The sequence below is a fragment of the Sorex araneus genome, chromosome 4 (assembly GCF_027595985.1).
Source record: "Sorex araneus isolate mSorAra2 chromosome 4, mSorAra2.pri, whole genome shotgun sequence".
NCBI classification, from domain to species: domain Eukaryota; kingdom Metazoa; phylum Chordata; class Mammalia; order Eulipotyphla; family Soricidae; genus Sorex; species Sorex araneus.
Genome location: NC_073305.1, coordinates 71,109,058 through 71,226,563, shown reverse-complemented (window position 1 = coordinate 71,226,563; position 117,506 = coordinate 71,109,058). Strand labels below are relative to the sequence as shown.

General features: G+C 43.6%; 1 protein-coding gene and 1 pseudogene across 1 annotated transcript; one reads left to right on the top strand and one right to left on the bottom strand.

Annotated features, from left to right (window-relative positions):
* The first annotated feature begins 1,242 nt into the window (after positions 1-1,242).
* LOC129404762 (5S ribosomal RNA) lies at positions 1,243-1,358 on the top strand (annotated as a pseudogene).
* Positions 1,359-31,016: 29,658 nt separating this feature from the next.
* Positions 31,017-91,585, bottom strand: PPP4R2 (protein phosphatase 4 regulatory subunit 2). Its single transcript, XM_055135095.1, has 9 exons — positions 91,289-91,585; positions 90,701-90,782; positions 50,426-50,596; positions 39,355-39,448; positions 37,840-37,877; positions 35,126-35,200; positions 34,332-34,475; positions 33,553-33,842; positions 31,017-33,304 (listed from the first exon to the last, which is right to left on the bottom strand). Exons 1-9 carry the CDS (start codon positions 91,320-91,322, stop codon positions 32,985-32,987), a joined length of 1,248 nt encoding a protein of 415 aa, XP_054991070.1. The 5' UTR covers positions 91,323-91,585; the 3' UTR covers positions 31,017-32,984.
* Between the last annotated feature and the right edge of the window lie 25,921 nt (positions 91,586-117,506).

The window sequence follows — 117,506 nt, the reverse complement described above, 5'->3', positions numbered from 1 at the left end:
GAAGGAAGGAAGGAAGGAAGGAAGGAAGGAAGGAAGGAAGGAAGGAAGGAAGGAAGGAAGGAAGGAAGGAAGGAAGGAAGGAAGGAAGGAAGGGAGGGAGGGAGGGAGAGAGGAGAGAGGGAGAGAGAGAAGTTCCTGTCTGCTCTGGGTTTGTGTCCTTAGTTCAGTTCCCACAGTCAGAAAGGTCGGCAGAGTGTGAGGCCACAGGTCAGGTTTGGGCTTGCCCCTGGGTTTAAGCTGCACCTGATGTCCTTGGCACCCAATCCTCTCCAGAAGATGGGACAAGCTCTGTTTGGCAAGTGTGTTGTTGCTGTTTGTTTTTAAAGAGTGGGCCCAGAGAGGGTCTCAGGAGCAAGGACTTGCTCTCTGCAGGAGGAAAGTCATTCCTGACGGCCACCCAGATCGCAGCCTCCTCATCTACCCTAGAAGAAAAGAATCTCAGGAAGGAGTTGAATCTGAAGTAAAACATCTTCATCCGTAAAGATGAGGGGTGAGAGGTGGAGAAACGCGTTCAAGGGCGAACATGGGAGTACACATCGCACGTTGGGAAGAGTCGGGAGAACTAGGACAGCAGGTAGGGCATTTGCCTTGCACACTGTTGACCTCAGGTCAATCCTCTGAGCACCACCAGGGGTCACTCCTGAGCACAGAATCAGAAATAAGCTGGAGGCACCACTGGCTATGGCCCAAGCACTAGCCCCCACCAAAAAGAGAGACCATTGATTGAGGTATGTAGAGGTATGAGCAATGCCCAGTATGGGGCATGCACTCCTGTAGACTCTGCAAAGTGAGTTTTATAGAATTTATTCTCAAGCTGCCCCAGCCCTGCAACTAGGCACTTTTCTATGTAGACAAAGTCTATTGTATGACAATGGAATACATGCAGCTGTTAGGAAAGATGAACTCATGAAATTTGCTTATAAGTGGAAGATCATGGAGAGTATCATAAGTGAAATAAGTCAGAAAGAGAGAGACAGACATAGAATGGCTGCACTCATTTGTGAAATTTGTATCACTGTTGTCCCATTGTTCACTGATTTGCTTGAGCGGGCACCAGTAATGTCTCCTTTGTGAGACTTGTTGTTACTGTTTTTGGCATAAATCGAATACGCCACGGGTAGTTTGCCAGGCTCTGCCGTACAGATGGGATACTCTCGGTAGCTTGCTGGGCTCACTGAGAGGGGCAGAGGAATCAAACCCGGGTCGGCGTGTGCAAGGCAAACACCCTACCCGTTGTGCTATCTCTCCACTCCCACCCTGAATGCACCCAATCTCATCTGATCTTGGAAGCTAAGCAGGGTCAGGCCTGCTTAGTACTTGGATGGGAGACCGCTAGGGAACACCAGGTGCTGTAGGCCTTGTGGAATATAAAATAACATAATATGAGACTGACACCCAAAGACAGAAGACACAAGGGTCAGGGATATTGCCCCTAGTTAGAAGCCTGTCTCATAAGCTGGGGGAGAAGGCAGCTGGGCTAGAGAAGGGGTCACTAAGTCAATGATGGTTGGAGGGATCACTCGTGATGGGAGATGTATGTTGAAAGTAGATAAAGGACCAAACACGATGGCCTCTCAGTATCTGTACTGCAAACCATAATGTCCAAAAGGAGAGAGAGAGGCACATATGCTGCCTGAGCATGTATGCTGCTTGTGCCAATGTGCCGAGCACATGTGTCGCCCGCATCTCCCCTCTTGAGATGTGTACTCTCATCCTTTTGTGTCCAGTGCTAGGATGTGTGTAGAGCTCTCTCCACCCTTGGAGAAGCCCGCGTTCTCTCCTGAGCGCGTTACTCTTACTCTTCTCTCTCCCACTTATCCCTTCCTCCTTCCCTCAGAAACCTCTAAATAAAATCTGTTTTACTTCACTGCTTGTCTACTCCTGAAATTCTTTTCCGAGAGCAAGACAAGAACCCAGTAACTCTGGGTCCCGGGTGGTAGAGGCGGTTGGGGAGAAAGTGACCATCTTTCTGCTCCCCACTTCATTAAGTCACCCGGTGGGCCCACCGACATCATCACAATGGAGATGTTACTGCTCGACGTGCCCACTCGAGCAATTGATGAGCAACGGGATGACAGTGATACAGTGATACACACACACACACACACACACACACATATATAGGTGTATATACATATATATATGTAATGTGAAAATATAGGTACATGACTCTAAAAAAAAGTAGAGAGAGTAAGAAGGAAATTGCCTGCTATAGAGGCGGGGGTGGGGTGGGGGTGGCAGGAGGGGTACTAGGGACATTGGTGATGGAAATTGTGCACTGGTGTAGGGATGGGTGTTTGATCATTGTATGATTGAAACTCAAACATGAAAGCTTTGTAACTGTATCTCAAGGTGATTCGTTAAAAAAAAAGTCAATTGCACGGGGAGGAGCTTGAACTGTGGGTATTCTCATGTATTCTTGTCACAGCTTTGTTCCTTCAGGGGTTCCCTTCTGAGGCCCAGTCTTCCCTGCCCGGCACTCAGCCATCTCACTGGGGTTTTCATCCTATGCCTTAAGCTGCTTTAAGGGCCTCAACGACCTATTTAAATCCTATTTAAATCCACGTCCCTGTCTGCCTGCCTGCAACACATCTCTGAGAAAAATGATTGTCTGTTGACTCTAAAAAGCTCCAGAAACAACAGTTTATGCCATTTCCAGAGGCATTCTGCCTGCCAACACAGCTGCGGAGCCCCGCCGATGGTCTGCGAGTCAGTGTGTTTGTTTTTGCTTTTGTGCGGGGACGAAGCCCCAGGTTTCACATGTGCAAGGCAGGTGCTCTGCCAATGAGTCACAGACCTGGCATCTGCAAGCTCTGAGCTTCTCTAGATTTGCATTTTTATTGTGTGCATATGTGTGTGTGTGTGTGTGTTGTGTAAGTTAGAATGGTTGCACTTGACAAACTGCAGGTCTTCCTAAAGTCCTGTTAAAAAATATTAAAAGATAAGATGTCCACTGAAAAGTAATAGACAAGGACCAGAGAGATAGTCCAGTGGGTAGGCGTTTGCCTTGCACGTGGCCAGCCCAGGTTCAAGACCTGGCACCCTCTATGGTCTCCTGAGCCTACTAGAAGTGATCCCTGAGCACAGAACGAGGAGTAAGCCCTGAGAACTGCTCGATGTGGCCCAAAAACCAGAGTGGTGGCGGGGTGGGGGGGGTATGGGAAAGAAAAGAAAAGAAAACAGTCAATAAGAAAGTGTAAATAGGGGCTGGAGCAATAGCACAGCGGGTAGGGCATTTGCTTTGCACTACTTTCCATATGGTCCCCTGAGCACTGCCAGGGGTGATTCCTGAGTGCAGAGCCAGGATTAATCCCTGTGCATCACCGGGTGTGACCCAAAAAGCAAAAAAAAAAAAAAAGTGTAAATAAAAGAGGCTTATTCTTCAGAATCAAAGAGGAGGGCTAATCTGAAGATCCTGAAGACGCAAACAAATTCTGATTTGTTTCCAAAAAGAATTCTAAGTGAATTCTGGTTGGTGTCTCCCCACCCCCTAAAGCCCACCGCAGATTCTACACTATTGTGAGCAGTGCCCCTTGCAACCTGGGCAGAAAGCACGCTCCTGTTGCAACTGCTTCTTTCAGACACCAGCTTCTGGCAAACCCCAGACGTCTCTGCCTAACGGGGCCTGCATCGTTCACATCCCAGGGATTCTTTTGCTTGTCACTCATGTTTCCCCCTACCTTCCTAGATGATGCTTGGTTGTTGCTGATGCAATGCCCCGGGGTGGCACAGCTGGGCCCAGATTTGGCTGTGCTGCTGTGGAGGTCATGGAGGGTGTCACATGGAGGCTGCAGTAATATTACTTCCAGCCTTGGTGTTCACTGGCTGTTACAGCCCTTTCGCGCTCGTGTGCAGTCGTGCTGGGGGTTCACACTCTCCCACAGGGCTCCCAGACCAGAAGGTCCTGCACTCCTCACACATAGCTCCCCAGGGCTCACTTCCTGCCCTTGGTGCAGGGACCCCTTTGACACTCACCTGGCTGCAGCGTGACCAGACTGTAAAGCCGGAGATCCCAGACAGTGCCCAATGGCTTCGCTGGGGTCTGACCTGGAGACATTCTTGCAAGGCCGGGCTCTAAGCTGCTTAGAGCTGACCCCCCTGGACCCTACATTCAGCAGATGACATCTCTGCAGTGGCTGGGAGAGAAACCTTTGCTCTGAAAGGATGCTTTGCAGACCTGGAGATCCACTTTCCTCTGTGATGGCAGCAGAGGCGAAGGAGCTGGAAGCAGCCGGGTCTCAGCTGCCGCAGCTTCCCAGAGCACCCTTCTCTCCAACCCAGTGGTTCTCTGCGGGTTCACTCCCTCAGCCCAAAGTTGCTGTTTAGCTTTTACAAAGGAAGGCAATTGCCGAACTGAGACTAGAAAGTGCTGGACTCACTGAAATGAGTAGTTCCAGGACCCGGGAAATAGCCCAAAGGGCTGGGAGAGGGGGCAGGCTTGCATGCAGGGGACCTGGGTCCAGCTTCCAGAGACACAGGATCCCCAAAATAAATAAACCAAACATTAATGACCAGGGCCAGAGTGCGAGTACTGTGGCTGCAGCACTTGCTTTGCATGCAACCAATCTGAGCCCACATGGTTCCCCTGAGCCACAGGAGTGATCTCTGAGCACAGAGTCAGGAGTAAGTCCTAAGCACCCCTCGGTGTGACCCCAAAACAAAGACAAAAAAATAAGTGTCCAGTCCAGGCTCACGAATGGCTAGTGCATCAGGGCACCTGCCCTGCAAGCACGAGCCAGACCCCTGCTGCTGCCCGGATGTGCTGGGTGTGGCCCCGTGGCTCTACCACCTGGACCCCTGCACCACAACAGAGGTGTGCGCCCTGCTGCCGTGGGCACTGTATGCACCCCTCCCTGCGCACCTGTGAGTCCAGCCAGAATGCCTCTGCAGCACGAGTGCCACCTGTAAATGGGCGCAGACTGGGCCAGCTTGTGTGCGAGAGCCGCAGCTAATGGGTGGCCCTGGGGTCCACCACACTGTGCGTGAGTATCACATAGGCCCACATGCCACCGTCAGCCAGCACAACAGCAGCAACGGAGGGGAGGGAAGAGGAACAGGCACTGGCTACACGCACCTCCACAGCCGGCCGAGGCCACGAGGCCACGTGGGTCCTGGGCCACTCCATCCCCACTGCCCTCCCCGGAATGTCTCCAGGGCGCTGTCCAACACGGACAGACCCCTTTCCTACAGGCCTCCCCAGTTTCCCTCAGGTGGAGGTGACAGGCCTTGCCTCCTTGGTGCCATTCCAGAGTCTTTCCCACTCGTTTCCCAGCCTGCCCACACTCCCCTTTCTCTGACACGGGCCAGGGACCCTGCAGGACAGCAGCCAGGATCATCTCTGGCTGCACCCCCAACCCCCAGGGTAGAAAGGGAGGGCTCTGCCTGGGGCACTGCCCCGAGGTGCTGGGGTCTCTCGGTGGCTGCAGGAAGACCAGGAAGTGCTCTTGTCCCGAAACTGCCCCGAGCAGGAAGTGGCAGAAAGTGGCCCCTACTGGACTGTATCTCACGATGATTAAATATATAATGATAATCAGGGGCTGGAGCGACAGCACAGCGGGTAGGGTGTTTGCCTTGCACGCAGCCGACCTGAATTTGATCCCCGGCATCCAATATGGTCCCCCGAGCACCGCCAGGAGCAATTCCTGAGCACAGAGCCAGGAGTAACTCCTGAGCATCGCTGGGTGTGACCCAAAAAATAATACATACATACATATATATATATATATATAATAATGCACTGCACTGTCGTCCCGTTGTTCATCAATTTGCTCCAGCGGGCACCAGTAACGTCTCTGTTGTGAGACTTGCTACTGTTTTTGGCATATCGAATACTCCTACACTAAAAAAAAAAAAAGAAGAAGAAAGAAAGAAAAAAGTGGCTCCTGTCGGTCCCCAGGGTCGTGTGTCCCGCGGAGGGGCAAGATCAGTGCCGGTGGAAGCTTGAGGATACCCCCTCCCCGGCGGAGGGCCCGAGAGGGGCGGGTCTCAGCAAGAAGGGCCGCAGACAGGACTAGAGGGAGGGGGCGCCCCCTGCAGGCGCTGTCTAGACGCTTCTTCTGGGGCCAAGTGAAAAGGCTCCACCCCGGCCCCAACGCGGTGGGTTTGAACGCGCACTCAGGGTGGCTTGTCTTCAGGCACAGGCCTGGAGGAGTCTGTTGGCCCCCCACAGCTTGTGCCTGGAGCAGGGTCGCCCCGCGGCTGCGAGCTGTCACCTCCTGCCCTGACATTTCCTGGCTAGCAGCGCCTCTCAGGGACCCTGCGCTCAGCCAGGCACAGACGCGGCTCGGCTCCTCCTCGCTTACTGCCCAGAGGGGAGAGTAGAGCAGAGCAGGGAGAGAGCTCAAGGGTTCTTCCCAAGCACCACACGAGCCCCTGAGCACTGAGATGGGAGTAGTCCCTGACCACCACCAGGTGTGACCCAAAAGCCGGGAAGGAAGAAAAGGAGGAAGGGAGGGATGGAGGGAGGGAGACAGAGGGAAGGGAGGAAGGAAAGGAGGCAGGAAGGGAGATTGGACGGGGGATGGAGGGAAGGAAGGAGGAGAGAGGGTCTGAAAAAGTGGGTATACTCAGGGAAGAGCTTGGAGAACAGAAAAGAAATTGGTATCACAATGTAGCACCCTTTAACCTGAACATTTTATTTCTATGTTTACCTTAACAAAATAATCAGAAAAATATATAATAAAATATGAGCAATAATAAAATAGCTGCCTTTCTAATAAGCCTCGAAAGGAATTTTGTGCAGGAGCTTGGAGAAGAACGAGTCAAAGCTGACCAGCTGTAACCTGCCAGTCACTCTGAATCTGTGGTTCTGACACTCCAGGGTGTCAGAGGCAACCCCAATCTCTACAGGAGCCCCGGGGGCAGGGGCGCACTAGGGTGGCGGCTCACCGCCGGGGACACCAGCACCGCCTTCAGCAGGCTCAGGAGACCACGCAGAGCAGGGAGCTGACTCAGACTAGAACGAGATCCTGATCTAACTCAGGAGGAGCACGGAGTTGGGGCCCAACTCCAGGCCTCACAGATGACAGCACGTGTCTACCAGGTAAGCCACATTCTCAGCCCAACAAGAATTTCTCCATTTTATTTTTTAGGGTTCTTTTTTGGGGGCACACCCAGCAGTCTCCAAAGTTTACTACTAGCTCTGCATCCAGGAATCACTCCTGGTGGGCTCTGGGGGCTGTATGGGATGCTGGGGATCAAACTCAGCCATGTGCAAGGCAAACTCCTTCCCCACCAGTCTATAGCTCTGGCCCCCAAAATGCAGTGAGAATTTAACTCATGCTCCTGGCGTACCAAGGATGCACTCCCGCCTATTAAGCTATCTTTCTGACTCATGGCTTGTAGAGTCTCTGCTGATAAATCTATATCTTTTTTGAGAGGAGGGGGAGTTCAGAGTCCAATGGACATAAAGTGATATGATTCCTGAGTTAGATTTCTACTCACCTGTAGAAATCTGTAATAATAATCTTTCCTAGTCTTAGATTTCCCGTCATTCCACTCTTATGTGTCCTGTGTTGATCTCCCTGCATCTAGACAATTGTTCTGTCAACTGCACACACTGTTGTTTTCCATTTCCTCCCCAGATTAGGCAAGTACCCAACTCTTACTTCTTCAGATAAGCTCTCTACTCTCTCCTACCTCTCTCACCATCAGGACTGCTCATTATTCTTTCTTTGAGTTTGGTGCCATACTCAGCTGTGCTCAGGGCTTACTCCTGGCTCTGTGCTCATGAATCTCCCTGGTGGGGCTCAGGGGACCATATGGGGTCCCGGGGATCAAACCCAGGGGATCAAACCCATAAGCAAGGCAAGCTTATTCTACCTGCTGTCCTGTTATTCAGGCCCCATTATTTTTATGATGCCTTTTCTAACAGAGTTGAAGGGGTCTTACAGAATTCTTCATTTTTTCCATTTTGTTTCTCACCTTTCACCTGAATCGATTTTTTATCCCTTTCACTTAAAACTGAGAGAGAAAAAACTTAAAACTAAAACCTTAAAACTAAACACTTGTCCCTCAGTCTCTCCTCGCCACCCCAGAGCATCTTGGTTTTTCCCACCCCTGTGGTGCCAGGGACGGAACCCAGGTCCCACGCACACAAGACACGCTTTTCCCCATTGAGCCCCCGTCTGCCCTTCCATGACCTTTATTTTTCCTTTTAGAGCACTGAGTTCCTCACTCTCCTGCATCTGGGTTAGTGTCTTTCTTCATGGCTTTCATCTTTTCCTTCTGTCACTCGTTTATTCCTGGAATCATGGGATTGCTTTGCTGGGTTTTCCTTTATCACTTGACACGTGTTTCTCCCCACACCCCACCCCTGCCCCAGTTCCTGTCCCTTTGCTGTTGTGTGTATGACAGAAGGTCACATGCACTCAATTGCAATGTTCCTGGGGGTCATGTGCTCTCGTGGCTTTCCCTTTGGCTTCAGAGCTCTCTGGGTGCTGCACGGTCTAGCTGCAGTGCCCAGAGATCTCACCTTGGGTCTCCCTGAGCATGTGGGGCCACCAGGGATCAGACCCACAGCCTTGTGCCTGCCAAACAGAGGCACAGTGCCCAAGCCACACCCGGGCTCTTCGACAGTTCGTGATAGTATTCTGAACTCTCAGTTAGATCTCATTCTCCCGGGTCGGGGAGTTCTGCAGCACACTCTCTCTTACTCCCTCTCTCTCTCTTTCTTTTTTCTCTCTTTCTCTCCTTCCTTCTATCTTTCACTGTCTCTCCCTCCCTCTCCCTCTCTCTCTCCCTCCCTCCCTCCCTTCTTCCCCCTCTGTCTTGAAGTTTCATGTTGGTTAGAGGTTCACTTCTCTGTCTTGACATTCAACAATGATGCTTAAAGCATACACAGCAACTTTGTATGAAGATGCCTTCGCTGTCCAGTAGGTGGCGATGTGGCTTTAGTTTTTCGTCTCAGCTTGCCGGCGAGGTCCTGATGACAATGCAACAGGAGTGTGTCCAGCATGGACCCGGCACTCTGGTTTTGCATGGGGCGGCGGGAGGTGTGTGTGTGGCGGGGGGGGGGGGGGTAACATCTAGTCGCCCCTGTGTGTGCAGAGGGGGCCTGAGTCGTCTGTCCTGCCTGCTCCTCCCTCTCTTCCCAGGGGCTCCAGGCAGAGATTCCGCTTTGCTCTTACCAGCTATGGGGTCGTGGGGGTGGGGGGCAGCTGGAACATTCCATGTGGCCCTCCTTCCCTCTGGCTGAGCTCCCAGCTCGTTGCTCTGAGCTCTCTGCTTGTGCTTCCCTCAGCCTCTCCCTCCCTGTCCCCTGGGCCTGTCATTCCACTGGTCCAGTTACCACCCTCGGACACACAGGGGTCAGTTTTGTGCAAGGCAAACTGTCCGAGATTCTGACCCCATCTTGCACACACAGCTCGAAGCTGAACTTGCTGGTCCTCTCTCCCACAGGGCCTGCACGCCCAGCAGGTGGCCAGGTAGGCAGAGAGGGGGAAGCTTCTCCACTCACACCTCGGGGCCTGCTTGTCCACTCACTGCATCTCTCTCAGAAGCTCCAATAGACAATGTTAACAGAGTCAAGACCTAACTCCCTGCATGGCCACTTTGGAATTGCTTTACTCCATGCACGGCAAAAAGTACAGAAGTCAAAAATCTTGGGGGGTCCCGGGATGTGGCTCAGTGGTCGAGCCTGCGCCTGCATAGAGAAGGCCTGGGTGTTGGATAACACTGGCTCGTCCTTTCTCCCCTGCTGCAAGGAGCTTAGGTTTATTGAATAGCACCCGTCACAGTGCTCCCGAGGCACTCCATTCCTCTGTGTTTATCTTTGACTTCGCCTTTGTGCTCTGCTTCCCCTATCTGCTAATCGCTCTATCCCCAAATCAGACCCTGTGACTTGTCAAGTCAGATTCTTCTGAGGACTCTGGATTTTGTATATGCAAGTGAAATATTGCTTTTTTCTTTCCTTTATGTCCTTTGCTTTGTCTACTTTAGAGCAATGTCCTTTTTGTATACACACAGGAAGACAGTTAATGCTATGCTTCTGTAACGTGGGAATTAACTGACTCTGAATATTTACTCCTGGGCATCTTTACTTGATGCCTGGTCATATTTATTTGACTTGAGCTTCAGGTGCCCTTAGTTCCTAGCACTCCAAAAGGAGGGTCCTGACAAGAGATTGGATGGACCCAGGGCAAGCCGTAAGCTACCCTGGCATTGAAAAGGGGCAGGCCAACAGCCATAAAATTTACAATAAGTTAAGAACATGGTCATGGACAAACTCTGCCATGACCCAAAAAGAAGTATCTGGATAAAGACCCTATTGGAGTTAGGAAAGACTAACTGGCCTGAGGACTGTAGTCTGGATATAGAGCAAGACATCCCTAAGAGAGCCACCCTTTAGGCTTAATATATCTCTTATGGTGTCCATACAAAATGATTAGAAATATTAGCACTGCACTGTAGTACTGTCGCCCCATTGTTCATCGATTTGCTCGAGTGGGCACCAGTAACATCTTCATTGTGAAACTTGTTACTGTTTTTGGCATATCAAATACACCACGGGTAGCTTGCCAGGCTCTGCCATGCAGGTGAGATACTCTTAGTAGCTTGCCGGGCTCTCCGAGAGGGATGGAGGAATCGAACCCAGGTCAGCCGCATGCAAAGGCAAACGCCCTACCCACTGTGCTATCGCTCCAGTCCAGAAATATTAGTAAGAAGTAAATGTAAGATGGCTGTTTAAATGGATCTGGACTGAGGGAAGGAGAAATACACCCTCCCAGGGAATTCCACTGTTGGGCTCTCTCCTTGCAGGATGAGACTCTGTCCTCTCGCAGCTCCCCTGAGGAAAGGGCTTTTCACCTGTTGATTGTGCAGCCACACCCGTGTGTGATTGCTACCCACAACCCTTCGTGATTGCTCTGTAACTAATGCTGAGAGACTGGAGTATGTGGCAGTGTGAGTCTGGAATGGGGACAGAGATCAGAAAAAAACTGGCAACTGATCGCCAACTAGCCTGGCCCCTGTTTCCTTCTTTGTTCGTCCATCGCCATCGGCCCACTGGGGTGGGGAGAAGGCTTCTGGCCACCAAATGCATGTGTCGAGCACCCACACTTTTTTGAACTCACACACCATAAAAATTAAAACAAATAAAAATTAAAAAAAATATATTGGTGTGTCCTTCATCGATTTTTCTCTCACATTAGTCAATCTGCTAATAAATCTGCTTCAAAATGCATCAAGGAAGGCTTTGGAGATGGACTGATGGTCCAAGCACACACTTCGCATACAAGAGGTCCCAGTACCACATGGTCCCCTGAGCACTGCCAGGAGTGACCCCAATGCACAGAGCCCAGAGTGACCCCTGAGCAGTGCTGGGTCTATTGACCAAGAGGGGCCAATCAGAGTGCCGCATGCTGGCTTAGTGTGGAGGCCCTGAGTCCTCAACGCCACTTAGCTGTCGCCAGCATCCTGGATGGGGTTCTGGTTAGTGAGTCACTAACCCAGCTCTCAACCAAAGGGTCAGAACAAGTGCAGCCACAAGCGCCCCAGGACCCCTAAGCACCGCTGCTGAGCCCTCCCCAAGCAAGGAAAACAACAAACCACAAACCAAAATGCAACTGGAGACATCTCTCTCTCTCTGCCCGTGCCTCTCAGTGCCATCCAGCTGCTGGACGCTGTCTGCTCCGCGGGACGCGAGCACTGAACCGGTCTTGTTTGCCAGCTGCCTGGGCCTCTTTTCTCCCTCCAGCCTCTCCATGAAAGTTTCCGCTCCTGCCTGGACCAGAGGAGGAAGTTAGGGATGGAGCTTCCCTCCGCCCGACACAGCCCTGCCGTGAGGACCATCAGCCTTGGCTTGCTGAGGCCGGGTAGCCATGGTGGCCGCCCCTCTACTGTTTCTGGGGGCTCTGAGTTCCCCACACTGAGGGGGGTGTAGCCTTCCTCCCTTTCAGAGCCGAGTTCTTCCTCCCGAGTGGTGTTGGCACGTTTCACCCTCCAGGCTCTATCAGCAAGGCTCGACACGCAGCCACGTAGTTTGTGTTGTGGTTACTCTGAAGTTCGGTGAATTGTTTTGTTTTGACAAGACTGTCACATCTCAAGACTTGTTGGTGACGAAAAACACACGCAAGATCCTTTCTCCCCCTCTCTTCAATTTTAGAGAAAAATGGCATCACCAACTTGCAACTGAACTCACGGTCACACAAGAAAGAGACCCATGCCCCATGCCAGGTGCAGGGAAGCTCTGAGGGGTCTTTCCTCATTGGGACCTTTTCCCTTTTTCCTTGAAGGTGGCACCCACATGATATCCAAGGAGCCCGGGCCCACTCCCAGAGATGCTCCATGGTCTTGCCAGGCAGTGCTTTGGGGACCCCTGGGATGGTGCTGGCCCAGAGCAGAGGGATCTGGGGTCAGGGAGCAAACTCAGGGCCTCATTCCCAAAAGACATGCACTGTGTTACCTCCCTAACCCAAGCCCCGTTGACTTCATCTCTCCTCACTCCCTCATCAGCCTCATGTCTGTCTCCTGGGACCGCATGCCTGTCAACGCACACCAATGGAAAGCCTAGAAACAAACCCACATACTGCCTGGTGTTTGGTCCATGACCAAGGGTTTCTCTTCCACAAATAATGCTGGAGAAACTGCAAAAAAAAAAAATGAGGCTGGACTTCTCTCTCATCCCATACACAAACAGAAATTCAAAATTAATTCAAGACCTAGATGTAAGACCTGAAAGTATAAACTGAAAAGAAGAAAAATCGTAAGGGAAACACTCCACATTAGCATTAGAGGTGTCTTTGGGGGATCCCAACCCCAACAGCATGGGAAATAAAAATTTTAAAAAACTATTATGACTTCATTCACTAGAAAAGCTACTGTGTAGTATAATAAAACATAAATCCAATGAAAAAACACCCTACTGAATGAGAAGATACTTGCACGACAAACATCTGATAAAGGGTTAATGTGAAGATGCAGCTTAACAACCAAGAAACAGGGGCTCCAGCAATAGTGCGTGGGTAGGGCATTTGCCTTGCATGTGGCCAACCTGGTTTTGATCCCCAGCACCCCACATGGTCCCCTGAGCACCACCAGGAGTAATTCTTGAGTGCAGAGGGAGAAGTAATCTCTGAACGTTGCTAGGTGATTAGAAAACAAAAACAAAACAAAACAAAAAACAAACTATCCAATCAAAAAATAGAAGTGGGCTGGAGCAATACTACAGCAGGCAAGGAGTTTGTCCTTCATGCAGCTTACCCAGGGTGTGATCCCCTATACCATAAATTGTCCCCGGAGCTCACCAAGAGTGATCCCTGAGCACAAAGCCCGGAGTAAACGCTGAGCACTGCCAGGTGTGGCTACAACAACAACAACAGAATATTTGAGCAGACACATCTCCCAAAGGACATATTGGTGACCAACAGGCACGTAAAAAAATGTTTATCTGGGACCAGAGAGATAGCACAGCAGGTAGGGCGCTTGCCTCGATGCAGCCAGCCCAGGTCAAATCCCCAGCATCCCTGTGGTCCACCAGCCACCACCAGGAGTAATTCCTGAGTGCAGAGCCAGGAGTAACCCCTTGAGCATCAACAGATGTGGCTCAAAAGCCAAAATTAAAACCAAACCAAACAAAAATGTTTATCATCATTGATTACCATGGAAATGCATAGAAAGACCACAATGGGCTCTCACCTCATACCCGTGAGGGTGGCTTCCCTCAAAAGCTGCAAGAGCAAGAGTTGGAGAAGGACTCAGGGCTGGGGGAGAGCTCAGTACAGTGTTGCTGGGAATGCAACCATTCTGGAAAATATTATGTTTCTCCAAGGAGCTATAGATATAGACATAGACATAGAACATATCATAACATATCATAACATCTAGCAATCAATTCCACATTTGGGTATCTGTCCAAAGAATACCAAAACATGAATGGAAAAAGTTACATTCACCCAAACTTACTGCAGTGCTATTTGAAATAATTAAAATAAAGCAACTGAAATGGTCAGTTGTGTTGATAAAGATGTGGTACACTTATACAGTGGAATACATTTGAGTATTAAAAATAGATAGAATTGGAACAGATAGTGCAATGTGTAAGGCACGTGCCTTGCACACAGGCAACCTGCGTTTGAGTCCCAGCATGACATATAGTTCCTCAAACCCTGCCAGGCATGATCCTTGAACAGGCCAGGAGTAAGCCCTGAACATAGCCAGGTAGGGCTCAAACCACCCCCACAATTTTTTAAAAAATTTTATTTTCACAAGGTTGTTCACATTAATTGATTACATTCAATATCTCAACACCAGTTTCACCACCATTACACCTTTCCACCACCATTATTTCGAATTTTCTCACCACTATTCTAGCCTGCCTGCCAGAGGCAGGTGCTAGATAGTTTATTTTCTATTGCTTATTATGAACATCATGAGAGGTCGCTTCTGGAATTCTAAAATTGTAGATGGTGGGGTCCAGATACATCTCTGTAGGGAGCGAATCCATTTTGAGATTCACTCAAAATCTCAGAGCTTTGGGAGTCTCTGGATCAAGGCCGTTGATGTGCTGACATGGCGCCTACATGCAGTTCATGGGCGTGACAGCCAGGACCCCAAGCGGGAGGGGAGATGGGAAGGGCTGGCCCATTTCCACTGCCACCTGTGGCCTGGAGTCTTAGTACCTGAACCTGCGTACCTGGATTTTTCTTCTGGAAGTTCGGGGCCACCTGGGCTTCATCTGTAGTAGGTGGAGAAGGCATGCTCCACCTGAGGTGTCCTGGTGGAATTGGCTCAGTACAGGGTCTGGAAAGATCTCTGGTGGGCTGCCATTGATGTGCTCACTCCCCAAAATTTTTCAAGATAAAATTTTTTCCATTTGCAACAAAATGGAAGGAATTCAAGAGATTTCTATAAAAATGAAACCAGTAAGAAGGGGGAAAAGACAAGTAAGAATTGCATGATCTGGGAACTGGAGCACAGCGGGTAGGGCATTTGCCTTGCACGCGGCCAACCCAGGTTCGATTCCCAGCATCCCGCATGGTCCCCCAAGCACCGCCAGGAGTAATTCCTTAGTGTGGAGCCAGGAGTAAACCCTGTGCAGTGCCGGGTGTGACCCAAAGAGAAAAAAAAATTGCATGATTTTATCTAAGCATGCAGGATTAGGGGTGCAGTTCAATTGCCTTGCAAGTGTATGGAGGCTGTGAATTCATTTCCTGACTGCAAAAAAAGAAAAACATTTTCCCATGATCTGTGTGTGCAATATAAAGTATAAAATGGGGAACAGAGAGATAATAATACAGGAATTAAGGCACTTGTCTTGCAAGTAGCCAACCTCCGTTCAATCCCTGGCACCATGTATAGTCCCGTGTAGGATAACATTGGTTTGTCATTTCTTCCTGGCTGTAAGGAGCTTAGGTTTATTGGGTTACACCCATCACAGTGCTCCGGAGGCACTCCCATTCCTCTGTATTTATCTTTAACTTCTCTGTGCTCTGCTTCCCCAACTGGTCATTCACCTTTTCCCCCAAATCAGACTCTGTTGATTTTTATTTGTAAGTGAAACATTGCTTTTCTCCTTCCCTTATGTCCTTTTGCATAGTTTACTTCAGAGCAATGTCCTTTTTGCACAGACACAGGAAGACAGTTATGCCATGCTTTTGTAACTTGAGAGTTAATTGACTCCGAATAATATTCACTCCTGGGCATCTGTTTTCTCGACTCAAGCCTCAGTTACCCTTAATTCCTACCACCCCAAAAGCAGGGTCCTGATGAGGGACTGGATAGACCCAAGACAAGCTGTGAGCTACCCTGGCATCGAAACAGGCCAGGCTAAGAGTCATAATACTTAAGTATATGTGAAGAGCATGGTCATGGACAAATTCTGTCATGATCCAAAGAGTAACAACTGGATTAAGACCCAGCTAGGGTTAGGAAAGATTAATTCGGCCTGAGCACTGTAGTCTGGGATCTATAGCGAGATGTCCCCAGGAGAGACACCCTACAAGCTCAATGTATCTCTTATTGTGTCCATACAAAATGACTAACATTAAGAAGTAGAATTAAGATAAACGTTTAAATGGTTATTGGACTAAGAAAAGGAGAAACACACCCTAGGTGGTATTCTGCCCTTGAGTGGATCTCCTGGCTGCAGGAGATCAGGAAGGGCTTTCATATGTTGATTGTGCTGCGGACCTAGGTGTGCTTGCTACTCCCAATGCGTGAAGGTTGGTGGGAGACTAAGACTGTGAAACAAGACAGCGTGGAGAGAATAGCATGGCGGACAGGAGGAGACGGGAATGAGGGTAGAGTGAGACTGGAACAGGCATTGTGGGGAGAATGGAATAACCGGCAACTGATCATCAACCAGCCTGGCGGCCCTGTTCCCTCCTTCATGCGTTTGTTGGTGGCAGCTGCAGGCCGGGGTGGGGAAGTGGCTCATGGCCACTGAGCGGGTAGGAGAAAGGCCACCACTGCAGCTGATCACTCATTTATTTTGTGATTACACACCCTGAGCATTGCTAAGGGTGATCTCTGGGCACAGAGCCAGGAGTAAGCCCTGAGAAGTCAGGTGTAATTAAAAAACAAGAAGCAAATAGAGCCTGAGAGATAGTTTGATGGGTATGGAGTTTTCCTTGCACATGGTAGGCCCAGGTTCAATCTCCGGCATCACATATGGTCCCCTGAGTCCCTCTAGGAGTCATCCCTGATACAGGAGTAAGCCCTGAACACAGCTGTGTAACCAACACAAATGAAAAAAACAAAGGTATAAAAATTACTGACTAGGGGCTGAAGCAATAGCACAGCGGGTAGGGCATTTGCCTTGCATGTGGCCAACCTGGGTTCAATCCCCAGCATTCCAGATGGTCCCCTGAGCACCTGAGTGCGGAGCCAGGAGTAAACCTTGAGCATCGCCAAGCTAAAAAAAAAAATTAATGACTACAGGGCCAGGGTGGGGAGATAGCTCAAGCAGTCCAACACAAGCCCGGAGCCCCTAAAGCCCTGAGCTGGATTCCCCAGCACCACGTGACTTCTGCTCCATAGAACTCTGGTGGTCCCCAAATATCATAGCCAATATAAAGAGGTGATTATTTGGTCATACGCAAATGTAGCCAATCAACATATCATTCACCTTAAAATTACACAATAGTATTTTACACAAGGACAAATTGAACCTCAATAAGGCTTGAAAAAAAAGATTTTATTTTTGGTCACACCTGGCCATAATGTGGGAACTGTTATAGACTATAATACCTCAATGCGAGGGGAGGGAAAGGGTTACACTGTTAGAACTTATATTCTAAGACTAAAAGGTGGAGTATTTACTCTGTTAGTGTATTTAGGTATGAATTTATAATGAATTTACACATGTTATAATACTATGTTCTTTCTGGGGGGGGGCACACCTGGTAATGCTCAGAGCTTACTTCTGGCTCTACTCTCAGGGATCAAGCCTGGTAGGCCTGGGGGACCATATAGGGTGCTAGGTATCAAACCCAGGTTGGCTGTATCCAAGGTCCTACCCGCTGTACTATCACTCCCATTCCAGAGCTGGGAATGGAAACAGGATTGGCTGCATGCAAGGAAAGTGTCTTACTCATTCTATTACCCACAGTTATAGAGTGGGTAACTGCAGACTTACTGCAGTCTCTCTCATAACCAAGAATAATAGTAACAGTACCAAAGGAGGTAAGACAGTGCAGAGCAATGATCTGCTCTGCACCAAGGAACGTCAACGATGTCTCATGTAGACTGGAGCTATAGCACAGCGGGTCGGTTACTTGCCTTGGGTGAGGCCAACCCAGTTTGGTCACTGGCGTCCACATGGTCCTCGAGCACCTTCAGGGTTAATTGCTGAGGGGAGAGCCAGGAATAACCCTTGAGCATCACTAGGTATGGCCAAAAAATAAAACAAGACAAAAGAAAAAAAAAAGGTTTTCTAAATTCTCTCGTCTGTGATTCTTCAAAATCCAGTGAAAATTTCAGCAGGGCCTGGTGCTCATCCTGTAACAGCTGTGCTGTGCTATATGTTTGCAGTAGGACATATAAACCAAGACACCGGAGAGTCAATGGTCTTTTGGAAACCTAACAAACACACACACACTCACAGACAAACACACTCACTCACTCACACATCCACACAACCACAATAATTTTTCATGTGTCACCAGATACTATTTTTCTTTTTTGTTTCAACTACTGAAAATATAACAATGGTTTAACCTCATGGACCATTCAAAAATAGGCAGCTTAGGGATGGGGCAATAATACAGCAGGTAGGGAATTTGCCTTGCACATGGCCAAACCGGGTTTAATCCTTTGTATCCCATATGGTTCCCCAAACTCAACAGGAGTGATTCCTGAGTGCAGAGTCAGGAGTAAGCCCTAAGTATGACCAGGTGTGACCCAATACAAAGAAAAAAAAAAAGCAGCTTACTCTAAGTTAGAAAATAAAATAAATAATACAGTAATATTAGGCCATGGGGTCATCGCCCTTAAGAATCAGACTTGACAAGAAGTGTGCAAAATTTCCATAAAGAAATTTACTTTTTTTAAGTGATAAAAGTGATCTTCAACAGAGATATACCATGTTGTTTTTGTTTTTATTTATTTTTAATTTTTTTAAATTGAATCACTAAGATAGACCCTTCCAAAGCTGTTCATGACTAGGTTTCAGTCACACTGTTCCAACACCCATCCCTCCACCGGTGTCATTTCCCAGCACCAGTGTCCCCAGTATTTCTCTCCCATCAACCCCCGCCCCCCCCCACCCCATCTGCCTCTATGTCAGGCACTTATCTCTCCCTCTGTCTCTGTCACTGTCTCTCTCTGTCTCTCTCTCTTCTTTTGGGCATTGTGGTTTGCAATACAGATACTAAAAGATTATTGTGAGATGTACCTTTTTTTTTTTTTCCTTTTTGGGTCACACCCAGTGATGCTCAGGGGTTACTCCTGGGTCTGCATTCAGGAATTACTCCTGGTGCTTGGGGGACCATATGGGATGTTGAGAATTGAACCTGGGTCGGCTGCATGCAAGGCAAATGCCCTACCCGCTGTGCTATCGCTCTGCTCCAGCCCCAATATCTTTTTTTAAATTTTATTATTTTTTGCTTTTCAGGTCACACCAGCGATGCACCCATATGGGAAACTGCGGAAATGACATGAACTACCAAACACCAAACAGTGACTGAGATTGAGGCCCTGTGGAATGCAGAAAGGTGGGTCGCTGTGCCCAGGTAGTGGGTTTCATGTGGTTCCACTGGGCAGGTCAGGGGACGGGGGGGGGGGGAGGGGGAGAGAGAGAGAGAGAGAGAGAGAGAGAGAGAGAGAGAGAGAGAGAGAGAGAGAGAGAGAGAGAGAGAGAGAGAGAGAGAGAGAGGAGAGAAAGGGAGAGAAGGAGAGAGGGAGAGAGAGAGGAAGAGAGGGAGGGAGAGAGAGAAAGGGAAAGGAGAGAGAGAAAGGGAGAGAGAGGGAGGGAGAGAGAGAGGGAGGGAGAGAGGGAGAGAGGGAGGGAGAGAGAGAAAGGGAGAAAGGGAGAGAGACAAAGGGAGAGAGAGAAAGGGAGAAAGGGAGGGAGAGAGAGAAAGGGAAAGGAGAGAGAGGGAGAGAGAGAGAGAATGGGGGAATTTCCTGTTGGGGCCACAGTCAGCAGTGCTGGGAATCAAATTAGTGCTTTTAAATACAAAGCATGTGCCCAGCCTCAAGACTATATACATTTTTTTTTTTTTTGCTTTTTGGGTCACACCCGGCGATATGCAGGGGTTACTCCTGGCTCTGCACTCAGGAATTACTCCTGGTGGTGCTCGGGGGACCATATGGGATGCTGAGAATTGAACCTGGGTCGGCTGCATGCAAGGCAAACGCCCTACCCGCTGTGCTATCACTCCAGCCCCCAAGACTATATACATTTTTTATTGCTTGGTATTTGCAACAAGTAATACTAGAAGAAAAAAACTTTAAAAATTAGTTACATAGATGTTAGGTTACAAAGGTAGAAACATTTTGCATCATTTTCAAGTTAAAAATATTTTTTTAACTTGAGGGCTGGAATAAGTGGATAAAGTGCTTGCTTTGCACACAGCCAACCTGAGTTTGACCCCTGGCACCACATGTGGTCCCCTGAGCCCCAACAGGAGTGACCCCGGAGCTCCATAGGATGTGCTTCTCCCCTCCCTTCACCCTGCCAAAAGGAAAAATCTACTAAAAAGTGTTCTTGGGCTAGAACCTGGGTAGCAAATGGGCCTTGCAAGTGTCTGACCTGAGTTCAACCCCCAGCACTACATATGGCCCTGAGTACCACAAGGAGTGACCCCTGAATACAGCTGAGTGGGGCCCCAACAGCACCTCCCCCTGCCCCCAGCAAACCAAGAAAATAAGCTTCTCTAGAGCAGTGTTCCAGGTTCCTAGGAACGACGGGTTAGGAATGATGACTGTGTGTGGTCATCAGCAGTTTGGGAAATCAAGAAATGAATCTACTTAGCTGGAAAACAATTGTTTTGTAAGAAGCCAGATCTAGGGCCAGAGCGGAGTGTAACAGGCAAGGTGCTGTCTTGCATGTGGCCAACCCAAGTTCAATCTCCACAGCCCACATGGTTCACCAACTCTGACAGCAGTGAGCTCAGAGCCTGGAGTAAGCCCTGAACACCACTCGGGGTGGCCCCAAACCACAAAAAGAAGCTGGACCTAGTTATTAATTTTAAGTACATGAGTATGAGACTGAGCATGGGTATACACTGCCACACGCAACAAAAATGTCATGGGAGGGCACATGCCTTGTATGCAAGAGGCCCTGAATTCCACTCTGGCACCATGAGACCCCCTGAAGCACTGCTGGGGACGGCCCGAGTAGCTCTCCCCTTATAACTCCCTCCCAGGAAGGTGCCTCTGGGCCCATGGGCAACCCTGGGAAGCGTCCCTTCCCTGCCCCAAAGAAAACGACTCTGCCCAACTCCCCATCCCTCTCCCTGTCCATTCAGGCCCACAGCACAAGGCACCATGCTGACCGGTACTTCGCTCATCTCGTTCAACCCTCTCCACTCACTGCTGCACCCCTCGGCCAGGCTGACCGTGTTCCTTGAAGAAGCGTGTCTGTCATGGACAAAGGAGCAGATTGCTGCTGCCTTGATTAATGGCACTTTCTGAGACATTTGATTTCTTCAGGCTCTTTCAGTCATTGGGGAACAGCTTGGGTCTCTCTCCCTGGCCATCAGCCAGAGAGGATGACCACGAGAGCAAGTGCCATGATCCGCCCTTCAGACCACTGTCATTCCATCAGGTGATGCAATAGAAGTTAAAATCACTCACCCCACAAAAAAGTCGATTTCTTTTGCCATGCCAGGGAGCACACCCAGAGTTTTTATACCTGTGAGGTGCTACACAGATGTGAACATTTCTTTAAAATGCTCATACTGCCTTTCCGGCCCCGCGCGAGATCGACCCCGGAGGCAACTGAACCACTTTGGACACGAGCGGCGCCCCCAAAATGCCTCCAAACTGTGTGCTTGGAGCTACTGGCCCAGGCGCTGCCAGCGAGTGATGCAATTACCAAAAGTATTTTCCATGGACTTCATATAGAAATCCAATTGCAGCCGCGCGACCGATAGCAGCCGCGCAACCTAATATCTCTTGATTGTCAGCAACGTGTAAATGTTCCTTTTTGGCAGGGCTTACCGTTGGGAGGAAACTCCAAACAATAGTACTGAGTTTTTTGTTGAAGGGTAAAAGATTGTAGTGATAGAATTTTAGGCAGAGTTTTCCCTGGACTTTATATAGAAACCCAAAACCGCACGGCCGCGGCAGCCTAATGTCATCTAATCATCGGCAATATGAAATGGTTCCTTTGTAATGGGTTGGACTTTGGGGGGACCATAATAGGGTTAAAGTTTATAGTGACGTGTAATTTCTGGCTGTACTTTCCCTGGACTTTATACAGAAATTCAAAGCCGCGAGGCCGCTGCCATGGCCGCGCAACCTATTGTCATTTAATCATCACCAATATGAAATGGTTCCTTTTTAATGGGTCGGACTTTGGTGGGAAATCCTAACAAGAATAGTAAGTCTTTTGCTGAAATATTGAAGGCTACCAAAGTGGTAGCCATCTCTATAGACTGAACTAAGCCATATCCCCACGCCGGCTGAGAAGAAATATCCTTCTTTCTCAGGAAGAAACGCGGCGTGGCGTTAACCATAGTATGATGTCCATTAAGCTGACACGGACTGGTGGCGTGGGAATGGGATACAAGGGAATAAATTATTATGTACTTGAACAGCGGGACGCTGGTGGAATCTCGAGTCGGGGCCGATACCAGCGTATTACTTTTGGTTCCAGAAACTGCTTGCAGACATTCTACCAGGCTATCAACTAAGCCAGAGCCCCACGCCGGCTGATGACGGGAAATAACCATCTTTTTTGGTTTGTTTTCCCTTTGTCAGGCAGCGTGGCAATTACTAAACAGGCGTGAACTTGGTGGCGCGGGACAAGGGGGGAAAAAAATAGAAAAGTTATGTAACAAACAGCGGGACTTAACATCTCTACATTCTCAGCAATGGAGAGCCATCAAATGCTTCCTTGACAGTGGGACTGTCTTTTCTTTTTTGGGGGGAAACCCTAGCAACAATAGTGAGTTATGTGTTGAAACATGGACTGTAACCAAGATAAAGCGTAAACGAAGTGAAACTTATCACTTACAAGGGCGGGGACTGGGGGGGCGGGAGGGGGTGGGAGGGGGCGGGAGGTATAATGGGGTGGTTGGTGATGGAATATGGGCACGGGTGAAGGGAAGGGTGTTTGAGTATCGTATAACTGACATAATCCTGAGAACTATGTAACCCTCCACATGGTGATTGAATAAAATTTAAATAAAAAAATAATAAAATGCTCATACTGCAGGGGGCTGGAGCAATGTTACAGTGTGGCGGGTATTTGCCTTGCATGTGGCTGACTTGGGTTCAATCCCCTGCACCACATATGGTCCCCTGAGCCCTGCCAGGAATAAGCCCTGAGCACCGCTGGCTGTGGCCCCAAAACAAAAGCAAAGAAAATAAACAAAAGGCTTATAGTGAAATTCCATATTGAAACAGAGTTAAGGAGTTCCTATGAAAAGAAAAAGTTCCATGTCCTGAAAGTCAGGGAAACAGAACAGCAGGAAAGTATCGGGTATGAGTGAAGCACCAGGGTGGGAGTTCCTATTTCCTTGCCGTGTCTAAGACAGAGGATGACCCCAAGGGCTGAAGCTGTATTTTGCTTCCTGGCAGGATCATCTCATGAACTAAAGCGAAGCAAACCAGAGAGAGCTTGCAGGATTCGTCAGAAGAGCCTTGACGCAGATGCTGTGAGTCTCAGTGTGTGTTCTGTTCTGCTGGGGTTTCACACTTCAGTCTAACTTCACAGACGGTTAGAAATATGGTACGTGACTTTCCTGACAGCTCCCCACCCCCCACTGTCTCTGGCGGGGGCGGGGGGGGGCAAGGGTTTCACATATTCACTTCCTAATTCTCTAAGGAATAATGCTGAATGGCTTCTCTATTCTACATTTCCAGGCAAGGTTGCTTTACTTTTTTCTTCTTCTTGGATCACACCTGGCTTGATAGCACAGCGTTTGGGCATTCGCCTTTCACGCGGCAGACCCGTGTTCGATTCCTCCGCCCCTCTCGGAAAGCCCGGCAAGCTACCTAGAGTATGGAGCCCACACGGCAGAGCCTGGCAAGCTACTTGTGGTGTACTTGATATGCCAAAAACGGTAAGTCTCTCAATGACAGATGTTACTGGTGCCTGCTCGAACCAATCGATGAGCAACGGGATGACAGTGACAGTGACAGTGACCTGGCGATGCCCAGGGCTACTTCTGGCTCTGCACTCAGGAATTACTCCTGGAGGTGCTCAGGGGACCATATGGAATGCTGGGAATTGAACCGGGTTCAGCACGTGCAAGGCAAACGCCCTACCTCCTTGAAGAAGCTGTGCTATCTATCGCTCCAGCCCCACAAGGTTGCTTTCAATGGCCCACAGTAAAAAGGCTTGAGCCAAGCAAAGGCTACAAGGATCAAGAGGCTGGAGAAGAGGGCTGGGAACACGAGGCAGCTGTCAAAATGCCTGGGTCCCTTCCCAGGGGCTAATGCACTGCAGGGTGTGCACCCCTCCATCTCCCCCACCCGAAACCTAAGCCTGACATCCTGTGACTTTTCTGGCACCTTCTGTAAACACTTGCCAACCGGCAAGGAAGGCCAGGAGCCCTTCAAAAGGCTGCCACAGAACTCCCGAACCTTAAATTAGTCCTATATTAAGTCCCTCCCCATTTGGGAATCTTCTTGTGCTTTTTTTTCTACTTTCTAGTAAACTTTTCTACTTTCCAATTAACTGAGTCTGAGCATCTTTATTACTCTGTAATGACAAATAAGCTGTATGTAATGAGAATTATAAAACTATAACAAAAATGAAAATGTGACGGGGACTGAGAAACTGAAACTGACCCCCTGAATGTAACAAGGGGGGGGGGGGGAAGCAGCATCCTTTTATGATCCCAGTGAACGGAGTGAAGGGAGCACCAGCCTGCGGATTTATGGGAGTGGACTGGGCCTGACAGATTTATGGGAGCGCGAGGGAGACGGGCCCTGAAGGTCGTACCAAATGGGCGAGATATACTGACACGGCTTTTTCCCTTGAGCGCCTGAAGGCCACACCATGTGGGAAAGATGCATTAATTGTTTTTTGCCAATTATTTCTACATCTCCTTTTTCACTGATAAGAGTATGTAGTTTGTAGCCCACCTTTAGAGAATAAAAGGAAGACCCTCTCAGCAAATGGAGCTCCAAGTCTCTTTCTCCTCTGACTTGGGGTCCTCAGCTCTGAGCCTCTAATAAACTTACTATCCTATCCTGAGCTCTCTCTCTCTCTGTTCATTCTCGGCTTGCGCCAGCACAACACTCAATATTTTCATCCTTGAAAATATTGAAGAACCTGGGAATTGCGAACACACACAGACCCACTGCCCCCGCTTCTGCATCATCTGCATCAAGACTAAGTCAGGTACTCAGGATATCTGGGTAAGAAACAGCATGGAACGCTGCAGGGACCCTGACCCTGGTGCTGAACGCAGGCCCTGGAATAGGATGAACCAAGGGCCCATGAACCAAGAGCCAGGGTTTGAGATTAACAGTGCATCTGCACACCTCACTGGAGAGGGAGGGAAGGAGAGAGAGAGGGAAAGGAGGGAGGGACTTGGAGGGAGGAGAGGACGGGGAGAGGAAGGAAGGGTGGGAGGGAGAGGGGGGTTAAGACACGTGACTTGCATATGGTCAAGTCCAATTCAATCCCCAGCACCACACAGGGTCCCCTGAGCATCACCGGGAGAGATCTGTGAGCAGAGTCAGCAGAAGACCTTGAAGCAAAGGTGTGGTCCCCAAACCAAAAGATGTGAAGCTGGAAAAGTCATCTTTCTTCAGAAAACAGTGGCCAGAGATGAGAAAAATAGAGGATGTTCAACATCAGTTATTGGTAGTTGAGAATGCAAGTCAAGAATAGGTAAGGGTGCTTCTAGAGATGCAGGGAAAAAATTAATTCAAAGAAGCAGAATGTAAGACATGAGTCTCTTCTGAAAAAGAGTGATTCGCAGAATCAATTTAAGCAGCAATGTGAAGAGCTTAAGGAACTAGAAACAGCAACAGTGAGGAAAACTGGAAAAGAAAATGTATCAGAATTTACTGAGGACATGAGTAAGTAGCACTGCACTGTAGTCATGTTGTTCATCGATTTGCTCAAGAGGGCACCAGTAACATCTCCATTGTGAGACTTGTTACTGTTTTTTGGGTTTTTTTTTTGCTTTTTGGGTCACACCCGGCAATGCACAGGGGTTACTCCTGGCTCTGCACTCAGGAATTACCCCTGGCAGTGCCCAGGGGACTATATGGGACGTTGGAATCAAACCCGGGTCGGCCGCATGTGAGGCAAAGGTCCTACCCGCTGTGCTATCGCTTCAGCCCCTTGTTGTTACTGTTTTTTGGCATATCGAATACGCCACGGGGAGCTTGCCAGGCTCTGCCGTGTTGAGTGGGATACTCTTGGTAGCTTGCCGGGCTCTTCGAGAGGGACGAATTGAACCCAGGTTGGCCTCGTGCAAGGCAAATGCCCTATCTGCTGTGCTATCATAGTCTCATTTATTTACAACTATCATAAAGCAAAATCTTTCTCAGGACTTGACAATGCTCAATGTTCAGCTTGTTTAAAGTAACAAAGATTTTGCTTTTAATCTCCATTAAAATAGGTCAATACAGGCTGGAGAGGTAGGGCGGGGGCTGAGGCACGTGCTTTACAGGCAGATCACACCTGACACTACCTATGGCACACTGTGCACAACATGCATGAGTGAGCCCTGAGCACTGGAGGGTTTGGGCCCCAGTCGCCTCCCTGCAAAACCAAGCAAACAAAAACGCCTAAAATGAGCCAATACGGACTTTGCCTGAGTGCTGTTCTCTCAGGGTGTGCACGTGAGAAACTAAGATGATTTCTTCATATCAATCAATCACAGCATTGCACTTAATACTAATGCTGTTTTTTATATTCTCTTTCCTTAATTAAGCGAAAGCTATTCCACTTTTTTTTACCATGTTTTACAATATTCTTTGGCGGGAGGGGCGGGGGGAGTGCGAGGTCACACCTGGCAATGTTCAGGTGTTACTCCTTGCTCTACACTCAGGAATCACTCCTGAGGGTCGTCGGACCATGAGAAGGTAGGGGATGAGCCCAGGTCAGCCGCATGCAAGGCAAGCACCCTACCTACTGCACTCTCCAGCCCCTAATATTTTACTTTTTTTCTTTCTTTTTTTGCTTTTTGGGTCACACCTGGCGATGCACAGGGGTCACTCCTGGCTCTGCACTCAGGAATCACCCCTGACGGTGCTCAGGGGACCATATGGGATGCTGGGATTCAAACCCGGGTTGGCCACATGCAAGGCAAACGCCCTACCCGCTGTGCTATCGCTCTAGCCCCAATATTTTACTCTTTTATCTTTCTTGAGTTCACCTTTGTAACAATATCCCACATCCCATCTTAAGTATTTTTCAAAGTATCTTTATTCCTTTTAAAAATAAGGCCCTGAACTAAGGGCCAGAGAGACAGAGTACAGCAGGTAGGGTGCTTGTTTTGCACATGCTGAACTGGGTTCAATTCCTAGCATCCCACATGGTCTCCTAAACCCCACCAGGTGTGATCCCTGAGCACTACCCAGGGTGCCCCAAAACAAAAACCAAAAGATCCTGGACTCTATCTGGGCTCATTATTACACTGACTGCTCTCAATAGCCTGATATACAGCATGACAGAACTATTTCTCCTGCTTTACAGGTAAGGAAACTAAGGCTCCAAGTACCACTGACCTTCCCAGGATGTCTAGCTAGGGACAGCGTGGCTTGACCCACAGCCTTGCAACACAGCTACTCTGCTGAAGCTTTGTATCCTTCAACAAGTCTTTACAGATTGCCAAGAGGGCACTCATGGGCCACCATGATCTCTTTAAGGCACAGACAGGCAAACCTAACAGAACTGCTGACCCTCTGCTGGCAGTGTGCCCACAGGGACCCCCAATTCCCACACCACAGGGTGTAACCTGTATCACCCACAGCTTATCATTAAGTGACTGAATTCTCCCGAAGTATGGACTGAGTCTACTCTCTCGACATCCCCTCCAATACGGCGACCCACAGAAGTTGACAACAGGTACTATTTATTTGCATGTGTCCGATGTTATTTTTTTCATTTTCCAGAAATTTGGTATTTACATGAGATCCAACCTGAAGACAACACACCTGTAATATTTCCTGGCTCTATTACATAAATTTCTAGAGGGGACTATTAAATATCTTGGAAACACGTCTATACGTTTACCCGGAATTTCTTCCTGAATTTCTTCAGTACAAAAACAGGATCACGAAACACCATAAATTGTTGTTTTGAATCACCAAGTAGTTCGTGATAAATTCTGATCTCCTGACTTTAATTCCTATTAAAAAGCTAAACAGCTCTCTTGGGCCAGAAGAATAGTATAGTAAATAGGCTGTTTGCCTCGCATATTAGCCAAGTGGTCCTCTGAGTAATGTCATTCAGGAAAGGTCCCTGAGCACAAACTCATGAGTAGGCCCTGAACAGCATTGAGTATGACCCCAAACCAAAACAAAAAAGCAACAAAACTCTTCTGCACTGAGTAACTAAAATTTAGGTATTGAGGGCAAAATGGAAGATAGTGTGCATTCCTAAATGCACAGGTAACCTTTACCATCAATTCAATTTTCCCTTCTCGTCCACAGTATTCTAAATTCTGGAGAAAGTATGTGACCCAGAATAAAGGTAGCAGAGGCTACAGCGCATCTTGCTCATGGCTGGCCACACCCAAATGCAGACTTCTTAAGCCAGGAATGACTGACCCAGTCTTAAAGCCCCCTTGCACATCTGAAGTGGGTCTGACTAATGGAAAACACTCCCGCTTACTCTCAACAAGGATGTGTTGTAACTTTTGTTTTGGAGGGAGGGAGGAAGGGAGGAGGAGGGAGTTGCTGATGCTCGGATTACAATACTATTATTAGTGATTTCCTGTTGTGTTGGAGAGGCCAGGAGTAACTCCCATAGCCACAGGTGTCTTGCAGCAGTCTTCTCTGATCATCTTGAAGGACAATTCAATGGAGTTTACCTAGCCACAAAGCCTTTAAAAATAAAATTTGCATCTTTCAAGTGGGCAGAAAGTCAAGTTGCAGCCTGTGTACACGCAAAATCCAACTGACTTCAACTATGGCCACTTCCTTGCAAGCATGTTTAACAGCTGAGTCAGCAGACATGGAACTGATGAAATTTAGGTGTTAAAAGTTTACACAGAAATCTAACCCCCTACATCTAAGTCAAACTAACTCAACTACAAGAACGTTCAATGCACTCTAATACAGGCAGGCCCTCAGGTATGGCCCTGGCTGGGGCTCTGCACTGGCAGAGAACAGCACAGAAGCAGACATCTCATCTCATTCTGGGCCGTGGGAAAATGACCTTCCTACTTGGGTTAAGAGATGAGGAAAACCTGTTTATCAGAAACATGTTTAATTAAAAGTTTTCTACTATCAGAGTCAGACTATTATCTGAACACGACAACCCAGAAAAAGCAAGAGATCGCACCCTCTCAGTGGCAGCTCCCAGTTTCTTACTGTGGTTGTCTGAGAGCAAGTGCTCCAAGGGCCAGAAACCGCAGTCCACTTAATGCAGAAATAACAAAAAGCTGTTTATCATTAAAGTCACATAGCAAATATTTTCTCCTTATAGAGCAGGTGTGTGTGTATATTGAACCATGCTGGGGGAACCGGTAGGTGAAAGCTGAAGGTTGTATGAACCACTATAGCAAATAAAATGATTCCACGCGTAAAGGTATTCTTCTAATTTGCATTTTATTGCATTATGAAAATACATTTGGCAAATAAACTAGGATCCAGGCTGGAATAATAATATTCTGAAAAGTGTCCGTACTGAGTATTTTTAAATTGTGAAATATTAGCTGTATTCTAACCAATACAGTCTAGCATTCTTATTAGGCCAATAATCCAGTATACCTAATTATAATTCCAAATTAAGTTACAAGATCTTTGCATGTATTCACTTTATGGTCTAGTATAAATCTCAAGAAAACTGAGCTTCATTTGATTTAAACAAAAGTATTTTAAGAGACTCCTATTTGAAAGACAATTTGAAACTAGCCAAAACTTTTATATCCTTTGGTTCTACAAGTTGCATTTTCATTTTTACAAATTACATCTCATGATCAAACATCGTAGCAGCTTTAAAACCTGCCCAGTACCTTTATAAGCTAGCATATAACATTTACATTATTTGAAAAATTGCGAATTTTACAAATGCAGAAACGCATAAATGCATGCCTATCTACACCAGGAAAACAAGACCCTAAGCAATCCTGCTTCAATGGGCCACACCGCCTGGCCGTAAGAGTATCTGGCTGGGCTGTCTTTCGAAACCAAAGATTCTTAATACTTCCAAAGCTTCTCAAGCTCCATGACAAGGTGAGTCCACTAATTTGATGTATTTAAAACAAAAACTTACAGTAAAACACTAAGAAAATGAAAAATCAGTATTTAAAACATGGCATTCTCCACTAATTTCCATTCCACCTTTTAAGAATGTAAAGTTCTTTTTTTAATGTAAAGAGATTCTTTTTCATTTTTAAAAAGGGGCCTAAAAAAACACGTATATTTAAAATTTCCTCATAAGCATTTCAAGCTTTTATCTGGGCTGAGAGTCTACAGATTTTAACTGGCAATTTGCTAAGGCCAAAATAAAACACTGCCCCCAGTAATTAACTGACTGAGGTCTTGTTATTTAGGTCTAACATTACTCTCCCAATGTTCAGAAAATATGCCTACAATTTCTTTTTAAAATTCACATTTCAATCAGCTCCTACAACTGAGTTTCTTTCAGCCAAGTCTGTGTAAGGTTGCACCTATGCACACTCATGCTTGTGAAAACGTATATCCAATGGGTATCACTATCTAAAACCAGCTGATCAAGGGTTCCCAGTTTAAAGTATCCTGTCTAGGGGGTGAGTACAGTGGGTAGGGCGTCTGCCTTGCATGCAGACGACAAGGTTCAATCCCCAGCAGCCCACATGGTCCCCAAGCCCACCAGGAAGTGTGATCCCTGAGCACAGAGCCAGGAATAAGCCCTGAGCAAAAAAATAAATAAAAGAGTATTCCTCTACCTTAAATAAAATATTCCATGAGCATTCTACAGTTTCTGTTCTAACAGCCAACAAGTCTGATCCATGAATAGCTAATAAATATTAAAACTATCAAACTATAGATTAAAATGTAGATCTCTCATAGAGTTCAGTGATGGCATATTGGTACATTAACCATTATTGTACTTTATTTAATAAAGAAATATATTTGCCCTTGCAAAAATTGCAACTGCAAGTGTACAAATTAAACCACAGACCACACTTAAAATCATGATGCTAAATCTTCAATTTATAACCAACAAAGTTAAATCTCTTAACAAATGGTCCATGGGACTACTAAAATAAAAATATCAAAAGGTCACAGGCTCTTAAAGAATAGGTTTATTGACAATAATTTCATAAATATTCTAAAGAAAATTTCAAAATGTCTAAACTTAAGTGTTTAAAATCTGTTCATTGGCAAAATACCCCTCAACAAAATGTCACTACAAATGTCACATTTAAAATTTGCTTAATTTTAACATTTTTGCAAAATTTTTTTAATTTACAATTTTTGATTACTTCCCCTTCACATGGGTAAAATAAATCAGATTAGTTTTTAATTAAACTAACAGATATAACATAAATATATTCTCTAGATGCTGTGAACCTGACAGTCAGTCAGTAGTATAATACCCTAGAAACATAACTTGGAGCCAAATCATTTTGCTAATTTTAGTCAGCAATGAAGTACTCAAAATGCAAAGTTTGTGGTTGCCGCCCCAATCACCCCCAAAGCATATGATATAGTGTCAGAAACTGTTTGCGGTTTAAGTTCATCTGTGTACTTCAGGTATCTGAAACTAAAAAAGGGGTTCTTTTATATTTTGATAAAAATGTACTCGAATATTTCATAACATTAATATTTATTGCTTTATAGGAATACTGTATTGAAAGCCCAAGCATTCGGTTTACACACAGAAATTATACAATTATATACCGCTTCACAAAGGCAGTGAACACATTACATTCTACAAAATCTACAGAAATTTAAAAATTCTAAATATCAAAAGGTACAGCTGAAGAAACAGGTATAAATTTGGCAGCCAGTAATTTTGACAGGGAAGTTGCAGCTTGTATGACTTTAAATATGTGAATTTGAAAATATCGAGTTTAGAGTAATCATTGTGCTTTGTGTTGATCTGAAAAATATAACACTGGCTGTCAAAGAAGCATGTTCAAAAATATTTAATTCACTTCAAAATGTCATACAAATTATGGTGGTTTTTATGCACCCCTAAAGCTTTAGTCATTTAGCTCTGGTACACACTGCTAAGTATATATTAATTCTTCCAGTACAGTGGTGTTTCATACCATTGACATTTGCATACTCTAGAATAATTTAGGAAGAAATGTGTAATATTCACAATGTTCAAAAAAGCAAGCAAAAGGTAAAAGGAACCTCCCCGGTTCTTCTGAGATGGACTCCTATCAGCTTTACAAGCATTCATTCTACAAAATAGTACACTAATGTTTGAACACAATTTCCAAGATAAAGCACATTTTCTCATAAATAATGAAGTCTTTTTCTCAGGCACCTCAGAAGTATACAAAAGAATTTTAGTTGAACAGATCTCTTGGAATGTGTTTAACCTGGTATTTCAACACACTTAACATTTCCAGGGTTTCACAAGGGCCAGATTTTATTTGAATCCGCAGAAGAGAAAGAAACTGTCTTCTGAAAGAGGTGAACTCAATCATTACCAATAGAAAAAGTATCCACTGTAGTCATCTCTTATAGAAACAGAAAAATATAACATTTCCCCCCTTAGAATAATATATATATATACACACACACATATATATATGTATATATGACTTAACGTTCCATTGTACACAGCCAAACAAAATCTGGAAACCAGCATGAAACCCTATAATTCACGTTAAAATGTTGAAAGTATGACCAAAATACAAAAACTGCTAGAGCTGTCCCAAAGAGAGAAGACAAAAAGCTTTCTTTCATATGTAGTAAACTAAATGCGATAATCTCCAAAAGGTTTTCAAAATTATAATTATTACCTTCCAGTTTAAAACCTTTAATTCTAAATTAAAAAAAAAAATCTATACACAAACCACTGATTTGACCAGACCCCCAAAAAGTCAGCGGTAAGCAGGACCCAGAGGAGCTGATATTCACAGTTCTCACTACAACTCTCAGGATTTATCCCATAAAGTACTTTATTTTACAACCTGCTTCTCTTGTAAAACTAAAGGTCCACTTTATTACATAAAAGTTTTATACAGTGTAAAACCAGAACTGTATGTAAAATACTGCATCTAAATGTTTCTAAATAGTTAGTCTTGTTCCATTGGTTCATCTGTGGCTCCTGTGGCTTCGTCGTCATTTTCCATAGATGATTCTGAGAGAATCTTTCCAGTTTTACTGGAATTGGATCCTACTAATTCTTCTGATTCATGGTAATCAGAACCACTACTTACAGGGCCTGTATTTTCACTAGCTTCAGAATGTAAATCTTTCTCAGGCTGAGTCAGATCAGATTCCTCCATTTGATTAGTTTCCTCAGAAGTCTCTTCATTCACAGTTAAGGCATCATCAGAATCTTTTTCTTGATTTTTCCTTTCTGGGATCATTTCTCTTGATGTCATAAAAGACTCTAAAAATAAGCAAATGTTGTTGTAGTTAAATTTTATTTTCAAAATACCTCCTTAAGTTTCATGAATTCTGATATTCTATAGTTCAAATCATAGCCCCTGAAACTCAGCAGCAACTATAAACAGGTGTGAAAAAGCCCAACATCAGCATTATAAGAAGTTCCAATATTTACATTCTTTCACGCAAAAATGAAGTGCAAGAATCTGAGAATCTCCTTACTCCACCCTTTTACAGATGGTCTCTAAATACCTTCTTCTTCATCTTCATCCTCTTCCTCATCCTCCTCTGTACAATGCTGCCTGGTACAACTACTTTCTTTGTTTTTGTCCCGCGGTGAAGATGCTGCTTCAGTTTCTTCTATCATAACTGAAGATCCTTCACTGGAAGATGTCTGACTGGCTGTCTCTCTGACTTCACTTTCTTTGTCAAACCTGAGTCTTTTTACCTCATGTCCCTCGGATTCCACAGCATCTTCATCTGGATGTTTATTTTTTATAGGACTCACTGAGGAACCTTCTGAGTCAGATGTCGGAGAGTCACTGTAAATGTTTCAAAATGTCATTACTAAGACTTTCACAACCTATGTTTTCATTTTTAAGATGCTCTAATTTTAAAAATTACATTTCGGTGTCAAAAGTTCACTTATAATGTCTGGGCAAAGAAAAACACAAGAGAATATTATCAAGGGAACCCAAACTGTTTCATGAATCTAAGTAACTAGTCAATAAATTTTTGCGACTGGTTACATGGTATACTGGCATATTTTTTCTTTTAATTCACAGTGGTAATTTATTCAAATAATGTTACTACCAAAATTTCAAGACATTTACGACTACTTTTTTCAATAAACTTTCGAAAGCAAAATAAAACCATGAGTGCTTATGATGCTATTCCCCAAATAGTGCTCCAGGCCTTTCTATGCCTATCTTCAGTGTATACATTAAAACCATTTTCTATCCCTCAATAAACAGTGAAAAACCGCAATTATTTTAATGAATTTCTGCCTTAAAGATAAATGACATACAAACCTGCGACTTTTGTCGTCATTTTGCTGTGAATTTGACTCTTTGCTGTCTGTACTCTCAGGCAAGCCATTTGTAGTCATAGGGACTGACAAGGAAACTTTTGGTCGATTAAGTGGTCTGGGTGTTCCAGGACCATTTATATTAGACCTACATAAAACAAATGAACACTGTTTTTCCATTTGTGTAAAACATCACCCCTTCCTTGTGCCAGAGCCTTGGTACAGCAGGTAGGGCGCTTGCCTTGCATTCGGCCAAACCGGTTTCTATCCCTGGCACCACACGTGGTTCCCCAAGCCCCGCCAGGAGAGATCCCTGAGCAGAGAGAGAGGAGGAAGTCCTAAGCACCCGCAGGTGCGGCTCCCAAACAAAAACAAGTCATCCCTCCCAATGGTTGTTTATATAAGAATATCAAATATTTACTGTAATTCTGAATTTCAGATCTATGGATCAAATTGACTCAGCAATAGCCCCCATGCTCCCCCCATAAAATCCTCATTTTTTTTTTTTTTCAAAAAAAGCAGGGACAGGGTGGGACTAGAGAGAGTACAGGTAGTAGGAACTTGCCAGGCATGACACCAACCAGGTTCAATCCCCAGCACCCCGTCCCCTGAGCACCATCAGGTAGGGCCATGGAGATAGCTCAAAGGGCTAGGGGGCATGTCTGGCATGAGTCCCAGTTTTGATTCCGTGAACAGTATGATCGAGTGGCTCCCAGCACTGCTGGGCCCATGGAGCATTAGGAGACTATAGCAAGTACTTGAGTAGGTCATCTATCTAGCTAACACAGTAAATCTTACCTGTCAGTATAATTTGGTGAATTTCCAGGAAACATAACACCATTCATTCGATTTAAACTATTGGAACTGTTTTTCCTATTAGGAATCAAAATAAAAAGGAATTGTTACAGATGATTCAGTTCTTTAATTCTGGTAAGAATCAGGACTCTCGAGTCACTGGGATGTATGCACAGAAGTACAGCATCAGACATACAGTAATACAGCATCTGCCATATAGGCAGGGGGGCATGAGTTTGATACCCGGCATCGCCTTATGATGATAAGTACAATCCTGGTAGTCACTTGTGATTCTTAGCACTGTTAACAAGTGAGCTCACTGGCACACATCTCCCAAGTATGGGTAAACACCAGAAGCTGTGCATCCCCCAGAGAGCACAACAGAACGGGATAGGCAAATGGCTCCAAGGGCTGCAGTATGTGCTTTGCAGCACGTAGGATGCCAGATCAAGCCCTGCCATTGTATGATGCCAAGAACCAGGAATAAGACCTCAGGGTGGCCAAAACAAAATTTAAAATTCACAGAATTACATGCTACGAGTCTTTAAAATTTAGATGTTATCAATGTAATACATTTAAAAAAATTTCATATAAGAATGGATCTGGAGAATACCATGCTGAGTGAAGTTAATCAGGCGGAACAGAACCAGAATCCCTGCCTTGTGGGTAGGGTGCTGCCTTGCATGTAATCAGTAGAGAAAAGAATTAAAATGCTCTCCTACGCGGGATATAAAACAAAAGGAGGGCCCATACCAATAGTAAGGCGGGTAAGGCGGGTAGGGCACTTGTCTTGCCTTGACCAGGGTTCAATCCCTGGCACCATGTATGATCCCCTAAGCCAGGCCAGGAGGCATCCCTGAGAATCACTGGGCATGCCCCATGCCCTCATAAAAGGAGCAGTAGAGGAATAACAACTGCCCAAAGGCAATGTAGAAATAATGAGCCAGATAAATGGTTTATAGCAGAAAGCTTGCCACCTGTGGGGGAAAGGAGAGGGCACCGCAAGACACTGGCACAGGGAAGTTGTCCCTCTGGAGCAGACAGCAGAAACTGAACAGTAAGGGCCTGCCACAGGGCCTGAGTGATAGTACAATGGGCAGGGCACTTGCCCTGCACATGGCTGATCCGAGTTTGATCCCCAGCATCCCATATGGCCCCCCACGCATCACCAGGAGTGACTTTCTGAGTGCAGAGCCAGGAGTAATATGAAGTACCTGCCACAGGGGCAGCTGGGGAGTGAGAGGAAACAGGGACACTGATGGAGAGAAGTGGTCAGTGATTAAGAGGACTGGTATTGGAACACTATATGACTAAAACTTAATTATGAACCGTAACTTTGAAATTCATGGTAATTTAATTTACATATATACATAAAAAGCGAGAACCATTTGTCTAGAAAGACCTTTTTATAACATCTCACTACCCAGAATCAAAGAGGAAAAAAATTCTCTAAGAAGTAACTTAACTGGGCTGAAGAGATAGTACATCAGGCAGGGTGCTTGCTTTGCATGTGGCCAATTTGTGTTTGATCCTTGGCATCCTGTAAGGGCCCCTGAGCACCACCAGAGTAATTCATGAGTGCAGAGCCAAGAGTAACCCCTTAGCATCACTGGGTGTGGTCCCAAAACCAAAACAAAATTAAAAGCATAATTACAGAATTACATATATATCTGCACTCAGAAATCATTCCTGGTGGTGCTCCCAAGATAAAGGGAACACCAGGGAATCGAACCCGGGTGAGCCACATGCAAGGCAAACACCCTCCCCACTGTACTATCGCTCTGGCCCCCAATCAAAGAGACATTTTAATCTTAAACCAGCAATACCCACTTCCTCCTAATTAGCTTCCACCAGATAGTAAACCCACATCTCCAGAATTGGCAATATCGAGGGATAATTCTGGAAGAGTGATTAACACTAATGGAATCCAATTTTTAAGGCCAGAACACTAATAAACAACCTGTATTTCCCAGGACATCCACTCACAAAAATATGAAATGTAATTAATGTCTAAGTCTGTGCCCTTAACTGACAAGTTGCTGTATGAATCTTGTCAACTGGTAATCTTTCCCATCAAGAAGAGGAGTATTCCAATCTGCAGAGGTCTAATACCCTAATGAGACCCAGGAAAGTTATCTAGAATAGCATCTCAGGACCCAAAATCCTTAATAGTACATAAATTTTAAAAAATGTTCAGGGGCCAGAGCAGTAGTATATAGCAGGTATGGCATTTGCTTGCACATGGCCAACCCAGGTTTGATCTCCAGAATCCCGTATGGACCCCTGAAAACTGCCAGGAGCGATTCCTGGATGCAGAGCCAGGAGAAGTAACCCCTGAACCAGGTGTGACCCAAAAAGCCAAAATACAATACAATAAAATAAAATGTTCAGATTGCAGTCATTTAAACTCCATGACAAGTCTTTTTACGGGGGGAGAAAAAAAAACATGTCAGGAGCTGGAACAATAGTACAGCAGGTAGGGCGTTTGCCTTGCACACGGCCAACCCAGGTTTGATTCCCAGCGTTCCATATGGTCCCCTGAGCACCACCAGAAGTAATTCCTGAGTGCAAAGCCAGGAATAAACTCTGTGCACTGACACTATTTTACTTTGGAGGAGTAGGTTCATAAGTATTCACACATCTTATGCTTGATTACATGAACAATAAATGCAACCTACTTTAATACATATTAGAAGCAGAAAAATCTCTATACTTACTCTGAAGAAGGATAAACACAGCTAACAACCATCACATTCTGCAATAACAAAATTTGGTGATTTAATATGGAAAAATGTAATGTAAAAGTTTACTTGTTAAAATGTCTCAAATCACTGTAATAGATTGGTTAAAACAAAAACTAAGTATGACAGAAACCTAATATCCTACTAAACAATTCATTAATTTTTGTCAGTCTAGTTTTTTAGATTTTTATTTCTAAGACCTATTATAAAACACAAGCTCTCACCCAGGTGGGGACTATCTGGGAAAGCCCATGAAATTGGCTTTATAGAGGTGCGCATGGCTCCACCTGTCTGAAGGCTGGCCTACATCTAGACCTGAGGTACAATTTGAGCTTTTTCCTCTCTGGAGAAGCCTGTCATCTATTCAACGTCACCAGTTTTCCCTCACATTTCTCTAAATCTCTCAGAAGATTTTACTTCACGATTTGGTCTCCTCTTCTACTCCTGCAAAAAGCAATTCCTCACTCTAGCCTGAGCACGTGAATCCCTAAGGGCTCAGCGACGGGACCAATTCCTGCCCAGTGCAGACCAAGTGAATTTCAGGTGCAGCTACCAACTATCTACTGGGCTGGTGAGACACCAGCATCCTGCTGAAGAGCTCAGAGCTGACTTTATCAGTCCTGGCCCCAGATGGCTGAGGTAGAAGCACCTTCTTGAGGCCACCTCCCGTGCCCTCTCTTTACGTGAGTCACCTGCAGCATGACTTGTTTCAGATGTTTACTGCAAGCCCCCCCCCCCATCACATTTGTTTCCAAGTGTCTTCAGCAGGGGTGCTGGACAGTGATACCTGGCAGTACGAGCTTAGGGGTCAGCAGCATACAAGGAAAGCACCTTAAACCCGGTCTTTTCTGTTTCAGAACTTTAAACAACTGACCATGTTTTAGGACCAATTACCTACGGAAGAAACCAGCAATCCACTGATCCAACCTTGGTTCTTGGTCTTTTCTTCTTCATTTCACTAAAGTCCATTTTTCTTTCACTTTCTCAAACTTTCCAGGTTTATATCTATTATGCCCGTTGTCCATAGTCCCTTTACTTACTACTAAATTACTTTCATCCACAAAAGACTAGTATTTCTCTCATTTTAAAACCTGCACCTTTCTGTTCAACATCAAATGTGTCTGCATCACTGATTTTCCAGAACTGTGTCTTGTAACTCCAAAAAGGGAGGAATGAATTTTATGGGTAAACAATTTTGCAAAACATGACTAAAGAGAAAACATTAATTGCAAATCTTCCAGTTAAGATTTTATGTCTTTTATGTTAATGTACATCATCAATTTCCAAGAGGTAACAAACTGCTTTCCCTAAACGTAAATTGTTTATACTCCTCTTATGTTCCCTCCCATTAAATGTTTCAGAAACTCAGAACATAAAATTTTGGAAAGACTTCAGGTAGATAGGCTAAGAAACATATAGTTCAATGCACTAAAACCATTTTACTCATTGATCTTTGCCACTGTTAAATACAATTCCAATAATAATAAATACCTTTTCTACTCCTCTGAGAAATTTGTCTGTTCCTGTATAGTTTCTCCTTGGATCTGTTAGCAATTCACATAGTCGTTGAATAGTGAAAGGAATACTGAAAAAGAATATAATTTTGAGGTCATTCATTATCAAGATAATTTGAAACATCTCTTTTTAAAGAAAGCATTATCTATTAACTCACGTTTTAAGGTACAGAAGAAACTAAAAGGGTCACTTAAAAACAGGCAAGACAATAATCATACCAATCCATTTATTTAACGAAAAATTCCTCCCTTGCTTTTAATTAAAAATCAACAGAAGAAATCCAAACTTAACAGAGTTCCAAATTGAGATTTTTTTCCCTTAACATTCTGACTTCAATTAAGTTTACAAGAAAGCCAACACAAATAATCATTAATTTATTTAAATACAGCTTATTTCTTAAGCACATAAATGTCTTTACAGTGTTCAAATAAAACAATTGTTTTTATTATAGCATAGAATTGAGACATACAATATGTGAAAACATTATAAAATAAATTTTCTGCTCTGTAATTCAACTTTATATAATCCACAGGTTCAATCTTAAGACGTTTAGTATTTCATAGTAGCTTAGTGCTAACTTGATCAAATATTTATATGTTTGTACTCTGTTACCATTAACATTTATCAAAAATTAGTTTAAACACCAAATGAGCATCAGATGAGACAAACTTAGTGGGGTGCGGGGAGGGAGGGACCCAACAACAGAGTTGGTCACTTGAGACAAAAATCTTCCTTTCCTAGGGATGGGTGTTTGAGCATTGTATAACTGAGACTTAAACCTAAAAGCTTTGTAACTTTCCACATGGTGATTCAATAAAAGAATGAAATTAAAAAAAAAAATAAAAAAATGAAGTAAAAAAAAATCTTCTTTTCCTTGTAATGGGAATTACAAAACTTCAGATTAATAGTTAACAGTCTTAAGAAAAAGCTAACATTCTTTACTATTTGTAAAAGCAGCTAGATACAATGCTCTCCCTCAACTACTTGAAGCAGATACTAAGTAATAAATGAAGTCAAGACTCAAGCCCCCTTTCTCTGGATTACTATACTTAAAACTGTCAATGTTTACCTTCTAATTTGGACTAAATTTTGTTCTCATATTCTTAGTAACAGTATTTTTCTGTTGTCAGCATAAGCTTTAAGACAAATTCTAGCAAAGTACACAGCAAATTTAATCATATAAAAAGCCAAACATCTTAGATCTCTGAGAGGCCAGGAACCATCTTTCTTGACAGTCCCCAAAATATCAAAGGCACAAAATTATTTTTCCGCCAAATGACCAGGCACTGAATTCGAAACGCCTGCCTCGTACCACACATTAAGAAATGAATAGAAATACGTAATTTCTTTAATGTTCATCATTACCGCTTCATGTCTCTAAGACAGAATACTTTTCCTTCCTTTGAAAATCTATTCTGGGGCTGGAGTGATAGCATAGCGGGTAGGGCGTTTGCCTTGCATGCGGCCGACCCGGGTTCAAATCCCAGCATCTCATATGGTCCCCTGAGCACCGCCAGGAGTAATTCCTGAGTGCAGAGCCAGGTGTGACCCAAAAACAAACAAACAAACAAAAATCTATTCTTTGTGAAGCACTGTCAAAACTAAGACTCTTGAGAACAGAAAAGAGCACAAAGTTCACCAAAATTTATAATCTTATGTGTGGGTGGCATGCAGAGTTCATTCCTATAAAACTGATGTATAAAAAAAAAAAAAAAAAAAAACTGATGTATAACTGGAAACTTGCAGCCAATATACAAATCTCTATTAAAGATATACAGATCACTTGCCCAAACTTCATAGATAATAAGCAGCATCAGTTTCCAAACTGAGTGTCTTTTCTAATATTCGACTGGTTAGCTTCTTCGGCCCCCATGGCCTTACAAACAGGAAGTATGTACTCGACCACTGAGCTATGTTTTCTAGCCTCAACTGACAGCATCTTAAACAGAGTATCTTCCCATGCATTATGGTCAATATACAATTTATACACATGTACTACACCACCACCATAAAGGAATTCAGAGAATTATTGGTAGAACTGCAGTTAAGTCTTTGTTTTAGTTCGCTGGTCACCTATGCCATTCCCTCATTATCCCACAGTTAAGCAGTTTATAATACTGGAAAGCAGCTTGGTAACTCTACATAGCACTGTAGCACTGTCATCCCATTGTTCATCGATTTGCTCAAGTGGCACCAGCAACGTCTCCACTGTGAGACTTGTTACTGTTTTTGGCATATCGAATACGCCACGGGTAGCTTGCCAGGCTCTGCTGTGAGTGCTGAAGAACCGAACCCAGGTTGGATACGTGCAAGGCAAACGCCCTACCTGGTGTGCTATCACTCCAGTCAGTAAAGCAGCTTATACATTAAAACGTAAAACAGCACCAAGTATTAACATTTTTCAAATACTACTTAACTGACAAATGAACAGGTATAATTATTTTCCTCCAAGTCTCATAGCCCTAGTTTGATCTTCCTTTAAAAAAAGGGGGGGCGGGGCTACACCCAGAGTGCTTGGGGCTTACTCTTAGCTCTGTATTTAAGAATAACTACTGGTGGGCTCAGGGGACCATATGGGGTGCTGAGGATCAAACTTGGGTCAGCCTCTTTGAAGGCAAGTGCCCCGAACACTTCTATCTCCTGGCCCAAAGTAGTCTTTTCTTAGACTAGTACTAGCTTTAAAAAGGATTATCTTTAAAACATCGTGTCAAGATGTACACTAGAGACTTGGCAAATTTCTTCAGCAAAAATTGCAACCAATTGTTTTTTTGGGGGGAGAAAGTATTGAGTTTATATTTCTCTTCACAAAGCAACTTTCAAAGTCAGTTTATAAAATGTCCAACAGATGACACTAAATGTCACACAATACATTTCCCTGACTCCAAATAGCACTTACAAATAAGTGTCCACTGAAAACATTTAACATGACAAGTCAATGAAAGGTCTCTAATATAGGCAGTTTGTACTTTTTAACCTTTTAAATAAATATGGGAGCCCCACTATACTCCAGAAATACCTCAGAAGTGGAGCAGATAAATATGCAGTAACAATTACAACAGTAAATGCTAATAAAACTGAGCATACTAAGATATAAAGGTGGAATAAACCACTTATCAAGGAAGAAAGCATGGACCTGGACATACTTAATTTAAGGCAGGTCTTCAATTAGAATATAGATACACAAATTCAAAATAAATACTCATGGGGCAATAGAGGAAGAGAGTAATAGTGGATAAGGTGTTTGTTTGTCTTGTCCACACCCAACCCACTCCCAACAGCCAGCAGTGATCCCTGAGCATAGTCAGAAATAAGCCCCGTGCAGTCAATTATGGCCCTAAAACAAAAACCAAATAAAATAACTGCTCAGTGCAATTACATGGAGTTCACTTTTCACTTAGATACACCCCACAGAACAGTTCATTGTACCTCCTGAAAATATCTTCTCTAATATAACCACCAGCTAAAGTAACACAAATGTGGCTCAAAGGAGGGGAAATATAACAAAAACCAAAAATGCACACTATACTTCTCAATGAAAAATCTGAACCAGAATCACTGTGTGACAAAGATGTACTATAAAAGAAATAATTTCGGGGCTGGAGGATAGCACAGCGGGTAGGGCATTCGCCTTGCATGTGGCTGACCCGGGTTCGATTCCCAGCATCCCATATGGTCACCCCGAGCACTGCCAGGAGTAATTCCTGAGTACAGAGCCAGGAGTAACCCCTGTGCATTGCTGGTGTGACCCAAAAAAAGAAAAAAAAGAAAGAATTTGGAAAACTACTGAGTTATTTCAAATAAAATATGTAAATTTATGCTGCAATGTTAGATATTTGCCCGTAACTTAAGATGAATCACTATGATTAAATAAAAAGAACTGAAAGAAAAAAAGTGATAAAAAGCAAATTACACTGCCTAACACTGTAAGTGTTCAATAATTTGGGGGGAGGTGGCTGTGTGTGGGGGTTCTGGTGACAATTTAGGCCACATCCATTGGTTTTCAGGAAACCATGTGATGCTCGGGATGCAACCAGAGTAACCCACAGGCAAAGCAAGCACATGAGCCCTTAAAGCACTCTCTCCAACCCTTCTGTGTTCAATGTATCTGAACTCTTCATCTGTATCCTGGGCTTATCTACTATTTAATGAAAACTGTAAGAAAAAAACTCTTCAGAGATCAACTACGCAAGAAATTTTAAAATATTCCTTTTAGGGGGCCAGAGCAATAGAACAGTGGATAATGTATTTGCTCTGCAGACTGCCAACCAGGGTACATTAAGTCAGCATCCCATATGGTCCCCTGAGCATCACCAGGAGTGATTCCTTAGTGCAGAGCCAGGAGCAACCCCTGAGCATAGCCAGGTGTGGGCCCCCAAAATAAAACTATTCTTTTCAATTCTAAAGAAACCCAGCTAGGACTGATTAAATAAATAGGATCCTGACAGTTTACATTAGTACAATGTAAATTGTTTACCACCCCTTCCCATTTGATTAAAAGAAAAATTGTATACCCTTATAAGTTACAGGAATTCAACTATTAAAGACGCTTATGTACAGATGAACAATCTGGGTTACTCCAGAGCAGCTCTGGAGTGACACAAACTTGCCTTGGATGTATTAAGAACCTCGAGCTGGATCCCCAATGTTCTCTTAAAAGAACAACAGCAACGTACACTTCATTCAAAGTTTAATTTTTTAAAAACTCAGTTATATCTCCACATTAAATTACTTTCCCATAAAGATAAAGTTAACACAAAGTCCATTTAAGTAAAAAGCTAGAGACAACCATAAAACCAGACATTTTCCCTATAGTTTTATGCATAAATGTGCTTCATCTTTATTTTTGGATTAGTATTAGCCTTAATAAGCAGATCACTTGGTCTGACCCACTCTACATACTCAGATGAAAATTACCTCAAATATTCTCCAGTTATGGGGTGGGAGAGTAAGAACAGTGGCTAAAGCATCCTTTTCTTGCATGTAGCCAACCCAGATTTAATCTCCAAGCAATAAACATGGCCCCTGGCCAGTGCCAGGAGTGACTCCTAAGCACAGTAGTGACTAGGTCCTGAGGATCTTGGGGCCCAAGATACAAACAGAAAAACTTTCAAGTTATCAAAGGTGGACTGGGTTCAGGTTTGTTTTAATCCATTGTGAATGCTCTTTCTGTAACAGGATTGCAACATGTACATATTCATAAATATTCACATATGTACTGGCTACTTCTAATGACAACTCTGAGATTTACTAAAAAGTTAACCATGAAACGACGGGTATGAAATGTAGGAAATGGGACAGAGAAATAGCTCAGTGGGCTGGAGTACATGCTTTGCATACAGAAGCTGGGGTTCAAGTGCAACACCACGTACTCCCCAGCACCTCCAGAACAAACTAACCCCTGAGCCCTAAGCCAGGATCACTCAGTCCTCAGTATTACTGAGTGTGGTCGAAAACCTAAAATTGAAAAATATTCACTCAGGGAACAAAGGACTGGAGCACTCTGTGTGCAGAGCTCCGGGCTCCATAATCCATCATGCATGGGTCCACGCTCACAGAAAACCTTCTAAGCATCACCCATAGGGAATGGACCAAAAGCCAAAATTTATCAGTCTTACTCTGTATCAAATAAAAATGAACAGAAAAGTCAGACTGCTAGATCCTTTCAATTTTAGGTATTAAATCATATCACTACCAGACAAGGCAAGGTAGGAAGTAGAATAAGGCAAAAGGGCCACTAAGTGTTTCTTCCTATTTAGTTAACCAACAACCAACTCTACTAAAAGTCGGAAAGGGGAAGCAAAACTTTAATAGATTCAATATGCTCATGAAAAAACACACAAAAATTCACCAACCAGTAAATTGGGTCAGGCTAGAATCCATTCATCTCTGAAAAATCAAGTATAAAACAGTCATAAGGAGTAGGAATTTTACATCTATAATCCAGATCATAAGTTTAAAATACTCACATATGACCCTTTTTGGGGGTGTTAAATAGCACTCTGACAGAAATGTACATGAGATGTTTATAATCATGCACAAACACATACAAAACATTATCTGTCAAGGTTTGTATTGGAAGAGAGTAATCTGGTTAAATATCTCCATTAAAATAATTTTAGAGAGAAAATAATTAAAGACTACAATACCAAATTAATTGTTCAATAGCTCTGACTGACGTACCTGCCTCTGAGACCTAACAATGAAAGATTTTTCAGTGTCTAATGTTGGTGGTACTTTTCCCTAATTTCCCCATAAACTGCCACATATTTTAGCCAACTATGCTGTTAAATAAAACTTGCTCCATTTGTTTTTGCTAATTTTAATATTGCCAAAGGAGGGATAAGACTTTTAAGTGATTTGCATTCATCATTCTTCCATTCTCAGTAATTTAGAAGATACACACTAATATTTCAAAAACTACTAGGAATGCAAGTTATATTCTCTTACAACTTCAAGCCCTTAGGGCCAGAGATATAGTACAGCGAGTCAAGTTCTTACTCTGCACGCAACTAAGCTGGCTTCAATCCTGGCAACCTATATGGTCCCCTGAGCACTGCCAAGAGTAATTTCTGAATGCAGCACAGGAGGAAACTCTAAGTATTAATAAGTGGGGCCCCCAAACAAACAAAAAACCCTTCAAGGGGCTGGAGCGATAGCACAGCGGGTAGGGCGTTTACCTTACACGCAGCCGACCCGGGTTCGATTCCCAGCATCCCATAGGGTCCCCCGAGCACTGCCAGGAGTAATTCCTGAGTGCATGAGCCAGGAGTATACCCTGTGCGACACCGGGTGTGATCCAAAAAGAAAAATACAAACAAACAAAAAACCCTTCAAGCTCCATTTTTGCATACCACTGTAGAAATATGGTATTTACTAGATAATACCACTTTCTAAACTACGTTAATGACATCTATAAAAGGGAGGTATTTAAAAAATCTGGTCCAGGTCTGAGCAAGCCCTTATACTCTCATTCATTATATTCCCTTGCAAAGGGGATCAATGGCAACAGATATAATTTAACTGACCATTTCACTAAAGCTTCTAATTTTGTTAATTTTAATTTTTGGTGTTTCTCACCTAAGAAACTGTAACTTCATTTCTGGAGAGTAGCTATAATCCATCTTCTCCTATAAAATTTTAAAGTTCAAAAGTAATTTTAAAAGGACAAGAAATTTTGGCTAAATTAAAAAAAAAACTTAAGCATTCAACTTAACGTAATTCTATCTGTCATTCTCCATTATACAAAATATAAATACAGAACCATATTTTTATTCCTCTCATTCATTCACTCACTCATTCAAACTATATGATTGGTCTTCAGAATCCTGCCAAGAGTGATCCCTGATCAGGAGTAAGTCCTAAGCACAGCTGGATATGGCACCGGTACAAAACAAACAAGAGAATCAATACATGTTTGAAAACCTACTATGTTCAGGTATTTATTTGTTTCAGACGGACTTGAAGCAGGCAATTACCTGTTTTTCAATAATTTTACAGTTGAGAAAATAAAGTAAATAAAATCATTACTTCAGAGGAAAGTTTTCCATTATCAAGAAAAATATATATGCTGACAATAAGCTAAAATAATTTTACATTTTTATGAGATACTATAAATCATTTTATGTAATTAAAAGCAAAAACAAAGTAACAAAATGAATTTACCAGTAAGAAAAATCACAGAACACATACAATTTTAAAGGACATGAAATTGCAATTCAAGAGCCAAAAAACTGTTAAATTTCACTTGTACACAAACCCATCTAAACAGAATATATTTCAGTATTATATCACCTGCATGTCTGTGAGGTTAATTTAGCAGTATCAATAAAAATTTTAAAGTACTTATAATCTCTGACCTAGCAATTCTATTTCTACAAACTAAAAGAAAACAAACCAACAACAGTCTATATATTGAATATACATGATGATTTGATACCTAAAATTGAAAGGATCTAGCAGTCTGACTTTTCTGTTCATTTTTATTTGATACAAAATAAGGCTCATCAACACAAGAAGATAAAAATGTTCTATGTGCATTACTGTGCCAGGAAAACATTAGACACCCACCCCTAATGGGAAACAGGGCAAATAAGTACCTGTTTACAAAACAGAAAATGCAGCTATGTCGAAGAAATTAACAAAAGACACAGCTTTAAATTTAAAAATATTTCAAACTCCTAAAAAGAAAGTACACCTAACAATACAATATGGTACTTTGATTTTTTTAATTTTTATTTAATTTAATTAATTTATTTATTTATTTTGCTTTTTGGGTCACACCTGGTGATGCACAGGGGTTATTCCCGGCTCTGCACTCAGGAATTACTCCTGGCAGTGCTCAGGGGACCATATGGGATGCTGGGAATCGAACCAGGGTCATGCAAAGGCAAACGCCCTACCTGCTGTGCTATTGCTCCAGCCCCCTCTGAATCTTTTTTAAATGTATTCCCGTGACCTAAGGATCTTTCTAAATGTTAAGGGTAAACAGTTCTGTAATTTAAAAAGGTTATCTATTCTATAAAAAGTGGGAGGGGCATAACAGAAAAGACAAGCTGGCTGAAAGGGAACTAATGCTTCTTTTACATACCAATCTTAGCAAATTTCCAAAGGAACTTGTAAGCAAATTTCCAAAGCAACTAATCCAGGCACATTTAAAACATAAAGAAAAATTAAAGACTGTCGATGGTGTAACATCATATCAAAAAGTGGGCTAATTTAAAATAAGAAAATATATTAATGTATCAAGATTTGGATTAATGGCCTGCCCGAATAAGAAAATTATTCACAAGCTGCCATTCTTAAGAAAGAAAAATAAAAATGCTTAAAGTCAGCATGCTTAGGGTTCAAAGATGAGTAAGTTTCTGGAGGACCAGAAATAGCACAGTGGGGGAGGCAACTGCCTTGCATATGGCTGAGCTGGGTTTGGTCTTTTGCACTCCATACAGTCCCCTGAGACAACAGGAGTGGCCCCCAAAAAACAAAACAAAAAAAAGGGGAAAAGTTTTGGGGTCAGTGCAATGGTATAGTAAGTAGGGTATCTGCCTTGCACACAGCTGACCCAGGTTCAAGCCAGCCAGGTATGAACCCTGAGCACAGAACCAGGGTAAACCCCAAGGAGAGCCAGCCCCCAATCCACCCAAAAGAGTTTTTTGTGTCAAAAATGTGACTCAAGAGCATATACACAGCTCTGGGTTTGATTCCTGGTCTAAGCATGCCCGTCTTCCCTACCCTTTCCCACCCCACCTGCAGCAGCACTGCCAGGTGAGGCTCAGTGGGATCCACGTATCAATGGGCCTGAGCACTACTAGGCCGAGATCTCACAGGGAGTGGAAGTCCAAACTACGAAACATAAATGTTTTAAAAGTGATTATGTTTAAGCATATTCAGGTACTTAGTAATTGATTATTCAAATCATTTTTGAAATAAATTACTTGTTTTACCCATAATTTGTTTATAAATATTACAGATCTTAGAGCCTGAGAGCTGAATGGGTTGACTGTATGTTTTGCATGTGGGAGGCCCATGTTCAAACCTAGGTAACACACCACCCCTGAGCAGGGCCAGAAGTGACTCCTAAGCACAGAGTTGGGGGTAGTGCCCTTCCCTTCCCTAACCAAGCACTGAAAGGTACGGTTCAAAAAAGAAAAAAAAAACGGGAAAATTAGGAAAACTTGAATTTATTTACTAACCCATCTATGTCTAGTACAATTTAACTTAGAAAAGTATCACAACGGATATTTCAGAAACACTAGGAAATTAGTCTAACAATCATAAAACAGTAATACAATTTGATCTATTTCTCCTTAATGATTAATTTCAAATGAGTTATAGCTGACTGAAAAAGGTTACCCACAATGCTTAAGAGTCATCTTTCTATTTGCCTATGCACTACTCACAAATGTCTCCAAGAGGTATTTTTTTCTTAAACTCAATAATAAATAGTACACAATATGCTTCTAATACAGTGTTAGATATACTTTTAATACACAACTTTTTTCTGGGCATATGCTTTTAAAATTACATGTATAATATGTTCAATAATAATTTCCAACAGCACAATAGAGTACAGATTAAGTATGCTTCTTTCCCATCCCAAGCCTTCTGGGAACTAATTGGTAACCCTGAAACATGGCCAAATGTTCTCCCTCCAAAAGAGTATTCTAGTAACAGATCTAAACCCAAAGCATAAGATTTGACATAAAATGTAACTCTCAAACATAAAACCAAGAACATGAATTATACACTATCTTACCGTATGCAAATCCCATGTGATTAAATGCCTAAAGAATGAGATTATTTATGCTATCAAAACACCCACAACCAAACCGCTTCAGATAAAACCTTTCACTGAATATGAATTCAAGGATAACATCCATAACTTATTAAATTTAGTCATGTTGCCCCACATTCCAAACTGCTGATGCTAAAGTGTGAACAATTCAACTTCACAAATAATTCTTCAGGGGTAAGGGGGTTAGGGTGAATATTAAAAATAGTCTAATTCTTTTTAAACTTAAAATGACAGAGAGACACAGTAACATGTTTTTAAAGATCAGCTTTATTTTAGTGCAGAGTATCTTTTCAGTGTAATGTTTTTACAAACTACTCAAAATGGTCATTACTTGATGCTGGAGAAGAAACCTTGTCACCAAGTAGAATACTTTCATAAATATATTTTTTCATTTTAAAAGCAGTATTACTTATTTCAGTGAGATACAGATTCTATACAAAGTATGAAGATTAGTAACACTAAATACAAAAATGGGAAAGAAAAAACTTGAAAACATTTCCTGACATATATTTCTACTGTCATACCCATTTTAAAGTCCAAACACCACTGATACCAATAAACATGCCTTAAAACAGAAAAGGAAGCAATTGTTTAAAACACATAAGCAGAAAATAAATAAATCTGACATACGGCACAAGAGACATAAAACTTATTCTAATGAAGAAACAATTATCAAACAACCAGATACATCAAGCCTTAAAGAAAAAATAAGTTCTACTAAAGATTAAACCTTTTTAAAATAGTTTAAGTGCATACCCATTAAATCCAGTGACAATTTTCAGTATTCTTTCCTTCATTTCATCAAAAGGAATATATTCGACATTAGGATTGGGAGGACCTCTTGGTTCAGGAGCTGAAGTTCTGAAATCATCCATCACTTTCTCCAGTTTGAAAATAAAATAACCTTTAAATTGGGACCACTGAATCCTATAAGCAAAAAATTAAATAATTATAATTCCAGGTAGTAATAGTAGCTTTAGTATTCTTAAACACAAAGCACAAATACAAAACATCTTGTTAGCATGCACTAACTCTCAGTGATCAATTTTATAAATTCCAATTCTCCCAACCTGTAACCCAAACAAAATTCAAGCATCTGATAAACATCTTTAAATCAATGACCTCTGGTAGAAAGCCTTTGTGCATTATAATCTCCTACTCCATGGTACAAACCTAACCAGGAAAATGTGACTGCTCCCATTTTAAACAGGCTGTTTGAAACTGGCGCACATTCACAACTTTAAGTGGACAAGCAGGAAGGACTGATTCAAACTCTAAGCTATTAATATCTACATTATAATGCTCATTTAAGATAATTTCTCCAATCAGAAAAATAGATAAGGTCTTTCCTTTTGCTGCCAGAGGTTATTTTGAAATACTGTCATTTTAAAAGTATTTATCGAACTAAGGGGAAGAAAGGGCTGGTGCCATTGACAGTACAGTAGGCATGGCGCGTGCCTTGCATGTGGCCAACCCAAGCAGGTTCAAGCCCCAGCACCCCATATGGTCCCCCAAGCCCCACTAAGTGTGATCCTAAAGCACAGAGCTAGGATTAAGTTTTGAGCATTGTTGGGTGTGACCTGAAAACAAAATATAACAGAAAAAGGTCAGGACCTAAGTTACAGGTCACAGGAGAGTTTCCGCTCTGCATAGCAGCCCTGAGTCAGTTCCACAACCTCCCATTCCAACAAACTGAAGTAAATGTATTTCGGGGGTTCTAGCCAACATGGCACCCATTAAGTAAAATATACTTAATTTCCTTATGTATTTATCATGTCTACTTAAATCAATGTCAGAATTTGGCAAGCTATCCGTGGTATATTCGGACAGTGGGTAAGGCATCCTTATGGTCCCCTAAACAATGCCAGGAGTGATTCCTAGCACAAAGCCAGAGGAACACCTGAGCATCATCCAGCATGGGCCCAAAACAGACTTTTTCACTTTTGCTGATGTATGCACTGATCATTTGAAAGCAGAAACCAGTAAAGCTTATTGTAGCTTAGAATAAATCAAGACACTACAAAGTAATCACCTCCTTCTCCTATAATAACATCATGGTGGGGGGCGGGAACGGACCCCACACTTTATTATTATTAACAACCCACGAATACAAATCTTTTTACAATGATCTAACAAAATTTTCTGTTTACCAAAATAAAATAGTATGAATGTCTCACGAAGAGTTCAGTATTGTTGCTGCCTGAACTAGCTATTTTTTTATGAAAGTCATTTCTACTTGCAAGGACCTTCAAGCAAGTAATGCTTGTGTATGTCTGAAGAATTTGTGAGACATTTTCTCAAAATGAAAGAGGAAGGACTATGGCAAAATAAAACTGAAATATCTGGTGGTAATAATAAAATCTGAAACAAACAAAAAAACTCCCAAAGTCTAGAAAATACTGTTCATTGTGACAAGCTTAAAAGGTTCCTCATGTAAACTACCAAGACAAAGGAATTTCAAATCGTTCGGGAGAATAGCCCAGTGGCTTGTTTTATGTCCTGCAAAACTTAAGGTTGTGAGTTTTTAATCCCAAATGCTGTTACATATGAGAATACATCCTGGCAGCTCTGCAGTCGTGACCTCTGGCTCTACTAGTGATTCCCCTCCCACAATCCCCTGTGAGCCCAACTGTAAAGTGTGAGCTCATCAGTAAGCATATATGCAAGCACATCAGAGATGCCTGCCTCTGACACCCCCGCAGCAGCAAAAAGAAAGGAAATAAGGGACACCAAATATGTCATTCTTCCAAATATCAACATCTGTTTGACTATTCAATTAAAGGTTCCTTTAAAAAAAAACAAAAAAAACCAGCCTCCTGGAGATATAGTTCAGTGGGTAGGGAACTAGCCTTTTATGTGGCTGACCTGAGGTTGAATTCCTAGAACCACAAAATGTTCAAACCCCACAAAGAGTGACCCCTGAGGATAGAGCCTGGACCAAAACCTGATCACTGCCCAAGTGTGGCCCCAAAACAAATGAGAAAAATCTAAGTTCATACAGAAAATATTCCAAAACAAGAGCACAGAAGTATAGTGAACTACCTCAATATTGAAAACTTTTTTGTTTTGCAGTGCCAGGGGTACCCCTCACACACATCAAGTAAATGTTCTTATGCTGAGCTACTTCTTTAGGCCCCTCCAACGAAAATTTTTTATGTATAAGTTAATACTAGCTTGAAGAGCAAAAAGGCATTACAAAGAATGGGAGAAAACACCATCAAAACATGTATCTAAGAATATCTAGCAGATGTGAGGAGTTGCAGGCAATATATTTTATTTCCTTACATATATATAAATGGCCAACAAGCAAGTGGAAAAGACAGTACTACCAATCATTAAGCAAATGTAAGTCAAAGACACAAATAGAACTCCACATACATCAGACTAACATTTACTTAAATGCATTAGCTGCAAGAAATCAGAACCCCTGTGCACTGCTGGAAGGAATATAAAATAGTGGTCACTGTAAAAAGTGTTGTGGTTCCTCAAAAAATATTTATTTAATCCCTAGTAGCGCATATGGTCCCTTAAGGACTTCCAGGAGTGATCCCTGAGTGCAGAGCCACAAGATTAACCCTGAGAACCTTTGAATGGGGCCCCAGAACCACAAACAACACACACACACAAAAACTCAAAACAAAAAACCAAGAGTTGTATGATCTAGTGATTCCACTTCTGGATAGGTATGTCTCAACTCTATGAAAGCAGAATTCAATTAAATACTTATATACCAAATAACTCAGCAGTATTAATTCAGCAGTATTATTTGTAATAGTAAAAAGGTGAAGGAACAGCCCAAATATTCATTAACAGATGAATGGATAATCAAATGTGGGATGTGTGTATACAGTGGCTCTGCTAATAAAGAAAATCCTGGCCCATGCTACGTCATGAATTATTCTTAAAGACAGGCTAAGTGAAATAAGTCAGACAAAAGGGAGTTATTTTATTATTCTAATTACACAGGGTGTCTAGAATAGTCAAATTCAGAGGAATAAAACCATTTGCAAAGGCTGGGCATAGGGATAGTTTGGGTTATTCCGCTAATCATTAGTCTGAGTTCAGAATGAGTTCTGGCTAAAGATAGTTTAATGTACCTAATTCTATGCCACTAGATTATACAACTTAGTAAAGTTTAGGTCACATATACCTCATTCTAATTTTTCGAGTAACAAGAAGCATCCTAGAAGGTGAAAAGATAAAGGGATCAGAGAGCTTACTTAAAGACCTGATAGCAAAGAATTTTCCAGACCTGATGGGAGAACTGAGTATGTAAGTTCATGAAGGTAAGTTACTCTAACTGCAAAGGACCAACACCAAAAAAACCATAAAAGTGAACTATCAAAAATCCAAGAGAAACATTAGAGATGACAAGGAATCGAAAGCAGGAATTCCACTGCAGTTAAGACAGCTGCTGCTGACATGAGTGAGGTCATGAGAGTATGAAAGATCGGGAGAAGCCAGGCAGCTCCCTAGTTCCAATCCACTGTCCAAGCAAAGCCAAGGCCAAAGTTACAGTCAAAGAAAATTCTAAATCATTTTAAGCCCCTGGCAAGATCTCTCCCTGTTACAACCCAGGGAAACAAACACAGGTCGGCCTCAAGTGACTGCAGAGTCAACTCCAGCTTGTTATACAAGAATAATATCCCACATATCAAAAAGTTCACTCCTTATATAAATCATACCCACCAGCAACAAGACAATTTATTTGCTACAGCAATTCATGAATAGGCATAGCCAAATAAGGTGAGGCACTAGAAATTCAAGGCACCCCAACCACTTAAGATGGTTGGGGGCCAGGGTCTGGAGCAATAGCACAGTGGGTAGGGCATTTGCCTTGCACGTAGCCAACCCGGGTTCGATTCCCAGCATCCCATATGGTCCCCTGAGCACCACCAGGAGTAATTCCTGAGTGCATGAGCCAGAATTAACCGCTGTGCATCACCAGGTGTGACCCAAAAAGCAAGAAAAAAAACTTAAAAAGAGGTCTTTGCAGTATTACTATTCCAAAGTCATAACCTGTTTTATTTATCAATAAATATCCCTCCCATCTTTCCAATATAAACCAAAAATAAGTAAATACAAACATTTAGGACCAGAGAGAGTACAAAAGGTAAGGCACTTGCCTCCCGTGAAGCTGACCTAGGTTCAATTCTACACAACCTATGTGGTTCCCTGAGCCCACCAGGAATGATCCCTCCTGAGCTCAGAGCCAGGAATAAGTAAGCCTGGAGTGTGTGCCCAGTGTGTGCTCTCCACTGCCCCACCCCCCCCAAATATAAATAGCCATTAGTGGGAATACGCTGAATAAAAATTAGGGCAGTCCAGGTAAAGCAGCCACAGGAAATTTTAAAGAATATTATCAGAACTGACCAGACAAGAGCAAAGTTCTATAAACAGAAATGAACTGGAAAGAGATTAAGTCTCAATATACCAGAAATATTCTCAGATTCATGAGATGCAATCCAACAAACACTGCCATTTATTGAAAGAACATTTATATAAAATGTGAAAGTTTTTGGAACAGACATGGAAAATGTTTTCCTGAAAATTATGTAATCTGAGCACAAAAACAGGCCATGAACAAACTAAAAAATCTGGCAACAAAATTTTTTTCTTAGAAATGTTCTCACAGGACAAACAGAAACTAGAAAAGAATCTTATTTCTCAACATGAAATAAAATTATTCTAAACAGATGCTCATGAAATAAATATTTTCAAGCTTTAAAAATCATTTCCTCCACACAAAAGCTGCCAATAAAATCCATACCACGGGGCCAGAGTACAGCAAGTATAGCTCTTCTGTTATCCACGGCCAAGCTGGATTCCATTCCCTGTGCATATTGTCCCCAGAGCACTGTCAGGAGTGATTCATGTGTGCAGAGCCAGGAGTAACCCCTGAGCATTGCCAAGTGTGGCCCCAAAACAAAACTACCAAAAAAAAAAATGCCACAATTTAAATTTACTTTGATAAAAATTAACAAGAATTTACTGGAATGGTTACTTGTTAATGTAAAGAGCCTTGCCTCCCTGTGCTTAGTTTTGTATCCCTTCCACTCTTTCATTTATGAATAGTCTCCTCTAGAAAGGCAAGCACATAATCACTAAAAAATATTTTATTAAATACCACAATGACCATTTCTCTGTAGGAACTCAATCTTATATGAACATTTCTTTTACAATTCTCATTTTAAGATATTTCCCAGAGGCTTAAGAGCAGAAATTACTTCTCATTTTCCTAACTGGCTCAAGAACATTTCAGTGACCACTATCTTAGTCTGCTGCCTCTTACCAGTCCAAACTTAATGAAGCTTAGTTTGGGGGGGGAGGCAGAGGGAGGGGGAGAGTATTGGGAGGAGTGTGTGTACACGCATTCCCCGTACTCCTTAGGGAACCAGTACTGCTAAGGGTGGGAACCTGGAGTTCTCACATATAAAAATCAAGGTCTCCTCTGCATCATTTCAACGCTAGTAACTTAGTACCAGCAGCACAACCCACACAGAGACCATGGTAGTGAAAAACAACTGTTTTAAAACTTTGTCTAATAAACCCAGGGACTTGCTCCTGGCTGAGAATGATGTTGATTCACAATTCCTTTGCTGAGAAGATTATAATGGCTTCTGAAAAATATAAGGATGGAAAACAAAATCAGTGGCGAAATCAAGTGTCAAAAAACTTGAGTAAAAGAACATGCACATTATTTTTCGTGGTGGAGTGGTTGGGGTCACACCTAGCTGTGCTCAGAGGACCATATGGAGTGCCAGGAATCAAACTTATGTCAGCCACATATAAAGCCCACTATGCTCACTCTCTCGGCTCTACACGCTTTTAAACAAGAGATTCTCAAAAGCAAATGATCCATTTAAAAAAGTGCTTGTAGGGCTGGGGACACAGTACAGTGGGTAAGGCGCTTGGCTGTACTTGCAGCAGACCAGGGTTTGATCTGGTCTCATAACTGCGCCAGGAGTAAGCCCTGAGCACAATATGTGGCCTCCCAAAAGTTGATATATTCAGCAGTGGTATAAGAATGCTATACAATTTGTTAAATCTATCTTCCATTATCACTTCATTGTTGCTGATGTTGAAACTGTGATCACAGGAGTTACACATATTTCTGGCTGTGGTGCTCACATTCACAGCTGCAGTGTTCATTGGGGATGGCACATCAGGTCATATACTTGGCTGCTGTGCTAATGAACTCACTCTTAATTGAGCACAGTTATGACTGGTGCCTACTGGGTATGCTGCAGTGCTAAAATATGTGATTATCAGAGGCCACACACTTCCTGGCCAAGACACCTGTACCTTTTCCAACTGTGCTGCTTGCTGGAGGTCACACCAATTTGTGGTGCTCTCATACACCTGGCTGTGGTGTGCCTGGGGGGGAAAAAAGCACCTGTGGTGCTGGAGACAGTGACAGCAGAGCTGCCAGGACAGCATCCATCATATGTGGAACATCGAGGATTTGAACTCTTGACCACATCTTCTCGAGGCCCTAGTATAGTTTTCATTCCAAAGAATCAAGGGTTTCTGAAAATAAGGTTCAGTCCATGCAATTTTAGCTTTGGTATGTATCTACTTTGTATACTATTTTACATTCAGAAATTACTAATTCAGTGGTCAAGGATATGGCATAAGTGATCAAGGCGAGGCCCTGGATTTAATGCACAACCCCAATGTGTGGCCCCAACAATAAAATAAAATTACTAATTCAATATAGAATCAGACTTTTTATCTACCTTTTCTCAAAAGGAAAAAAATTAAAAACTAAGAATTTTTTTTTTTTGCTTTTTTTGGGGTCACACCTGGTGATGCACAGGGATATTCTTGGCTTTGCACTCAGGAATTACTCCTGACTGTGCTCAGGGGACCATATGGGATGCTGGGAATCGAGCCCAGGTTGGCCGAGTGCAAGGCAAACGCCCTACCTGCTGTGCTATTGCTCCAGCCCCCTAAAAGTAAGAAATTTTGTTTCAATGTCTTAAACTCTCTGAACACAGAGGGGATGAAACATATTAATACCGAAATAGTTAACACTTCCTGGAAATCCCTTTCTACTTAAGATGAAACCAAGATAATAAACTAGATTAACTGACAAGTCCACAGCTAATGTGAGTCATGAGTTTTCTTCGAAAAATCTCTCTCCCGGGGCCGAAGCGATAGCACAGCGGGTAGGGCGTTTGCCTTGCACGCGGCCGACCTGGGTTCAATCCCTGGCATCCCATATGGTCCCCCAAGCACTGCCAGGAGTAATTCCTGAGTGCAAAGCCAGGAGTAACCCCTGAGCACCGCTGGGTGTGACCCAAAAAAGCAAAAAAAAAAGAAAAAAAAAGAAAAATCTCTCTCCCCCACCCTTTCCCCCCTCCCCCCCCACGACTCTACTCACAACTTTTATTCAACATGGTGCAGCAAATTCTATCCAAATCAATTGGGCTAGAAGACACACTCATAAAGTTATGAACCAGTCTTACTTGTCAAAGAGATAGTATATATAGAAAGAGAAAATCACCCAGGACTCCAGCCCTCCCCCAAAAAAGAAAACCAAAAGCACCACCTTAAAATAAATAAGCAGAGACAGAGAGATAGCTCAATGGCATGGAAAATATAAGGATGGAAGCACAGGAGGCCCAGTTCAATGAAATGCCAATGATGTTTTTAACAGTCCTAAACATGTGCGGAGCTACAAGACTCCAAATAACCAAAATATTGTGAGGAAGCAAAACAAGCATATTTTCTTTCTTTCTTTTTTTTTTTTTCTTTTTTGGGTCACACCCGGCTATGCTCAGGGGTTACTCCTGGCGGTGCTCGGGGGACCATATGGGATGCTGGGAATCGAACCCGGGTCGGCCGCGTGCAAGGCAAACGCCCTACCCGCTGTGCTATCACTCCAGCCCCAACAAAGCATATTTTCTGACTGGAAACTATATAATATGCCAAAATACTGAATACAGGACAGTCTTGGCATAAAAAGACATAGATATGGCTCAATGGTAAAACACATGCTTTGCTGTTTGAAGCCCTAAGTATGGTACTTGATATTCCAAGGGGGGAAAAACCCACAAAACAAAGATTCGCGATAAATAAAACATGCCACACACATAAAAGTCAATTCATTTTTCTCCACAAAGAAATTAAATTCGCATAACGATAGTCTCTTCAATAAATAGGGTCAAGAAAATAGTATCCACACACTTAAGAATGAAAAGAGGTGTTCAGGACATAGCCCAGCAGGTTCAGCACTCATGCATGGATCAGGCACTGGGCTCAATCCACCACACACAAAACTTAGCTTAACATGGCTTAAAATCTCAAATATGACTGAAATCATAACACTTCGAGAAAAGTGCATAAAAATATTCCTACGCATTGCTTAGGCAATTTCTAATTTGCATCAAGAACAAAGGCAACAATAAAAACTAAACAAGCAGCACTGCATCAAACTTTTAGTGGGCGGACTGGGTTGAAAGACTATGGCTCAGAGGGAGAAAACAGATCTTACATGTGTGAGGGCATTGATTCAATCTCTAGTCCCACACACCTTGGTCTTTAAAAAGAGAAAGAAAGGAAAGAAAAGCAAACTAAGCTACTACACAGCAAAGGAAAGTAACAAAATGAAAAGACAAATCTATTGGATGGGAACAACCTATTAGTAAGAGCTAATACCCAAATCACACAAGCAATTAATAAAGTTAAAAGCGAATAAATAATGGCAGAATCTGACTGAGCAGTTTTTTCAAAGGCACACATTTCCAAAAGAAATATACTATAAAGATATTTCCAAAGACATCTCCCCACCAAAGCTAACATGTAAGTGAAATGACAAATCATAATCACGAAAAGATATCCTAAGCGCACCTTTTAGGGTAGTTACTACCAATATGACGAGATAACTAGTGTTGGCAGGGGAGAAGAAGAACAAATGTACATGCAAATTTTATGACCACAATGGAGAAACTGCATGGCAGTTCTTAAACTTTTTTAAGAAAGAGTCAACTTCTGGGTATAAATTCTAATGAAATAAAACAAAACCAATTACTAAAGTGATAGCTATGCTCTCATGTTTATTGCATTATATAAAGAAACGGATAAAGAAAATGTGGTACATATAAACAACAGTGTTTAGTTTTTAAAAAAGGAAATTATGTCATTTCTAATAACATGATGAACCTGGAAGTCATTAAACTGGTGAAGTAAGCCTGACCAAGATGATACTGTGTGGTATTCTTTATATGTGGAATCTCTCCCCCATCCCCCTCCACAAGCCTCCAAAGTACTTGCTGAATGGTGGGGGTAGCAGGTTAACAGATACAAAGTGCTATAACTTTTACAGAACTTAAGTATTTTTACACACATTTTATGCATGGCAGAGCCTGGCAAGCTCCCAGTGGCCTATTCCATATGCCAAATACAGTAACAATTACAGGTCTCATTCCCCTGACCCTGAAAGAGCCTCCAATATAGCACCGTTTGGAAGGACGAGTAAAGAGAAGTCGCTAAAATCTCAGGGCTGGGATGAATGGAGACGTTATTGGCACCCGCTTGAGCAAATCAATGAACAACAGGATGACAGTGATACACACATTTTATACACAGTGGTGAATGACAGTGATATACACATTTTATACTCAGTGGTGAATGTGTTAACTAAAAAGAAGGAATGGAGGAAACCTCACAATATATAGGTACATCAAATATACACTAACTTTTAAGTATCTTTAACATGAAAATCCATGGAGCAGGTTCTTTAAAAGAAAAGTTGGAGGAACAGCAATCCTCATACCCACACACAAAACTACTGATTTGAAAAAGGGAGCTACTTCCTCACTTCCAGCAGTGCTGGGACCCATGCGGTGTCAAGATCAACCTGGGCCTCCCACATGCTTTGCGCTACCTCTCCAGTCCTTAACATACTTTAAGAACAATTGAAGAGAAACAAAATCAGAAAATTATAGTACCAGAGGTCCAAAGTTTAAATGACTAAAGCACAAAGAAAATTAATCCAAACTGTAGAAATAAGTCTTTGTAATTTAAAAAAATTCCCGTAACACCAAAATCGCAAGTATGGGAAAGGAGGTGGAGAACCTGAAGCCCTGTGCATTCCTAGAGATAATTAAAAATGGTGCAGTCACTGCAGTTCCTCAAAAGGTTAAACACAGAATTAGCACAGGGTAATTCCACATTTCACCAATTATCTATGTTCTAGCAATTTTGTCCTATCTACACATGTCCTAGATGTATGTATATACATACGTGTGAATATGACATTTATTCCAGCAATTCCCTTTTATTTAAAAGAACTGAAAAGAGAAACTCGGATACCTGAACACCGATGTTCAAGATAGCAATATCCACAAGAGCCAAGTAACCCAAATCTTTGTGTACATCCACCGAGAGTAATTATTTAGCCTAAAAAGGAGGGAAATTCTGACACAAGTTACAATGCAATGGACCTTGAAAACATGCTAAGTGGAGTCAGCCAAATGAAAAAAGAAAATATTGTATAATCCACTTATGAAGTCTGGATTAAATAAATTCATAAACAGAAAATAGAATGTTGGTACACAGACACTGAGAAAAGGGGGCATTTGTTATTTATAGAATTTGAAATTATGTGTAAAATTCTAGAAATAATGATGGCTACTCAATATTGTAAATGTACTTAATGCCACTGAATTACATATTTTAAAGGTTCTACTTCACTTATCTTCTATTAAGCTGAGGGAAATAGTTTCAATGGTAAATTGTAAGGATAGTTTAGCACAATTAAAAATATATATATGTAATTCCAGAATCACAAACCATAGTTTTCAAGTTGAGAGGTTAAAAGGCTTACTGAGGGGCTGAAGTGATAGCACAGTGGGCAGGGCGTTTGCCTTGTACGCGGCCGACCTAAGTTAAATTCCCAGAATCCCATACGGTCCCATGAGCACCACCAGGAGTAATTCCTGAGTGCAGAGCCAGGAATAATCCCTGTGCATCGCCGGATGTGACCCCCCCCCCAAAAAAAAAGACTGCACCTAAGAAAGGTAAACCCCAGGTACTAGTAGGAGTGAGAGTGAGGAGTAGCTCCTGAGATGAATGATGGGTAATTAACTGTCAGCCTTACTGGCACAGAGCCATCCTCAGGCCCCCAAATTATATTTATGCATATGTATTTCCCCTCATCCCCTCTTCCATTCCCTGTTATGCAAGCTAGGGGTCACACAGATTCTGGCCGTATTACTCACCGTACGAAGTCCAACTTCAGTGTTTGCCCATTATTTTAAGTCACAGTGCTCAATGGGGATCACACCCTTTAGTTGCGGTACCTACAAACAACCTGGCTGTTGTGCAGCAAGAAATCACCTTCAGGGTCACCATTAGCAGACCCACCAAAACCAAGACAGACAGACATATGTAGTGGCACCAGATATCAAACACAGCCTCATGCTTGAAAGGGAAGCATTTAGCACTGAGCCATCTCTTTTTCAGTATACCTAAAACTCTGAATTCCTTAAAACAAGGTTTGCTCAAGTATATAATTCAGCTTTTCCAGATCTTTTATTTTCTTTTTGGTTTTGAGGCCATACCCACCAGCAGTGCTCTGGGATCACTCCCGACAAGCTCGGGCCAGCTGTGTGCAAGGCAAGGGCTCTACGTGCTGTACTCTTTTCGATTCTTTTTCCTGATCTTTTAAAAGCTACTTACTAGATTCTCACTTCCATTTTGTACTTAACTGAATGAACATTAAAATACTGAGTGCATTCAAAACAAAATTACTCTGTAGGAAATCGATCCCTTCTTCCCTTTTATGAAATAATTCTGCTGATTAATGTCTGGTCCCTGTATTATTCAAATTGTTTTTTAAAAGGCACCCTAGGGGCTGGAGTGATAGCACAGTGGGTAGGGCATTTGCCTTGCACGCGGCCAACCCGGGTTCAAATCCCAGCATCCCATATGGTCCCCCGAGCACCGCCAGGGGTGATTCCTGAGTGCATGAGCCAAGAGTGACCCCTGTGCATTGCTGGGTGTGACCCAAAAAGCAAAAAAATAAAAATAAAATAAAATAAAATAAAAAGGCACCCTAGTTAAAAAAAAAAAATTCAGATACCCAGCTACATTTTTAATGTTTTATCTTATTAGCAAATTATACAATTAAAAACTTGGTGTTTGGGCACACGTGCTGCCCCTCCGTTGCTGAACGCCCATGATCCCGGAGGCCCACTACTTTCCGCACCAGCAGCTTCTTACAGAAATGCTTCTAGACTGGGAACTAAGCTACAGCACCATGCCGCCACAGGAGTGGAAAAGTTTTTCTCTCTCAGCTTTTTCTTTCCCTGGCAGTGGCATAGTGACTGCCATCTTATAAGGCCCACTAAACAATGGTACGAGCTTGCAATGATGCAATTTCTGGCAGAAATTTCTCTGGACTTAGTTACTAAAATACCAGAAATCCAAAACCTCATATGCTCTTCATTCTCAGCAATGGAAAACTAATTATCAAATGTTGCCTGTTCAGCAGGTCTGATTGTTGGGGGGAAATTCCAAATAATAATAGTGAGTTTCCTGTTGAAATATTGAATGTAATCAAAATAAAGAGAAAGTAAAGTGAAAATCATCAGCCATACAGGCAGGGGTGGGGAAGGCGGTGGGATGGGAGGTATACTGGGGTTCTTGGTGGTGGAACATGTGCACTGGGTGACAGGGATGGGCGTTTGATCACTGTATGACTGAGACTTAAGCCTGAAAGCTTTGTAACTTTTCACATGGTGATTCAATTAAAAAAATTAAAAACAAAACTAAACAAAAAAACTTTGGTGCTTGTTGGTCTCTAGTCTCTAAAGTTCAGATCCTAACATTTCTTTCTGGGTACCAAAAAGAGTTAATTATCACCCGACACTAAAACTTTCACTTCCTCACACAAAATTTACAAACAATATTATTATTGGCAGATCAATAATAATCTACCCGTGGCGTATTCGATATGCCAAAAACAGTAACAAGTCTCACCATGGAGACGTTACTGGTGCCCGCTCGAGCAAATCGATGAACAATGGAGTCGACAGTGCTGATTATTATTCGTTGATCCAACAGACTCACAGGTCCAGAATATATGCTAACTTAAGGATCAACTGGAAAGAATCACTCTTACAAAACTATATACATTTCCCCTACCGTATTTTTTAAATCTAAGTTAAAATATCTGGTACAGAAACATTGTGTAGGGGATGGGGGGAAATTGCAGAGCAATTTTTATTACAAGTTATGTGGGGCTAGGTCTATATAAGATAGTTCAGTGGTCAGGAGCACGTACCTCGTATTCATAGCCACCCAAGTTTGAACCCCTCCACTGACATGGTCCCCTGGAGCACTGCTGGGCACAGCCACTAAGGCAATCATGGTGAACTCTAGAACCACGGGGCCAGAGCCACACTACACTGCTGGGCCAAATATCCAACCCTCTGGACCAGTTGGCCAAGTAGCACAGGGAGTACCCTCCAGGTCTCCTGAGTACTGCTTGGGAGGCTCCCCAAAATTATACACATAAAAACAGCTTACTGTTAAAATTATAAATGCTCTATAGGATTGTCTGTTAGCTTACCACTGCATCACTATCATCTAGCATAGCACCTGGAACCAAGTATATGCTCAATAAATATCTGCTGGCTTAAAATAAATGACAACTCACTAAAACTATGAAGAGACAAACAGTACATTATCACAAATTACACAAACACGTGGCCAGGGTGATAGTGCAGTGAAGAGGGCATTTGTTTTGCACAAGGCCAACCTGGGTTCAATTCCCCAGCATCCCATATGGTCCCCTGAGCACCACCAGCAGTAATTCCTGAGTGCAAAGCAAGAAGTAACCCCTGAGCATCACCAGGTGTGACCCAAAAGTAAAAAATAATTACACAAACACTATGTGGCAGGTGTATAAAACAAAAGGAACTTCCCCTTCAGTAGAGTTTTTCCAGGGTCAGAGTGATAGTACACCAGGTAGGGCATTTGTCTTTCAACACTGACAACATGGGTTTGATCCCCAGTACCCACTACAGTCCCCAAGCCTGCCAGGAGTGATCACTGAGCAGAGTCAGGTATAAGCCCTGCTGTGTGTGGCCCAAAACAACAAAAAAAGTTTTTCTTATTGTTTTGTAAAAATTCCAATCCTGTCTCCCTTCTTTTAAACATGATGTGCGCTTATGTTTTCTTTTTAAAACTTATTTAACTTACATAGAAACATCAAAAAAAGGAGCGCCTGAGCAACAGCGGATAGGGCATTTGCGTCGCATGCAGATGACCCGGGTTTGATCTCCACCATCCCATATGGTCCTCCAGGCACCACCAAGAGTAATTTCTGAATGCAGAGCCGGGACTAACTCCCCAGTACCACCAAAAAAAAAAAAAAAAAAAAAAGGGGGGGGGGAAATAAAACCCAAAAAAGAAGTTTGTATGAAATAATCCCTATCATGGGGTCAGAGAGATAGTACAAGAGGCAATGCCTTGCAGGCAGCCAACCCTGGTTTGAACCCCAAGCAGAGCCAGGAATAAGCCCTAAATACAGCTGGGTGTGGGTCCAATATACACCCCACTTCATGCATAAATTGCGAGTCATTGGAAAACATTACAGACTGGCTATATTCTCTCCAAATTCATATATTAAATCTTAACCCCAGAAATGTGATGATACTTGGGAGATGAGGCCTTGGGGAGGTAACAGAATACGTTCAGTGATGAGGGTAGGTTGCTTATGAGGACTGATATCCCCGATAAAACACCAGAGATTAATCAGGCTTTTCCCCTTGCTGCATTTATCCCTTAATCCTCTGGGCCACTAAGAAGGTGAGCACTTGCAATCCAAGAAGAGAACCCCCACCATACTCAACTATGTTGGCACTCTGATCTCATCTTCCAGCTTCCAATTCTGAGATATAATTTGTTAAAAATCAATCAGCTGATATTCTATTACAGTAGCCTAGACTAAGACAATACTAACCTACTAATTTGAAAAATGTCAGGTTATAGATGGACATAAAGATAAAAAAAAAAGTCTGAACTCTAAGGAGCAGGTGAGAAAGTACTTTGTTGGAAAGGAGGGGTTGGGGGGGTTGTGGGGATGTCTAAGATCACACCTGACTATGCTTAGGGTAATTTACATGGTGCATGGTTTGAATCAGCATAAACGGCATACAAGTGCCTTAACCTTTGCACTAATTCTATAGCCCCAAGAGAGAATTCCAATTAATACATCTCTAATATAGAAGTCAAATTAAATATTTTAAAGTAGATAAATGTCATTTATTCAACACTAAAGTAACACAGGCCAAGGATATAGCTTATATGCTTAGAGGCACTTAGTTTAATCCTAAACACCAATCAAAGACAGCCTAATCAAAGACCTTGACTGTCCTCACAGTCTTCATTGTTTTTAATTCACAAGTCATACAACAAAACTATTAAACACTTTTTAAACTTTACAGGACCACAGAAATAATACAGGAGGGGGTAAGGTGCTTGCCTTGCAGATGGCCAAGCCCAGTTCGATCTAGTCACCACATAAGGTTCCCTGAGCACTACAAGAAGTTAAACCTTGAACACAGCGCAATAGGCCCAGAAACTAAAAATCACTTTTAATGTATATTCTTTTCTATGACACAGAATCTTTCACCCTCAACACTATTGACATTTTGAGTCTTAATCTCAGTTGGGATCAATTCTATACAAGGTAGGATGGTTTAGCAGCATCTCTGGCCTCTACCCACTAGACAACAAGGGTTTCCATACTGTAACAATTCAAATTGTCTAAAGACATTGTCATAAACAAAGTGTCACTATTAGCAGGGAACAAAACTCCAAACAAAATATCACCTCATACCAATGAGAACCACAATTATAAAAAAGACTGGAAATAACCAGTGTTGGCAGGGATGTGCAGAAAAGGTAATTTTCATTCACTATTGGTGGTAATGTCTGGTTTAGTCTCTACAAAGTATGGACATTCTTCAAAAGAGTAAGAGCAGAGCTCCTATAGGACACTGAGACTCCACTTCTTTGCATGTATGTTCAAAACACAAATATTAATTCAAATATATGTATGTAGATATATATCGGGCTGGAGCGATAGCACAGCGGTAGGGTGTTCGCCTTTCACATGGCCGACCCGTGTTCAATTCCTCCGCCCCTCTCGGAGAGCCCAGCAAGCTACCGAGAGTACAGCGTCTGCATGGCAGAGCTTGGCAAGCGACCCATGGCGTATTGGATATGCCAAAAACAGTAACAATAAATTTCACAATGAAAGACATTAACTGGTGCCCGCTCGAACAAATCGACGAGCAATGGGACGACAGTGACAGAAACAGATATATATCTATAGTTATATTTGTTGCAGCACTTAGTGAAATAGTCAAAATAATGGAAACCCAAATGTCCAAATACACAAATGAAGATGTATATATAAACACAACTGAATACTAACATGTGAGAAAAGATGAAGTTCTATAGTTCACTGCAACATGAACTGAACTAGAGGTTATCGTGTCAAGTGAAGTAAGTGACCATATCATCACTGGGTAGCAGTCCCGGTCATCTCTGAGAACCACACCACGTGTGACCCCCACCAAAAATAAATAATCAGCAGGCTGTTTTTATCTTTGTGAGCATTTTTATGATACAAATCTTTTAAAGATACAAGCTTAGGGCTAGAGCAACAGCACAGCGGGTAGGGCGTTTGCCTTGCATGCGGCCAACCCTGGTTCGATTCCCAGCATCCCATATGGTCCCCTGAGCACCGCCCAAAATAATTCCTTAGTGCAGAGCCAGGAGTAATCCCTGTGCATCACCAGATGTGACCCAAAAAGAGAGAGAAAAAAAAGATACAAGCTTATTTAAATAGTATCAATTTCCATAATTAACGGGAAAATTTTACAAGTTTTTTCACAGTATGAGAACAATGTATTTAATTGATGTGATTCATTAAACCTTTCCTTAAGCAAAATGGAGACAAATCTTAAAAAGGCTGCAAATGATACCTCTATATTTACTATTCTTATAACTAAGTTAGACTGAAAGTTTTAAAACAAAAAATGTACAAACTAGCATTTCAGAAAAACAATTTTTAAATGGCCACAATCTTAGCTGTGACATGTTTCTGCCATTCTAAGAACAATTAACAGTCAAATGCCACAAAGAATAGTTACAAGAAAACTGTATTACAAGGTAACAAAGAATCATCCCAAATATCTTCTAATGTAAATAATTAGGACAATATTAGATATCAGTATCTATACAACAATGACTTATGAAGAGATGTATGCATGTGTGTGCGTGCATGTGTGTGTAAAAGTAGATCACATTTAAGCACATCCAAACTACTCCCTGCAAAAATGGTTCCTCTATAAAGGCACTAAATAGTGGGGCCAGTTACAGAGTTACCACTTTAGAGGAGGGGGACATTTTGAGACAAAACAACCACTCAGACCAATATGGACAAAAAACCCTAGACAAAAGTACAGAAATTTAATAAGCTCATGTTAGTACATACAATTTTAACTCAAAAAACAATTATTTTAAGGGGCTGGAGAGACAATACAGGAGGTAGGGCGCCAGCCTTGCATACAACTGACCTGGTTTCAATCCCCAGCACTCATATGGTCCCCTGAGCACCATCAGGATATTAATTCCTGAGTGCAGAGCCAGAAGTAACCCTGAGCATCACCGGGTGTGACTCAAAAAACAAGTATTAATAGTTTTTAAAAACAGTTCAGGGCTGGGAGCATAGAGAGTGCTTGATAGACTCAGTACAAGCGTTGCCTGCAGGAAGCCCAGGTTCATTCCCCAGCACTGCAATGTTCAAGGCACCTGGCAGGGACAGAGGAGGGGACGACATAGGCAATGATAACAGAACAGTGCCAGGAATGCAGCGTTCAAAGGCAAGTCTGATCTCCAGCCCAAAGTGCATCAACCACGTCACCCTCCCACCTCCCAATACAGTACTGCACAGTATTTACAAACAGATCTGTAAGACTTCTTATATTTCTCAAATTCAAAGCATGTATTTTCTCATTTCATCACCTGTAAGATTAGATATTCATCTACTTCCCAACATGATGACAAAAAGGTTTTTGGTTGAAGACAAATTTAAGACACATATATTAAGTATAAGATTAGTCCACATATTTCTAGGTAAAATACATCAATAAAAGACTCTGTAAATTCACAACTATTCAAAGTTTCACCTCTTTTTTGGTTTGTCTTTGTTTGGGGATCACATCCTAAGGTGGGCTCAGGAGGACCATGTGGGATGCTACAGATTGAACCTGGGTCAGTCATGTGCAAGATAAATGTTCTACCTGCTGTACTATCTTTCCGCCCTTGAAAGTTCCAGCTTTTGACCCCATCAAAAAAATGGGGAGAAGAAATGAACAGAAGGTTCCTCAAAAAAGAAATACAAATGGCCAAAAGGCACATGAAAAACTTCTCTACATCACTAATCATCAGGGAGATGCAAATCAAAACAATGAGATCATCTCACACCACAAAGACTGGCACACATCAAAAAGAACAAGAACAACCAGTGTTGGCGCAATGTGGGGAGAAAGGGACTCTCTCTCTCTCTTTTTTTTTTGCTTTTGGGGTCATACCCGGCGATGCACAGGGGTCACTCCTGGCTCTGCACTCAGGAATTACCCCTGGCGGTGCTCAGGGGACCATATGGGATGCTGGGAATTGAACCCAGGTTGGCCACGTGCAAGGCAAATGCCCTACCCGCGATGCTATCACTCCAGCCCCGGGGACTCTCTTTTATTGCTAGTGAGAATGCTGACAGGTTCAGCCTTTTTGGAAAACAGTATGGGTATTCCTTCAAAAACTAGAAACTGAGCTTCCACATGACCCTGCAATACCACTTCTGGAATATATCCCGAGGGTGCAAAAAAGCACAGTAGAAATGACATCTGCACCTGTATGTTCATTGCAGCACTGTTCACAATAGCCAGAATTTGGAAACAACCTGAGTGCCCTAGAACAGGCAACTGCTTAAAGAAACTTTGGTATATCTACACAATGAAATACTATGCAGCTGTTAGGAAAGATGAAATCATGAAATTTGCTTATAAAGGGATGGTCATGAAGAATATCATGATAGTGAAATGAGTCAGAAAGAGAGGGACAGACATAGAATGACTGCACTCACTTATGGAATATAAAGTAACATGAGACTGACTCCCAAGGACAGTAGAGACAAGAGCCAGGAAGACTGCTCCACGGTTGGTAATCTGCCTCATGAGCTAGGGGTGAAGGCAGCTGGAATAGAAGGGGATCACTAAGTCAATGATGGTTGGAGGGATCATTCGGGATGGGAGATGTGTGCTGAAATTAGATAAAGGAGCAAACGTGATAGCCTCTCAGTATCTGTATTGCAAACCATAATGCCCGAAAGTAAAGAGAGTTTAGGGGAAATTGCCTGCCACAGAGGAAGCAAGGAGGGGTGAGGTGGGAGGGGTACTGGGGACATTGGTGGTAGAAAATGTGTACTGGTGGAGGGATGGAAGTTCGATCATTGTATGATTGAAACTCAAACATAAATGTAACTGTACCTCACAGTGATTCAGTAATAAAAAAAAAAGTTTCAGCTTTTGAAGTAACTGAAAAACAGCCAAAATTCTGAATATTAAGAAAACACCCTTCTTGTTTTTCTTGTCACAAACCACCACATTCTTATAACTCCTTTTCTGTAGGAAACTATAGTGTCAGTGCTCAGGTTATTTAAAAGGTGAACTACTGGTGCTGAAGGTGATACTTAGTTTATCAAATCATGAAAAATTACGCTGTTGTAATGATGTTACCTAAACTACAAAGAAATTAGCCAATAAATCAAAGTTGTGAACAGGTACCTGAAGTCTGGCTTAGGTAAGCAGCACAATAGTCTCCATAATCACAAAAATGTGTTGTTACATTTCTACACCAAAAGACTGGCTTCAAGTTTTAATAGCAGTTTGAAATGATGCTGCGGCTGCTACAATAGTAAAAATATCAGAAGCAACTAAGGGAGTATCAAGTTCAGGTTATGAGGGCCAGAAGGATAGCCCAACCTGCAGAAGAGTCGATCTTCATGCCCGAGGTTACTCTCTGGCACATCCCCCATTCCTCTCAGTGCACCATTAAGCAGAGTCTGGTGGCCCCCAGCACCACGGGTCCTACAGAACACTGCATGGCCAGGCCCTAGTATCAACAGAATGGCCTCTAAGACTCTGAACACTGCTGGGAAGCTCCCTTTGCCTTTCCTAACACCAATCCAAAAATTTCAGGTTATTAGAGACGCAGAATGCTTGAATTTACAATTTGGTCACTCACCATTTATACAATTTTAGCCAAACAAGTTAATTCTTCAGTATACTCACTTTTATGGGGGGGAAGGGGGAATGGGATAATGAGAGGGTTTGGGCCACTCGGCAATAGTGGTTCTTTTTTTTTGCTTTTTGGGTCACACCCGGCGATGCTCAGGGGTTACTCCTGGCTCTGCACTCAGGAATTACCCCTGGCGGTGCTCGGGGGACCATATGGGATGCTAGGAATTGAACCCGGGTCAGTCACGCAAGGCAAACATCCTACTCGTGCTATCACTTCAGCCCTGAGATGGTGGTTCTTGGGGGGCCATGTGGTGTTACAGACAGAACCTGGGCCTCCTGTACAATTTGTGTTCTAGTTAAACTGAGCTATCTCTCTAGCCTAACAGCCCTTTTTTGGGTTTGGTTTTGGGCCAGACTTGAATGTGCTTGGGGATTACTCCTGGCTCTGTGTTTACTAATTACTACTCCTGGTGGTGCTCCAGGGACCATTTGGGATCCCAAGTCAGCTGCATATGAGGCAAGTGCCCATCACTCCTCACTTTTAAAAGAGGTATCTAGGGGGCTGGAGAGATAGCACAGCGGGTAGGGCGTTTGCCTTGCACGCGGCCGACCCGGGTTCAAATCCCAGCATCCCATATGGTCCCCTGATCACGGCCAGGGGTAATTCCTGAGTGCAGAGCCAGGAGTAACCCCTGTGCATCGCCAGGTGTGACCCAAAAAAGCAAAAAAAAAAAAAAAAAAAAAAAAAAAGAGGTATCTATTCCAAAAGTGGCTATCAAGTTAAAGTGTCCAAATTAAACATTTATTAAGTATCTGGTACAAAACAAATGTAGCACTGTATCACTGTCGTCCTGTTGTTCATCGATTTGCTCAAGCGGGCATCAGTAACGTCCCCATCATGAGGTTCCTTGTTACTGTTTTTGGCATATCGAATAATCCATGGGTAGCTTGTCAGGCTCTACCGTGTGGGCGCGATACTCTCGGTAGCTTGCCAGGCTCTCCCAGAGGGATGGAGGAATTGAGCCTAGGTTGGCTGTGAGCAAGGCAAACACCTTACCCGCTGTGCTATCGCTCTTAAGTCCTTAAAAAGGAATAACCCCAAACAAGTTTTTATATTAATATTCTAGTCTCTTAAAGATAAATCACAACTTCAGGTTACTAATTTTAACATCAATCTAAGATTCTACATCTAGGTAGGAGTACTTGACAAGCATCACATACAAGAAATAACACTAGGAAAAGAAGGTTTGAAAGTGTATAAAGTTTTAAAGTCCTAGACCACTGCAGGCATCCTAAACAAAATGGGATAGGGCCTAAGGTGAGGGTGAGGGTGAAGGACACAGGAAGACAAAGTACAGTGTCAAATGATTTGGTCTCAGAAGAGAAACAAAATATCAAGGGGCTGGAGCAATAGCACAGTAAGTAGGGTGTTTGCCTTGTACGCAGCCAACTAGGTTCGATTCCCAGCATCCCTTATGGTCCCCCCAGCACTACCAGGAGTAACTCCTGTGCATCGTGGGATGTGACCCAAACAGAAAAGGGGGGGGAAAAATAAGACTGGCTTAAGTCACAGCCAGCAGGCTCAGCAAGAAGAAAACCTAAGTTAGTTCCCCAGTACCCCATATGCTCCCCTGAGACCCACCAGGAGTGATCCCTGTAAGAAGATTGAAGAGCATACCTTGAGCACACCCAGATGTGCTCCACCCTCAAAAAAAAAAAAAACCCACAACAAAAAACAAGATTTTTAATTAGCAAGATCTGGCAAGCAAAAAGAATGACATTTTGTCAGAAGTTTGAAGTCTAATAAGAGAGATCATTTTAACGAGTCAATGTTTTCTTCTTAAGACTTCATTTTAGTTGCAAGTTATAAGTATTTATATGTATATAATTAGTTTGCATAATATAAGTATTACAAAATTGGAGAGATAGAAAAGAGAGTGAGGTGCCTGCCTTGCACGTGGCCATCCCAGTTTCAGTATCTGGCATCAAATAGTCCATCAGCACAGCTGGGTGTGGCCAAACCAACGTGCCCCCACCCCCAATTTTTAAATAAAATGACTACTAGTGTGTGTGTGTGTGTGTGTGTGTGTGTGTGTGTGTGTGTGTGTGTGTGTGTGTGTATGTGTGTGTTGGTTTGTTTGGGGCCATACCTGGAGCTGCTCAGGGACCATAGGGAGTAGACACTGGGGATGAAATTGGGTTTACCATCACAAGGCAAGCACCCTACCGGCTATACTGTCTCTCTGGCGCCTACATTGTGTTTTTAGTATTACAAATCTGTCCTTAATCTATTCTAACACTTCCCTCATACAGACACAAAAGCACAAAAGCAAACTAAGTAGTTTTTATTTAATACGCTTCCCCACCTCTCAAAAAAAAAAAAACAAACCAAAAAACCCATGGATTGCCTTACAAATTTACATGTCCACCTTACACAGGTGTCATCTTAAGTTCTATCATTACAACTTCACTGTATTTCACTTTCATTGTATGTGCTGTTAAAATGATTACCCAAAAAGCCCTATTTGCATGGCCACACTTAAAAAAAAAATGGAGGGGGGGGCAGCTACTCTAAGAGGTGCTCAGGGCTTCCTGGCGAGGCCTCAGAGACAATATGGGGTACCGGGGATCGATTCCAGGTCAGCACCATGCAAGGCAGGTGCCCTACTGTTGTACTATAGGTAGGGCCCTGAACGGCACATTTTTAAAAAGCACTGGGGACACTGTTACTACTACTAACTTGAGACCTAAATTAACTATTAATAATGTACTTCAGTAAGAGATATTACAAGACCAAAGAGATGGTATAGAAAATGAAGTGTGTCCTTGCCTTGCATACAACTGACCCCATATGCAAACCAACACCTTTTTTGGTAGAGATGGAGTCTAGAAAGCCGGTTACAGCTGTAATTATACAAGGTATATTCCACAAATGTGTACTGTAAAGAGTGCCAAAACTAGGCTAGGAGATATATTATAAACAGGATAGCTCAGGACGAGGACTTAAATCTCAGCACACCGGAAGAGACTGCACCAGACCTGGAATACAGGGTGTGCATCCAGGAGCACTGGCTTCAATGCCCAGTACTGCATGGTCTCCTAAGCACTGTGCTGCCAGTGGGCCTAGGCAGAACCCAAATCACAGATTCTCCTCTTTTTATCTGTTTTAGTCATTATTTTTTTGTTGTTCATTCTATTATGATTTAGGATATTTTCCCCCTTCCTTTTACCCCCCCTCTTCTATAACTAAACTTTTATTTCGGGCCACAGACAGTACAGTGGGTAAGGCACTTGCCTTGCACATAGCGAATTCTGGCCGATCCCTGGTACTGCATATAGTCCTGAGTACCACCAGGGGTGACTCCTTAGCACAGAGCCAGGAATAATCCCTGAGCAGCACTGGGTGTAAGCCCAAAAAACCAAAAAGTGTGTGTGTGTGTGTGTGTGTGTGTGTGTGTGCGTTGGGGGGGGGGGGGAGGAGATTACATTTGATGAAACAGAGAAACCACAGTCAACTCTGAACTATAAATTCCTTGTCTTCTAAGTATGAAATGTGTGTTATGAAACACCAAGTTTTTGACAGGCCACTTCTAGAAATTGTCCATAAGCATTACAAACTGATACATAGGCAGGTTAAAGAGGCTCTCTAGATAAACATGAAAATAAAATGTGCATCATAAGCTAAAACATGAAAATAAAATATGCATCATGAGCTAACACATAGAGAGGTGTTCTAGGAACCTTCTTGCAGCCATAATGGATTAAATTCAACAATGACCAGTTGTCCTCATCCAGAGATAACTGATTCTCAAAAATTTTAGTAGTCATGCATTCCATTAAAAACTTGTACCATCAGCATAGTTTCTCATCAGCTATAATTACCATGCCTCCTCTTGACCCTTAATTACTACAGTTATATTACCTCCACTAGAGAATTAGTATAACAGAGACGCCTATAGAGGAAGGAACCTTAGAGAGACAATCTATTCCAGACTCCGATTTAGTATTTGAGAAAACTGTAGTCCTCAATAATTTAAATAGGAGACTAAATGTTGGCCCTGAACAAGGAGGCTATGTCACCAGCATGTTCCAGCTAATTCAGGCTCCAAATAGAATAACAGAAGTTTATGGTGAAGGTCTGGGAAAAAAGAGGCAAATATGTTAGTACAGTACGAATCAGAATGTAAAAGTCAATAGCTGCCCAAACTCGGGGCCAGGAGCATAGTACAGTGGGTAGCACGTTTGCCTTGCATGCGTGGGTCAATCCCTGGCATCCTATATGGTCCCCAGAGCACTACCAGGAGTAATTCCTAAGCAGATCCAGGAGTAATTCCTGAGCACCACCAGGTGTGGCCCAAAAAATAAGTAAAGGAAGTGGCAAAAAATTTTCCCAGGACAATTTTCCAATTTTGCAGTCCCTGGACAGTCTACAAAACTCATCATGGGGTCAGCCTGGAGCCTAGTCTTACTACCAATATGGAAGAGCTCCTTCCGCCAGCTCTCCCATGTCTCCCACATTCAAGTACGGATACTTGCTTTAAAAGTACTCTGGAGGGGGCTGAACAAAGATATTACACTGTGCATAGAGCCTGGCTTTGCATGCAGCCTACCAGGTTTAATTCCTAAAACCACAAAAGATCCCTGAGCTCTGACAGGAATGATCTGGGAGCACAAAGCCAGGGTAAGTCCTGAGCACTTTGTCCCAAAACAAAAACTTACATAAAAATACTCTTCGGAAGGCTGGAGTGTTAGCACAGTGGGTGGGGTAATTGGGTTGCACACGAACAATCCAAGTTTAATCTGTGGCCCTCCACGCGGGTCCCCTTCACCCAGAGCCAGGAGCAAATCCTCCCTGAGCACATCGGATTTGGCCCAAAAGCCCCTCCAACACTGCCCATCCCCACCCAAGACTTTTGGGTATGAGAATTGTTCAAAAGGCTGAGTTCATAGTTTACATATGGGAGGTTCGTGTTCAGATCCTGACTAGCACCAGTATTTCCCCAAAACAGAAACAAAAAATTTCAATTAGAACTTAGAAAGTTGGGGACAGGAGATAGTAAAGCAGTTTGGGTACATGCCTAGCAAGCATCTGACCCAGCACCACATGGTCCCCTGGAAGCCTCCAGCATGGTCCAAGTAGTCCAGGTATTCCCCCACTAAAACTGGCCAAGAAGTGCTAGTGATATCCTCAGACCTCCAACAGAACACTTGGGAGCCACCCAAAAGTCAAAAAGAAAAAAACTGAAAAGTTGGGAAGGCAAATAAATAATGGAGACTAAGGTAAGCTGTTATAAATATCTGGGTTAGAGGATACATGACTCATCATGTGCTAGTAACCTGTCAAACACCTTATATGCTCATTGAATCCTCACAACATTCCCAGCGATAGATTTGCCGTTTTACCCAAATATTGCTGAAAAAGAAATGAAGGCAGAAAGAGGTCTGTCTCTGCTAAACAGTACGTGTAAATAGAGGACCAGACAAGGCAGAACAGATATTAAGACACTTGCCTTCCATGTGGCTGATGCCAGTATAATCCCCAGCACTGTATACAATCCCCCTGCCAGGAGTGATCCTGAGCACCATTAGATGTGGCCAAACCTCCCAACCACCAGCAAAAGAAGTATAAATGATAGAGCTGAATTCAAATCCAGGTTGAGTCTTGACCTCCTCCCACAAGATTAAAAACTTTAGACTTGTTTTGTTTTTTACCCAAATTTACTTTAAGCTCAAGATACACACTCAAGTCCCATCTTCTTCACTCCAAACCACATGGTGTTCAGGGCTTACTTCTAGAGCACAAGGGACTACGTGGGCGCTAGTGATTGAACCCAGGTCAACTCTGTGCAAGGCAAGCGCCCTACCCATTATACTACAGCCCTCCACCCTTTAATTATATACTACCATTTATTAAGTCTCACAACAGCTGAGGCCAACTACATGAAATAATTTTTCAAGTGAAGCAACAAGCATACAAACACTTTGCCCAAAATCATACACAGAAGTTGCCAAACTAAATGCAGAAGTCAGAGGCCTGTAATGACAGTAGAGCAGTAAAGAAGGTGCCTGCCTTGCATCCAAATGACCCAGATTCGGATCTCTGGCACCACATATGGTACTTTGAGCAGCCTGGATTAAGCCTTGAGCAAACCTGGGTGTGGTCCCCAATAAAATTAACTCAAGCTATGCTTCTCACAGAATGACAATGCTTCATTACTAGATGCCATCTTACATAAAATTGAGGGTGGGGTAGGGCAGGCAGGCAGGCCAAGCAAACTACTAGCAGAAGTCTGGACTGAATGCTGGCAGTATAGTTCAGTAGTAGAGCATCTACCTTGCCATGTTGTGAGACCCTGGATTCAATTCTAGACCCATGGTAACAAACAAAACCCACAATACAAAATAAGCATGCTCTTGGGTGAGCATGACTGAAGAGTTAATTCTAGTCAAGAAAACAAAGTTGGCATATATACCTTCCAAAGTTTCATTATCCTTTTTTAAAAAAAAAAAATGAAGCAAGATCATTTTTATTGAATGAAACACATTCAGAAAGATGTGAGGGGATGGAGGAATACATGTTCAAAAGAGAACACAGACTTTTCCAAAGTGGAAAAAAAGCAAAGATACACAGAAACAGGCAAGTGACATGTGTGTTCAACAGAGAACACAGGTTTAAAGAGCATGCCTCATTTACTATTCTTTCAGAAGAGTACTTAGGGTTTGCTGAAGGAAGGTCCAGGAGGTAAGGTGTTTAGCTTGTATGTAACCTACCCTAGTTAAATGTGCACCCTCTCACCACCACACAGAAATCTCAGGCAGCATAGGGGCCACTCCTGAGAACAAAGGCAGGAATAAATCCTCCCTCTCACCAGCATGACCTATTATTGTCCCCGAAGAAAAATGACACAGAGAGAGAGAGAGAGAGAGAGAGGAGAGAGAGAGAGAGAGAGAGAGAGAGAGAGAGAGAAAACGCCTATTATGGGTCCTCATAACTGTGTAGATGATACTTAAGAGTTGCTTTCCTTGGGGCCGGAGCGATAGCACAGCGGGTAGGGCGTTTGCCTTGCACGCGGCCGACCCGGGTTCGATCCCCGGCATCCCATATGGTCCCCCAAGCACTGCCAGGAGTAATTCCTGAGTGCAAAGCCAGGAGTAACCCCTGAGCATCGGTGGGTGTGACCCAAAAAGAAAAAAAAAAAAAGGAGTTGTTTTCCTCAACCTTCTCTAATCATGACCCCTCAAACTTTGTTTCCTTCCTCTGACCCCCTTGTCCTACAGGTAGGATACCTAGTTTGGTGCCATGGCCTCCCCCTTTATCCAATTTTCACCTGTGACCCACTTTTAATACTCTGGAAGCTGCCCCGAGCCCCTGCCCTTAGAAAGGCTGCATTAGGAAACTTAGGGTGGGGTCAGAGACAGTACAGGGGTAAGAAGCCTGCCTTCCATGAAGTCTACTGAGTTCAATCCCCAGCACCCTATATGGTCCCCTGAACCTCAATAGGAAATGATCCCTTAGTACAGAACCAGAAATAAGCCCTGAGCACCACCAGATGTGAACTGCAATTCCTCCCCCAAAAGAATAAAACTACTGTTAGAGTCATACATGATTAATACTCAACACTATACATACTTTAGCCTTTAAACATCCCTAAGGTGAAAAAGATAAAACTAATGCAATTAAACCAATACTCTCAGATCTCATTTACCTCAACATTAACGGGGTAATACTGCTTAAAATGAGTATTTAACCTCTATCAATTTCTTTTTTTTAAATAACAAACAAGGATCAGGGCATGACTCAAAGGTAAAAGCACCTGCCTTGCAAGTATGAGGATGCATAGTAAAAGGATGAGAGCATCATGGCTAGAACTCTGACCACCAATCCCCTCCCCACCTCCAAACAAGCAATACAGTCAAGTGTGCAAACACCACAATCTGATATGCAATTCTCAACAAACATTAACAGCCAAGCTACCACATCAACAGAGGAAAGGGGAATAATAAAAATATATAACTGAACCGAGAGTAGTAATAATCACACAGATGATTCTACAAGGATGTAGAAATCTTGAAGGTAGTATGTTAAAATGTTTTACAAATGTTCAAGTACCCAATAAATGTATTAGAACAATAACAACAAAAAAAAATCCCATGTAAGAACACCACAGAAGGGATTAAGAGCGTTCTGGTCTGGGATTTTATTTAAAATAATTCAAATCTGAACAACCAATGACTACCTTTAACCTTTTCTAATATGTAAAAAACTGCTAAACACAAAGACTTGAAATGACATTCACAGACTGGAGAGAGAGTACAGCAGGTAGGGTGCTTCCCTAATACAGCAAACCCAGACTGGAGCCCTGACACGGCAAGTGAAAAGGCAGGGAGGGAGACTCATGTGACCAATGTTCAGGGCTAGATTTTCCTGTATTTATCTATTCATACTATGAAGGTACGATTATCACCATTATATATAAAGAACTTATAAGGAATCTAACTAGTTTTTAAAGTTTTTTCTTAAAGATATGATTCGTAGGAACCACTGCAACAGTACTGTGGGTGGGGCATTACAGCCAACCCAGGTTGAACCCCAAAATACTGCCAAAAGGAATTCTTTTATTTTTTTCTTTGTAATGGATCCCCGTGAGGTTGTCAAAATGGCCATACTCCCCAAAGTATTACACAGATTTAATGCGATCCCTATAAGGATACCCATGAAATTCTTCAAAGAAATGGATCAAACACTCCTGAAATTCATATGGAACAAACCCCCATGAATAGCTAAAGCAATTCTTGGGAAGAGGATGATGGGAGGCATCACCTTCCCCAACCTCAAACTTTACTACAAAGCAGTTATAATTAAAACAGCATAGTACTGGAACAAAGGCAGAGCCCCACACCAAAGGAACAGGGTTGGATATCCTGACACACACCCTCAAATACATGATCATCTAATCTTTGATAAGGGAGCAAGAAATGTGAAGTGGAGCACGGAAAGCCTCTTTAACAAATGGTGCTGGCAAAACCGGACAGCCACATGCCAAAAGTAATTGTTGAGTGCAGAGCCAGGAGTAACCACTAAGCATTACCAAGTGTGGCCCAAAACCAACCAAACTGATTATCAAAGAATGAGTTATTCTAATTTTTCATTAAATCCCAAATATGGGACTCAGCTTGGCAGGTAGGGTCCTTGTCTTGTATGCAGCTGACCCAATTTGATCCCAAGCACCACATCTGGTCACCCACATCAATGTCCAGAGTGATCCCTGACACAGAGTAAGGAGTAAACCCTAATCATCACTGTTGTCACAAAAAGGGGGATGAGTGTGTGTGTGTGTGTGTGTGTTACTGGACAACAACAATCACTGACAAGGTAGTCTCACAAGTACCCAAAAAAGAAAGTTTAATAAAAAAATAAATAAAAAATAAATTAAAATAAGTTTAATAAAAAAACCTGAGACACATGGCATGTATGCTGAAAAAAAATAACAAAAGACAGTGCATAGGAGAATCCAAAATAATCAACAGTTATTACTAAAAATCATGACAAGCAAATTTGAAAATATCAACTGAGGGGGCTGGAGCAATAGCACAGTGGGTAGGGCGTTTGCCTTGCACGCGGCCGACCCGGGTTTGAATCCCAGCATCCCACATGGTCCCCTGAGCACCGCCAGGAGTGATTCTGAGTGCATGAGCCAGGAATAACCCCTGTGCATCGCTGGGTATGACCCAAAAACCAAAAACCATAAAAAAAAAAAAAATCAACTGAAACAGCAAATGGGTTTGGCTCACTACAGAAATGAATGAATAGAAATAGGTCATACTGATGGCACCAGTGAGACAGTACTGTGGGTAAGGTTCTTGCCTTGTACATGACCAACCTGGGTTTGATCCCAGAGAGAAAAGGGATAAAGGAAATTTTAATTTTAAAACAAAGTAAGAAAAATTAAGAAAACCCACTATTCATCATGCCATTTCCTCAGAGCTATGGAAGACTGATTTCATATTAAAATAGCCACAGGGTGGGGGAGCAATAGAACAGTAAGGGCACTTACTCTGTACGAGGCCAACATTGAGTTCTATCCCAGGCACCTCATACGGACCCCAGAGCCCTGCTAGGAGTAAGCCCTGGACACGGCTGGGTGTATCCCTTTCACCCCCACCAGAATAAAGCCAGCAACAGAAACATCCACTCCCCCCAATCAGTTCCTCACACTGCCACACATGCTAAGCATTATTTCTACATCTCCATCATAATCCCAGCACTAGAAGTAATTTCCAGCTGCACCAGTATCAGGTGCGAGTAAGCACCACAACTAAAATGTGTGCATATTCTAGCAAAGAGTACACACACCGGCAGGCCTGTGACTAAAAATGACAAGCCATCACCACAGCTACCCCAGGCAATCACTATCAGAATGTGCCAAGCACAACTGAAAAAAATAAAATGCACACAAGCCTTGCATGTTCTAGGCCCAAGTTTGATTCTGGCATCATAAGGCACCTGGACTATCATGGTGATGACCCTGGAGGGTCATCCTAAACATTCCTTAGAGGTGCTATTCTACTCCCACAGTTTAAAAATAAGGGTTAAGTAAGATGATGACTCAAAGGGTTGGAGCACATACTTTGCTTACATGAGCCCTGGTTCAATCCCCAGCACTTGCACAGTACTCTAAGAACCCCAAAAGTGACTACCGAGCACCAAGTCAAGCCGGAATTAGCCTTGAAGCACCACTAGTGTGGCCCCGAAACAAAACAAACAAAATTTTAAAACGCAGTGTAACCACTGGCAAGCACGTTTGAGTAAAAAAGTACACCACAGCAAGAACCAAAACTAAATGTGTGAACACCATGCCCTGGGGTAGGAGTGTTGCCCAATCATCAAAACAATACAAAGGCAAGGGGAAAAGAAAATATACCCGTAACTCAAAGTATTTAATTACTTTGAATTAAAAATAATAATACAGTGAAAAAACAGTGGATAGGATGCATGCCTTGCACATGGCTTACATTCCATACTGTCCCCTAAACCTCTTGAGGAGTTATCCTTGAGCATCACTGGATGCAACTCAAAAACAAAAAAGAAAAGAAAAAGAAAAATCAAAAGCCAAATGAAGAGTAGCAGGGATAAGATGTTTGTCTTGCATGGGCCAATCCCAGTTCAGTCTCTAGTACACGGTTTCCTGAGCACTACTGAAAGCAACCACAGAGCAGTGCAGGAGGGACGGCCAACAAACAAAAGAACAAAGCTATAGGATACTATTTCAAAAGGTGCTATGGACAGAAAGCTATAATACAAGTCAGAACTAGAGAAACTCAAAACACGAAGCATTAAAGCTGAGCCAAGAATCAGAAATAAAAGAAAAACTAAACTACAAAGTATACAAAACAAATGGTCATAACAAATGCACTAAATTATTAAAGGAATATTTATTTTAATTGAAATGGAATTAAAATCTTCACTTTGAAAGACTTCACTTTGAAAAGTTAAAGAATGACAAGGGGTTCACTGGCAAAGGCACCTGCCTTGCAAGCCTGAAGTCCGTGTGGCCACAAGTTAAATCTCCAGCACCATACCAGATAGATGCCTGAGTGTGAGCCCAGTAGCTCTGTTGTTTGGAATTCTCCAAACCATCAGAGTGAACCCTGATCACAAAGCCAGGAGTAAGTCATGAGCACAGCTAAGTGTGTTCCAAACACCAAAAGAACAAGAGATAAAGAGACAGTACAGAATGAAGGGCACTTGCTTTGCAAGCGGCTGGCCTGGATTCAATCTTCAGCATCCTATATGGTCCCCCAAGCAACAACAGGAGTAATTCCTGAGCAGTCAGGAGTAGCCGCTGAGCACACACTAGGTGACCCCAAAACCAAAACAATACGTATCTATAATATGTTAAGAACTCTCAAAACTCTCAAAATCCACCCAGGGCTGCAGGGCTGCAGCAACAGTACAGCAGGGAGGGGGCTTGCCATGTAACCATGTAACCGGCTGCCCCAGGGATTTGATCCCCAGCATCTCCTGTGGTTCCCCCAAGCCCTCCCAGTATTAATTCCTGAGTGCAGAGGCACGAGTAACCCCTGACTATCACCAAGTGTGGCACAAAAATTAAAAAGATTTACCCAGTTTGTAAATGGGCAAGATTCACTGTCATCCCGCTGCTCATCGATTTGTTCGAGCGGGCACCAGTAACATCTCTCATTGAGAGACTTATTGTTACTGTTTTTTGGCATATCCAATCCACATGGGTAGCCTGCCAGGCTCTGCCGCGTGGGCTTTATACTCTCGGTAGCTTGCCGGGCTCTCTGAGAGGGGCAGAGGAATCGAACTCGGGTCGGCCGCGTGAAAGGCGAGCTCCCAACCTCTGTGCTATCGCTCCAGCCCTAATGGGCAAGATTAGAATAATCAATTTGCCGAAGAGAAACAGATAATAAAAAGATATAAAGAGACTCAATACCATTTATCATTAGGGAAATGCGAATTAAAACCACTATGTAATATGTACCCATTAGTATGGTCAGAGCAAAAGTAACCGGCCACAATAAATGTTGGGAGAGACTCATAAATCTCAATGGAGATCAATAAGCTGCAGAAATGCCTCTAGACCTGACGCCAGGCTAAGTTTCATCCAGGGAAACCCAGAGAGGGGGTCAAGTGAGCCCACCATTCACCCAAACAGAGCCCAGGCTGCCAAAAACCTCCAGAACTCTATCAATAACCATCATGCTCACAGCATATCACAGGATTGAGACAAACCTCATACAGGAAAGAATGCTGAAAAACTCAGGTATACGGGTTTTGTGATGAAATCTCCAGGCTCTCAGAAAGTCGGGGATGGGCAACCTCTCCCCACCCCCCTGCTCTTCCAGGAGACTGGCAGTCATGCGCATGAGCTGCCTCTGGCGCCATACACATTCACTCAAATCTCGAAAGAGATCAACAAGCCACAGAGATATTTCCAGACCCCAAAGTCACCATCCAGTTAAAAATTTAACTCCAGCTGTATCGCCCCATTCAAAATTTTAGAATTCCTGGAGCACGCAGCTACATGACTTTTTTTTTTTCTTTTTGGCTTTTTGGGTCACACCCGGTGATGGTCAGGGGTTACTCCTGGCTCTGCACTCAGGAATTACTCATGGCAGTGCTCAGGGGAACTGTGGGATGCTGAGAACTGAACCCAGGTCGGCTGAGTGCAAGGCAAACGCCCTACCAGCTGTGCTATTGCTCCAGCCCCCACACGACATCTTCTACCCTACATCACTGATATATCAAGAGTAGCACACCACATTGGATGGGATGTAAAGTGAAGGCAAACAATCTTGATTAAGAAAATATTAACACACAAGGCTTTTCCTGTAACAACATGCTAGTAATCTTTTATACGAGGGTTCAATTGCTCCAGGGTAATAAAACAATCTTTGCACACCTTTTTTTTTCTTTTTGGGTCACACCCGGCGACGCTCATGGGTTATTCCTGGCTCATGCACTCAGGAATTACTCCTGACAGTGCTCGGGGGACCATATAGGATGCTGGGAATCGAACCCGGATCAGCCACATGCAAGGGAAATGCCCTACCTGCTGTGCTCTCGCTCTGGTCCTCGTACACCTTCTTCTAAGGAAATCTTTTTTGATCATTTTTTTTTCAAATTTTTGATCATTTTTGGCAAATTATTCATAACAACCAATACAAAATAAATTATTTAAGGTCTGCTATTGGGGCAGGCTTGGGTGATGGTTTGGAAAATTGGAGATAATGGTGGTGGGAAGGTGTAATGGTGGGATTGGTGTTGGAATACTGAATGTAATAAATCATCATGAACAACTTTTAAAAAATAAATGTTGGAAAGAATGTGAAGAAATGAAGAATTGAATGGAATTCACTCTGGAAAACAATTTGGCAGTATCTTTAAAAGTTCAACTGAGGTTATGACACATGCCTTGCATGCAATCTACCCTGGTTTGATTCTGGTACCTCACAGGTCCTCTGAGCACTGTCTGGAATCACCCCTGCACACTGCTAGATGTGACTTTAGCCGCTCAGCTCCCCAACTAAATAGAAGTTCAACATACAGGGACCACAGTGAGCAACAGTACAGTGGGTACTTGCCATACATAAGGCCAACCCATGTTCAATCCCAGGCACTATATGTGACCCTCCCCCCAACCCCACACCTCCAGGAATGATTCCTGAGTGCAGAGCCAGGAGTAAATCCTGAGCACCACTGAGTGTGGCTCAAAATTACAAGGGAAAAGTTCAATATGTAGGTAGGACTTAAAAAGAAAAAAGCAAGAAGTTTATATAGATAGATCCAGTCATTCCCAAAGCCTGTATCAAATAGTACAGGAGTAAAGATGCTTGCCAACAACCCTCATTAAATCCCCAGCACCACATGGTGTCCACTCTGACCTCAACTCTAGCCAGAAAAAAGATCAACAACTGATATCATTCATGTGAAATATAAAGCCAAAGGAACATACAAAACAAACCCCAAGACTCTAACTGTAGAACTGAGGTTACCAGGGAAAGTGGAAGCAAAGGATAAAGGGAACCCAATAAACTAGTATGGCAGGATACTGGTTTTTTGGTGGTGAGACTAGTGTAATAGCATACATTCAAAATGAGTGAACTATACTCCTAAACACATACATTGTGGTAAATTAATTTCTAAAGGGCACTAACTGTTAATACATAAACAAATACTGTTTACATACATAATACATAAATACTGTTCCTATGCATCTTGCGTAAAGTACCTCCTGAAGAATTAGCTTCCACAAAATATTATCCTGGGACCTTGCAAAATCTCCAATTGGGGCTCTGGGTCTCCTGCTCAACACCAGTTCTGAGCACCATCCAAAATACCCTCCCCCTCCCCATTCCCTTGAGCTTCCATTGTAGAGAGTTCTACAGGGTGGAACAGATGTTTTAAAGCAGGAGTTCTGGGTTCAATCTAAGGCAATACATGGACCTCATAAGCACCATGAGGAAGGAACCCCCCCCCCATCTACCCACCTCCACAAGCAGAATCAGGTGTGACACACCTCACCCACACACACACACACCCAAATGGAATTTTCAGACAGAGTTTTGAAAAAGTTCAGTGGATAGAAAGCCTTCCTTCTAAGCAAATGGTTCCAAATTCAATCTCTGGTGCCACCGCACCAAACATAATTCTGATCTGCTGCCTGCAATCCCCATCATCACTTATAGTCACACCTGTGGTTCAGGTTTGAGTATAACAAAGGGGCCACCCTAGAAGCACTAGTAACTAAGACGTGAGCACCACAGACACCACCTACCACTGGAGAGCAGACAACCAGAACATGTGCCTCAACAAAAGAATGTGACTACCAGCTTGCATTATACAATCACTGCAGTAAAGTAGTACAAGCCTCAGTGAGCACCTTGGCTGTATGTGAGCATTTTTAGCTCATGTACAGCCCCAGTGACAAGCAACCACAGTCAGGCATTGATGGCCTCTGCTCTATCAAGAATAAGCGGGCCAGAGAGAGAGTACAGCAGGGACAATGCTTGCCTTAAACATGGACGATGTGGATTCAATCCCCAGCATCCCATATGATTTCCTAAACCTCGCCAGGAATGAGAGGATGAGAGTCAGGAGTATGCTCTGATCATCACTGGATGTGATTCCAAAAAAAAGGAGCAAGGGCAAATGAAATTTTTTAAAAAGCTGCAACTGAAATTCATCAAGTATGTCTGTCTTCTATTTTTTTTTTGGGGGGGAAGGGCAGTTTACCTAGCTGTGCTCAGAGCCAACACCAGGGATCTATCTAGTGGTGGAGGGAGGATGGGAAGAGTGGTTTAACCAGGAATTAAACCCTGGTCATGCACAGACAAGGCATGTGCTCTATCATTTGAGCCACATTCCCACTCCCTCATCAAATGTTTAAATCCATGACTAAGCAGTGTTTAAAGTTCTGGTTGAAACCTACCACGTATGTTTTTATTCAGTATATAATGTTCACTTGGAGGCCAGAGAAACAGAACAGCGGGTAGATTGCTTGTCTTACATGTGGCCAAAGTAGTTTCAATCCCTGAGCAAAGAACTGGGAGCAGGGTCTAGACATTGACAAGTATGACCAATAGAACATGCATTTTTTACTTAGCACTTAATTCACAAGCAGTACAAAGTTAGAAATTGTTCAACTTCAGTAATATGCTCAAAGTGTCATATTTTAAAAAATAGTAAACTTTTCAAAATAAGGTTAGATAATTTAGGGATTGTTTTAGACAATCTCCCTCTTTGTAATAGTTTAGTATCCTGTATCCTGGCTTCTTTTTCCTAATGTCCCCCATCAGTAATTTAGAATTTGAGGGAAAAAAAAAAAGCAAAAGTAATTTTAGTAAAGAAAAGTTGTTCCAGGGGCTGGAGTGATAGCACAGTGGGTAGGGCATTTGCCTTGCACGAGGCCGACCCAGGTTCAATTCCCAGCATCCCATATGGTCCCCTGACCACTGCCAGGAGTAATTCCTGAGTGCAGAGCCAGGAGTAACCCCAGTGCATCGCCAGGTGTGACCCAAAAAGCAGAAAAAAAAAAGTTGTTCCAACGCACGCTTAATTTTTCTACAATTTCCTCCTAAAGACATTTACTTACAATTTTAATATAGGCTTAAAGTCAAAATACCAATCTTAGGGCTGGAGAGAGAGCACAGTGGGTAAAGTGCTTGCTTTGCATCTGACCCATACTCAATCCCCAGCACCGCATATGGTCTTGAGAACCACCAGAAGTGATACTTGAGCAAAAAGCCAAAAGCAAGCCCTAAGCACCACTAGGTGTGAGCCAACTCCCTCACACTGCCCCCTGCAGAAGGCCATTGTCAAATAGCTGTTTTAGCAAAATCTTCTTGGCTAACAATTTCATCATCTGGAGGAGGGGGACATGGGGGAGCTGAACCATACCAGCAATACTTGGGGGTTACTCGGCTCTGTGCTCACTCCCAGAGGTACGGGGTGGGGGGGAGGTGGAGGGGAGGGGGCACGCAGTGCTGAGAATCAAATTGGAGTCAGTCACATTAACCTCTGTACTATCTCTCCAGCTCGTGTGTTAATGAGTTCTTGTTTAAAACTATGAAAGATGCTTAAGGAACGACTCCGTATCCCAGCTCTGAATTGCTGTTTTATTCTTGTTACAATCTCAGAAATCAAAGCTCAAGCTGGCTGTAAATGGATGAGATAAACATCAAATTTCAGTATCAAAAGTTGTGTTTGTAAGAATGAATTAGGGTGGGGCCAGAGATAGTACAGGGGGTAGGGTGCTTACATTGCATGAAACCAACCCGGTTTTGGTCACCGGCATCCCATATGGTCCCCCTAGCATTGCCGGAAGTGATCCCTGAGCACTGAGTCAAGAGTGGCCCAAAAAGCAAAACAAAGCTACCAAATACCAAAAAAGAATGGGGGCAGGAGAAAGCACACACAGGTTATCTGGACTGAGCACAAGCTCTGCATGCAGAAGGCCAGGGTATCCCTCGCACCAACTGGTCTGCCAGAACCTCTAGGAGTGAGCACAGGCCCAGAGTATTTACCTACACACACAGCCACGGGTAGCCCAAAAACAGTACTTTTAGTTTTTAAAACAAATCAAAGGCTAAATAAAACCAAAATGTATAAATATCAGTTGCCTGAACAAGCCTCTTTCATTTTTTTGATTGTTGTTGTGGGGGCAGTCCACACCCAGTGGTACTCAGATCTTACTCTTGGCTCTGTGCTCAGGGATCACTCCTGGAGGGCTCAGAGGACCTTAAGAGGTGCTGGGGACTGAACTCTGGCTGGCTGCATGCAAGGCAAGGGCCCTGCCCCACTGTACTATCACTCCAGCCCTGAACATCGTAAGTATTTTTAAAATTCTACAAAGACCTCTCACCCTCTACAACTAGTTCTTTTAACACCATCCCTAATGGAAAAGGATAGGTCTCTTAAGTCCTCTATCAGAACGCAACTGTCCAGAAAATTAGGTTAAATTTTTCTCACATCTTGACGATCCAGTCTACTAAAACGCTTTTAGAATAAACTCCCTGTATATTCACAACCAAAGTATCTTATCTAAAAGGAAAGACAATGTGCAGCTGATAAGCTGAATAAAAGTTTCAAGTATTGTTCTAGTAGTTTGATACAATCTTTATCAAAACTCTGAAAGTGAAGCTGGAGAGTAGGGTAAACTTGCACAAGGCAAACCCGGTTTGATTCCCCAGCACCCCGGCATCCCAACCTGCCAGAAGCTCAGAGCTAGGAGGTAAACTCTAAGCTCACCCCACCCCACCCCCCCAGAAAAGTATCAATGTCACTGTCATTCCATTGTTCATTGATTTGCTCGAGCAGTCACCAGTAACGTCTCCATTATGAGCCTTGTTACTGTTTTTGGCACCTCGAATACCCCACGCCATGGGTAGCTCTGCTATGCGGGCGGGATACTCTTGGTAGCTTGCAGGGCTCTCAGAGAGGGGTGGAGGAAGCCGAAAAGTAAAAAAACAAACAAACAAAAAACCAAAAAAACCCCACTGAAAATAAATTGCCTTTTCCTCCTTAAGAGAAAGATAATGAATGAGTAAAGAAGCAACTAGCAATTTAAAAGAAATAGTGTCAACCTCAGCATTATTTTAGAAAGTTGGCATCTAACAATTTTTAAACTTATTTATATAAATGCCAGTTATTTGCATCCTTGTTTCAATCAAAATGTTCAGATCAGGCAAGCTTTTACAAAGAAGTTCCATTTTTTAAACTTAGTAGAACCATGAGATTGAACATGTCACACAGCCAGATTTTTAAACCGCTTCTTAACAAAGTATTAAAAATGCAGCTTGTCTACATGACCACTAAATGGGAGTTAATTTTTCCTTTCCAAAGTTAAGTAAGGTGTTAGAAGGCTATACAACCACAGCAAATCTTGTGGGAAATCAACATACACCAAACAAGCAAAGGAAGGATGCATCACTTACTGAAAGCCTACGCTCATTAATAGTAAGAATTTTGAACTAGACAAGGGAGCCAAAACAAAACAAAAAACACCTTATAAACAATGCACTCAAAAAAAAAAAAACCCCACAAAAACAAAAACACACCACACTTTCACCTAGCTGTTCTCTAGCCCCTACTCAAAGAAAATCACCAAAGCTGTAATGTTTCGGAAATAACTCATGCCACACAAACTATACACAAAAAAACAAAGTGGAATGTTCCTCGAGAAAATATTCCTAATTCATAATGTAAGTTTCATATTGACATTTGGAAATAAATAAAACACTGAGCATATGTAACAAATTTGCTGTCCTAGAAAGTTTATAGGACAGTCAAAAAATTGTAACATCTGGAATTTGTCAGATAAACACTCCGAGTCCTCAAGAGAAATAGAAGTGGCACTTCAAACACCCACATATACAATAAAAGAGTGAATAAAGGACAGAATGAGAAAATACTAGCAGCAAAAGAATCTGAAACAGGATCAAGGCCACAAAATTCTGGGAATAAGTCTATTTCACTGATGCTAAGGGTCAATGAAAAAGGCATTTTTTTTCCTTTCACAGGCTTTCAGGCTAAAAAAGAAAAACTAAGTATTCCGAAACAGACACGCAAGTCAGCGAGGCGAGTGCACTCGGGGGACGGCCGGCGGCAGGGCCCGAGCTCGACCCTCCTCCCGGCTCCGGACACACCGGGCCCGCAATAACGAGGCGGGTCCGAACTCACATCGTCTCCCCGGTCTTGGCGACGTGACAGAGAAACTGATCCAGGACTGGACACACTTCCTTCTTGCCCCTCTTCTCAAAATCTGCAAGGCAGAGGCAAAGTTATCAGCATCCCGCCGGGCGCCGGCCCCTCCGACAGTGCTCGGGGGCCTACCTTCCCGCAGCCCCTCCCTCGGCCGGGCCGCGGGTTCGAGCCCAGAAACCCCCGCCTCCCGCCGCGACAACAACAAGGTCAGGAAAAAAACACCAGCCGCCTCGGCACGTCCGCGCGGGACCCGGGCCGCGGCCGCCGGCGCCAAGTTTCGCGGAGCCTGTTTCCCGCAGCCTGTTGCGCGGGGGCGGCGCGGGCGACCCTCGGCGGCGGGCCCGGGGCGCGGCCCGGCCCCCAGCCCCGCGGCCCGGCGTCCCGGCGTCCCGGCGCCCCGCGCGGGCCCGGCTCCCCTCCCCCGCCGGACGCCGCGGCCCACACAAAGCCCACGGCCCGGCGGCGGCGCTGCCCACGGGGCTGCCGCCCGGCGCGGGGAGGGGCGGGAGCGCGCCCGGGGACGGCCCGCGCGGGGCGCGGCGGGGACGCGGCGGCCGCCCCCACCTTTCAGCGCCTCCAGCAGCCTCTCGACGTCCATGGCTTCCCGGCGCCGCTCGCAGCCTCGCCTCCGTCCGCCGCGCTCCCGGGGACCGGAAGCCTCCCCCCCACCCCCCCGACGCCCTCCCCCTCCCTCGCACACACTTCGGCACGTAGGCGACGGGGGAGGGGGGCACCGAAGGGAGCCGGGGGAAGCGAGCGAGAGAGCGAGACCGAGCGGGCGAGCACCTCCCGAGCCGCTACCACCAGCCCTCCAACATGGCGCCGAGCACGTCACCGCGCGCACGTTCCCCGCCGCCGTCCTCGCGCCCGCCGCGCGCCGGCCCGGGCCCAGGGCGCGTGCGCGGGGAGGCGGGGCGCGGGGGCGGGCCCGGCCGGCCGCTGGCCCGGGCGCCCCGCCCCGCGCGCGTAGGGGGCGGGGCGGGGCCTGCGCAGTGCCGGGGAGCGCTGCGGAGGGCTGCGGGGCGACTCCCCGGGCTGGGCGGCCGGGGCTCGTGGCACTGCTGGACCTGGAGCAATTGCCTGAGTCTCGGGGTCTCCAACTGTACGAGGAGAGCGCAAGTGCCAAACACCCTGTAAAGTTGCCTTGAGAATTAAGTGGCCAGGCGTACACACAGTGGTCCCAAATACACGTTCAAAAATACTCCGGGTGCGGGGCGACGGGGAGGAAGGGCTCCCTCTTCTTAGAGGGGATTTTTCGCATGTCAGAATCCCTGGTTCAGTCTCCAGTACTGCATGGTCCCCACAGGTACCGTGGAGGCAAATCCCAGCATTGCCATGTGTTCTCCCCTCAAATGGAAAACATTCTTATTACTAAAAATCGTAGCAGAAGACCTCAGGGATTCTTCTGCTTCCATCGTTCGCCACTGATGCAGCTTTGAGTAGAAGAAATGAGAATCGCAAAGTGGTTCAAAGTACAAAGGGTGAAGCCACCTGGATTCAAAACTAAACTCAGGATCAGAGCAATGGTACAGCCCCCAACTGCCCCCAGAACCGGGACATTCCTGAATATTGGCGCGAATACTGATCTCTAAAACCATAGGCTAAGGAGTGATGTCCTTTTAAATGGATTGGTTAAGAAAGTTTGCGATATTACAAATCTATTGGCTATGAAATGCGCGGGCTCTGCTGTAACGGCCGGAGAAGGCCTATATAAGATCTCCTTTGGAGAAGCTCGGGGTCTTTTGCCCAACCTGCTGGACCTGCGTGTCCGTGTAGGCGGCTGGACCCTGGCTAGCCAGTCTTACAATAAACCCTGCTTGCTGTTTGCAGTCTCTGGAGTCTCTTTGTCGTTATAGGGAGATCTCGATCCGCGCCCTAACAGAAGGGTGTCTTGTTTGCCGCCCACCTGGGTTCTATCTTCAGCATCCCATATGGTCCCCTGAGCCCAGCCAGGAGTGACCATGGAGTGCAAAGCCAGAGAAAGCCCTGAGCACAGTCAATGTGGCCCAACACGTCCCAGCTTCCCCACCAAAAAACAAAACAAACAAACAAAAAAAAACAAAAAACACCCTAAACTCAATAAAAAGTTTACTCCCTTGTATGAGCCTGGACTAGTTACTTAGATCCACTGAGCCTTCCTATCTGTGCAAGTGGATTTTGTGTGTGGGGCGGGGGAAATAGTGAGACTTGAAGTACCAATATGAGGCGTTTAGCACTGTGCCTATAGCTGCTCTTTTTGTTGTTTTTGGTTTCGTGCCACAGCCAGAAATGCTCAGGGCTTACTCCAGACTCTGTACTCAGAAATCACTCCTAGAAGCCTCAGGCCATAGGGCCATATGCCGGGAGGTGGGGAGGGGTAGGGAAATGGAACCCAGGTGGACCAGATGCAAAGCAAATACCTTACCTGCTGTACCTCTCTCTGGCCCGTCTAGGACTATTTGGGGAGGGTTGGGGGGCACACCTGGCAGTGCTCAGGGTTTACTCATGGCTCTGTGCTCAGGGTCACTCCTGGTGGCCTCGGGAGACCATATAGGGTACTGGGGATTGAACCCCATCAGCCGCATGCAAGGCAAACACCCTACCTGTTGTACTATTGCTCCAACCCCTAGAACTGCTGTTTTGGTTTGGTCTTGTTTGGGGCCACACCCAGTGATGCTCAGGGGTTACTCCTGACTCTGCACTCAGTAATTACTCCTGGCTGTGCTTGGAGGACCATACAGGATGCTGGCGGTTGAGCCCAGGTCCACTGCATGCAAGGCAAGCACACTAACCACTGCACTATAATAGGCCCAGAACTGCTATTTTTATTATTACTGCTTTGATTCTTGAAGTGGGCAGGTGTTAGAGAAAGCATGAAACTCTTCCTCAGAACATTTCCCAAGTGGGAAAACTGAGTTATATCCAGCTAATGACAAAGCAGCACCAGAAGCCAACACATCTGATTCCAAGACAGTGTGTGGTCATTATTACCTTCTCTGGTCTGTGAGTATTTCAGGAACAGGGCCAGAAAGTACATGCTTGCCTCACATGTGAGGCCCCCAGTAGCTACCCAGCAGCATACTTAGTCCCCCCAAAAGCATAGAAGGAGTCTCTCTCTCTTCTTTCTTTTTTCCTTTGTGTGTACATGTGTGTATATGTTTGTGTGTGTGTTTGGGGGCCATAACCAGTGGTGATCAGGGCTTATCTTGTCTCTGTACTCAAGAGTCACTGCTGGAAGTATTCAGGAAACTGTTTGCAGTGCCCAGGATCAAACTAGGATTGACCATGTGCAACACAAGAACCTTAACTCCTAAGCTATCTTCCTGGTCCCAAGAAAGCTATTTACTTTGTTGTTTGATGGTCCACACCTAGAGATTTTGAGGGATTACTCCTTGTTCTGTGTTCAGGGATTATCCTTTGCAGTGCTCGGGGTACCGTATGTGGGTGCTAGGGATAGAACCTGCATCAGTGTAGACAGAGCAAGCACCTTAATTTCTGCAGTATCTCTCCACCCAAGAAAGCTATTTCTTGACTTGTCTTAGAAGGTATATATTTGGACACAATCCTTAAATCAGAATTAAATAAATCATAAACTCAGTTTCTGAGCAAGGGAGATAGGTCAAAATGGTGGAACAACTGCCTAGCATGTAGGACTCTCCAAGTTCTACCCCACGTGCAGCTGGGTAGGTCCCTGGTGGGCCCTAAACACCACAGCACTCATGGAGCACCACTGGCAGAAGCGGTTTATATTATATAAAAATGTAAATAAGGGGAACAAGAAAGATAGTTTAGCAGGTAGGGAGGCTGCTTACCTTGCACACAGTCAACCTGGGTTCAATCCCCAGCATCTCATATAGTCCCCTGTGCACTGCCAGGAGTAATTCCTAGGTGCAGAGCCAGGAATAACTTCTGAACATCTCCAGGTGTGGTGTCACCAAAACACAAAAAAAAGTAAATAAAATGGGGCACGAATTATATTTCAGGGCTTAAGTTGGTCACCTTGCATATTACTGAGCCCAGTTCAATCTCCTGTGCCCCATGAGTGACCCCTGAAAACAAAGCTAGGAATAGTCCTGAGCACTTCAGAGTGTGACGTAAAACACACACACACTCCAAATAAATAAACTCGGTACCTAGTTTTTTCAATAACCTTTAGTTCTTCAGACACACTAGCCACTTCTGTACTGTATAGCAGGGATACAGAAAATTCCATCACAAGACATTCTTTTAGAACACTCAGTTAGAGAACATAGCAGGCTTCTTTCTTCCCCCTCACTTTGTCGGCTGCTTCCATCATTTGCGGATGCTTCTATTTCTAGACACTGAATAAGGTTTGACTCAGGAGGCAGAGTACACATAGTAGTGACTGTCCTAGGGAATCAGGGAAGGTGTCCCTAAGGAAGTAGTGTTTAACTTGGGACCTGAATTAGGAGAAGGCAGTCAAGCAAAATGAGGAGGAGGTAGTTTCAAACAGAAGAGCTAGGTAGGTTCTGAAGAACCATAAGAAATTGAATCTGTTGGAACAGCGAGCTAGCACCAGTGGTATAGTGATTGCCTCGCATGCGGCTGACCCTGGTTCAATCCCTGACATCACACATCATTCCCCCAAGTCCTGCCAGGAGTGGTTCTTAAACACAGAGCAGGAGTAAATCCTGAGCACCAGTCGGTGTGACCCAAAAGCAAGAAATCAAGAGAAATAAGGAAATTTATCTCCCAGAGACACAGACTGGACTTGGTACAGGGGTTAAGGCACTTGCCTTGCATGTGACTAATCCTGGTTCAATCCCTGATGTTGCATATGGTGCAACACTGAGCACAACCAGGAATGATCCCTGAACACAGAACCACAGATAGCCCCTAAGTACTTCCAGATATGGCCCAATCACCTCCCTTACCATGCCCAGACAAACAAATTTAGTCTGCCATATGCTGAGAATGTTAGGAGTGAAGAAGCAAGGCTGGAGTGATAGCATAGCAGATGAGCACTAGTCTTGCATGTGACTTCTACCAGTCTGATCCTCAGCACTCCATATGGTCCCCCACACCCTGTAAAGAATGATCCCTGAGTGCAGAGCCAGGAATAAGCCCTGAGCACTGCCAGGTGTGGTCCTCCCCACAAAAAAAAATATAGGAGTGAAGAAGCAAGAGATAAGGCTGAGAAACCATTTCCTGTAGTCTGTTGCTTCTTTGGAATTCTTCTCTTGTCAGCAAGCATTCCCAGCATCTGTGATTGCAACAGCAATGTCACCAGGCACATTGAATGTGAGGGTTGGCTCTATATATGTGTTGTGGGCTGTGCCATCAAGGTTCGTGCAAATCACAAGTGAATTTCTCAGAACCTATTGCGTGGTGAAGGGACACATGAATACAACCATCCTTTAGAAAAAGACCAGTATAGGGGCTGGAGTGATAGTACAGCGGGTAGGGCGTTTGCCTTGCACTCGGCCGACCCGGGTTCAAATCCCAGCATCCCATATGGTCCCCTAAGCACCGCCAGGAGTAATTCCTGAGTGCAGAGCCAGGAATAACCCCTGTGCATCACCAGTTGTGACCCAAAAACCAAAAAAAAAAAAAAAAGACCAGTATAAATGTGACAGCCTCCAAGATTGTCCCTTGGGGGGTCTATGTTCCATGGGATTCATATCCAAGTGAAGTGTCCTCCTCTACAATGAATGAGAATTGTCCTGTTTTAACCAGAGTGGGGAAGATGCAGCTTTGCAGCAAAGTATATACTTTGTATGCATGAAACCTGGATTCAATATCCAGTAGCATCAAAAAAAATGTGAGGGAGGGTAGTTTACCAGGCTGAGAGAATATGCTTCATTTGCAGGAAATATGGGTTTGATCCCCAAACATGGACATATGGTCCCCAAGTACTGCCAGCAGTAACTGTACAGCACAGTCAGGCATAACCCCTGGGCACTGATAACCCCCAAAACAAAAAGCAATGACAACAACAAAAGATTCTGCTTCAGGTATGGTATTTGACTTGAGGTTCAGTCCTAAAAGGTAAGCAGCTTTCTGCATTTGGCTCTGGGGTTGCTTGATGGGGAAGAAGTCAGCTGCCATGTCATAAGAACATTAAAACATCTCTGTAAAAAGATCTAAATAAAGAAGTATGGAGGCCTGGAAAGTGAGTCTTCCAGCCATAAACCATCCTTCATATACCTGCAGTTCCCACTGGTCTCTGTAACAGACACAACCTTAGGAGGAATCCCAAACCACAGCCACCCATTTAAGACATTTTTAATCCCTGATACACAGAAACTACGAAAAATGACAAATGTGCACTGTAAATTCCAAGATGAGGGGAAGAGAGTACAGGAATAAGGGACAAGGGGCTTGTTTTTTATGCAGTCATGCCCTGTTGGATTCCTGGCACTGCACATGGTTCCCTAAGCATTGCCAGGGGAGACTCCTGAGCACAACGCCAGGAGTAGTCCCTGAGCACCACCAGTTGTGACCCACTCTCTGCTCTAAAATGCTGAATGAGTTCTTATGCTAGATAATGAGTATAACAGATGAGAATATTAGATGAGAATAAATACTAGAAACACTGGTATTTGTTAATATTTGTCATATGTCTAGAATTCTTCTAGGCACTTTATTGAAATATTTTAATTATTGCAAAAACCCCATGAGATAGGCAATATCATTATATTAATAGAGGAGAAAATTAGTGTGAACTTAAACTTACTTGCCCTAGGTTACACAATCATATAGACAAGTGACTGACCCATAATTCAAATCTAAATTTATTCCAGAGTCCGTGAACACTTGGTTGAACTCGGTAAATTAATAATCTGGAGAAACCATGTGCATATGAACCCCGAAGCCAGAGAAAAGCAAGTGAGCAAATCAAATCAAGTGGATGGGGGGTCTCTGACATCCTTCAAACAGGGATGAAAGTTCCTTTAAAAAGAAGGGTTGGCCTGCGCCAGGATGTTTCATTTGGGGCAACCCAGAGCGGGACAGGAGAGGCCCCTCCCCATCCCAAAGGAGCCAGTCCTGGCAGCCAAAACCTCCAGAACTCAACTGCCATCATGCTCCCAGCCACGCTCCACATGCTGGGGTTGAGACTCACCCATGAGTGACCTTATTCCCGGACCATGGCCACGCAACATCTCACGCTTTACACCACTAATAATCCATGAATAGCACACCACATTCAATGGGATTTAAAGTAGAAAGCAACCAATCTTAGGGGAAATATCTGTCACTGTCACTATCATCCCATTGCTCATCGATTTGTTCGAGCGGGCACCAGTAACGTCTCTCATTGAGAAACTTATTGTTACTGTTTTTGGCATATCCAATACGCACGGGTAGCTTGCCAGGCTCTGCCGAGCGGGCTCGATACTCTCGGTAGCTTGCCGGGCTCTCTGAGAGGGGCAGAGGAATCGAACTCGGGTCGGCCGCGTGAAAGGCGAGCTCCCAACCTTTGTGCTATCACTCCAGCCCTAGGGGAAATATATTTTTACTATATATATATGTATATAAGCACACAAGGTTCATTTGCACCTTTAATAACAGCTCTAATAGAAGAGCTTAATGGCTCCTGGGTGAAATACAACAATCTCCACATACTTTCCTCTAAGAGATCTTTTTTTGGGGATCATTTTTAGCGGATTAGTCATAACAAATAATACAAAACAAATTATTTCAGTTCTTCTTTGGGAGCAGGGGCTGGGGTTTGGGACAGAAACATCTGAAACATGGTGATGGGAAGGTATAATGGTGGTGGGATTAGTGTTTGAATATTAAATGTAATCAAATATTGTGAATTACTTTATGAAAATAAAATTAAATTTTAGGCAAGAAAAAGATGTCAAGGGCATACAGATGGGAAAGGAGAAGGTCAAGCTATTACTATTTGAGGATGATATGATGCTAAGAAAATCCTAAAGTCTGTAAAAAGTTCCTAAAAACAATAGGTTTGTATAGTAAAATGGCAGCCTACAAAATCAATACCCAAAAGTCCATGGCTTTCCTACATACAAATAATGAAAGAGAAAAAAGAGAGATATTTTAAAAAACAATCCCATTCACAATAGTGCCTCAGAAAATCAAGTACCTTGGAATCAGCTTAACTAAAGAGGTGAAGGACCTATACAAAGAAAATTACAAAGTACTACTTCAATAAATAAGAATGGACACTAGGAAATGGAGACACATCCCTGCTCTTGGATAGGGAGAATTAACATTATCAAAATGACAATACTGCCCAAAGTACTATGCAGATTTAATGTGGTCCCTATAAGGATACCCATGACATTCAAAGAAATAGACAAAAAACTCCTGAAATTCATATGGAACAATAACCCCCCACGAATAGCTAAGGCAATCCTTGGGAAAAATAAGATGGTGGCATCACCTTTCCCAACTTCAAACTGTGCTACAAATCGGTAGTAATTAAAACAGCACAGCACGGTGGGGCTGGAGTGATAGCACAGCAGGTAGGGCATTTGCCTTGCACGTGGCCGACCCAGGTTCGATTCCCAGCATCCCATATGGTCCCCTGAGCACTGCCAGGGGTAATTCCTGAGTGCAGAGCCAGGAGTGACCCCTGTGTATTGCTGGGTGTGACCCAAAAAGAAAAAAAAAAAACCCAGCACGGTACTGGGCTACAAACAGACCTGCAGACCAATGGAACAGAGTTGAATATTCTGTCATAGACTCTCAAATATATGATCACTTAATCCTTGATAAAGGAACAAGAAATGTGAAGTAGAACAAGAAAAGTTTTGGGGCTGGAGTGATAGCACAGCGGGTAGGGCGTTTGCCTTGCACGCGGCCGACCCGGGTTCGAATCCCAGCATCCCATATGGTCCCCTGAGCACCGCCAGGAGTAATTCCTGAGTGCATGAGCCAGGAGTGACCCCTGTGCATCGCTGGGTGTGACCCAAAAAAGCAAAAAAAAAAAAAAAAAAAGAACAAGAAAAGTTTCTTCAAAAGTGGTGCTGGGAAAACTGGACAGCTACCTGCAAAAAAAAAAATGAACTCTGACCTCTGTCTAATGCCAGGCACAAAAGTCAGATCAAAGTGTATTAAAGACCTCAATATCAGACATGAATCCATAAGGTACATGGAGGAAAATGTAGGCAGAACCCTTCATGACATTGAAGCTAAAAGCATCTCTAAGGATAAAACATCACTCACTAAGCGAGTGGAAACAAACAAACAAGTGGGACTATATTTAACTAAGAAGCTTCTCACCTCAAAAAAAAAGGGAACAAAATATAGAGAGAGCCCACGAAATGGAAAAGAATATTTACCCAATACCCATCTGATGAGGGGTTAATATCCAGGAGACTAGTAGAATTGTACTAGAAAAAAACCTCCAACCCCAGCAAAAATGGTGAGAAGCGAAGAGAAGCCAGGGGTACAGTGCTGCCAGCAGGTCAACCTGTACCTGTGGGGCTAGTGCATCAGCAGCCTGATGGTGCCTTCAGGCTTCCTGATACCCCAAAATTGCCGCTATGCCTTTGGCCAGACCCCAACAACTTGGGGCCAAGTTTACCAAGAAATTAAACAGCCAAAAATTCGGTATGTGGGAGCCATACCCACAAACCACCTCTGGCTCAGCCGTACAATCTCATCTACTGGTTTTACTTCAGAGACCCATAAATCTTTAAAGAGATTAGAAGCTGAGTTAGGGCCAGTGGCGTGGCACCCTACAGGCAAGTGGGTGTGCCTGCACAGCATATGCCAATAGTCTATTTCTCCGGAAAAGATGGAAACAAGGGCCATGATCCAGAGACACACAAAGGAATCTCTGAACCAAGCAGCTTGCTGCAGAGATGCCTCGGGACTTTAAGCGGGACAGCTTCACAGGGTGCCTCAGACAGGGGCAGAAGTCGTCCCTCCACCTGCCCCCTAAGAACCCCTGGTGGACACCAACTCTCAGAACCCAATGAGAAGTGTAGGTGTGCGGGTTCAGTGGCGGTAAGCTCCAGGTCTCAAGGGATAGGGGATGGGCTGGTCCCTCTCATCCCCACTGTCCCCATGGGACCAGGTAGGTCATGCCCACAAACTGCCTCTAGCTGCTACTTAAGTTCCTTGGCAGCCATAATCCAGAGACACACAAAAGAATCTCCAAACAGAATAGCTCACTGCAGAGATTTCTCCACACCCTAATTATCTAAAATTTTAGAATTCCAGGAGCACACAGCCAGTCTTGTGGCCGCACGACATCTTATGCTATTCATAACAAGCAATAAAAAAGAGAGTATAGGGGAGATTGTCTGCCACAGAGGCATGGGGAGGGGTGGGAAGGTGGGGGGTGCTGGGGACATTGGTGGTAGAAGATGTGCACTGGTGGAGGGTTGGGTGTTTGATCATTGTATGACTGAAACTCAAACAGTGAAGCTTTGTAACTGTATCTCATGGTGACTCACTAAAAAAAAAATTGATGTAGAGTTCATGCCCAATTTAATCACCTTAACCAATGACTGAACAACTAGCAGTACTGCTACATTGCCTGCCTTGCAAACAAGCTACTGAGAGTATCCTGCCCGCACGGCAGAGCCTGGCAAGCTACCTGTGGCGTACTCAATATGCCAAAAACAGTAACAACAATAGTCCTCATTCCCCTGATCCTGAAAGAGCCCCCAATATGCCATCGGGCAGTACTAGCACACAACAGGGACAAATGGAGACGTTACTGGCACCTGCTCAAGCAAATTGATGAACAACAGAATGACAATGACAGTGACTACTACATTAAAAAGAGAAGAAGAAAGAAAGAAATGAACAGAAGCTTCCACAAAAAAGAAAATATAAATGGCCAAAGAGCATATGAAAAAATGATCTATATCACTAATAATCAGGGAGATGCAGGTCAAAACAACAATAAGATATCATCTCACAACACAGAGACTGGCACACATCCAAAAGAACAAGACCAACCAGTGCTGGCCCGAATGTGGGGAGAAAGGGACTCTCTTTTATTGTTGGTAGGAATATTGACTGGTCCAGCCTTTTGGGAAACAGTACAGGTATTCCTTCAAAAACTAGAAACTGAGTTCCCATGTGACCCAGCAATACCACTTCTGGGAATATATCCCAAGGGTGCACAAAAGCACAGTAGAAATAACATCTGCACTGGTATGTTCATTGCAGCACTGTTCACAATAGCCAGAATTTGGAAACAACCTGAGTGCCTGAGAACAGATGACTGGTTAAAGAAACTTTGGTACATCCACACAATGGAATACTATGCAGCTGTTAGGAACGATCAAATCATGAAATTTGCTTGTAAGTGGATGGTCATGGAGAGTACCATGCTAGTGAAATGAGTCAGAAAAAGGGAGACAGACATAGAATGACTGCACTCATTTGTGGAATATAAAATAATGTAAGATGATACTGACACCTAAGGACAGTAGATACAAGGGCCAGGAAGATTGTTCCATGGTTGGTAGCCTGCCTCATGAGCTGGGCGGGAAGGGGGGGCGGGGGAGCGTGAAGGCAGCTGGAATAGAGAAGGGATCACTAAGTCAATGATGGTTGGAGGAATTGTTCGGGTTGGGAGATGTGTACTGAAAGTAGATAAAGGACTAAATGTGATAGCCTCTCAGTATCTGTATTGCAAACCATAATGCCCAAAAGTAGAGAGAAAGTATGGGGGAACTTGTCTGCCACAGAGGCAGGGGGAGGAGTGAGGTGGGGTGGGGTGGAGGGTACTGGGGACATTGGTGGCAGAAAATGTGCACTGGTGGAGGAATGGGTGTTCAATCATTGTATGACTGAAACTCAAAAATAAAAGCTTTGTAACTGTATTTCACAGTCATTCAATTAAAAAAAAAGAAAAGAAAATTTAATTTAAAAAATGAAATAAAAAGAAGCTTCGGGGTGGACACATAGTACAGCAGGTGGGGTGCTTGCCTTGCATACAGCTGACCTAGGTTCAGTTCTTGCCACTCCATAGGGTTCCCTGAGCACCCTCAGCAGAAATCCCTGAGTGCAGAGTCAGGAATAAACCCTTAGCACCATCCAATGTGGCCCTCAAATTAAAATACATTCATACATACATACAAACATAAAATGAAAAGGTTGGGGCCAGAGAAATAGTACAGCAAGTGAAGCATTTTTCTTGCATGCAACTGACCTGGGTTCAATCCCTGGCACCCCCTGTCGGCCCCCAAGGAGTGACCCTGAGTGCAGAGCCAAGAGTAAACCCTGAGCACCACCGAGTGTGCAGCCCTTCCCCTGCTGCCCCCTACACACACACACACACACACACACACACACACACACACACGAGAGAGAGAGAGAGAGAGAGAGAGAGAGAGAGAGAGAGAGAGAGAGAGAGAGAGAGAGAGAGAGAGAGAGAGAGAGAGAGAGAGAGAGAGAAAGGAAAAGAAGGGTCTCCCTTAAAGACCGGGAAAGATTTTTCCAACAGAAAAGAGGCTTCCAGACAGAGGCAAAAGACATGCAAGGCCTCTCTGCCCTGCACAGAGCTTGCGGCCTGATGGAGGAGCTGGGCCTCAGATATCACACACCTGCAGGAAGACTGGCAAGGGGAGCCCGCTGCACAGAGTATGTGCAGGAGGAAACAGGTCTGGCCCTGGGGATGACAGAGTCACGAATCATGAAATCCCATTAATCACCAATTTCTCAGGCAGGCTCAGTAACATCTCATTTCGTCCTTTCCCTGAGATCTTAGAAGTCTATCTCGACTTGGCCCTCCTAACGATGTTGCACTGGGGGCTCTTCAGGGTCAGGGGAACGAGATCCAGCTTGTTACTGGGTTTTGCATATGAATACACCATGGGGAGCTTGCAAGGCTGTCCCATGGGGGCAGGAAACTCTCAGAAGATTGCCAGAGAGTCTCTTGCCCGCACGTCTGGTTGTCTTCCCCGGGGCCCCTCGGAAGGGATGGGCTCCAGCTTCCCTCCCCACCCCAAGCAGAGCTCCCAGCAGCTGAAGACCACTGGAACCTAGCTACAGCCATGCTGGAGGCCCCTCTCCACACGTTTGGACAGGCCTCATGCATGAAAGTACCGGCAGAGGAACCCAGGTGTGTGTGATTCCATCAACGGAGATGACAGTGTACAGGTAGAAAATGGAGATGAAAGAGAGAAAAGAACTTCCCTGTGTCAGAAAGCACACCATCTTTGTATAACCCTGGAGCAGCTAGAGTTTGACTCTCCCTCTGAAACGAGGGTGTTGAAAGAGAGGACTGAGGAAAATTTCACCAAAACCATTTATAAGGGTTGAAGAACAAGCAAAAAGCTAGATTAAAATACATTTACTATGGGGCCTCTGGGAGAAACTGGCAAGCTTCTGAGAGTTTCCTGCCCACATGGACAGCCTTGCAAGCTTCCCATAGTGTATTTATATGCTAAATCCAGTAACAAGCTGGATCTCATTCCCCTGACCCTGAAAGAGCCTCCAGTGCGACATTGTTGGGAGGGTTGAGTAGAGAGAAACTTATAAGATCTCAGGGAAAGGACGAATGGAGAGGTTACTGAGCCTGCTTGAGAAATCGACAATTAACGGGGATTTTGTGATAGTGATGGGGCCAGAGCTATAGAAGAGCCGGTAGGGCACTTGCCTTCACAAGACCAACCTAGGTTTGATCTCCCAGCAGCACATATGGTCCTCCAAGCCTGCAAGGAAAGAAAGAAAGAAAGAAAGAAAGAAAGAAAGAAAGAAAGAAAGAAAGAAAGAAAGAAAGAAAGAAAGAAAGAAAGAAAGAAAGAAAGAAGAAAGAAAGAAGAGAGCAAAAGAGGAAAAAAGAAAGAGGTTACCTCGAGGGAGGTAAGGGAGGGAGATGAGGGCGGGAGGAAGGAAGGAAGGAAGGAAGGAAGGAAGGAAGGAAGGAAGGAAGGAAGGAAGGAAGGAAGGAAGGAGGGAGGGAGGGAGGGAGGGAGGGAAGGAAGGAAGGAAGGAAGGGAGGGAGGGAGGAAGGAAGGAAGGGAGGGAGGAAGAGAGGGAGGGGGAAGGAAGGAGGGAGGGAGGGGGAAAGAGAGGAAAAAAAGGCTAACAAAGGGTCTCCTCTGAAAGAGCCAGCTCTGTGTTTGCTGTGATGTCATGAGGGCTTGACCGCCATAGTGGTCCTGTTATTTTGGAAAAGCAGTGTTGGAGATCAGGGTGGCAAAGAAAATTCAGCACAGCATTAGTACTAAATGTTTGACTGCAAAAATGGAGATTAACTTCAATCAAGAATCCATGGTATCCAGAACTCTCCCAGAATCAACTACAATTCTCTTCTTCAGCTCTGATCACCCCCCATCTCTATATCAGTGCCCACCAATCACAAATAGACCCCTCCCATTCCAACGACATGCTTAACTAATTGGCTAGCATCTCAGTCACAGCCAGTCACAGTTGGTCTGTGTCTGTTGTCCTGAGGCTTTGAACACAGAGAGCAAGCACGGGGTGCTCGACTGTGGTGGTGGAAGCAGCCAAAAACAAAAAGTTCCCATAGAAAAGGGTGGGGGTGGAGCTATACAGATAGTACAGTGCAAGGGGTGTTTGCTCTGCACACAGCCAACCCAGGTTTGATTCCTGGCACTGCAAACGGACCTCTGACACCACCAGGAGTGATCCCTGAGTGGAGCCAGGGGTAAGCCTTGAGCATCACTGGATGTGGCCAAAACACAAAACAAAAAAAAAGGAGAGAGAAAGAAGGAAGGAAGGAAGGAAGGAAGGAAGGAAGGAAGGAAGGAAGGAAGGAAGGAAGGAAGGAAGGAAGGAAGGAAGGAAGGAAGGAAGGGAGGGAGGGAGGGAGGAAAAGAAGGGGGGAGGGAGGGAGGGAGGGAGGGAGGGAAAGATGAATACTGGGGAGATACCCAAAGGGCTAGAGCACATGCTGTGCATGCTGGAGCCCAGATTTGAAGCTAGATGCTACATAGGTTTTCAAGCACTAAACACTGCCAGATGTGGTCAAAAATAAAATTTAAGCGTAGAAAAATAGTGTAGGTACTAAGGCACTTGCCTAGCATAGAGTTGACCCTACTTCAATCCCCCACAACCACATATGGTCCCCAGAGCATGCCAGGGATTATTTCTGAGTACAGAACCAGGAATAGTCCCAGTGTGGCCAATATGTTGGTTTTGGCATCACACCTGGCAGTGCTCAGGGCTTACTCCTGGCTCTGTGTTCAGAGATCACTCCTGGCGGGGGTTAGGATACAATATAGGATGCCAGAGATTGAACTCCAGTTGGCTGCATGCAAGGCAAGCATCCGGCCTGTTATACTATAACTCTGACCCAACACACATACAAGATACTTAAAAAGGAAAAGAGAAAGGTGGAACGGAGTTCAATGCCCTCCTCCCCTACCCAAAGATGACTGAGACATCTTTATTGACACTAATCAAAATGACAAGGAGGCAGGATGACATCCCATGGAGGCTAGCAGATGAGCACTTTGACAGAAGGCTCATCCTGACTGCAGGTATTATTTAGAAAGGATCCCAAGCCCGAGGAGAGCTCCCTGCCCTAGCACAGTGCTCGGCTTCTCAAGGCTGCAGACAGGCACCCATCCATGACTTGCAATTGAAAACCACTTTTTTTTTCTTTTTGGGTCACACCCGGCAATGCTCAGGGGTTACTCCTGGCTCTGCACTCAGGAATCACTCCTGGCAGTACTCAGGGGACCATATGGGATACTGGGAATCGAACCCGGGTCGGCCGTGTGCAAGGCAAACACCCTACCTGCTGTGCTATCACTCCAGCCCTGAAAAATCAATTTTGAGGCTGGAGTGATTGTAGAGTGGGTAAGGCGTTTGCCTTGCATGTGGCCAACCTGAGTTCAAATCCCAGCACATCCTGTATAGTACCCTGAGCCTGGAGTGATTCCTGAGTGCAGAGCCAGGAGTGAGACCTGAGCATTGCCAGGTGTGACCCAAAAATCAAAAAAAAAAAAACCCCAAAAACCCCACTTTTTGCAACAAATCAATTTATCAATTTTCCCCTCTCCCTGTAGTAGGACTGAATAAAAGCGAATCGATTTGGTAGGTGCAGGGGCTTGGGGGGGAGGTTAGGCCACACCCAGCTCTGCTCAGGGCTTACTCCTGGCTCTGTGCTCAGAGATTGCCCCGCCAGGGGAACATATGGGGTGCACAGAATACAACCCAGGTTGGGCATGCGCAAAGCAAATGCCCAATTGCTTTACTATATATCTCTCACATTGCATTAAATGTCTATTTTTTAGCCTAAACTTTCAGCCTCTATGTATAGAAATTACAATTATTAAATATTGGTAATATACATTTATGTTATAATATACATACACATATATATTGCATATATATATGTACATATGTTTTTTGTTTGCTTCTGTGTTTTTTTTTAACTTTTTATTAAATCACCATGTGGAAAGTTACAAAGTTCTCAGGTTTATGTCTCAGTTATACAATATTCAAACACCCATCCCTTCACCAGTGTCCATATTCCACCACCAAAAACCCCAGTATACCCCCGCCCCCACCCCCTACCCCCTACTGTATAACTAATGAATTTCACTTCATTTTTTCTTTACCTTGATTACATTCCATAATTCAACACAAAACTCACTATAGTTGTTGGAGTTTCCACCCAATAGAGACAGACCTACTACATTTGATAGTTAGTTTTCCATTGCTGGAAATGAAGAGATATGTAGCCCCACTGCTCCAAGTACATAACTCTCTTTTTTTTTTCCTTTTTCCTTTCCCTTTTTTTTTTCCCCGTCATCCCCCTTCCCGCGCCTCATAGTATGGTGTACGCCAAGCCGCGTCAACCAGCGTGGGGCTTTTGCTTAGTTCACAGTCCAGAGAGGTGGCTGCTACATTAATAACCTTCAATATTTCAACAAAAACTTACTGTTATTGTTTGGAGTTTCCACCCCAAGTCAGACCTGTTCAAAAGGAACCGTTTCACATTGCTGACAATTATAAATGTTAAGTTTTGGATTTCTGTATAAAGTCCAGGGAAAATTCTGCCAGAAATTACATAGCCCAGCTCACAGTCCCAGTGCATTGCTGTAAGAAGTCTCTGGAATCAAAGTCTTTAGGTGCAGAGGGTCCGCTTCACGCTCAGCGGCTCCAGATTTATCTGGGCCGAGGGCGTGCCGGTTTTGCCCCCTTCCCATGAGTTCCTGGGAGCCCCAAAAGTAAAAACCGAATACCTCTGGGTTTGGAGTCATAGAAGATGGCGCCTGCCACGTGGGTGCCGCCAGCCCGCCGTTTTCCGTGCAGGAAGACAGGGTGGGGAGGAAAAAAATCCACCCCCGGCAGTACAGAGTTGTAGCCCAGTTCACAGTCCCAGGGCATTGGTATCAGATGCTGCGCTGGATGCCCAAATGTGTTAGATCTCTGGAATCAAAGTCTTTAGGCGCAGAGGGTCCTGCTTCCGTGTTTTGAGCTGTGGGGTCATAGCTGGCAATGCTCAGGGCTTACTCCAGTCTCTGTGCTCAAGGATCATTTCTGGGGTTGCTCAGAGGACCGTAGTTGATGCCAAGAATAGAACCAGGTTCCATTGGCTAGGCAAGTGCTTTAACTCCTGTACTCTGGTTCCATGCATGTATATGTACAAAATGTATATTATACTGTGATGGTTTCTTTGTGCTGAGGATTGAACCAAAATCCTCACACACTCAATGCAAATGCTCTACTGCTGCGATATATCCCTAATACATGTGATGGTTAATTTTACATGTCAGTTGGGTAACAGGGTGCTCAGGTATTTTGAGAAATATTATTGTGTGTTTTTTTTTTGTGTGTGAAATATAGTCCTTTGGGTAATAGTAACAATTAAATCAGTAGACTAAAGAAAACAGATGGCTCTTCCTGGTGTGGCCTGAAGACCTGATTAGAACAAAAAGGTTGATCTATCCCACAAAATAAAAGAGAATTCTTCTTTCATTATTAGGGCTTCCAAAGTGGGGTGTTAACTTTTTTTTTTTTGCTTTTTGGGTCACACCTGGCAATGCTCAGGGGTTACTCCTGGCTCTGCACTCAGGAGTTACTCCTGGCGGTGCTCAGGGGACCATATGGGATGCTGGGAATCGAACCCGGGTCGACCGCATGCAAGGCAAACGCCCTACCCGCTGTGCTATAGCTCCAGCCCCTATTAATTTTTTTACTGTCCTGTTGTTTTATTTCCTTTTGTTTTGGGGCCACACCAGGCCACTCAAAGGTGCTCAGGGCTTTCTTCTGGCTCTGCACTCAGGGATTACTCCTGGCAGGGCTCAGGGGGACCATATAGGATATAGGAGATCAAACCTGGATCAGTTGAATACAAGGCAAGCACCCTACCTTCTTTTTTTTTTTTTTACTCGAAACAAAGACTTGTCCTAAGTCTCAAATCTATGGGTCTTTTTGACTATAATATACCACTGGTACTCCTAAGATTTGGAATCAGACTCAAATTAAGAATTAAGTACAGGCAAGATGATGGGTAAGGTGGCTTGCCTTGTGTAGGTCCAAACCCAAAAGAAAACAAATTCTGGGGGCTGGAGCGATAGCACAGCGGGTAGGGCGTTTGCCTTGCATTCGGCCAACCTGGGTTCGATCCCCAGCATCCCATATGATCCCCTGAGCACCACCAGGAGTAATTCCTGAGTGCAGAGCCAGGAGTAACCCCTGTGCATCGCCAGGTGTGACCCAAAAAGAAAAAAGAAAACAAATTCTGACTCTTTAAGTTTCCCAGCTTGCAAACTGAACCTGCATATTTTGAGGTTTGTCTACCTCTATAACAACCAATTATAATAAGCCAATTCCCTATAATAAGTAAAATATAAATGGACTGGAGCGATAGCACAATCAGTAGGACATTTGCCTTTCATGCCACAGACCCGGGTTTGATTCCTCCGCCCCTCTCTGAGAGCCTGGCAAGCTACCGAGAGTATCCTGCCCACAGGGGAGAGCCTGGCAAGCTACCTGTGGCGTATTTGATATGCCAAAAACAGTAACAATAAGTCTCACAATGGAGACATTGCTGGTGCCCGCTCGAACAAATTGATGAACAATGGGATGACAGTGCTACAGACAGTGCTACAATATTTGGTTCAGTTTATCTTCAGAGCCCATATATATATCACTTGTATAACTTGTCTTCCCGTTGATCTTCGATTTGCTCGAGCAGGCGCCAGTAACGTCTCCATTTGTCCCTGTCACGTTCTAGTGTAGCCCAATGATATCTGCCCACTCCAGGAACAGGAAGAGCCTCAAACCATTCATTCAGGGTTTTGACAAAGAAGTCTGATCATCTCGTTGGTGGGCGGCCACACAGTCTTTTGATGTCCTGTGGAATCCAGTTGGTAACAGCTCTAGTCCAGTGGTTGTCTCTGAATCACATTACATGTCCGGCCTATCTGATTTTTGACTCTTGGCAAATAAGACAGTGTCCCTGATTCTTGACGGTCGACGGAGGTCGGAACTCCGGATTCCTTCTCTCACTTGAGTGAGACGTGATACTCTAGCATAGCTCTTTTGATTTCTCTTTGGGATACCTGAATAGCATTCTCATTCTGTTTGCATAGGGCCCAGGTCTCTGAGGCATGTTAGTGCAGGAAGAATGGTGGAATCTAAAAGATGTGCCCAGAGTTGGAGGTCCTTCATCTTCTTAACCACTTCTTTGATGCTCTTGAAGGCATTCCACACTGCTCTCTTCCTCCTGCACAGTTCTGGCACCAAGTCGTTCCTCATGTTGATTTCTCGACCCAGGTACACATAGCTGCTGCATTCAGAGATGTTCGTTCCATTGAGAGCAAATGGAGCATCAGGGACTAGTTTGTTTTTCATGAGCATCGTCTTGTTGAGGTTCAGCTGCAATCCGAGCTTTCCACACTCTCGGTCGAAGTCGGCCAGCATTTGTGCCGCTTGGCTAATGTTTGGCATTATGAGAACAACAGTGAAGCGGAGGTGGTGTAGTTGCCGACCATTTATCTTCACTCCCATTTCTTCCCATTCCAGCCGTTGCATGAAGTTCTCAAGGGTGGCACTGAAGAGTTTCGGTGAAATATATATATTTGTGTGTATACAATCAATATTCAGTACTGAATGATAAAATTAAATAATGTACTGGTAAATAGAAAAAGGTTTGAACTCAAACAGATCTGGGCTTAATTCCAGGTTTATCACTTCCTTATTGTGAAAACTGGTTAATATGATATCCATCAAAATGCTTCAGTTTGGGGCTAGAGTGATTGTAAGGTTGTGAAGACATTTGCCTTGTATGTGCCCAGCCCGGGTTTATTACCCGGCATCCCATATGGTCCTGAGCACCACCAGGAGCAACTCCTGAGTGCAGAGCCAAGAGCAATACAAGGGTGTGATTAAAACACACACACGCACATACACACACCATAGATAAATAAATAAAGAAAGAAGAGAAAGAAAGGAAGAGAGAGAGAGAGAGAGAAAGAAAGAAAGAAAGAAAGAAAGAAAGAAAGAAAGAAAGAAAGAAAGAAAGAAAGAAAGAAAGAAAGAAAAGAAAAGAAAAGAAATGAGACTTAAACCTGAAAACTTTGTAACTTTCCACATGGTGACTCAATAAAAAAAATTTTTTTTAAATAAAAATAAAAATAAAATAAATAAATAAAAAAAAGAAAAGAAAAGAAAAAAGAAAAAAGACCCCCCTACCACCAAATTCTTCAGTTTTCTCCCAGGCAAACTGAGTGGTATCACATTCTCAAATTTGCTGGGTGAAATAAACTGATTGCCTACCTTAATCAATGCTATTTAATCGAATAATTTTAAAAATAATATTTGTAATTTTGTTTCTTTTTCTATTGAAATAATTTTAAATTTACAAAAAAGTGGCAAAAACATTACAAAGAATACAGAGTTTTTTTTTCTTACTTTGAAAGTAAGTTGTCCAACAGATACTCCCAAACCTCTAAAAAGCTGTATGCAATTCCTAAAGGGACATTCTGTGACATAACCACAGGGCTAACACTGTGAATTAGCACTGATACATTACCTCCTCTGGACATCAGGTACCAGTTGAAATGATACCAATTTGCACAACAATGTCCTCTATAGGAGAAGGATCACAGGTTGCTTTCAGCTGTTCTCTCTCTCTATATATATATTTTTTGCCTTTTGAGTCACACCTGGTGATGCTCAGGGGTTACTCCTGGCTCTGCACTCAGGAATTACTACTGGCAGTGCTCAGGGGACCACATGGGATGCTGGGATTCGAACCTGGGTTGGCTGTGTGCAAGGCAAATACCCTACCGGCTGTGCTATTGCTCCAGCTCCTCAGCCATTCTCTCTTAAGTCTCCTTCAGGTTGAGAGAGTTCAACAGCTTTTCCTTCTTATCTCAGATTCTATTAAAAGATACAACTGTAAACAACACCTCATTTGGGGTTTGTGTGATATTCCTTATGATTAGAGTCAAGCGATAGATCTCTACAGGAATATCACTGAAGGAAGGCTGTTCATTTTGGGGGGCAGAAGGTGCATTTCGAGGTGCTCAGGGGCTATTCCTGGCTCTGCACTCAGGGGCTGCTCCCAGCAGTACTCAGGGGACTGGGTGATAGAGGAGATGGAAACTGGGCCTCCAGCATGCAAAGCATGTGCTCGGTCCACAGAAGGTGCTATCTCTCTGGTACTAAGGCTGTGTCTTAATTCCATCCTACCAGAGAGCTCACAAGGTCAGTGGGTCTCATTACGGATAATGGTCATGTTGATCACATGATTAAGGTACTGTCAGCCAGATTTCTTCTCTATGAGATTATTTATTTCTCCATTGAAATCACATTGGTTTCCTGTGGCTACTATAATAAGTTACACAAACAGATGGTTAGAATCAGTGCACTTATTACTTGCAGAGTTTTGTGGGGTTTTTTGTTTGCTTTTTGGGTCACACCCAGTGATGCTCAGGGGTTATTCCTGGCTCTTCACTCAGGAATTACTCCTGGCGGTGCTGGGGGACCATATGGAATGCCGGGGATCGAACCTGAGTTGGCCATGTGCAAGGAAAACGCCCTACCTGCTGTGCTATTGCTCTGGCCCCATCTTGCAGAGTTTTGGAGACCAGCAGTCTAATATCAATGGGCAGACTCTTGGAGACTATTGGGGAGAATCCACTACTTCCCTTTTCTAGCTTTTGGGGACAATCGGTATTCCAAGACAGATAGCTGCATCAGACTAATCTCAGCCCCTATGGTTACATTGCCTCTTTTTCTGTTTTTGGTTTTGCTTTGGGGCCACAGCTGGCAGTGCTCCGGGCTTACTCCTGGGTCTGTGCTCAGGGCTCGGTCTTGGTGGTGCTTTGGGGATCATATGTGGTGCCAGGAATGAAATTGAGTGTTGCTGCATGAAAGGCAAGCACTGTAAATCCGGTACTAACTGAAGTGGTCAAGTATAAGCCCCCTAAAAGATGACTTACTTAAGTCCCCATTTCAAAGACTGGCAGGCTGAGACTGGCCCTAAGATAGTCAGCTGTGTCCAAAACACTTTAGAAGCACCATAATTTCTGTCCCACAGTTCTTAGAACTGACCTAGCCACTCCTGCCATACCAATTTGGTCCAGCAAGATATTTATTTTATGCATTTGTGGCCCAAATTCTTAGAATTGGCTACACTACTCTTTTTCAGGACAAGCTTAATTTATTTTATATACATTTTTTATCTTTATGATTGTCTCAGAACACTATAATTGACCCAAATTATTTCTTTATTTTATAAAGTAGTTCACAATATTTGATTACATTTAATATTCAAACACCAATCCTAGCACCATTACAGCTTCCCACCACCATATTTTGGATGTTTCCATTCCAAACCCTGCTCCAAAGCAGAACCAAAATAATATATTTTGTATTTTGTTATGAAAAACCGCTGAAAATGCTACTAAAAAGTATCTTTAGAGGAAAGAGTATAAAGATTGCTGTATTTCACCCAGGGGCCATTAAGCTCTTCCATAAAAGTTCACTAATATTGTTAAAGGTTGAGTCTTGTGTGCTTATAAAATATATATATATGTAAAAGAAAATTTCCTCTAAGATCGGTTACCTCCTACTTTGAACCTCATCAAATGTGGTGAACCTCATCAAATGTAGTCTTGGAGTATGGGTAGGGTGTGTGGTGTGAAGTATCACGTGGTCGCTGGTCACAGATGCGGCGGCGGTCCAGGAATAGGTTCACTTATGGGTGAGGCTTGGCCTGAGCATGTGGGGAGTGGCTGTGAGCATGGTGGCGGTTGAGTTCTGGAGGTTTTCGGCTGCCAGGAGCTGGGTCCCTTGGGGCAGGGAGGGGTCTCACTCGCCCCCCTCCAGGGCACCTCGAATGAAACAGCCTGGTGAGGGGTCCAGTGGCATGGTTATGGTGAGTGTCATGTTATGCTCCCTTCCCAGAGAGAAGAACATGCGACTCTGGGTGGTGGCCGATGATGAGATTATCTGGTGCCAGTCAGAGGTGGCTTATGAATTGACCCAAATTATTGTAACTATTTTTATCCCTTGCACGTGATTGACTTAGAATATTTTAAGAATCATTATACTTCGCCCAAATTAACTTGGGTACATGTATACTGGTCACCATCCCCACCCCAAAACTAATCAAAACAGCAGAAGTTTCCCACCTGTAGAAGTTCAAAAATATGCATAAAATGTGTTCCCCTAAGAATGTCTGACAGTAGAGGCGTGGTGCTGCTGCCTGCAGGTCAACCTGTACCTGCGGGACGAGTGCATCAGCAGCCTGATGGTGTCTTTCAGGCTTCCTGATACCCCAAAACTGCTGCTGTGCTTCTGGATGGCCCCTAATAACTTGGGACCAAGTTTATCAGGAAATTAAACAGCCAAAAGTTAGATATGTGAGAGCCACAACCACAGACCTCCTCCGACTCAGCTACACAAGCTCATTTATGGGCCTTGCTTCAGAGATCTGACAAATAAATCTCGAAAGAGATCAAAAGTTGCAGTTAATCTCAGACTTGTGCAAGGCTGAACAGTCTGGGGTAAATAGGAGGGGAGTCGGGTCACCCTGGTACCCGCCCGAGCAGAGTCCCAGTAGTCGCTTGATTCCACAACCCAAAATTGCTGCCATGCCTCCACGTCTCAGGACACAGCTCACCAAGACAAGCTGAAAATTCTGGTATGCTGGTTTTGTGACTGAAATCTCCAGGCTTTCTCGGGGTTGGGATGGGCTGCCTCCCGCCACTTCCCTGTACTTTCTGAAGCCTCAGCAGTCTATCCACACCCCAAAGCTGTCACTCAGTTAAAAAAGCTAATCAAGCCTTACCTTCCCGATAAAAATACTGAATGCCCTGAACAAACATGATGATCTCTTAGTACCTGTATTGCAAACCATAATGCATAAGAAGAGAGAGAGTCATATCTCTTCATTCTCAGCAATGGAAAACAAATTATCAAATACTTTCTTTTCAGCAGGTCGACTTTAGGGGGGAGAAACTCCAAATCAATAATAATGAGTTTTTTGTTGAAATATTGAATGTAATCAAAGTGAAGTGAAAGTAAAGTGAATTTACCAGTTACACAGGTGGGGTGGGGGGTTAGGGAGGTGGGGGGGAGAGGGGGAGGTATACTGTGATTCTTGGTAGTGGAATATGTGCACTGGTGAAGGGATGGGTGTTCAAGCATTGTATAACTGAGACTTAAACCTAAAAGCTTTGTAACTTTTCACATGGTGATTCAATAAAAGAATAAATTTAAAAAAATTGGGTCACACTAAACTTGTATTATATGAAAAAGTAAGATTAGGTGAGTCTCAGATCTTAAAAATTAGAAATAAGATTAGGCAAAAACAGGACACTTGTTTTAAACAGAACCTTTATGTCTTATTTAAGTAGCTATCGATAAAAGTATGAAACACTGAAAACATTTTTAGAAATTTAATTACATATTTTGTTCTATTCTAGTTTTAATGGTTTTAATAGCACTGTAGCACTGTCGTCCTGTTGTTCATTGATTTGCTTGAGTGGGCACCAGTAATGTCTCCATTGTGAGACTTGCTGTTACTGGTTTTGGCATATCAAATACACCACGGGTATTGCCAGGCTCTACTCGTGTAGCTTGCCGTGCTCTCTGAGAGGGACAGAGGAATCGAACCTGGGTTGGCCATGTGCAAGGCAAATGTCACGGTCATGAACTGTCTTTAAGTAAATAGTAATATTCATGGATGATTATCTATAGAGAGGGAGAAAAATATTATGATATGTGGCTACCTTAGCCATTTATTTTGTAGCTTAAATGAAAGAGATTGAGTATAGGGTAATGAAACAAATATATTTAAAGGAGTTGTTGAAAAAAATTTAAACAGAGGAGTAAGGCAATGTGAAAAAATAATTATGAAATATCACCACATTACAAGAAATATTTCTAAACAGAACGTATGGGGTATAATCAGTTTAATAGAACTTTTTATTTCATTCTTTCTAGCTCATTTTCTTTATTGAGTTCGCAATCATTAAACTGATTAGCTTTATTTATATTAACTAATGAATCCATTTGACATTCTATATTACTGTAATCTAAACTAGGATTTAAAATTAGAATGTTACTTTTTAAACTGGAAAATTTCAACTACTTAGCAATCAATGGTGGTAGTCTGAAAACTAAAATAATGGAAAAAGTAGAAATCCACTTACTGTTGTATCTAATTTAACTGCATCCTGAATTTTCTAACACAATAAACACAACCAAGAAAATAACAAAATTTTTAAGTAGTTAAAAAATAAACCACTTGTTTTAAAAAAATGTAAAATCAACAGGTTTCTAAGTCACAGTAAAAACATGGGATATTTGTTCTAATATCTAGTTTTAGAATGCTCAACAGTTATTATGAAAATTTTCAAACATTAAATTGAAAACCATAAAAAAAAGAAGAGAGAGAGAAAGAAGAAAAGTGCCTACTACAGAGGCAGGTTGGTGAGGGGGGGGAGGGAGGGAAACAGAGGGCAGTAGTGGTGGGAGATGTACAATGTGGAGAGATGCGTGTTGGGTCATTGTACGACTGAAATACAATCATGAACAGCTATGTAATGGTCTATCTCATAGATATTCAATTAAAACTTAAAAAAATAAAAGAAAAAAAGAATGCCAGAGAGACCTCTTTGGTGGCCTTCTCTGAATTCACTGAAACAGTGAACGATTTCTCTTTAATAAACCTGCTTTGCTCTTTCCTAAACCATCCCTCTTTTAGTAAACTCTGTTTTTTTGTTGTTTGGGGGCCACAACCTGCAATGTGATACAATATGGGGTACGGAGATTAAACCCAGTCAGCTGCATGCTGCAAGGTAAGTGCCCTACCTGTTGTATTCTCTCCAGCTTGCTCTTGGCAAATCCTTTACCACCACACAGTTCAGACCCAGTGGAGCCTGGGTCCACGCAGCTCACTCCCTTCACTATCTTTATGGCCCCATGACCTTTTTTATTTTACTATTGCTGAATCACTGTATCACTGTCATCCCGTTGCTCATGGATTTGCTCGAGTGGGTACCAGTAACATCTCCATTGTGAGTCTTGTTGTTACTGTTTTTGACATATCGAATATGCCACGGTTAGCTTGCCAGGCTTTGCCATGAAGGCGGGATACTCTTGGTAGCTTGCCAGGTTTTCTGAGAGGGGTGGAGGAATCGAACCCAGGTCAGCCACGTGCAAGGCAAACGCCCTACCCACTGTGTTATCGTTCCAGCTATTGGATTATCATGAAACACAAAGTTACCAAGTTATTCATGATTGAGTTTCTGTTGGTGATGTTTGAGCTTCACCAATCCCTCCACCAATGTCCCCAGTTTTTCTCCCCCATCAGCCTGCCTCTGTGGTAGGCACTTGTCCTTTTTCCCTTTTAGGCACTGTGTTTTGCAATTCTGTTACTGAGAGGGTATCTAGGATATCACGT

Coding starts and splice junctions, on each gene's coding strand:
- PPP4R2 (XM_055135095.1), bottom strand. CDS start 91,322: ATGGACGTCGAGAGGCTGCTGGAGGCGCTGAAAG. Junction 33,843..34,331: donor AATGACGACAAAAGTCGCAG/GTTTGTATGTCA, acceptor AAACATTTACAG/TGACTCTCCGACATCTGACT. Junction 33,305..33,552: donor GGATGAAGATGAAGAAGAAG/GTATTTAGAGAC, acceptor GCTTATTTTTAG/AGTCTTTTATGACATCAAGA.